Genomic DNA, 144,179 nt, shown 5'->3' with positions numbered 1-144,179 from the left:
CCTTACATTCTGTTTGGGACCAAGTATAATTCTGAAATTCTTTTTACACTTCTCTATTGCTAAGTATCTGCCTTCCTGCATCTTTACATTTAATTTCTTTTTCTAGATGAGTAACTTTGTGTTGGGCTCTGTTAAATTCAGTTAAATTAAATTTGCTTCTTGTACTTTCAGCCATTCTAAAATCTATGGAGTTCATTTTGAACTTAATTTCTTAGAGTATTAATCACTCATTTCAAACTTGACCTTCAAATATTAAAAGGATTCCTTCCACCTTCTCATCTATATCATTATAGAAATAATGAGGAGATATTGGAGCTCTAACAACACGGCATCTTAATAGCTTCTTTTAGTTTGAGGAGGAATTATTCTTATGCACTCCTCACATAAAGTTTTCATGCCAGATGTGAATCCTTTTAACAGGAATGTAGTCTAGCTGTAATAGCCAGGACTATATAAAAGATGAAAGCACATTTTTAAAAGAAATAAGGACAAAATTAATAAGATACATATAAAACTGGACTTCAAAAAGGGCGGGTGCTTGAAGATCTTGATGCAATGTCAAGACACTTAATTACTAAATGTTTAAAAGGTTTATATTTCTTAGATTACTTGTGTATGCATACATTCTGGATTTTCATTTCTTTTTTCACATATTTATTTCACTTTTTAACTTGGTAATTTTTAGCTTTTGGCTTGTTTTGCTTCAATTTTTTGAAAAAAATGTATATAAAAAGGATCTTTACATTTTCTGAAATCCATTTGTTATAAGATTAAAAACCAGTTATGAAATGTAGGATAACAAAAGTCTATTTTTCATCCAGTTTTGGGATAAATCAGGAAGAAGTGTTTGAATAAAAGATGAGTTATATCAAATATACGATTTTGCCCCAAATAAATGCCATATGCAATTATAAAAATGTGAGTCACAAAAGGACTGGAACCCACAAAACACTAATCTTCACTTTGAGACTTTGTCTACTCCTGGTTTATACTTCTTTTTGGCAACTATTCAGTATCAAAGCATGACTAATCTCCTATAGGCAAAGGTTTCCCATTATCCTAGCAAAGTATCTAATTTTACATTTTGATGTTCCAGCTATTGTTGATATAAGACCAAATTTCTGTGTCCTTTAGGAATAGCTGCTGTCATAACCACAATTTATAGGATTCTGTCCAATTCCTCATGTTCATTTTGTCTCTTCTGTTTTCCCCAAAGCTAAGAAAATCAGCAACTGTGCTTTATTGGTGCACTCAAGTCCAAAAGCTGTATTTGCTTTTGGCCAGTCATTTGGACATGTCATGCCATTCTAATATCACTTTATGATCAACAACACATAAGGAGGGAAAGGAAGCCATGGATGTGAACTGTGAGAGAATTATTTGTGACGGAAGTAGAAAATACAGTGCATGTATCTGTGTCTGATGCTTATGAAAGAAACTCTGAATTCTCAGTAGATAAAGTTCTGAACCACCTTTGTGACTACAACACACAAGCACATTGTAAGGAGTTTTGGGTGGAAGAACACTGTGCATCTAAAGCAGGAAAACAGTTTGAAAGGCAGTCCTGAGAGCTGAGGTTTGACACTAATCGTACACTTTTTTTTAATTCAGAGGAATTCTTCCCCCCACCCCCGAACTACCATAGATTAGGGAGGGGATAAATGATTCTCAAGACTTAGCAGGATAAAAGAATGTATGTCCTCCTCATAGTAGTCTCTCTCCCTTGGCAACCAGCTCCCCATGGAATCAGGAAGTCATACCTCCTAGCAATTTCTCTTTGCTTAGTCTCAATTCTGCACCTCCATACTAGTCAAAAGATGGCAGTATTGATTATCATAGGTTTAGTTCCTTTTCTAAAACCTCAACTGGCATTTATATGCTGTATAAAACATGGGGCACGAGAACATTAACTTTTAATAGTGATTATGATGCTATGCTTGAGAAACAAGTTTTTTCCATTTCTTATTCTTTGCACTATATGTGCTGAGACCATTTTAAAAAAAATATCTTTTGAACTGCTTCCTTTGTTTTCCTATTGTATCTTGGGAATATGAAATCTGATAAATTTATGCTGTTGTTGTTTATTGATATTTGCTGTTATCAAAACCAGCGAAGTATTTTCTGATACCTGCCTAGCAAAACTATAGTTTACTTGTTATTACCCAGATATTAATTTAATAAGACAGATGGTTATCTATGAATACTCAGTATATTGTGCATATTCAGATTCTTCAAATATCACAGTGCAATTAGTGTCCTTTAATTCATAAAATAGAGATACATAGAGACAAGTTCAATGTTTGATCCAATCTGGAGTTTCAGAACTATCATTATCTGGCCTGTATCAACTGCAGATAATCCAGTCCAGTCTGATGCCAAGATCTATTATTATTGTTGTTGTTGTTATTGTTATCTTCATCAAATGTATTTGCTACCCATCTCACTGCATCTAGTTCTGATCTAATGTTGTTTAATAACCTACCCAATTGTACAGAAGACCAGAATTTTTTCCCCCTCTATCACTCAGAAACATAAAGGACTATGTTTTTGCTTTGTTTTCAGCATAATTAACTGAATTTTACAAGAAACTACATTAGAAATCAGTAAAAGAGATTCAAATTATATTCCTTTAATAGCAGTAGTATTACATTTAGGCTTATATACTATCCCATAACCCTTTACACCACTTTCTGGGCAGTTTACAATGTAGAAGCATTATTTGCATATTGCCCCCAACAATCTGAGTCCTCATTTTACCAACCTCGGAAAGATGGAAGATGAGTCAACCTTGAATCCCATCAGGATTGAACTCCAGGCTGTGGGTAGAGTTGCCTGCAATACTGCAGTTTAACCACTGTGCAACTAGGTTAAACCTAAATGGGAAAGGACTTGGCCAAATTTCAGAAGATATTTTGTGCAAAAAGAAAAAAGACTTGATGATCTCCTTGTCTTGAATGTGGTAGAGCTGAACAGAACTGAATATTGAGTGTTGAAGTTGAAATGTAAGGGAATAACTTTTTTTTCATAAATTCCATCAGTTGCTAGTCTCCTGCCTAACACAGTTCATCAAACATCATCTACAATCGTTCAGATGAAATCCTGATAACAATGAGGTGGAGTGAATGATAAAACTAAAGATTTTTCTGGGAAGACCAATGATGCAATCATTCCAAGGACAGACATGTCTCCCTCCCTACTGTGATGTTTTCTATAAACAATAAAAGTTTCACTTCTCCAGCTGCTGCTGCATCATAAAATTCCAGAAAAATATAACAAGATTCAGGGAGGTCCAGTACTGGTATGGAGCCAGTTCAGACTTATTAACTTTGTCCCAGATAACTAAAAATTATTTCCAATTTATCCCATTCTTTCTCATGATATTGCACTTGGGTAGTGGGGACAAGGAGAACCACTGGATTATCTCTCAAAGATTTAAATAATCAGATACGTAGTTCTGTACAAAAAAGAAAAGTTCAAAAACATGTACAACAATTATGTATATAGAAGATTGAGATACTGTCTGATATGGAAGACCAGGACCACACATGAAGTTCCAATTAAATTGATCACTAAATAATAATAATAATAACAACAACAACAACAACAACAACAACAACAATAATAATAATAATAATAATAATAATAATAATAATAATGTTGGAAGGGACTTTGGAGGTCATAAAGTCCAACCCCTGCTCAGGCAGGTAACCCTATACCATTTCAGACAAATAGCTGTCCAGTTTCTTTTTAAAAACTTCCAGTGTTGGAGCATTCACGCTTCTGGAGGCAGGTTGTTCCACTGGTTAATTGTTCTAACTGTCAGGAAGTTTCTCCTTAGTTCTAGGTTGCTTCTCTCCTTGATCAGTTTCCATCCATTGCTTCTTGTCCTGCCTTCAGGCGCTTTGGAAAATAGCTTGACTCCCTCTTCTTTGTGGCAGCCCCCCTCGTCCTTCTCTTGTTAAACTAGACATATCCAATTCCATCAACCTTCCCTTATATGTTTTAGCCTCCAGTCCCTTGATCATGCCTATATACAGAAAACCATTCAACTAATGTTTAGCACTATTTTGGTCCTAGATAAGTGGAATTCAAGAAGGGTTGGACTTTGTTTGTAGCTACTCAGACTCCAGGATGATTCATCTATGGAGATTCTTGATGTCTATGGAGATTCTTAATCAACCAGGTCATGGTTGTCCAGGATGATTCCTCTTTTGGCTCTGCCCCCAGGTTCTGCCACTCCTTCTCCTACGGATACAGAGAAAAGAGCTATAAAGCATTTACAACTTGCTAGTGTACTGTGGGAGCATTAAAAATAAGGAAGTAAGCAAGGGATATAGAAAAGATAGTGTTTAACTTAGTAGAAGGTTGGTTCAGCATTTAAATTGTTTGGCTCATGGCCATGGTATTTTTTTTTCATGTATAAGCAATTTTTGCTTAAAGATCCTGTAAGTACAATGGAAATTCTTTTGTTTCTTAATTGCATTATCAAGCCTGAGTCTAGGAAATTATGCTGTACTCTGAACCTTGTTATTTTTACTTGAGGAAGCCATAACAAGCCACTGAAGAAGTAAATGAAATACATCTGGCTTGGCTGGAATTCCCAGATGGTTTCTGTAGCAGTTTTGGCAATCCCTTCTATTGGAACTCCCTTACTAAGGACAGATGATCAAAGAGTTGCGTTCCTATCCATGGATGTGGGCTCTGAGAACAGGAGAAGACAAAGGCACAATAGAAGGCCCACAAGGATTGTCATTGCATCTGTATATTCTTCCTATAAGTTCCATCCTTTCTTTCTTTACACATATGTGTACTGTAGTCAGGACTTTTTTTGTCATAGAACACCCAGAACAGAGTTCCAGCACCTTGTATGGTAGGCAAGGCGGGTTGTATGACATGTGTGAGTTCCGGCACCTTTTTTTTTTTTTTTTTTTACAAAAAAAGCACTGACTGTAGTCATTTACAGAAGTATCTATGCAGGGGAATGGAGATCAAAAAGGCAAAATCTGCACAATGAAGCCCTGTCCTTTTCTATCTGCCTCTTATAGAGGGCAGAGCTTCATTATGCCAGCCTTTCCCATCCTTGGTCGTTTTGACAAGATCTAGATTTCAGCCAGTGGTGGGATTCAGCCTGTTCGCACCAGTTCGGCAGAAGTGGTAGCTAATTTTTTGTTGCCCAGGCCCAGAATGGACTTCTGGAAGTGGTATCCACACAGAGAACTGGTTGTTCATGTATTTGAATCCCACCACTGATTTTAGCTCCCAGAATTCTAAGCAATGGCCATGCCGGCTGAGGAATTATAGATAGTGAACATCCCAGACATCTGGAAGTTGCCATGATTAAGAACCACTGAATCTTAACTGTTTTGATTGTCCTTGTTGATGACTATGGTAGATTTGTATTTGCTAGTCATATTAAATACTTTTTATTTAAAACTGCATAGATTGGCCTAGTATTTCCATTTGATCCTTGTTGATTAATAGCGTTAGGGCATTAGGCTTGTCAGAAAACTGCTATATCCAAGTGTTCCTTTTCATTCATTCACTCATTCATTCATTCATTCATTCATTCATTTTCCACGTTTCTGAATCACCCATCTCCCTCAAAAAGGAACGATTTGGGTCTTACTTTCCTATGCGACAAATAATTATCATCTTTCTGGAGTTCTTTTGACATGATTCCATTCAATGCTAACAAAATAATGTTAAAGTAGCAACAACATGTTAAAGTAACAACATATTAAAGATAATTTGTTGTCTCAAATTTGCAAATGAAATCATTTTTCGGTCTTTGTTAGCACATGATAGCTTTACTCCACATATGAGCATGTCAAAATATGTTCCTGGGGTTTTATTGGTAAATCAGTGGAAATCTTGAAATTAACCTTATTAAGCTGTATAAAAGTTATATAAGATGCCTGAGTAACTGTTCCAAAATTTGTCTCCTTAATTATATCCATGTTTATGCATAATTATGTCTACTTTAGCACCACTCGTGCAAAAGAAAAGCAGATGTTTTACTTTATAATTTTTAATCCTAGTTACTGTATAATAAAATTAAATCTGAATTCAATCTCTAAAAGCTGGATAATGTAATTTTAAATTAAAATAAACTTAAAACAGAAATATATAACAAATATAGAAACTGCAACTGCTATGTTAATGAAAATAATAGCTAGTAGCAAGGTTGATGACTTTCCAAAATATGAATGCTAATATATTTGAGGTTTGCTTGCTGGTTTTTGTTTGTTTTTTCCTGGCTAGGTTACAATAATGAGCTGTGTCAAAACAAAGGAAAAGAAACTTTAGGAATTTATTTTCACTGTTTTAAACTGGGTTTATTTTCCTCTGGTCCCATTTATCCATCTTTCCATCAAAATGTAGTGATTTATAATTCTACGGGTATCCCCTCCACATGTAAGTCTAACTGCTTTTTATTAGAAACACGGGACAAAATTATGCCATTTATTTAGGGTGTGTTGTTTACAGTGTATTTTATGCCCTTTCAACAAAGAGCATATACAAGTAATCCTTGACTTACAACTACAATTGAGCCCAACATTTCCATTGCTAAGCAAGGCAGTTGTTAAGTGAGTTTTGTCACATTTTGTGACCTTTTTGCCACAGTTATTCAGTGAATCACTGCAGTTGTTAAGTGGCTTATGGTTATTGGGTGAATTTAGCTTCCCCTGACTTTGCTGGGTGGAAAAGTGACAAATGGTGATCACATGAACTTGAGACAGTGCAACGGTCATAAATACACCCCAGTTGCCAAGTGACAGAATTTTGATCATGTGACCATAGGAATGCTGCTATAGTCACAAGTGTGAAAACTGATCATAAGTTACTGTTTTCAATGCTATTGTAAATTTGAACGGTAACTAAACAAATGGTTGTAAGTTGAGAACTACTGTAGAATGAGAAAGAAAATGGGGGGGGAAGAGCTCAGCAGTTTTCTTATGTTATCATCAGTTGCAACATGAAGGTGGAGCAGTGCAGTTGGGGGGGTTCAACTGATCAGGCAACCAGAGAAACTATTGCTGTGACTCCCCCCCCCCAAAAAAGTGGGGATCATTGAGAGCAGGGAATCTTGAGGAAGTAAAAGTAGAGTCAAGTAACAAAAAAAAAGGTTCAGCGATGGACCCAGGGTAAAGAGGAGAATGCAAGCACACAAGCTGATACAATTAGGAAAACAAACAGAACAGAACAGAGCTGGAAGGGACCTTGGAGGTCTTCTAGTCCAGCCCCCTGCTCAAGCAGGAGAACCTATACTGTGTCAGGTGAATGTCCAGTCTCTTCTTAAAAATCTCCAGTGATGGAGCGCCCACGATTTCTGGAGGTAAGTTGTTCCACTGGTTGATTGTCCTCACTGCCAGGAAGTTTCTCCTTTGTTCCAGGTTGAGAAGCAAAACAGAAGAGTCAGGAAGAGGTGGTGAAAAGATTTCCGAAGAATTTAAGAACAGACAGGGAAGACTCTTCTCTTTCAGCAGTGGGAGCAAGGTATGTCCACTAATCAGGGATTCCTCTCTTCACAAAGGCATCAGCATCCCAGAAAAGCAGGAATTTAGGTTGGCAGAGAATGGCCAAAGGAAGAAAGGAGCTGACAGGGTAGCCGACAAAGTAGCTCCAAGCTGTACAGATAGGAATTGTGGTCAAAGGAGCCATAACAAGCAGCAGAAACACCTATTTACCACATAAATTCCTTATAGGATTGTTTAATGTTATAACATTAAATGATAAAAGATTGATCAGATCTACACCAGGGTGTTTTTGCTTTGAAGAAGCTCTTTTATCTCTGTTTCCTTCTAGCTATTTCATTTTATTACATACTTAGTATTACTATTGTTTTTGTGATTGTTACGTTTCTGTCCATAACCGAGAGATGGCAATTCTACCCTTACGCTTACATTTCTCAGGGAAACGTCTTCAAAGAGAAACAAGAAAGCCCAGCTGCCTCCTGAAAAAGCACCTTTGGGACAACCATGACTTGGACGCCTGAGAATCTCCATAAACATTTAGCTATGCACTTTGGGATGAACACTCTTTGAATGGTGTGTGAATATGAATGGATTTCCAACAAACATTGCAGACTACAGGAATCATTTGTGCTTCAGTTTGAGATGCAGACAACACAGACTCATCCCCAACAGCTTGAGCCCATCTTCAATATTGAAAGGACCCAGGGCAGAAAACACCTTGCAGCCAAGAAGACTCCACACACATTTGCATTACTCAGATGACCCTGACAACACAGGTAAACCTCCAAGTGGCCTCAATGACTCTCTAAAATAGGGGTATCAAACTGCCGGCCTGTGCATCATGCCAAAACTGCACCCACCCCATTGCCAGCAATGGGAAAAAAAGTCACAATACGTCACGACACATCACGTGACATTGCGAGTTTGACACTCCTGTCATGATTCTGATAGATGAAACCAATTATATTTCATCTTTAATTATCAAACATAGAAACTCCCAATTCTGCCTTCTCTGGATTCTGCCATAAGAGGGAGAAAAGGGGGAGAGCAAAGGGGCTTTATGGCCCTCACTTCCTTCAGCACACTTCAAAGGACTGAATGTGTGTTTATTGTGGCCTCTAAGCTTTAACATATCAAAGAAGAGTAATTGCCTTTCATGTAGTTATCTGAAGTCTCCATCCAGACGGAAGAAGAAAGGGGATGGAATTGTGATACTTGAAACTATCACTGGAAGGGGGTTGATTGGGTGGGACTACTGGGGAACCCCTTAAAACCTTGAATGGGAGAGCTTGAACCCCAAGTCCTGTCTAGCATGCCTGCAACCATTTTCTCTTAATAAAGGATTCCTGTTGGAAGAGCTATTCCAAGAGTTCTGTCTTCTTAAGATGCAAAGTGGGGTGGGTCCTTACATTAGACAGGACTTGGGGTTCAAGTCCTAGAGAGAGCTATTGACCTGATGAAGAGAACTCTCAGCTCCCTAGGAGAGGAGATTCCTGAGCCCTACGCCCGCCCCAGTTCCTGGAGCCACAAAGGGAGAGACACCGAGGGGGACGTGGAACCTGCAACCCCAGGGACATTTACTGATCCAGGAGCTCCCACCCCTACCGGACCACAGATGGAAATCTGGACGGAAGACACTACCACCCACAATGGAGGCACCGATCCATTCCAAGACGTCCACCGTTGGAGGTGAAATTCAAAGGGGAGCCAACACGCTTGGGGTTTTTCCTAACCCAAGTCCTCAGCGACATGGAGGAATATGGGCAGGACATCCCCAGCGACAAAGCCCGCATCCGGATCGTGCAATCTGCCCTGGATGGACCAGCTGCAGATTGGGTGGTGAACCTGCATGACTCCAATGCCCCAGAACTCAGTAACTTCACCCGTTTCATGTCCTCGTTGAGAAGACGATTTGAAGACCCCCTGGCTGATCGCAAAGCCCGTGAAAGAATAACAACGATGAGGCAGGGCAAACGCCCAGTGGCTGAGTATACACAAGATTTCCGAGCCATTGCCAGCAAACTGAATTGGCCAGAAGACATCCTCCTTGGCCGTTTCAAAGACGGACTAAACTATGATCTATATGATGCTTGCCTGCCCCGAGGAGACCCACATCGAATTGAGGAATGGTACGTCTTGGCAGAGGAAGCAGAGATCGACATATTGAAGAGGCATCGCCGAGGAAAACAATGGAGCCGCCCCCCGCCTGAGCTGACACACCAACCGGTGAAATCATCGGATACAGCCAAGAAGCAGATGGGGTGTTTCAAGTGCGGAAGAGAAGGGCATCGAGCTGTAGAATGCCGCTCAAAGGCCCCCCAGCACAAACCAGACAGATCCCCAATCAACAAACCCAGAGGGTATTCAGCTAAGCCAAAAGAAACAGCCATGAAAATGATGGAAATTGCAGAAACCCCCACCTCTGCTCACCACGGGGAAAGAACTCCAGCCTACACCACAGGGACGGTGGATGCCTCAGATGACAGCTCGGAAGGCGAACCCCTGGTAAGTGGACGCATCACACCCATCTTCAAAACAGTGACTATATTAATCCCCCCCATGCCCGAAGCTGTGAAGGTGAAAGCCTTAATAGACTCTGGCTGCACCCGCTGCCTCATTAGCCAACACTAGTGGGGAATCTGGGCATCCCATCCAGGAGACTGGAACAACCAATCTCATTTGGCCAGCTAGATGGATCCATAGCAGGGGGGGTGCCAGCTACCCTAGCCACTCTGCCAATACACCTCTCCCTGGGCAACCATGAAGAGGACTGAACGTTTGTGGTGACCCCAGGTATGGACTGCCCAATGATTCTAGGGATGGAATGGTTGAAAAAATGGAACCCCTGGGTAAATTGGAGGACGACAGAAATCAAATTCCTGAAGGGGGACCCTATGGACTTAAAACCCCAAGAGAGGCTACCAGAATCAAGAATAGAAAAAGCATCAATAGGAGAGGAAAAAAGATTAACAGAAATACCAGAGGAATATAGGGACCTTGCTGAAGTCTTCAGTGAGGAGAGGGCGAATGAGCTTCCCCCCCACCGACCCACAGACTGTACCATTGAATTCAAGCCTGGGGCAAAACTCCCGAAACCCAGATTATAATCCATGAGCCCAAAGGAGAAGGAGGAAATGGAAAGATTTATAAAAAAAAACCTGGAGAGAGGTTTCATTGAACCAGCTAAGCCTAAAGTGGCTGCCCCGGTCCTTTTTAGAGAGAAGAAGGATGGCTCTTTACGTTTATGCGTGGATTATAGGGCCCTGAATACAATCAGTGAAAGCAACCTATACCGCTGCCCCTCATGAAAGACATGCTGTCACACCTATCGAAAGGGAAAATTTTTTCTAAACTAGACCTAAGGGAAGCTTACTATCGCGTGAGAATCAAGGAAGGGGACGAATGGAAGACTGCATTTAACTGCCCCATGGGGTGCTATCAATTCAAAGTCTTGCCATTTGGATTACAAGGGGGCCCTGCAGTATTTATGCAATTAATCAATGACGTTCTAAGGGAGCACCTGTTTAAGGGGGTCCTTGTTTACTTGGACGACATTCTTATCTTTACTGAAACAAAAGAAGAACACGTCAAACTTGTCAGAGCGGTTTTAAAGAAGCTGCGAGCCGCTCACCTATATGCCAAACTCTCAAAATGCGAATTCCACAGGAAAGGATAGACTACCTAGGCTATCGCATATCCCCACAGGGCATTGAAATGGACCCAGAGAAGGTCAGAGCAGTATTAGAATGGGCACCACCCCGCACAAGAAAGAAACTACAAAGTTTCCTGGGCTTTGCAAATTTTTACCGCCAATTCATCCCCTCATTTGCACAGATAGCCTTGCCCCTCACCAACTTACTAAAAACGAAGGGAACATCCTCAGTAAAACCTAGCCAGCCACTAACATGGACAATGGAGTGCCAAGCAGCGTTTGAGAGACTAAAGAGACTTTTTTCTGCCGAACCAGTACTAAGGCACCCAGATATGGACAAGCCCTTCATAATACAGGCAGATGCAAGTGATGTGGCAGTGGGGGCTGTGCTATTACAAGAAAATGATGATGCAGTATTGCAACCCTGTGCATATACATCTAAGAAACTCACGGAAACAGAACAGCGCTGGCCCGTATGGGAGAAGGAGGCTTATGGGATACGTTGGGCATTACTCACGTGGCGACAGTTCCTGGAAGGCAACAAAATCCCCTTCCAGGTATGGACTGATCACAAAAATTTAGAAGCCCTGAAAACTTCCAGGAAACTCAATCCCAAACAAGCCCGCTGGTCCCAGCATTTTCACCAATTCCAATTTAAGCTCAAACATTTACCAGGAAGAAAGAACTTCCTGGCAGATGCACTATCTCGCATGCCCCAATATAACAGCGCACGAACCACAGACTCTAGACCAATAATGGCAGAATCACAACTGGCAGCGCCAGTAACCACAAGAACCCAAGCCAAAATAAAACCACAACTGGACAGCCAAACTGGGATTGAATTCAGAAAAAGTTTGGAAACAGATGATTGGTTCCAGAAAAACAAACATGTGTGCACAATGAGAGACGGATTGCCTTGGGTAGGGGAAAAGTTATATATACCAACAACTCAAAGACTAACTTTCATGCAACTTTGCCATGACACAAAATCAGCAGGGCATTTTGGATTTGTAAAAACTTTACACTTAATTAAACGGCAATTTTGGTGGCCATCAATAAAAAAGGACATAGAAAGTTATGTTGCCAGCTGCCCAACCTGTGCATCAGCAAAGAGGTTGCAAGGGAAATCGCCAGGGCTGTTACAACCAGTGGCAAGTCCCTCAGCCCCCTGGAGGGAAATAGCCATGGATTTTATAGTGGAATTGCCTGAAAGCAATGGGAATACTGTTATCTGGACAGTCACGGACCTATTTTCCAAACAGGTGCACTTTATCCCTTGCCAAAAAATTCCCACTGCAAAGGCCTTAGCAAAACTTTTCATCCAGCACATTTACAGATTGCACGGGGCACCCCAACGCATCATCTCTGATAGGGGAGTGCAATTTACGTCTGCATTTTGGAAGGAATTTTTATCCCTCTTAGGGACCACTCAGGGACTGACATCTAGCCATCACCCTCAGACAGATGGACAAGCGGAACGCTGCCAGTCGGTACTTGAGCAATATTTGAGATGTTTTTTAAATTTCCAACAGAGTGATTGGACGGACTTACTTCCTTTTGCAGAAGTTGCCTACAATAATGCAGTCCACTCCAGCACAGGCTACACTCCTTTTCAAATAGCCAACGGCCAAAGTTTCAACCCTATGCCAGAGTTAACCCCAAAAGAACCAACGATCCCTTCACTGAAAGAATGGATGGAAAACCTACAAAACACCTGGCCAATAGTCAGAAAATCACTAGATGAAGCTAGGCGGGCATACAAAGCACAAGCCGATAAAAAAAGGGTTGAGCCTACACCATTCATTATAGGAGAAATGGTGTACTTATCTACAAAATACCTAAAGTCCCTACAGCCCTGTAAAAAACTTGGACCAAAATATATAGGACCTTTTCCAATTAAAAGGATCATAAATCCAGTAACAGTAGAATTAGAATTACCCAAAAACCTCAGGCAAATACACCCAATTTTTCATTGCAGCTTGCTGAAAAGAGAGCATCAGTCACCTCTACGGCCAAAAATCCCCCCCCCACCACCTCCAATCATGGTGGAGGGGGAACAACACTTCGAAATAAAAGAGATCCTTGACTCTAGGAGATATCGTGGAACAACTCAGTACCTAGTTGCCTGGAAACACCTCCCTGCCTCACAAAATGAGTGGGTCCATAAACGTCACGTCAGAGCCCCGAAGCTATTGAAGAAGTTTCACACAGAGTATCCTAACAAGCCTAACTAAATTTTTTACTTGTGTTTTCTTTCAGGTGGATCTCTCTTATTGTTAAGAGGGGCCGGATGTCAGAATCCAATTATATTTCATCTTAATTATCAAACATAGAAACTCCCAATTCTGCCTTCTCTGGATTCTGCCATAAGAGGGAGAAAAGGGGGAGAGCAAAGGGGCTTTATGGCCCTCACTTCCTTCAGCACACTTCAAAGGACTGAATGTGTGTTTATTGTGGCCTCTAAGCTTTAACATATCAAAGAAGAGTAATTGCCTTTCATGTAGTTATCTGAAGTCTCCATCCAGACGGAAGAAGAAAGGGGATGGAATTGTGATACTTGAAACTATCACTGGAAGGGGGGTTGATTGGGTGGGACTACTGGGGAACCCCTTAAAACCTTGAATGGGAGAGCTTGAACCCCAAGTCCTGTCTAGCATGCCTGCAACCATTTTCTCTTAATAAAGGATTCCTGTTGGAAGAGCTATTCCAAGAGTTCTGTCTTCTTAAGATGCAAAGTGGGGTGGGTCCTTACAGGTGTGTGAATATGAATGGATTTCCAACAAACATTGCAGACTACAGGAATCATTTGTGCTTCAGTTTGAGATGCAGACAACACAGACTCATCCCCAACAGCTTGAGCCCATCTTCAATATTGAAAGGACCCAGGGCAGAAAACACCTTGCAGCCAAGAAGACTCCACACACATTTGCATTACTCAGATGACCCTGACAACACAGGTAAACCTCCAAGTGGCCTCAATGACTCTCTAAAATAGGGGTATCAAACTGCCGGCCTGTGCATCATGCCAAAACTGCACCCACCCCATTGCCAGCAATGGGAAAAAAAGTCACAATACGTCACGACACATCACGTGACATTGCGAGTTTGACACTCCTGTCATGATTCTGATAGATGAAACCAGTTAAAAGAACTTCAAGGCAAGAATTTCTTCCTTAAAGAACATTTTATTAGGAAACAAAGTATCATCACTTACATAGTTGAACCCAAGAATAAGATTCCCTCCTCCCAGATTCAAAGTAACAAATTACAATTCCCTCCCCACAAAAGCTGTCCTAAATCAAATTCACCAATTAGCACAAAATGTGGGCTTTTCTTTGCTGCCCTTCAGCCCGCCAAAGCCTTATCAGAACAAGTCCTTGAGTTCCCACATTTCTACATTGTTATGGCTAGCTAAACCCCAGGCATTTGCCCCATCCTCCCTTCTAAATCTGAACTCTAAGAGAAGAAAAAAGCACATTAAAAGCAGAAGTAAAATGGCTGCTGAATCTTAGTTGTCAGAACGTAGACATCCAATGTCACAGTGTTGACATCTGCTCTAAAAGAATGCAAATGACAACTGTCTGTAAGGAGTATAAATCCTTCAATTCCGCATCATCCAATCAGAGCTGAAGAAGCGAAACATCTTCAGAGAGAAACAAGACAGTCCAGTTGCCTCCTGAAAAAGCACCTTTGGAACAACCATGATCTGGATGACTGAGAATCTCCATAGACATTTCTCAGGGTGAGCTTGGAGACTGCCTCAGAGCTCCCAAACATCAAACTTTGTTTAAAGAATAAGATAATTCTTTAGTGACATCTCACTAAAAGTAAAATGTTATATTAGTTCAAGAAATGTTTCCATTTCCATCCCTGCATATTCTCCTGAACTTGATTTGTTACATGTGCAATTAATCAAGCTCAAGAGAATATGCAGGGATGGAAATTAAGTGTTTTTGGAAAACATGTTCTCAGGACACATACAGTGGATGATTCAAAACAGAGAATCTTCAGTAGCATAGAAGGTTGAATACTACATCTCACTAAGCATTTGATAGCAGCTAGGATTGCTATATTGCCATACAAAGAAGGAAACTGGGTTGTTGTCATTCTATCTCTTTTATGATGCATTAGGAGGTTCTATAAAATTCACGTTCTTGATCTTTAAGGAACTAGAACAGACATGTCAAACTGCAACATCATATGACGTCGCGCAACTTATCAGAACTTTTTCCCCATTGCCAGCAAAGGGGTGGGTGCGGTTTCCTTGTGACACGTTCGGCCTGCGGGCCGGCAATTTGACACCCCTGAACTAGAAGATCTTCCATAAGCTTAGATATTTCTGTCCCTTTTCTTGGAGTTCATCACTTCTTTATTACTGTACATGTATTCTTTATGACTTTTTGTGTATGTGCATGTTCATTTGACCAGGGGCAGATCACAAAGTAAGCAACTTACTATTTCTGGAAACTACCAAGTGTCTTCTGATAGATCTTGGTCTGATCACCTATTATGGAACTTACTATACTCATAATAATGAGTCCATTCACAGGATGGTTCACTTTATGGCTAAATAATAGCTTCTGGTAACAGAACTCTGTTAGTAAAGAATTTTACTTGAATTTTACAACTTTGCTATAGCAACTTGGGATGTCATGAAAACTCCTAAAGCTGAGAATACTGAAAAAAATATTTTTATTTCCTTACTCTTTAACTATTAAAAGTTTTGAACTAAATCTATATTCTCCAGTTCTCTACCTGACTCTCACATCTGTGTTTAGAAATTCAGCAAAAATTACAAAAGTCTACAAGACTTTCTCAAACAGACACACATCCAAATTCCTTAATAATCCCTACATTCATTATTTCAAATGTGTCAACGGATTTCAAGCATTAGAAGATTGGCAAATTGAGAAAAGAATATATCGCTTTACTAAAAATGCAAGGAATCTGTAGAAATGTGGGGAATCAGAAGTTATTTACTATTCTTTTTAAAATGGAAGGGGAAAAAAAGAAATGAGCCTTGGTGACACAATAAGATGGTATTCACCCCAGCTCTTTGCCTTACATGGCTGCCTCAGATAAGCAATAATGAAGACATAAATTTAAAACTCCAGATGGCAATAAATACCATTTAGCCTCCATTAAAAACTAAATCCTGACAAGCTCCTACTTAGTGTTGTTTTAGTTACAAATTTTAGATAAATGTTTCACAATATATTTTCAAATTACATCTGCAGTATGCAGAGAACTCCAGAGCAGGTGTGCCTTCTTTGATTATTCAGTAAAATATACAACTCTGTTTATGTTTTGTTCTTTCCTACTCCTTTTAATCATGATCTAGCTGAAAAATACCCATGATCCCAGTCCATTTGATTTATTATTGAATACATTGGACCACCCTCTCCCCCAAGTGGATTAATTCAGTGAACAGAGAAAATGAGTTGTATACTATAAACACAGTCAAAATAACTCAAAGTAAGATAGCTGGTTTTCCTGTGTTTCTGTCACTATGTTGTTTAGATATAGCATAGCAAGATCTTTGTTTCAATATGGTTATCAAAGTTTGTGTTTATCTTGAAAAAAGTCACATCCTCTGGCTAACCGCACAACTATACAAGTAAATAACAGCAGCAGGAAGAGGAGGAGGAGAATTAGTTTAGCAGAATCAAATCCTTTTAATAGCTTCTTTGAGAGCAAAGTAAATTGCTGTTGACAAGAATGCTTTGGGGACTTACGTAGACCCATAGCTATCCATAGAAAATTAAAATGATGAATAGCTGCTCACCAGGGTTGGCTTAGCTCCTCCCTAGAGAAAAGCCCTCTGAGTACCTACCAGAGAAAATAAGACACTAAACTGTGATGTCAGAGGGGTCCTAGAGGGGATGATCAGAGGCAACAGCACTCCTTTGCCTTCTGTTAGGTGGGGAAGTTATTAGTGGTTATACTTAGCATCGAAGTCATGATATTGGAGCATACTGCTCTTAAAATTTCAAAGGTGTCCACCAACCTCAAAATACTTAAAGGTTCCCAAATGCTTTAAAAATAATAATACATAATACATTTTAATCATGTGTAGAGCTAATGTATCATTTCCTTCCACCGGGAATGTCCTAAAGCAGTGTTTCTCAGCCTTGGCAACTTTAAGATGTGTGGACTTCAACTCCCAGAATTCCCCAGCCAGCCATTCCCCATGCTGGCTGTGGAATTCTGGGAGTTGAAGTCCACATGCCTTAAAATTGTCAAGGTGGAGAAACACTGCTTTAGGACAATGTTTCTCAACCTTGGTAACTTTAAGATGTGTGGATCTCAACTCCCAGAATTCCCTAGCCAGCATGGGGAATGGCTGGCTGGGGAATTCTGGGAGTTGAAGTCCACACATCTTAAAGTTGCCAAGGCTGAGAAACACTGCTTTAGGACATTCCCGATGGAAGGAAATGATACATTAGCTCTACACATGATTAAAATGTAACTTCCTAAACGATCATCTATTTCTATATAATAAAGGACAGGATCAACCTGCTAAGGGAAGAGTGTTCAACCAACATTTAGAAGCAAGACTAAGAAAAAAAAATAACTTGTTCTGTGTTTAAGAAAATAAAAAGTTACATGGCACATGTTTAAAGGTGGCAATGGTAACCAAGACTCTGATAAACATCTCAAATCGATGCCTAAAGGTTTGATGCCAGCCATAGGGAAGGAATTTCACAGGAGGAATCCTCGTACCAAGAGCAGTTCTTTTCTGCTACTGTATACTGAATTACCAACAGCTGTGGCATCAACATTAGGTGGGCATGTATGAGAAAAGGCATTCTGATGGCTACCTGGGTTTGAAGTCATAAAAAGTTTTGTTCACCAATACAAATACTTTCCTTAATAGCAAACTGACAACCATGCAGTGGTTTGTGAATTGTTTCTGGCTGAATTGTTTCTGGTTGGCTACCAGTTCAAGAATGTAGAGGCAATGTAGCAGTCTACCTAAAATTTCCAGTCCTAGTTCAAGAATAGCCCCAATAGCAGTACATTGACGTAGCCCAGTCTGACGTTTCCCTGAAGTACCATTGGTTTACCAAGGCCCCATTATCCTTAGGCAGAAAAAGAAAAAGCTGGCAAAGGGTACACTTTGCTCTGGGATAAATGAAATCCCTACTTCTTTAACAAGAATGCAATTCCACCCAAAGCTGGTATTGCTGCTTTCATATTTTTGGTTTTATATATAGTCGCTAGGGGTCCATGTGGATCATGTTTGTCCAACCTTTTGGCTTACCTGGAGCACACTGAATGAAGAGGAATTGTCTTGGACTGCATATAAAATATATAATACAGTTAATATATATAAACCATATAATGTTTAAAGTTTACTATCTGTGGGGTTGCATTACTAGCTCTCTAGAGGCACATGCAGCCCATGGGCTATGGAATGGACACGCCTGACATAGATTATGGCAGTACAGTAGTGGTCAAAATTGTGGAAACCTTTTGGGAAAAGTGTATTTTTGAGGTTTGATGGCTAATAACACCACTTTTTTTGGAGTAGTACCATAAAATTATAAATCAATGGAAAGATAATTTAATCAAGAATGTAATGTCAGAAAGTTTGTTCAATTATCTGTACTGTATTCTATGAAAAGTTATAGCCAAATAACCAGAAAAAGGAAGCACAATTTGCTTAGGTTGATATCAGGTAGCTTTCCTTCATCTGACTGTAACCAATGAGTATGAGTGTTTAGAGAGCCAATCAGGTGTCATCTTGTTTTGGCAATGAGCCAATCAGATCACAGTAGGATTCAGTTATTGATGTCATGCATTGAAGCTGAAAGGAGGACATTTGTCAGTGTGTTATGTGATCGCTATCAAGTTGGTTAGGTTTTTTTGTGTTCTTTCATTTAGTGAGCTTGTAAAATGTAATAAAATTAAAGTAATGGTGCAAAGAGTTGACTGGTTGCCCAGAAAGAGATGTAAAATAGTATTATTAAGTGAACAAGGCTACGGTTATAAAGAAATTAGAAGAAAAATTGGTGGAAACTTAACCAAAGGTGGCATTTCTACTGTACACTTTTCCCAAAGGTTTCCACAATTTTGGCCACTACTGTACATAAGTAAATAAAACTCCCTAATTCCCAGATAAAGGAACAGCCTATTATTCAACTTATCAGAATTCAGCCTCAGTTTATTGATATTATAATTAATACTTATGAACATGTTCTTCCTTATACCTTTTTGGAGTAGTGTTATACAATTTTATCTATTCATTTATTTTTTGTCCCTTCCAGTCAGTTTTTCATTCCTGGCAACTTCCTAGACAAGTCCCTTCAGTTTTCTTGGCAAGGTTTTTTAGAAGTAGTTTGCCATTGCCTGCTTCCAAGGGCTGAGAGAAAGTGTCTGGCCCAAGATCAGCCAAATGGCTTTGTGTCTATGGTGGGAGAAAAACTAACAAGTCCTCTGGTTTCTAGCCTCATGTGTTAATCATTACACCAAATTGGCTCTCAATGTTATGTAATATATTGATAGAATTATTGAGAAAACTCTGGAGTTAAAGATATGCATATTGTACTGAATTATATACCAACGGCAATTTGACTTTTTCAAATTTTTCATATTCTAATGATAGCAAAATGAATAATGAAAAGTATTACAATTCTAGGTATAAATAATTGGATTTTAGTAATGTGTAATTTAACATTGTTTGATATTTTGTTAATCAGAAAAGGTAACGTTGTTGGACAGATTGGTCAACATTAAAAGCTTATTTTTTTTCTTTTTAAAAGGCTTAAAACCAGGTGAAATAGGATGTAGTTATAATTTTTGTTTGTTTTATATATTTATTTGTTATATAGGTTTTGTTTATGGTGAATTGTTCACTTTTATCTTCTGTATGTATGTTTGAAAATGGATTAATAAAAGCTATTTGATGACTTTAAAAAAAGGTCTTCCCAAAATGCATTCATCTCCTCTATAATTTTGTCTATCCACCTTCCTGCTAAGCATCCTCTTCTTTTCCTTATTTCATCTTTCCCAGAACTTCCCCAGAGAACTAGGCCTTCACATAATATGTCCAAAGTATGATAATCTGAGTTTAACAGTGAATGAGACTTGAATGAGAATTCTGGGGTGGTTGGTTTAATTATCTATTTGTTTTCTCAGTTATATCAGTATAGCAATAGCATGTAGACTCACATACTATCCTACCGTGATTTACAACACTCTCTGGGCAGTTTACAGAATCAGCATATTGTCCCCAACAATCTGGGTCCTCATTTTACCAATCTCAGAAGGATGGAAGACTGAATCAACCTTGAGCTGGTCAGGATCGAACTCCTGGCAGTGTACAGAATCAACCTGTAATACTGCATTCTAACCACTGCACTACCAGGGCTCCTTTTCTCAAGAATCAATATTTTTTTCTATCTTGTTCCTTCAAAGTGCACCTTTCACTTCTATAGAGTATCACAAAGAAAACTATTGCCTGCACAATTCTTTGTAAGTATAACAACATCCAGCATCTCAGTACTTTTTCCAAAGCATTCATTGTTATCAAGGGCTAGTTTGCAGTATATTTGTTATTGGTGATGGTTGATCCTAAAAGCCAGAAGCTATCCAACACTTCAATATTTTAATTCTCAATTTTAAGGCTGGTTGCTGTGCCTGGTCCATCCATGTGGTTTTCTTGATAAAATAAGGAAATAGTTCATCATTACCCTTCCTATGCAGTATGAAACAATGTCTTGCTGTTGACACACACACAAAAAAATAGATGCTCCTATCTCCAGCAATTTCCTATATCACTACTGCACAATGTAGATCATTCTTGTTTTATCTAGGCAACTTCAATGACCTACAATGACCTTGGGTAAATGCTGGTTGTTTATTCATGGCATATACTCCTGGTATTCGTCATCCATATCAGAATCACACATCTTGCCACAGTAACATTGCATAGCAGGGCTTAGAAGAGTAATGACCAATAGACATTCCTACTGATCTTTGACAAGTAGTCATAATTCACAGAAAGGCCATACAAACAATTTCATATGTGCGGATGGAAAATATGAATTGCATCATACATTTGTAAAATAAAAAAAAGCAAGTAGAAGGGGAAAGTAATTTTATGGAGATTTGTCCAAATCTTTCAATTAATCATTTTAAAGGAATTAGTGTTAACAGCCAGATCAGAAGGTTAGATTGAAACAGAGCTCATGTTAGATAACTATTTGGCCTCTTTGACAACACACACAAAATAATTAATACCAGGTGTTTACAGCACGTGCTTCATTCCTCAGTGCAAATTTCCTATTTTATAATTTTACAAAATATTTCTTTTTATAATACATGTCTGATATATTTTTTGGTGGAATTATTTTTTCCTTTTTATTTGCTTCATCTCAAATATTGGTATAAAGATCTGAATCATTGTTTCATAAGATTCCATCTGTTGTTTCTTATCCGGCATAGGAACTTTCAATGCTGTATTTTAATTGTGCATTGGAATCAGTATGTGTGGGTGGAAAATAGGAAGGAAGGAAGGAAGGAAGGAAGGAAGGAGGGAAGGAAAGAAGGAAGGAAGGAAGGAAGGAAGGAAGGAAGGAAGGAAGGAAGGAAGGAAGGAAGGAAGGAAGGAAGGAAGGAGGGGAGGGAGGGAGGGAGGCTTCTCAGCATTTACACTACAGTATGTTCACAAATACATGAATGGCATGTGCACTCTATCTATCTATCTATCTATCTATCATCTATCTAAAAAGCCATGGTGACACAGCCATGGTTAGAATGCAATATTGCAGGCTAATTCTGCCATCTGCCAGCAGTTCCATTCTGACCAGTTCAAGGTTGATTCAGCCTTCCATCCTTCCAGGGTCAGTAAAATGAGGACCCAGATTGTTGGGGGCAATATGCTGACTCTGTAAACCACTTAGAGAGGGCTGTAAAGCACTGTGAAGCAGTATATAAGTCTTAAGTGCTATTGCTATCTATCTACCACTTTCTTTCACTGGCAGGAGGTTGATCATTCATATGCCTTCCATATGTTGCATTCTTAGGTGGAAAGGAAACAGATGACATCTCCTAATTCCCCATCAATAAACACAGCCTGAAAAGTCCACTGCAAGCAATGATACATTTAACAGTGAATCCAACACATAAAAACATGAAATGAAATGCCAAAATGTTCAGTATCTTGATGTCTCCAACTATTCCTCATAAGTTTTTTTCCCCCTTCAAGGAAATTTAGTATCTTAATTGTTCTCCTCTGAATTTCGTCATTTTGGTTTCAGCCCACCATTCTAGACTATCAAGATTCTCCTGAATTTTGATATTGTCATCTCAGGTATTTGTGATCCCTTAGCTTTGTGTTATCTACATATTTTGGAATGGTATTTTCTAATCCTTGTCCAAATGTATAAGTACAGGTAGTCCTTGACTTATGATCACAACTGAGCCCAAAATTTATCTTGCTAAGTGAGACATTTGTTAATGAAATTTGCCCCATTTTATGATTTTTCTTGCCATAGTTGTTAAGTGAATCACTGCAGTTGTTAAGTTAGTGACACAGTTATTAAGTGTATCTGGCTTCCCCACTGACTTTGCTTGAGAAAAGGACACAAAAGATGACCACATGACCCTGGGACACTGCAACCATCATTAAATATGAATCAGTTGGCAAGCATCTGAATCTTGTTGAGGATGTTGCAATGGTCATCAGTATGAAAAATTGTCATAAGTCACTTTTTTCAGTGCTGCTGTAACTTTGAACAATCACTAAAAGAATTGTTGTAAGTCGAGGACTACCTGTATCCTGGATAATACAGCGCCTCCAAGAGAGCCCTGTATAATATTCAATGCTTCCTTACAGTTTGATTTAACCTACTCTTTGTCCATCTAATGGTCCAAACACTATTTTCTAATCTTCTCTAGTAGAAACTCATGGCAGACTGTAACATTCTTTGCTGAAGCTGAACTACCCCATGACACTGCATTGCCATGATCAACTGAACTGACCCTGACACAGATTGGCTTGGCCTGATCCAACCATCTTGGCTTCTTCCAAACAACACATTATTTTCTCAATGCTCACAAACTGACTGCTAGAGTTTTGCCTGATACTGACATCAAACATTATATTTTGGATCCTTCCTTTTATCTGGGTCCTTTCTTTTCCTATTCTGAAGATAGGGACGACTGTCCTGTAGTCCTCTGGTTCCAATCTGTCTTCCATGATTTTTCAAAAATGGCAGAAAGAAACTCAAAGATAACCTTCAAGGTTTTGAAATGTAACTGATCTGCTGCTGGGCACTTAATCCCATTCAGTTAGTTAATTCTGTAATTGTTCATTCTGTCACAATTTTTACTTATTTTACTTACTCCCTCTTTATGTCAATTGTTATGGTTAAATCCAAATTCTAAATTCTTAGGGAGAAGATGGAAGCAAAGAAGCAGTTGAGGAAAATGCCTTGTCTCCATCATATGTTACCAAGCAATGGATTTCTTCCCCTCCTTTTTTTTTTTTTTACTTTCCCTTCCATTCCTAAATCCCTTTTGTCTTTTAGTGTTTCTGATTTTTTTTCTGCAGATATTACCTGCTTCCTTGATGATTACATGTATTTTTATTTTCTGTTAAGATCTTATTTAAGTCTTAGATTATTCAGAAGCTGCATATGAATCCACAACCATTTCTTAAACCACCCAAGTTCCTATCCCATCAACATGAGAACTGGAAGAAGAATATGCCGCTGTACATTCAGTATCTTATTTTGAGAGTCTCAACTCTATTGTGAATCCCTTTGACATATTTCTATCCATGAGATCCCAACTAATACTTTTCTAAGCCTGTTTAAATGGAGCCTCTTGAAATCTAGTATGCATGTAGGACTATGCAGAAAATTAAACACAATGCTGGACTTCAGATTTAAACTCATAAAACATATTAAAATACTTCTGTTTTCCTTGAGCCACGCACCATTTAGGCATGGATATGTCGGGATCCAACCACCATTGTAGAAATATGAAGAAAAATAAATTCAGACCTGTATCCATCACTTTTCCTATGCTGACATTTGTTTGTGATGCTTAGACCCTAGGGTAGCAAAAGGTTGAAAACTGTCAGTGCAAAGGATACAACCGCTGACAATATCCCAGGCCAAAGACAAAGTAAAACCTTTCAAGAACTCTTCTCTTCATAGCTTTGTTATAGAACTGTGATGGATTATCCATTGCTGGTGTTGCTAAGTGACCAATGCGGTTCATTCTTCTCAGGCTGCAGTGGTGTCACAGAGGGGGTTATGATGTCATGAATTTGTCTCCATGTAGTGCTCTCCTATATGGTCCAGAGTACATATAGCTTTTTATATGACTGGAAATTTTGAGTTGAATCATTATCTGGGCAACTTTGTTTACCAAGATGGTGACAACATTTGTGAATTAAATTCTTTCCCTGTTTCTAAAGCAAAAGGTTTTAGTAATTAGTAGGACAAGCAGGTGAGGGAATGGAAGGGAGAAAACTGGACATTGAGAGATTTAATAATTTATTCATGTATTCATTCATGTATTCATTCATTCATGTATTCATTCATTCATTTACACCACCCAATTCCCAACAATTTGGGGCAGTTCACAGATAAAACATGCCAAACAGTAAAATGATACAATAATTAAAACAAAGAACAGAAGATGGCAAAAGATGTAATAGACAGCAATAAACAGGCAACAGAAGAAGCAAACAGACACTGCCCAGAAGCCATCTTAGTTTGTGTTGTGCATTATTTATAATCTGACAAAAACAATTAAGAAAAATAAAAATAAATCTATGAAAATAACAATTCATATAATATAAATCAAATACAAATCTTTCCTAGGCAGGTTTTAATTCAGGAGACTGTCTCAATTGTTTAAATTGGGAAAAAAATATTTATTTGATCTATTCATATGCAGCAGTTTCTCAAGTCTCCCCAGATCTATGACAATAGATTGGAAGATATTCTAGAGCACCTTAAGATAGATATGTGCACTGTTTTACATTAGCAGGTACAGTAGCAGAAAATGTAGGCAAAAAATATAGACTGCCACACAGCCAGGAATAAAGCACAAATAATATCCTTCAAAAATTAATCTCAGACATTTCCATTTCTCTTCATATTCAGATTAATACTATTTTCAATTGCACCTCCCACACACCCCTTCTTTTCTCTCTCTTCTAGCCTTCTGCCTGTCTTTTTTGATTTAGATCAGTAACAACTGAGCAAACAACTTCTTAGTCATGAGGGTCACTGACCTTGTCTCATCTCTATTTTTTCTTTTCTGGATTATGTTGCTCTGCTGTTTTGCAAACGTGGAAGACAAAAATGAAAGCATGCGTCCAGGCCATCAAAATAAGCTACACAGAGTGGACCTTGTAGATCATACACATATATTAGAAATAAATTTAAGAAACTTAAAGTTACATCATCTCCCAATAGGCTACGTTGTAAATAGAGCGTGCAGAACAATTTTGGAAACAGCAAGAATTTACTATGATTGAACTTTGGGTGAATGATTTACCTTTCAAAATATTGCTGCAAATGTGTGAGGTAAGAACAATAAATATATTTAAACACTACTCCGCATTGCATGTGTTTTCTAAGAATTTCCATGTGTGAGATTAACAAAAGTAATGCTGGATAAAAAACACTTTGCTGGTGGAAGAATAACAGAATTCTAGGCTTTTGATTAATAGCTATAATTTATACTATTCTAAGAAAAGAGTATCAGATGAACTCTGCTACATGAGACTAACAACCGATCACATCATGCATTATGTCTCGTATACGGTCAACCAGATACCTACAAAATATTCTCCTGTTTTATTATTCCAAATCTGCCATATTCTAAAGGATGTGATAGAGGAAACCAGGGGATTGGTCCATCTAGTCAGGCTCCATGCACTCAAAATGATAGTGGTTTTCCAAGACTTAATGTGGAGATCTTCCACTAGACCTTCTACCAGCTCTTTCTTCTGAAAGTTAAGATGTTGTGAAGGACTGAACTTAAACTTTTCAAACTGTATGGCAATCATGAGTATCCTAGGACAGGGGTCCCCAACCCCTGGTCCATGGACCAGCACTGCGCCCCAGCACATCAGAAACCAGTCTGTGCAAACAAGCAAAGCCCCACCTGCCAGATGCAGGTAGTACATGAAACCACACCCCCTCCGGTCTGCGGAAAAACCTCTCTCCATGAAACTGGTCCCTGGTGCTCAAAAGGTTGGGGACCTCTGTCCTAGGAGATTTGAACTAGAAGAGTTCTAATTCTTCTAAACGGAAATTTAAATTTAAAAATTTAATTGACAACCATTTGTCTGAAATAGTATATGGTCTCCTGCTTGAGCTCCAAGGTCAAGGTCCCTTCCAATTCTATTATTCTATGTGCTATCTGATTGGGATGCTTCTTAAGTGTGTAAATAAATAAAACTGGAAAGCTGATTCTATGGTTTGAAATGTTTATTCATAAAATTATAAGGCAGGTATTGTCAGACTAAAATAGTATAATTTGAGTTGAAATGCCTTCCCCCCCCCCTTTCAGGAAAATTATACTGCACCATTTAGCATCCTTCAAGATGAGTAAAGATTTCTTCTGAAGCAATAAATACATTTAGAAATAAGCAATATATAATTACAATGGTTTCAGTTTTTATTATTACAGCTATGTACAATATTACTGCTTCCCCTTGTCTAGCATAACGTTGACCAAATCAAAATCAAAATCGTAAATCTGAAGAGGTATTGCCCAAAATTATACAGTACTGTGCTGTGTGGATAGGTCTAACTTCATATAAGGCAGTTTCCCACATTCCTATAAAAAAAAAAAAACATCTGTTTCATTTGGGAATGTTGTGTTTTCTGCTATTGTCAGTGGTGTCCAACCAATAAAACAATTTCTCACCAAGAACAATGCATTTGTTACACTGAATTCATTTTAGCTGCTTCCAAAGGTCTACTCTTAGTCTTTCCAAAGTCAGATTAAACTCACTCAAGATGGATCTGAGATCTTTTCATAATTTTCAGACCTATTAAGATACTAGGATGCAAAGAACATGGGCACATATGCATGTTTGCACATTTATATAGTGGCAGAGGACTGCTAGATCAGAATGGTTGCTCAGTGAAATCTATCAGCCAGACGGTGCTTTCCTGCTACAAATAACTGAATTTTTCATCCCAACATCTCAAGATCACATGCCACACATCCTTTCTTACATTTCCCAAAATAGGAGAATATATTACTTTGTTGCCCATGTTAGGAAACCTCTGTTGCTTCAAATCTCCAAACACTGGGATGCTGGCACTTCTGCATGTTGGTTTTTTCTCATCATGCCAGTAAAATGCTACAACAAAATCAGAGGAGGAGGAGGAGGAGGAGGAGGAGGAGGAGGAGGAGGAGGAGGAGGAGGTGGAGGAGGAGGAGGAGGAGGAGGAGGAAAGTCCTCCATCTCCCAATGTCAGCACCGACGACTCCTTCAAGTACAAAGCAATGATATGTTCCATTTCTGAAGTGACATTTATTGTTCTGAAATGGCATTTTCCAGTTCATAATTTCAGTGTTGCTGAATATATACTAATTGCTTACATTTGGAATCCTCTAGTTACAACATCATATTATCACCAGGGAGCAAATTTCCCACAAGTATTATGGCTGTGCCTTTGCCTGGAAGAATCCAATGACTTCAGAGGAGATTTTTGAAATAGTGAATGTTTTTACATGATGACATTGCCTCCACTTCAAGTAATCATTATAATAACTGTACATACTTATAATAATAAAAAGCAGATATTTGAAACAATGTGTTTTTCAAATGTTGCATTACAAACCTATGCACTACCAACAGATCTCTGTTCAAAGACCATAATTAAGTGTTGAACTATTTAATGACCCAAGATTTGACCCAAAATGGTAAAGAGCTCACAGAATAAATGAATATGTCATAATTATATTTATTTAAAATATGTATAGCTTGTGCAGACAAACCTGTGCAGAGTACAGTCCATAAAAGACAAAACAGTAAAAACAAGTAAAATAAATTAATAACTTAACACATATGATAATAAACAAAGATTTCTAACAGAGAGAAATCGAAAAGATAAAAGGTATGGTCAAGCTGTAGATGCTAAGTCCCAAAAGCAAAAGCACAAAGGCAGATAATATCAGCATTAGCTTGGCTTCCTGAAAAATAACATTGCTATGCAAGAGAACCACAACAGAAATGACTTTCTCCTATATCATTACCAAATGTGCCTTTCCCAGCTGTGGTCAATCTTAACTTTTGGAAAGGTCCGTACTAGGAGCCTATAAGCAGGGGTTCTCAACTTTGGCAATTTTAAGACTTGTGGACTTCAATTCCCAGAATTCCTCAGCCAGCTTTGGGAGTTCTGGGAGTTGAAGTCCACAAGTCTTAAAGTTGCCAAGGTTGAGAACCCCTGCTATAGAGATTCTCAGTCATCCAGGCCATAGTTGTCCCAAAGATGCTTTTTCAGGAGGCAAATGGACTTTCTTGTTTTTCTTTAAAGACATTTGCTTTGAAGCGAAATGTCTTCAAAGAAAAACAAGAAAGTCCAGTTGCTTTGTGAAAAAGCATATTTGGGACGTCCATACTAGGAGAGCTGTTCTCTGTAGCAAGGATTCCCAATCTTGGCCATTTTAAGATGTGTGGACTTCAACTCCCAGAATTCCCCAGCCAGCATAGGTCTTAAAATTGGCAAGATTGGGAAGCCTTGCTCTTTGGTATCAGGATGTTATACTACTAAGGGTTTTAAACAACATTAATAATATGTTGCAATTAAACTGGTAATGTATATGGATCTACAGGAGGCAGTTCTTTTAAGACCAGAGTTCAGTGCTTTCCAAAAGATATTTCAGATAACAGCCTTGCTACCAGGTTCTTCCTCTGCTGAATTCCAAGATACCTTAAGGGGCAGACTCACATGGAGTATTTTGCAGGATCCAAATGGATAATTAACAGAGAGTGGACTACTGGAGCCAAGATATTGTTGTTCAGGAAAGGTTGCAGACACCAGGAAAGACCCAGTTGGCCAAATGAACTGTGGCCCTCTGATGCCCCTCAGGCTTATAAAGTCAACGATAAATCCAGCCCTGCACTGAAACTGGAAACCTGTATCTTTAGATGTATTGCTATCCCGAACAGAATTAGAGTGTAATCAACTTTGTGGATCCATGACCTTCCAGGCCAAACAGTCTTATTTGCCCTCATCTAACCCATCACAACACAGAGAACTGATCCAACAGCATCTCTTCTGACTATGATGATTTAAGAAAAAGAACTAAATGTAAGAAACATGTCAGGGGCACCCAGTCACAAATTACTGGAAGATCATTAGATGAAATGAACCCAGTAGCTTAATATGTCTAAATGTTAAATCACAACTTTAAACTGCAGCCTAGCAATTATGGGGTCCTGAAGTCAAACCCAAAGGCTGCATTCCGAAATTGATCATAAAGGAAGGAACAAAAAACCTGAAGAACAATACATTTTGCTCCCTCAGAAAATCAGTTCAGCTGGAATTTGATGGTATAAAAAGCTCCTGAGAAATCCAATAGAATCAACAGAATCACAATGTCTTACTCTGAGTAACAGAATTATCACATTGTCATAACTAGCCAATTAGAATGGCTATAGCTAATCCATATCCATCAAGAAGTTCTGCAACTGATTAACTACTGTCTTCTTGAGCACCTTGTCTTAAAGATATAGATAGATAGATAGATAGATAGATAGATAGATAGATAGATAGATAGATAGATAGATAGGTATGCATGCATGTGTGTGTATATATATATTTGAACTGTGGAGTCCTTGGTGCTCTCTGAGTTTGCTTGCTTGCTTGCTTACAGACGTTTCATTACCAAACTACTGTATGTAACACTGAACATCTGCAAGTAAACAACCAATGACTCCACAGGAAGAATCCTAATAACATCTCACAAGATCATCTTAAAGCTGCAGTCTGCAACCAGGTATATGACAATACAGGTAGTCCTTGATTTACAAACATTTCTTTAGTAACTGTTCAAAGTTACAGCAGCACTGAAAAAGTGACTTATGACTGTTTTTCACACTTACAACCATTGTAGCATCACCATGACCAGAGGTTTGGCAACTGGCATGTACTTGTGACAGTTGCATGTGATTGCCATTTTTGACCTTTCTAGATGGTTTTGGATAAACAAAGTCAATGAGGGAAGCAGATTTGCTTAACAACCATGTGATTCACTTAACAACCACAGTGATTTGCTTGACAATTGTGGTAAAAATGAGGTGCAACTCACTTAACAATTGTCTTGTGTAGCAATGGAAATTTTGGATTCAAAATTGTGGTCGTAGGTCGAGGACTACCTGTATGTTAATAGTTTCTCCCATGATTTCTTTGTTTGTTTCTACTACAATTCTGTTGAAAAGTTCCAGGCTTTTCAACTTAATAGGTAACAGAGCAAACATCTGGGGAAAACTCTAACATTGCTATTTTTAAAAATTATGTTTAAGTGCTGTTTTACACAACAATTCTATTTCTTTCATGTTGTTTTCTTTTATTGGCTTTGTTCTAGTGCTGTTTTCCTCATTTGTTCACATAGTTTGGCTTTCAAATTATCCTGAAAATGTGATTGCCTCACAACCCTCTGTGCATGTTAAATTATTTAACACAGTTAAAAACAATCTAAACGAGACTGAATAAAATTCAGTTTGGGCCTCTTGGAAAAATAGATCCGTACTAGGAAAATCTATCATGTACATACTAAATCGAACTTATTTCTAAAGTAGTAAGAGATGTGAGAGATGAATTCATTAAAATGTGAGCTTGCTAGAAAACTATTCAACATATAACTGGGCTGAGAAGATCAAAGCCAACATTCGATTAAAAAATGTGGCAACTTTCTTAGGCAGCTGATGCTGGGAGAAGCAGCTGAAGGGAGCACACACTGTTTCCACCATTTTTCCAGAGTATCCTAACTAATTCTCTGGGGGAATGTTATGCACTCCGCATCCCCTGGTAACTATTAGGAATGATGGAGAAAAATGTCCTATCTCCAATATTGAAGTAACAGTCTAATGCCAGGTTTTTGTTTCTGAGCAAGGGTATTGGACTAAAACTTATTCTTAAAAAAAGATAAACTGTTTAAAAATATATATCTGATGGATTTGCAAGGGCTACGCAAGAATTTTGGCCTTTTATTTTCATCAGCATATTTCCCCATTCCTTAAATTCTGGATTTCACATCAAAATCTTAATAATTGTTGATTCTCAGTCCAAATTCCTGAGCTCAAAAATATTTAATTTAGAGTGTATGTTATTTAATGCCACTGTTCTGTCTTTTTGTCACAGGATTTGTCTGAGAGAGATTCTAGACACTGAACATGTAAGATGAAATGGAAACATAAGCTGGTGATTTCAATACTTGACATTTTACAGAACAAACTGGTGAATGTGTGTGTCACAAATCTTTCCAAACCAAATGTTTGCTCTCCAGTGTTTCCCAAACTTGACAATTTTAAGGCATGAGGACTTCAACTCCCAGAATTCCACAGCCAGCAACGCTGGCTGTGGAATTCTGGGAGTTGAAGTCCACATGCCTTAAAATTGTCAAGTTTGGGAAACACTGCTATAAACTCATGCATCCACATACAGTGAGGACATCATTGTAACTTAACAGAGAAATACATGAATAGGAAGTGTTTATATATATAAAAAATTCAATTAGCATGTTCCATGAATCCTCATTCTTTCCCCTTATTCTGTTATACAACTGATGGATGAATAAATTATTGCAAGGTTTGTATATGGCTAGAAGCAAAAAAATAAATCAAAGCAGAGAGGCAAGTTGGAATTTTCAAAAAATGAAAAGGACAAGTGGAATTTATTTTATAGAGTAAAATGTTATAACGGAGGTAATGATTATAGTATATGTGAGTTTAGAACAGACAATAGAATGACTGGAGTAGAGTACACATATGGAGACAGTGTAGTGGTACAAGGTAACAACGTTTTAAGCACATTTTTAAAAGCTTCATACCTATATTTTTCTTCTCATGTGAGTAAATATTGGCTATAACAGGAGCTATCAACTAACCCATAAGACCGAATTTGGAACATCAACAATATCCAGAATTTGTTTTCATAAATTAAAAAAAAAAATTTCAGTGTTACCATGATGGAGCAACTGCCACATTAATAAAATAGCCATACAGATTTTGGTAGATGGCTCATGAATGCTCTTTGAAATTATTTACAAAAACTTACCACAAAATTGTTGGCTTTGCAATCTGAAAAACCCCTATCCATCTATGACATTTTTCTACAAACAATTCATTTAATAGAATGAGTGAATGAAAGAGTCGACCGTGCCTTTTTTCCTGCTTAAATGGCAACCTCAGAGTTCAACCACAATTCCCTCTTTGTCTAATTACACTTACCTTTAACAGAAACAGGCTGTGCTCCTTGACCTAACAGGAAAAACACATTGTTTCCAGTGGGATTTAAACCACTGAAATTCTTGGAGAATCAGACTGTCAGGAAAAAGGGAGAATTGTGACAACTTATTGTGAACAATTAGCAGACTATCTCTGAGTATCTTTCAAATGTGAATATAATTGCCATTTGATTTTTAAAAAATAGATGACAGTACATACACCAACAGCAAGAAATTAAAGTATATATCTCTTTGGCACTCAGGAGCCATACAAAGAAATCTATGTTGTTGATGAAAAGATTTTTGTTGAGGCTTCCATTTCTATTGGTATAATTCAATCAAAGAAAAAATGGTTCATTGTGTCTAATGACCTTTATGCTATGCCTATTAATTAGATGATACAAAACAAAGGGATGATTTTACTGAAAGCCACAATTCATATCACTAAAAATCAGAATATAACCAAGCCATTTTCAGAATGTACATGGAAAGTGTTGGTTAGATAGGCCCATGTTTAACGAATTGCCTGGGCCCATTCTCTAGCTGAGTAACTTGAAATCTCAGTCTCCCTCCAAAAAGAACCATAAGCTTTCATTACTATCTCAAGGTTTCTCTTTGACAACATTACTTGAGCATTACTTGTGGTACAAGTCAGAAATAGCCAGCCTTTCAGTAAACACATGTTCTGCAGGAGAAAATTATAATTAGTAACCCTGGAAGACTTGGGCCATTTAGTGTTCAAACGTTAACTCCTAAATTCAAAGAAGAAGTTGTTCATTCAGAGACTTCCCTGTCATAGGAAAGCTAAGGGGAATTATAATGAAAGAGTTGACAGAATGAACAGAAATCTTAGATAGTGTATGCATAAAATAATCTACATATATTTTTCAGACATAAGTTCAATTTATCTTTGAATTAAAAAAAAATCAGGTGCCAAAACCCACTATATGGAAGAAATTAAAGTTAATCCTGTATAATGCATTGTCTTGATCTTGCAATTAGCTTCATAATCATTGCACCCAAGATCAACTTTCAAAGTCCTATGACCCCAGTGGGAATGGTTCCCCCAAAACGAGATTATGATAAACCCGTTCTCAGCCTTAACTTCTTGCTGGCTCTTCTGATATCTGTGAAGACTTCTAAATTGACCAATGTGAACTTGCTTTGCTGATAAGGAGCTGAGAATAGGCTCTAGTTTAGATTTTTATTATGAAGTAATTCTCATACAAGAAGGAAGGGAGCAAATATGGAGTGGAAAAGAGGAAAGCCTTAAAAACACCCAGGAGAACTCTCGAAATAAAACCCTGGAAATGAACGTGTCTGATGTTTATGAAGCATTTTTTGGCACAATACAGGGAGAATCCTGAAAACGGCTATAGGAAAAGATGTGGGACCTTATCTACTCATTGCAACGGACGTTGGTGGAATGAAAGATGGCAGAAAAGATTTACCTGTCAGAGGAACACCAGCTAAATCAAGGCCAGGTCCTAGTGCAACTGATTGAACCACAAAATAGGAAATCTTGCCACTAATAGCAGCAAATCCTTTCTTGACTCTACAATTAGGAAAAGTAAGAAGTGTAGAATTAGAATAGTCCATACATTGGTTAGGCTTAGATCTTAATTTACATATATATTCAAGTTTAGAGTTGGCTAGAGCAAAATGTTGAAATTCAGGGGGAAAACACCATCACTTCTACTTTTGAAACATTCTCTGATCAGCTAAGGAGAGAAAATTCTTTGGTCTACAGAATAATTAGAGACTGTAAATACTACTTCCAAAGAATTGTTGGAAATGAAACATATTTCTGTTATAAGTTTTATCAGTAGTTTGCCAAAAATTAGGAGACAGGGAGTGAATGGAATGCTCTCTCTCTCTCTCCCTCTCTCTCTCTCTCTCTCTCTCCACACACACACACACATACACACACACTCTCTCTCTCTCTCTCTGTGTGTGAAATCCTTCACATTCTTAAACATACTCTATGAAAACTCCCTGCTGATTGAATTCTCACATCATACTAAGGCAAAATGTCATTGCTTATGGTTTAGCATTATTTAACAAAGTATGACTTATCCAATTATGATTTAGCATGCATCAATTAGTTCATTCTATGAAGGAAGAACAGCATATTTTGTTACACTTAAGAAAGCTTTTCCAGTTTTTCTCCTCTACTCACCCTCATCTCCACTCTAAGCATCCCTATATTAGTTATACATCTCTCTACTGCGATCTTGTTAAGCATACCAAATCTTAGTCAAGAAAGCCTACTACTGTAAAGATTTCCCTGTCCTTGGAACACATTCCCAGTGCAGCACACAAACTAGCTTGGCTTTCCATCAGTGGAATTAATATTTATTTATTTGAGTTCCATCAGTGGAATTCATGTTTACTTATTTATTTTTATTTATTTATCAAATGTATTTGCCGCCCATTTCATATCCGACCATTCTGTGTGGCTCATGTTGTGTATATGTAGATCACATAGAATGATACAAAATTCTGGGTTCTTGCATGGTTTCAACTACCCTCTGTTTTAAAGCTAATGTCCCAATTTTACCTGCTGAAGACAACTGAAAGAAAGGGGAAATGCCTTGATTAGCATTTACAAAGGATGCAAAATAAAAATTTGCTATGCATTTTGGCCTGCCAATATACCACCATAAAGCAGTGTACAAGAGCCATGGTGGTGTAGTGGTTAGAATGTAGTATTGCAGACTAATTCTGCCGACTGTGAGCAGTTCAATCCTGACTGGTTCATGATTGACTCAGCCTTTGATCCTTCCAAGTTCAGTAAAATGAAGACCCAGATTGTTAGGGGCAATATGCTGACTCTGTAAACTGTTTAGAGAGCACTATGAAGTGGTTTGTAAGTCCAAGTGCTGTTGCTATTGCTAAATATTATAGGATACATTTGAATTTTTCACTCCAGATCGTTGTATCCTTATATACAATGCTTGTTCATTAAAACAAGTGTTACTGAAAATTGTGTTACAAAGGTTTGTATTTATATTTTGAAAAGTGGAGATGGGCATCTTCACTTCAAATGAATTCTTACCTACTCAGGATGGGAAACTATTATTATCCCCATGTTACACAGGTATTTCCCAACTTACAACAGTTTGTTTAGTGACCGTTCAAAGTTACAACAGCACTGAAAATAGTGACATGACCATTTTTCACACTTACTGTATCACAGTTGCAGCATTCCCGTGGTCACGTGATTTATATTCATGGTTCTTTATCCAGTTTATAAATCATTATAACTTTAGTAGTAGCAAAACTCTTTTCATTATTACTTTTCTGTAGATTGTTATTTTCTCCAGAACACTGTCAACATATTTTATTGAAGATGTTTGGAATCAGAGTGTATAAAAACAAAGGGAAAAGGGAAGAACTTTATACTAATGCAAAAAGAAAAATATAAAGAAAAAAAATACACAGGAAAAGATAAAAGTTGACCTAAACAAAATGTCAAGTGTTGAATTTGATAAATTTGATAAAAAGATCACAGTTCTGCAGCTATTTAGTCAGTAACTGGGACTTCCCCATGAAATTTAGAAAATCTGGCACAGCAGAAATATAACACAAACAGAATAAATATATTATGCCTTCCCACACTTGTCTAGTTAGACATTTTATGATGAACATGAAACCTCTTTCTTCTTTTCCTTACTTGCAATGATATCAAGTACAATTATCAGCAATTTAAGAACGAAATAGAAGTAATCTCAGACTCTCTTCTTTTTCCTTCCTTCCAAACATGAAATGAATGTTTGCTTCTTCCCCAAACGTGTCTGCAACTACAACACTTGCATAGACTGTGCCTTTACTACTGGCTTGAATTGTTCCTGATATAAATATGACTGAAAACTACTTGCATCCAACTAGTTCTCATCTTGATTGTATACTCTGTTCTGCAGTTTGGAAAAATAGGATCCAATGTTCCTCACCACCACTGAAATCCTCTTTTTTGTCCTTCATTCAAGAGCTCTTAGAAAAGTTTAGAGGACACCTTGAAGATGACAGAGCATTAAGAGAGAGACTGATTGCCATTTACACAGCTAAACACTAAAGGGAACAAAATAGCTACTATACAATTTAAAGGTTACAATGGAGAGAGAAATAGAGAATGGTAGGGAAGAGAAAAATGTAGGGACCAAAACATTTGTTTTGTGACATAATACAGATGTGTAAGGACCAGATGGAGTAGTCAGTGATGGTTCTGGAAAACCAGTTGGGCCCAGTTTGCTCTATACTCCCTTCTCTCCCTAGGGTATTGTTGAGATGGATGGAGGATCATGAAGCCTGTGAAGGAAGAGAGAAGTCGCTGGCCTAAATGGATTCCCCCTTCTGTCTGAACTAGCCAAATGCCTTTAGAGAAATGGATTAATAAATGTGCAAATGATATATTTATATAGTGTTCTTAGTGTTGCTAGAGGTACACTGGTAAATTTATATTCTAATAGGGCATTCCAACTTTAAAAGTATGAAAATGGACCGACTTCCTGGTTCTTACACATTATGAAGCATTTTACAAATGTCCATGAAACATTGAAAGAGCTGTGGCCATAATTATTGCTATTGTGCTACCTCTGAATGAAACTCATTGATAAAATGGGATTTTATATAATTCATGCTAAAGAGAATAAATGAACATTTTCACTAACTAACACAGTTTTGTTGCAAACGAGTAATTTTTCTCGTGTTCTATTTGATACTAGATTATATTAAAATTTATATTTTCTTCTGCATTTTCTGGAGTTTGCAGCATCATCTAGTAACCAGAGAGCCATTATTCTAGCAATTTTGTTATTTAATGTACACATTACCACTTATATAACTACAGTAATATATGGTGGGTTAGGCAAAATTTTAGATGCTGTGAATCATATTTAACCTGAAGTGAAGAGGAACCAAAGGCCACATTAGAAAGGACACAGCGATGAAAACAGTGCAGAACTATGGCTATATATGCATAGAAAAGAGGCTGAGATTTCCCCTTTGTGGTGAAGGGGGTTGAGTGGTTCTTTCAATATTTAACTATGGGTGCAGCCAGATGTTTGCCTTAAAGGACTATCCATAAGGCTTGGGCCAGCAAAAATATATATACTGTATGGCAGCACTACATTTGTGTCCCCAGTTGCCAATTCCTATCTTGCCACAATAACAAGGACACTATCTTTAAAGTGGGACAAGCATAGATTTCATACATTCCTCTGGCTTTTCTTCTTCTTCTTCTTCTTCTACCAAACATCATCTGCTAGCAGGAAAAATCACCAGTCATTCTCCATAATGTGGGTGGAGAAAAATTTGGTACCGTCAGCAGGGGCATGGAATGACATGTTTAGATGTATGTCAAGTAGTCCATTTAATATTCACTTGAGCACTAGTCCTCTTTAGTAAACACAGGTCTAGAATGCTCCATTTGAGCTTTAAAAACTAGGCAGTGACTTTATACAGCAGGGGTCTGAACTATATTTTTCAAAGATCCTGGAACACAGGGGAACTACCAGAGGACTGGAAAAGAGCTGATGTAGTTCCCATCCTCAAAAAAGGAAAAAAAATGGATCCAGGAAATTACAGACTGTTGAGTCCTTCGCGGAAATGTAAGACACGAGAAGCAGTTGTAGTTCTCAGTTTTCTTTATTCTGCGTTCAGCTTACAAGTAGATGGCTTCAGCAGCTCCCAAAACCTCTCAGCTTCTTATATAGACATTTCCCGGGTCAATGCGATACTTTTCCCGCGCCAGCACCCGCGCATGCGCACGGCGCTGGCGACAGCCTGTCTGGTCCCGGGCAGCTTTGCACCTGCCCGGGACCGCCTGCAAACGCCCCGAGCCGTTTGCAAGGCTCGGGACATAACACCCCTTTCCCCCGGGCTAAAACTACTACCAACATATAATCATTATTTTATGCAGTGTTCTGCTTCTCAGTGCTCCTACCGTTACCTGGCTTTTGTTTAGCCAGCAATGTTATGTAATCCTCTAAGTATTTAGGAGACTTCCTTGCTCTCTGTGACCTTCTCAGCTCTGGGTTTCTGACAGGTGTTCCCTGACTGAGGGGTGACAAGAGCCTGTTCCCCTTATCATGCCTTGGTGCCTTCCAAGGACTTTGCCCCGATGCCTGGCCTGCTTGCTCGCCCACCGGGCTCGTCAGGCCAGGGCTTCTGTCACTTTGTGACCTGGTTGACCTGCCTAGCTGTAGGCCCTCGGGCCCCTTGAAGTGATAGCCACTGCTGGGCGTCTCTATAGAACCTCCTAGGTCCGTCCAAGACCTGTCAGGAGGCTGTCCAATCCCTAAGCCCCGTTCTGTGTCCGGGCTCGTGTGGGTCTCTGTACCTTCCCAAAACTCAGTTACTCCCTGATTTGGGCTAGAGGTGTTGCGGTCGGGACTTGGTTCCTCGACCACCTCCCTGTAAGTTTGACCCCCTGTAGGATTAGGGGTAAGGTCAGGCCAACTCTGGGGATTGTGTGCCAGCTCTCTTGCGGGGAATGATTTGTTGGGATGCTCCCGGGTATCCTCCGTGACTGGAGTGTTGTGTGATGTGTGTGGAAAGTAAGTATGCCCCCGGGGTGACTCCCTGGCTGGAGTAGGCGTGAGTGCCTGTTGTGTGGGTAAGCTCCATGAATTCCTTTTCGGAGCACATGCGGAAGCTTGAAATGGGCCGTCAGTGGCTCCATCAGTGGAGATGGGCAGCAACTCGTGCCCTTCCCTTTGCTCCAAAGGGTCCCCCTCCCCCCCTGGAAAAGACCCAGGAGTCTCATCTGAAAGGTCCCGCCTAGGGCGAAGTTGGTCGATGTGCCGACGCAGGACACGACCGTTGTCCAGGGCTACCTCGTAGGAGAGAGGACCTGTGACCTTGGAAATAGAAGCGGGGACCCATGTATGACCAGGCCCGTAATTGCGAGCCCAAACCGGGGCACCCACAAGTAGTTGTCTAGGTGCCCTAGGATGTGAGGTAGATGAAGGCAGTCTGTCCGGATGCAACCGGTCAAGTTTAGTAGTAAGTTGACGCCCCCAACGAAGTTCAGCTGGGCTTCTCCCTGTAGAAGTAGACAGTGTGGTGTGATAAGAAAGGAGAAAGTCAGCCAACCTGTGATGCCAGTCCCCGTAGGTGAGTCTTTTCAATGCGTCCTTCGTGATGCGCACCATATGTTCAGCCATACCGTTGGTGGATGGGTGGAACGGTGCAGACGTGGCATGACGAATCATGTTAGCCTGTAAGAAAGCTTGGAATTCGGAGGAAGTGAATTGAGGGCCGTTGTCAGACACAATGACATCTGGAAGCCTGTGTGCAGCAAAAATCCCCCTCAGTACCTGAATAGTCTTTGCAGTGGTGGTGGATGAGACAGGTACAACCTCAAGCCATTTTGAATGGCTGTCAACAAGGACCAAGAAGAACTGGCCCTGAAAGGGCCCAGCGTAGTCAATGTGCACCCTAGACCATGGGGACTGCGTTTCCTCCCATCTATGCACGGGAGCTTGGGGCATCTCTGGGCGAGATCGTTGGCACAGGTGGCATGCATGCACCTTAGCCTCAATATCTTTATCTAAACCAGGCCACCACAAGTGGCTGCGCGCAAGAGCCTTCATACGAACAATACCAGGATGACCCTTGTGGAGGGATTCTAAGACCCTAGTCCTCATTGAGGTGGGAATGACAACTCTGTTTCCCCAAAGCAGACAACCCTGAGAAAGGGACAGCTCGTTCCTTTTGGACCAGAAACTCTGAAACTCAGGACTAGGGCAGTGCTCAGGCCAACCAGACAAAACCCAGGAACGGACACGTGAAAGTGTGTGATCTGTACCTGTTTCAGCGGCAACATCCCTGGCACTAAGAAGGAGCTCGGGCAAGGCTAGGATTGATAGAATGTTGACAGCTGGCGCAGGGTCAGCTTCTACTACTGGCAGAGGCAATCTACTGAGGCCATCAGCATGGCCCATTTCTTTCCCAGGCTTGTGGAGTAAAGAAAAATCATATGCAGACAAAAAAATAGACCACCTAAGCATTCTAGGGGAAATGATCTGGGGAGTCTGCTTACGTGTGGTAAACAGTCCCAGCAGAGGCTTATGGTCAGTGAAGACCGTGAAATGCCTGCCATATAGAAAATCATGGAATTTTTTAATTCCAGCAACAACAGCCAGAGCCTCCCTGTCTATCTGAGCGTAGTTGCGCTCAGCAGAAGACAATGTTCTGGAGTAATATGCAACAGGAACCTGAGTTCCATCAGACCTGAGGTGGCTCAGGACAGCTCCTACCCCGTAAGGGGACGCATCACAAGCGATGCACACAGGAAGGGACTCGTTGAAATGTGCAAGTACACTGTTAGAAGTGAGCAAGGCCTTGACTTTGTTAAAACAAGCCTCATGTGTTTGTGACCAGTGCCACACTGCTTGCTTGTCTAGTAGCCTGTGAAGAGGCTCAGCTACACTGGCTTTATGTGGAAGGAAGGAATTGTAGAAATTCAGGAGGCCCAGGAAGGCCTGAAGTTCGGCCTTAGACTTTGGCCTAGGTGCTTCTAAAATAGCAGTTAGTTTGGATTCAGCAGGGTGAATCCCAGCAGCGTCAATTTTGAACCCCAGAAATTCAGTAGAAGGCACCCCAATCTTGCATTTGTCTTTTTTGAGCTTGAGGCCTGTTTTCCTGAATCTTAACAGAACAGCCCTTAGCCTTTCAGCTAGAATGTGTGTGGAGTCTCCTGCAATTAAGACATCATCAAAGTAGGGGCAAACCCCCGGTATGCCCCGTAGTGTGTTTTCCATTACGCTTTGGAAAATCCCAGGAGCGACATTCACTCCAAACTGTAGCCTTTTTACCTTAAAGGCTCCCCTGTGGGTCACAATAGTCTGAGCTATAGCAGCAGCATCATCAACAGGCAGCTGTTGATATGCTTGAGCTAGGTCAAGCTTTGCAAAAACGCGCCCCCCTTGAGGGAGGCCAGAATATGACTGACCACAGGAACAGGATGGGCATGTTGCTGCAATGCCTTATTAAGAGTGCATTTGTAATCAGCACAAATGCGAATGTCCCCATTTGCCTTTAGAGGTGTGACAATGGGGGTCTCCCAAGGACTGGAATCAACAGGTTCTTGAATTCCCTGTTGGATCAGTTTGTCTAACTCAGTGTCAATTTTACTCTTTAAAGCAAAAGGGACCCTTCTTGCTTTAATTCTAATGGGAGTGACAGTGGGGTCTAGCTTTAAGGACACAGGGGGTCCTTTGAATGTGCCCAGCTGGGGGCTGAAAACATCTGCAAATTCTTTGCAGACTTCCTGTAGGTCGAGTGTTTGTAAGCTGTTGAGTCCTGTGACGTGTATCCCCAGGGCCTCAAACCAATCGAGTCCTATGAGACTCGTTCGTTCACCCCCTACTACTAATAAGTCTAGTGGACCTTCAAAATTCTTGTATTGCACGTTAAGGGTGGCCTCCCCCTTAACACACACTCTTGAATTTTGAAAATCTGTTAACACAATGTCAGAAGGCCTTAACTTGGCCTGAGTTCCACTACCGGAACAAATCTTCCTAAATGTATGCAAGGAGATGATTGAAAGGGCAGACCCTGTGTCTAGTTCCATAGTTAATGGAACCCCTTGTAGCTTCACCTTGAGTGACAGCTTTTTCTTAATGGGCTTGTGTGTGCCTGTCCTAAGGATGCTTCTTCACGAAGCGCAAAACCCTACCCTTCTTCTGGCTGGGGACCCTGGTACCTTTCAGGCGCAGTTCTTCCTGAGGTTGTACCTTTTGTCGGCCCAGACACACAGCTGCAATGTGTCCTTGTTTGCCGCATGCCCGGCAGGTAGCGGAGCGGAACTTGCAGTCGGTTCTCCTGTGGCGACCTCCACAGCCGATGCACTTGAGCGGAGCCGAAGAGCTTCCCTTCTGATTTCCTTCCTTCGTGGGGTGGAGACGGTCAACTTCCTCATCCGGATCCTCCTCGGAGTTCCCCTGGACGTCTTCCTGGTGCACGGATGCAACCTCTGGACTGTTTCTGATCGGCCGCATGTTCTTGACGGCGCCGCCTGCTGCTTCTTCTGCGGTGACTTCTCTTAAGGCATCTTGGAAGGACAATTCTTCTTTAGCGAAAAGTCTCTGTTGTAGATCTCGATGCCTTAACCCGCACACGAATCGGTCCCTCAGTCGTTCTTCGAGGTCCTTGAACTCTCAGTGCTTAGCGGCTTTCCTTAATGCGGCAATGTATTCTTTGGCCGACTCACCGGATCGTTGATCCCTCTGCTCGAAGGTGTGGCGCCATGCGATGACGGACATCTTGGGCTGGAAGTGCTCCTTCAGTAGCTTCTTCAGATCTGCGTAGCTGACAGACTCTACTGGAACAGGTGCTGCAAGGTTTTCTGCGATTTCGAAGGCGTCTTGACCGCAAACACAAAGCAGGGTGGCAGCCTTCAAGCTCTCTTCCCTCACTTGGTTTGCCTTGAAATAGTTCTCCACCCTGGCTACGTAGGACTCCCACCGCTCTGGATGTGAGACGTCGAACTCCGAAAGCCTTCCAACCTTTGCCATCTTCAGGAGACGGGTCTATCAGCCAGCCTACCCCCGAATGTGCACTGGATTGGCGAGTAGCTGCCGAGTCGACACCGTTCCGCCGCTCAGGACTCACTTGGGTAAGCTTACACTTCTTCCTTTCCAGGCGATGTAAGGCATCCCATCCTCGTCGCCAGTGTTAAGTCCTTCGCGGAAATGTAAGACACGAGAAGCAGTTGTAGTTCTCAGTTTTCTTTATTCTGAGTTCAGCTTACAAGTAGATGGCTTCAGCAGCTCCCAAAACCTCTCAGCTTCTTATATAGACATTTCCCGGGTCAATGCGATACTTTTCCCGCGCCAGCACCCGCGCATGCGCACGGCGCTGGCGACAGCTTGTCTGGTCCCGGGCAGCTTTGCACCTGCCCAGGACCGCCTGCAAACGCCCCGAGCCGTTTGCAAGGCTCGGGACATAACACCGACCTATCAGCCTGACCTCAATACCTGGGAAGATCCTGGAAAAGATAATCAAACAACGAATCAACGAACACCTAGAGGCAAACAAAGTCATTACTAAAAGCCAACACGGGTTTGTCAAAAATAGATCATGCCAGACAAATCTTATTGCATTCTTTGACCAAGTGACAAAATTAGTGGATCAGTGGAATGCTGTGGACATAATTTACTTGGACTTCAGTAAGGCATTTGATAAAGTAGATCACAACCTACTACTTGACAAGATAGAAAAATGTGGGGTAGACAGAACCACCACCAGATGGATCCATAGCTGGCTGACCGGCCGTACTCAGCGAGTGGTCCTCAATGGAACTGCATCTATATGGAGGGAAGTGTGTAGTGGGGTGCCCCAGGGCTCTGTTCTGGGCCCAGTACTCTTCAACATCTTCATCAACGATTTGGATGAAGGGATAGATGGGGAACTCATCAAATTTGCAGACGACACCAAGCTGGCAGGAATAGCCAACACTCCAGAAGACAGGCTTAAGATACAGAAGGATCTGGACAGACTTGAACACTGGGCACTAACTAACAAAATGAAATTCAATGGTGAAAAAAGCAAGGTTCTACATTTAGGCAAGAAAAACCAAATGCACAAGTACAGCATAAGTGGCACCATGCTCAGTAGTAGTAACTGTGAGAGGGACCTCGGAGTCCTAGTAGACAATCACCTAAATATGAGCCAGCAGTGTGCTGCAGCTGCCAAAAAGGCCAACACAGTGCTAGGCTGCATTAACAGAGGGATAGAATCAAGATCACGTGAAGTATTAATACCACTCTTCAATGCCTTGGTAAGGCCACACTTGGAATACTGCATCCAGTTTTGGTCACCACGATGTAAAAAAGATGTTGAGACTCTAGAAAGAGTACAGAGAAGAGCAACAAAGATGATTAGGGGACTGGAGGCTAAAACATATAAGGAACGGTTGCTAGAATTGGGTATGTCTAGTTTAACGAAGAGAAGGACAAGGGGGGACATGATAGCAGTATTCCAATATCTCAGGGGCTGCCATAAAGAAGAGGGAATTAAGCTATTTTCCAAAGCACCTGAAGGCAGGACAAGAAGCAACGGGTGGAAACTAATCAAGGAGAGAAGCAACCTAGAACTAAGGAGAAACTTCCTGACAGTGAGAACAATTAATCAGTGGAACAGCCTGCCTCCAGAAGCAGTAAATGCTCCAACACTGGAAGTTTTTAAGAAGAGACTGGACAGCCATTTGTCCGAAATGGTGTAGGGTTTCCTGCCTGAGCAGGGGGTTGGACTAGATGACCTCCAAGGTCCCTTCCAACTTTACTAATATGAACATGGCATGCTGGCTGAGGAATTCTGGGAATTGAAGTCCACAAGTCATAAAAGGGCCAGGTTTGAAGACCCCTGTTATATAGTAAGATGACTACTTAACACCTGGTAAGTGCTTCAGAAAACCCCAGTCAGGTTTTAGGTCTCTGAGGAAGCCAAAGGTCATGTCACTCCTGTATCTTAGCCAAAGTGGCCATGAATGGCAGAGGGAAGGGGATCTGCTCACATGAGTCTTAAGAGATCAATAGCATCTCAGGAAATCCCAACCCCTGACTACATCAGCAAACATCAGCAACCACAGCTTCAGTACAACAGACTAGATCATATCCACAGCAAAACTATGTTGGGCAATAAGGGAAACATTATTTGAAAACTGGAACCATTACAGGCAAATTTTTGTGCCCATTATTTATCACTCTTATCTGTAGAGTCCTGTTATCATTTCAGTTGCTCACTTATGAAAAACCTAGATATCCTTTTGTATATTGATTCATTTTATTTGAATTCATGGATACATTTTACAGTTTTTAATTACAATAATTACATGTCTGTTTCAGAATAAGGTGTACATAAAGTGATTATAAAAGAGAATTTAGCAAATAGTGAAACCTATCCAATAACAAAATTAACTGTTATTATGACTAGGCTAAATGCAATGTTTGTTTCCAAATATTGTCTTTTGCTCAAATTACAATATTGAAGATACATCAAAACAAAATATTATATTCCACATTCCTATATTTGTTTAGTTATTCCTGTGCAGAATGTACATTTTGTAACTTTTTGCATTCTTAGGGGAATAGCAAATACAGTAGTGCAAAATTTGGAATGCAACCCCATAAATGTCTGCTTAGAACAGTGGTTCTCAACCTTTCGAATGCCGCGACCCTATAATACAGTTCCCCATGTTGTGGTGACCCCCAACCACTTATACATCACCAGGTGCCAGGGGCGTGGCCAAAGAAAAGGGGGAAAATGGCGGACAGCCTTGTTTGGCGACCCCCGTGAAATGGTTGTTCGACCCCAAATGGGGTCCCGACCCACAGGTTGAGAACCACTGGCTTAGAAGAAAATTTCACAAAGTTCAATTGAATTCTGCCCCAAAAGTGTGTAAGGCAGCAATAGGAAACCTGATGCCCTGCAGGTATTTTAGACTTGGCAGCAATTAGGTTATCTATACTTGGTGACAACGGAAATCCCAAACACTGGAAGAGCACCAGATTGTCAACTCTCCATGTTTAGGTTTGCAGCTTTGCTGAAATATTCAGTATTTAATTATCATTGTGCATCTATTCCAAGGGTCTTGAAACTTGGCCCTTTTACAACTTGTGGTCTTCAACTCCCAGAATTCCTCAGCCAGCGTGCCTGGGAGTTGAAGAACATGTCATAAAAGGGTCAAGTTTGAAGACCCCTGATCTATTCCCTTAAATTGCCTGTTATTATTGGAAAGTTTATCAATGCCATGGTTAGATGTATTATGATGGAAGTAGTGAAAGGACAGAAGGCTCATTCCCAAATATATATAAGAGTCATAAGGAAGCCAAAATCTAGCCTTAAAGAGGCAGTGGCCAGAGACAATCAAACTGAGGATGCTCTCTCAGGTACACTTTTAAAAATTGGAAAAGCAGATTCATTTTGTCTTTCTTCCATGATTGACTCTCACAGGTGGATGAAGTATATCTCTCTCTCTCTCTCAAGGCTGGCTCAAAGCCATATAAAAACTCCAGTTCCACAAACACCCAGATGTGGAACTGCAGGTCCAGATGTTATATAGAAACAGAGAAATTTTTTGTATTGTGGGAAATGATTGGAATTGTGCTACCATTGTTTGAGAGCTCACTCTGTATATTTCTAGCTAAAAGAGCAGTCACTGAGATTAACAGCAGACATCAATTGTTATTGCTTTAAATTATTATTCTTTTTTTGGCTCCGTTTCTTGTTTAGTTCCTGTAACCTTATGGGTATAGGATCTAGAACAAATATGTCAAACTCGCGAGGTCATGTGATGTTGCGCAACACATCGGGATGGTTTTGCCATTGCCGACAATGGGGAGAGTGCAGCTTCCAGATGACACATCTGGCCCGTGGGCCGGCAGTTTGACACCCCTGATCTAGAGGACTTCAAAAACAGTGGGATGCCACTGCTTTGTCATCCGTAAGGACGTCCCATCTTTTTTCCAAATCTGTTAAAAATGCTGGTAATACCAAAGATCCCAAATGAATAGGGCTAAATTAGCCTTCAAACTAGAACTTTTAAGATAATCTTTTGATGCCCTTAGATGTCTAGATGTCTTTGCCCTACAAAGTGCAATGGTTGATCATTTTATTGGGAAGGCCTTTTCAGTTATGGGTTTATGAAGATTCTCAGTCATCCTAGTATCTGGCAAATGGACTTTTCTTTCTTGGTGGTTTTAAATGTTTTGCTACTTATCCACGTAGAAGTAGCTGAAGAACCTACTTGAATAATCTCATCACTGGAGATCTTTAAGAAGAGACTAGACATCACCTGTCTGAGATGGTGTAGGTTCTCCTGCTTAAGCAGGGGGGCTGGACTAGAAGACCTCCAAGGTCCCTTCCAGCTCTATTTTTTTAATCTCACCACTGATTCTGCCCCAAAACAAACCAAGCACCACTCGACTCCATTGTCAGAATTAATCAAACCTACTTATTTCCTTGATCATGGGTCTGATTAAATATATTTTCTCCTTAGACCTCTCTGTATAGATAATCCTTTGGGGAACACTTAGTATTGTTAAGAAGCTACAAATCTCTAATGCATTAGGTTCCATTACGCTCATTCTTCAATGTAAGGCTTGAAATCTGTGAAGTGCCAATACAATGATGAAAATCTTGTTTCTTTGGCTTCAGTCCAAATTCAATTGTCTCTGAGAAATTTTTTTTTCCAATTTCTCATATTGGATGAGGAGCTTTCTTTTTTTAAAAAAAGACAACAATTTGTCTTCATTATCTCTGAAAGCTTCCCTTTGTTTATACTAGGATAGACTACTTAATTGTGATGATAGATAGATAGATAGATGGATGGATGGATGGATAATCCTTCTTTTATTACTTTTTTAAATAACTCAAGGTAGCAAACATACCTAATTCCTCTTCCTCCTCCAATTTTCCCCACAACAGCAACCTTCTGAAGTGAGTTGGGCTGACTGACTGGCCCAAAGGCATCTAGCCAGCATTTATGTCTAAAGCAGGACTAGAACTCACAAACACCTGGTTTCTAGCCTGGGGCCCTAACCACTAAACCAAACCAACTGTCTTGTGCTTATGAATCACACAATCCATGAAAACCAAGAAAAAACCCACAACCTAGCTAAAGGGGCTATATAGCTTCCGTAGACTTACACAGACCCAAAGTTTAACAGTTGCCCCTGCTAATATAATTTGTCCTGGGCTCTAACGCTGTTTTCCCGAGAAAAGCTCCGGTCCCCGATTGAAACGCCTGGTGTGAGCACTTTGATTCGACGCCGTGGGATTAATCGAATAATCGTTCCAATGAGCCAGCCGGGGCTTTCGGGCGTAATAAACAATGGTCTTGGACCTCCTGCTCGGTTCTCGGGAAGGATGGCTCCATTTTTGAAGCGGGACAGCCCAGGTCCGGCAATGGAAGGTATTCCCCGTTCCATTCCTGCTTGGAGGAGATTACCTGGCTATTTGTTTACCCAAGAATCACAAGGCAACAAAGCGCAAAGAGCAGCTTCGCCCAGACATTTGAGGTCAGCCTCCCGCCCTCCCCGGCCTGCCTCCGGGTTCCAGGTTAGAGGCGGAGGCCGTGAATGGGAATTCCAGGCTGGCGGAGTCACGCTCGCAACGAAGGGCGAGCTGGTTCCGCCAACCTGCGCTACGCAAAGCTGCGAGGGCATCGCCGCGCCCCGCACCTCTCCGAAATCTCCGCGCAGGAGATCTGACCGCAAAGGCAAGATCGGGGAGATCGGGGAGGGGAGGGGAGGCAGATCGGGGCGGCCAAGCCTCATTCCTTCCGACCCAGAAGCTAGACGGGGGCAGCCAGCTTCCCCTGAGTGGTTTCTTCCCGCTCGCGTCCAAACAGGAGCAAGTGCTACGGAAATGCGCACGGGGGGGAAGGCGTTCTGTTTGGGAAGGTTGGGGGGGAAGGGGGGGAAAGAGAGACGTTTGACGATCCTCTTCCCGATTTTCTATAAAAGGGAACAGGCAGCCGCCCGGCCTCCCTCCCTCCCTCCCCAGCCGAGGAATGCCGATCTTGAACGGAAACCCCATTTTCCTCGCTTGACCCACAAGATAAAGAATTCACCCGGCGCCCCCTAGCGGACATTTCAGCGCCAATCAGAACAAAAGGGAACGCGCGCCGGGTCAAAAAGAAACGTGACTATTCCCCCCCCCCCCAAAAAAAACCTCCGTCGCTATTCGAAATATCGGGGTCCTGGTAGCTCGAGGGCCTCAGCGAAGCATCCTCCGTTGTGTCCACAAGCATGTTGAAAAGAGCAAGCTATCTTTGCTTACTTACAGGATGACTTTAATAAATAAATAAATAAAACTAGACGGTTTCCAGACACTTTTGATAAATCTGTTTCACAACACGCTCGTGAGAACACCTGGTCAGCTTCAAGTTAGAGTCTCCTAACCGGGGGGTGTGTGTCAGAAACCGTTGTCCCCCCCTCCCCCTTCTCTTGTGTGGCTCTGGACAGAGATAATGGGACTAGTGTCTGGTTCCAAGCTGGAAGGCAAGAAGAGAAGGAGGAGGACGAAGCGCGCAAAGACAGCAGGAGGCTGTCAACAAACTTTCTCTGACCACTGACGTTCTTGAGATGGACGGTAGGCAAAGCTGAACTTTGGGGCTGGGACCAGGTCTGAGCATAGATGAGGCGAGACGAGACGGGCAAGGTGCTGGAAGAAGCAAGCCTACATTTGCTCTCTCTTGAGAGTGTCCCTTGCTTCGGCAGCTCCTGGGATGGGGAACCCGTCCTTCGGGCATTGGCTGCACAGAACACACACAACGCATTTACTCGCTTGGTGAATCGGGGTTGAGAGGAATTTCCCCGCACATTGTACACCCAGGAATTCACAACTGCCTGGAATGCAGACGAAGTTTGCCCAATGGGAAAACTTCAGGGACAACACCTTGGGGGGGAGGAGATGGGGAGCCCCACTGATCGGAACTAATCTGTCCGCCCCCGCGCATCACTGTCTTCCTCCGGACTGCATTTTGGGGGGGGGAGGTGCTGGGTGCGCGCATGCCTGCGTTCTGCCTCGTTGTGAGTTAATTGGATTCGTTCCAGCCCGCTTCCTGTCGGCCCGCTGCTGATTGGCTCGCGGAGTTTCGGGGGTGCGAGCAACCGACCTCCTTAAAGGGGAGGGAACTCCTGCCGCCGCTCAGTGCAAAGAGCAAGGGTGACCATCACCAGGAGAGACCAGGGGGAGGGGCAAGCTCCTCTTGATCCGTTTCAGTCTCCGGCAGCAAAGATCCCTGGCGCTCTCGGACTGCTCCAGGATCGCAAAGGACCCTACTCGCCCGGACGTGTACTGAATCAAGGTGCTAAACCCACGCAGGGGTAACTTCGCAGAGCCCAAGAACTCCAAGAAGGATTTTTGTGCTGAATTCTATTTGCTCTCAGAGGATCTGATTCTTGGGAATTCTTCGCAGCGTCCTATAAAAAGTAAGTCCTGAAAACATTTTCCTCTTACGATTTCAATTTAATACCTGGAGCTGGAAAAGACAATCAAGATAAATAGAAAAAAGCTACAGCGCTCCTTCCTTCCTTCCTTCCTTCCTTCCTTCCTTCCTTCCTTCCTTCCTTCCTTCCTTCCTTCCTTCCTTCCTTTTTTCTTTCCCTTCCTTCTTCTACCTTGTTCACTCGAACCTTTTGGTCTGTAGTTACGGTTTCTCTCTCTCTCTCCCTCTTTCTCCATCTCCCCGCTCCTTCCTAGCTTGCGCGCTTCTTCGAGAGGGCTGCTTGTGGTTAGAAGGTGCCAGGGCAATAATCCGAGACGGTCGAATGACCGGTGACGGTTTGTTTCTTGCTTAAAGGTTGTCCCCTGGGGCGAGATTCCTGCCATGGAGCTATCCGGTGGTCTCTTTCTCCTTCTGATGCTTGGAGTCTGCACAACAAACCGGATTCCAGGTAAAGAATGTGAGATCACGGAGGGGGAGAAGACGTCGCGAGTGAATAGGGAGACTTTCCGGTCAAATTTGGGGTTAGATTTCGAGGGAGAGAAGGAAGAGAGGGAGAGGGAGGGAGGGAGGGAGGGAGGGAGGGAGGGAGGGAGGGGGAGGGAGAGAGAGAGAGAGAGAGAGAGAGAGAGAGAGAGAGAGAGAGAGAGAGAGAGAGAGAGAGAGAGAGTAAAGAACCCCGTCCAACTCACATCCAGGTAGGGCTGGCAGAAACTGTTTAACACGGAGCAATAGCGTCGCTACTCAACACGGCTCTCTCTAACTTGGCGCCTGCCAGCTGGACTTTATACCTCGGGTGGAAGGCAAAGGCGAGAGTGCCTTTACAGAGCCGAGAGTGCCAGGTTGAAAAGACGGCCACTGTTCCCTAGTAGTTCTTTCTGAAAGGATGTCAATTGGGTGGCCGCGGCGACCAGCCGGGGGTGGGAAGCTGCCTGTGCTAGAGGATTGCGCCCCCAACGTGGATACTTGATTGTCCCGCTTCTCCTGCTTGGAGCGGCTCTTCTGCGCTCGGTTTTCCCGGGCTTGGCTGGCTCGACCGACTTTCGGGGCTCGGTACGTGAGAAGGGAGGGTGGGCGCGAGGCGTTTGCTTTCCGGCTTCTGGCTCCGAGCGGACTGTTGACCTTGGCATCTGCCTCGCTTTGGGGTCTGGGCGCCGCGCCAGGGACGCTCCGAGCCAGACCAGGCACACAGCAAAGGGGCGGGTCGGGGGAGCATCATCGCTCTGTCTGGACGTTTATTTATACAAGAGGTAGCGGGAGGGAAAGCCCAGCTGCCGATTCCGTCGCGGGAGGGCCGGGGTGGGGGTGGGGGGGAGGTGGGGGATTGGTGGTCATTACCCTCAAGCCGGATCCCTGATGCTTCAAGTGATGCAAGGCGTTGCTCCAGGGTTGTGCCCGGCTTCTAGGCTGAGCCAGACGCTAGCAGCCCGATTTATCTCTCCCTCCTAGCTAGCTGGCCCGAAAGCTTTTACTGAGCCCCTGCTGTTTGGCTCTGCATCTTTTAGGGCAGAGCTGGCTTTCCACCATCCTTCTCTCTTGCTTTGGGCTCCCTCTTTTGGGTTCGTCCCTCACAGGGCTTGGATCATAACTCTCGGGAGTCTCCCTCCGCTTTGTGTCTTTGCCTTGCCCTCCACTTTGCAACTTCAGAGTCCCTGGAGGAGGCCAGGGGAAAGGCAGGAAGAATTCTGGACTTGGATTTCTATTGCCATTTGGTCAACCGCTCTTCTTTGATCCTCTTGGCTCATCCAACCAGGAAACACTGGGAACCGTGTATGGGAAGCCAAGTATTTTGCATGGCTTTGCTGCAGCAGAACCCAAGCCATAGTGATGGGAAACTGTTGTGTGACCAGAGGACTACACAATCCAAATAGTTTCTTCTATAACTTTTGACAGCATATATTTCTGGGGACTTATCAACAGAAGAGGGAGTCCAGTAACAACAACAATGCAGCTGTTTAGACCTATCCCTGCCCAACATAACCACCTCTTTCTGTCTCTCCCTTCCTCTCCCTTACCTTGACAGAGACTAGTGATGACAACAGTGTTTTTGATCTCTTTGAGTTAATTGGCTTGGGCCGCAAGAGAGCCCACAAAGGATCGGGGGTGCATCCGGTAAAAGGACTAGAGCTTTCCAGCCCTGCCTACCGCATAGATGACGCCACCCGTATCCCTGCTGTTTCTGATCACAAATTCCAAGACATTCTTTATTCCATCCAAGCTGAGAAGGGCTTCGTCTTGTTAGCTAATCTTCGTCCGATAAAGAAGGATGCTGGCACCATATTGGCCGTGGAGCGCAAGGACAACTCTGGCTACGTTTTTAAGTTGGTGCTCAATGGCAAGGCGAAAACTTTGGACCTGAGTGTCTTTCCTGAGGAAGGCAATCAAAGTTTGGTGTCAGTGGAGGAGGTGAAGCTGCCCATTGCACGATGGAGTAGCATCACCCTCTTTGTGCAAGAGGATCAGGCTCAACTCTATGTGGGCTGTGATAAAATGACAAACGTTGAGCTGGAAATTCCTATTCAAGACATCTTCACTCGGGATCTGTCCAACAGCGCCAGACTCCGCATTGCTAAAGGAGGAGTTAATGACAACTTCCAGGTGAGATACCTTTTTATAGCAGGTTCAGGAGTCCATTTCAAGGAAGCCAACTTGATTTGCCGCTTTGAAAAATAGTTTCAAGGAAGTGAAATTTTTGCCCCTAACTACTCCTCATTGACTACTATCCACAGGAGTGGGGATTTAACTGACACTTTGAATATAAATATGAACAGTTAAATGGTGTAAAGTTTACAGTTGAATTTGGGTCCTCTATTAAAAATTAATAGTTGATATTAATTTTGATAATTGTTGATATGAAGAGAAAGTGAAAGACTGACTTATTATCAGCTAATGAGAATTCTGGCCAGTATAGTTTACACTTGCATTACAGATTAAAACAAGAACATCTTTAAGTATACATACCTAAATTAAATACAGCTCAGTAGTTTTCTAACACAGTGGGCCCAAGCTGGCTAATAAATTATAGGAAAAACAATGTGATAGTTAAAGCATAAATTGATGGTTGTGCTCAATCAAAACACACACACACACACACACACACACACACACACACACAAACACGCATCAAGAATTTCCTTTGCAATAGAGATAGACTCTTTCAATCTTTATGTTTTCAGGGAATGCTGCAGAATGTGCGGTTTGTGTTTGGAACTACACTGGAAACCATCCTGAGGAATAAAGGCTGTCAGAGCTGTACGTTAGAAACTTTTCTCTTCAAATATATTGGCTCATTGATTATAGGATATTCTGTTTATGTGAGATGAATGAGCTTAGACATGTGGAACACAAAATGAAATGCAAACCACTGTATTTTAAGGAAAGATTGCCTTACAAACTGTCACATTCATTTAAGCTGAATTCTATCACTTTTGACAGTGTTTCCGTATATAATCTGTATATGTTTTAATTGTTTCTTTAGCTACTGGAACACTTATTAAATTAGACAATCCCATGAATGGCTCCCGCCCAGCCATTCGCACCAACTACATTGGCCAGAAAACCAAAGACATCTGTGGCTTTTCTTGTGACGACCTAACCAAAATGTTTATAGAACTGCAAAGCCTGCGTGCCCTGGTTACAAAAGTTGAAAATTCTGTCAACCATATGGTAAGTGGATATTAAGTACCCAATAAAGAATCAAAAGCCTCTTAAGGACCCCCTGACTCATAAACGCTAACTATTTTCCATTCCAAAATGATGGGAAACAGACATTCACCTACAGTACTTACTGTAAGAAAGAAATATTTTTAGGTGACCAGCTTGGGCAATGTTTGTGCATAAGAAGAAAGTTATTCATTTCTTCTTAGCCACCAGGATCAATACCTAAGGTGGTCTATACATTTTAAGCCATGATTAGATCTGCATTGTAGGATGCTGAATGAAATATAATGATTAGCTTCACCTTATTATGTTAAATCAAAGCCAATATAGCATTATATCAAATTTAGTCAGTGTCTAATATGAATAGTTTTTGCAACTGACCTAAAATTAGATATATCCTGCTGTACAGTAGTCCTGTACTTGCTTGGCAACCATTCAAAGTTACAATGAAAAAGCCATTTACAACCCAGAGTTGAAGTTCCAATGGCCAGCCGGCCCCGCGTGGTCATGTAATCCCATTTTAGGGGCGTGGCAATTGGCTGGCAGGTCACATGATTGCAGTGTATCATGTTTTTTGCTGGAAAGTAGTGTTTACTTCCAGTTTCCACCAAAAAAAAAAAAAAATCCCAGAGTACGGCCACCAAAAAATAAATTGAGTGCGGTCACAAGATGACCCACTTAACTATCAGAATTATTACCATAATTGTAGGCTCAATTATGGTCATAAATTGAGGTCTGCCTATAGTCATTTGCAGTATTTTTATTAAACTTTGTCTAGCAACTATGGCCCTAAAAATCTGGCTAAAACCTGCCTCTGTATATAGCCTAGTTTCCCCTGAAGCTTCTCCATATGATCTAACACAGGTGAGCAATCAAATGGAGAAAATAAATGCATTATTTTAGTTATATCATTTAATTACTGTGTAAGTATTTAGAACTATAGCATTTAACATGGTAGCAGAGCCTTTAGCGCTTATTTCTAAGTAATCATTGTAAAAGCAATTTTCTTGCTCTGTCAGATTCAGACTGATTTATAAATCTTTATTATTGTTATCTATTCCTTTTTTGTTTGATGTAAAGGAACTTATCGCCCCACATAATATAAAGAAAGGAATATGCCTCCATAATAATGTTGTGTATGAAAATGCAGCTGAGTGGACCACTGATACATGTACCACATGTACCTGCCAGGTAAGATTCTTTACAGCTAACCCGTCAGTAAAGGATTTATCATTCATCTAGTTGGTACATTATGCAAAATGTAACCTGTGCAGAGACATTGGTGACCCAAATATCTATTACTGTCTTTATAAGAAAGTTTGAATACATTCTTTTCAACTTAAACCTGCCACCATCTATATGTTGTGAATGAATATTTGCAGCAAGAAAAGTTCTACTAAACTTGCTTCCTAATAGAGCTGTCTTTTTCAACAGCTTAAGACAGTTGCATTTGGCTAATGCTTCTGTGATTTTCTTTGTACTACTAATTCAGTCTTTGTACTAATTCAGTCTTTGTTTGTGTTATCCCCTAAAGCTACAAAACATGTTGTCTGTTATCCTTTAAAGAACCAAATTGGCAAAAGTTATCATTCCTTCTTTTGCACAGTCATTTGTTTTGTTTTTTTGGCATAAGATGAAAATACACATCAAGCTACAACATGGACTGTTTGAATGTGGAGCCAACTTTCCTAAATCTGTTCTACCAATGACTCTAATGATCAAATAAAATTCAGGCAAATAAAACAATACGGCAACCTTGAGAATTTTTATTAGCTTAATGAGACAAGATCTGGAAAGCTACTCAGCAAGATATGGTTTTCCCATTTAATAGTAGCTTTTGATTAAATGAAGAAAGGGATACAAAAATATATAAAGTTTGCACAGTGATTGGAGTGCTTTAGATTCCTGGGTTTGCTTTGACTTCAAAAAGCCTCAGTATACTCCAGCAAAAGCCAAATTACCCATTGTTTAGATTCCAGGCAGCAGTCATCTGCACACTTATTAAAATTATTAATGGGACTGAAAGTCAGAAATGGACTTCAAAAGTTAGAATCGGGATTAAAAATCTGTCCTTATTGTAACTTTTGAAGCCTATTTCTGACTTGCAGTCCCATTAAGCTGCATGCAGTTTTAATAAGTGTGCAGATGACTGCTGCCTGGAATGGTTATTAACCTGATGACATTAGTTGTTTTGAAGTCAATTCCTAATGTATCCTTACCACTTCCAGTTGGAAAGAAGATGAGTTTATTTTCTCTCTATTCTCCCATACTAATTATAGACTTTCCTTTCTAAATATTAAACAGCTGCTGGGAAAATATTTTGCACAATGGAGTATGACTGGTTGTAGTAGAGTATTAAGGCATTGAGAAACAAAATGTCAGATTTATGTGTTTTTTTTTAATATAAGGATTTCTTTTTCCTGTTTAGAATTCTGCTGTAATGTGCCATAAAGTATCTTGTCCTCTCATGCCTTGTTCCAATGCCACAGTTCCTGATGGTGAATGCTGTCCAAGGTGTTGGCGTAAGTACTACATCGCCTTAACCTATTTGATAGGATTTGGGGGGGTTGCATTTTCAATGCCCATACCTAGAAGATATAATTTACCTGGAAAAATGTATATGTGAGAAAGCACAGATTCTAGCCTGAGATTCTGAAACTAATGTAGATATCTTTGAAATTGCCACTACAAAAGTACGTATAGTCAAGGCCATGGTTTTCCCAGTTGCAATGTATGGCTGTGAAAGTTGGACCATAAGAAAGGCTGAGTGCCAAAGAATTGAGACCTTTGAACTACGGCGCTGGAGAAGACTCCTGTGAATCCCCTGGACTGCAAGGCGATCAAACCAGTCAGTCCTAGAGGAGATCAACCCTGACTGCTCTTTAGAAGGCCAGATCCTGAAGTTGAAACTCAAATACTTTGGCCCCCTAATGAGAAGGACTCACTGGAGAAGGGCCTAATGCTGGGAAAGATCGAGGGCAATAGAAGAAGGGGACGACAGAGAATGAGATGGCTGGATGGAGTCACTGAAGCAGTAGGCGTGAGCTTAAATGGACTCCAGAAGATGATAGAGGAAGGAAGGCCTGGAGGAACGTTGTCCATGGGTCATGATGGGTCGGACATGACTTCACAACTAACAACAACAACAATGAATATTATATTTGAACTAAACACACAATAAGCAATCCTTTTTTTTATTTGCAGATGGCTTGTATCAAGTTAGGTAAAAATTAAAAGATCAAAATAAAATCAAGAAAGAGTTACAAATCCAGTCAGGACAGAATAAGAATTTCTAAGAATGGTGAATCTCCCATGAGTTTATTCTGAGTTGTGTTTCATAGTTTGAGAAAATCAAAGCAAAATCTTAATAAGAGTTTTCCATATGCCTTGGAAGATTTCAGGAACTGGTAGCATGAATATCTGTGTTTATTTTCTTTCCCATAAATCTCCAAAATATGTAACATGAGACCTTGGTCATCTGGTTCTGAGCATTTCTTACAAATATTCATATGTAATTTGGATTGCTCAGTTATCAAAGGTCAGAGTAAATGGAAATTTGCAGGGCAAATTTATTTTATTTTGGCAATCTCTGCTTCCTGTGGAGATAACTTTTTAAAAATGGTAATTGTTTTTATTTATTTATTTATTTATTATATATTTATTATATTTATTTTTCTTCTTTTTTTCAGCAAGCGATTCTGCCGATGATGCTTGGTCTCCCTGGTCTGAATGGACCACTTGCTCTACAACCTGTGGCAATGGGATTCAGCAGAGAGGCCGCTCTTGTGACAGAATCAACCATCTTTGTGAAGGCTCCTCGGTGCAAACACGGATATGTAATATGCAAGAATGTGATAAGAGATGTGAGCATTCAAGTTCTTTACATTATAGATAGATGCTATCTCTTCTGACTCTGTCCTTCCATACTTAATACTATGCTAGGAAACTCTGATTTACTTCAGATTAGTGTAAAATATTCAGCTGTAGTAGGATTTATCTGATAGTTGATGATTAAAACAAAAATATTTCATATAAAATTATTTTCTGATTCGAGTGACAGCAATATCTAAATATTTTCGCAGTGTGGTCATTAATAGAAGACAATATTTGTAGCTCAATTTGAGCTGTGGGTTCATTGGTACTCTCTGAATTTGGTTCTTTTCTTGCAGACATTCCATTACCCAGGTAGTAGGTAATATCAGTGTTAGCATAACCAAACTCAGAGAGTTCCAAGGACCCCGCAGTATAGTAATTTTCTAACCTACTAATACAAAATTTTGCAATTCACTAAGCCACATTTTACTGCTTACAGTCAGACAGAATGGTGCTTGGAGCCATTGGTCCCCTTGGTCTTCCTGCTCTGTTACTTGTGGAACTGGGTTAATCACTCGAATCCGTCTGTGCAATTCTCCACTTCCTCAGATGGGAGGCAAAACGTGTGAAGGAGAGGCACGAGAAAACATGCCTTGCCAGAAAAGCCCATGCCCAAGTAAGTTCACCGTTTAAAATGGTTTTGTATGAGAAACATGATAGTATTTTAACATTCATCACCTGAGACTGAGAACAGAAGTTATTAAAACATTTTCAAAAAAACCCATCCAAATCAACCTGAATTTCTAATACCAGTGGCATTTTCCCCTTTAATTTAAAGATACAGAAATATTCCCTTTTTTTGTTTGTTCGTTTGTTTTCAGTTAATGGGAACTGGGGGCCATGGTCGCCTTGGGATGCCTGTCCAATTACGTGTGGCGGAGGCATTCAGAAACGCAGCCGTCTCTGCAACAATCCAGAGCCCAAATTTGAAGGGAAGGATTGCATTGGTGATGCAACAGCCACTCAGATGTGCAACAAGCAGGATTGCCCAATCGGTGAGTAATGGCTTATCGTGAACTATCAAGCAGCATATGTTAAGAGTGCTGTGTCATTTTCAGAAAAGAATGTAGAGAATGCAACAAATTAAATTTCGTAACAAAGAAATGTGAACTATAATCACATTTTGGCAAAGTAACTGCATTATGACTTCCATCATCTTGTTGCCACTCTTGATTCTCTGTCAGATATTTTTAAGGTGGCTACTTCATTCTGTTTTCTTGGCGAGAACAGCCAAGAAAATAAAACTAGATTTGAGCAAATTTTCTTGTCATTTTAGATGGATGCCTGTCTAATCCTTGTTTTGCGGGAACTAAATGCACTAGTTTCCCTGATGGTTCCTGGAAATGTGGTCCATGCCCTGTTGGCTATCAAGGAAATGGAATTAGATGCAAAGATATTGATGAAGTAAGATAATTTGCATTCATTCATATATTCAACATTCAAGATGTTTGCAAATGAATCTATGGCCAAAATTGTCTCCCATGTTTTTGTATTTCAGTGCCAAGAGGTTCCAGATGCTTGCTTTGTACTTAGTGGAGTACACAGATGTGAGAATACTGTACCTGGTTATCACTGCCTGCCTTGTCCTTCCCGCTTTACAGGAACACAGCCCTTTGGTCGGGGTGTGGAAGATGCAATAGCAAAGAAACAGGTACTGTCAAAATAGATATATTTCCTGTTTATGAAACCTCAGTCCCTTTTTTTATTATTATTAAAAAGTTTTATAAGTTTTACAAAAAGAACAAAACAATACAAAAACAAAAAACAACATATACAAAAAAAAACTAAACATTACACAACAAAACCCCCCTTCCCCAACCCCCACCCAAACACCCCCCCTTCCCCCCCCGAGCTTCCCAGAGCAGAATATAGGCTTAATTAAAAAACAATTAAAAAATTATATTTGTAAAAAAAAAGAAAATATAACATTGAAATATATATGTATATACATATAAATAAAGATTATGAAAAGGCTATATAATATTTTTTTTATATCCAGTTTAAATTGTATAAATTTTATCCATTTATCCCAAACAGCAAGAAATTTCTCTTGCGTTTGTTCCTTTAAAAAAGCCGAAATCTTTGCCATTTCCGCCAAATAAGACACTTTAAGAAACCATTCCTGCAATGTAGGCAAAGATTCCTTCTTCCAATATTGTCCTACTAACAGCCTCGCGGCTGTAATCAAATTTAACATCAATATAACCTCCTTTGTATCACAATCAGTAACTATACCCAACAAAAATAATTGCGGAGTAAATTTTACCCTCCTTCTAAAAATTCTCTGGATATTCCACCATATCTTAATCCAAAATGCTTTTATCTCTCTACACGACCACCAAATATGATAAAAAGTAGCGTCCATACAACCACATCTCCAACATTTTGGTTGTAAACCTCAGTCCCTTTTGAATCTAGGCCCCCCTAAGTTGACCCATATGACCCAAGAATTAAAGAAGATACCAAGTAACCATTTACTTTGTTACATTCAGCCATGTGATTTTGCTCAGAGGCACCCAGTGGCATATAAGAAATTCAGTTTGAATCAAGCTGGAAACCCATAAAATAAACAAGTGGAGAGCCACAAACGATAAGTGGAATTCACTAGGTGGTCCTTTCTTTTGTGTAAAGAGAGTGACAATTGAGAATTGAAGCCTCAATCAGTATCTAACATATGATAATGATAACCATATACCTAATTTAAAGCATTCACACAAAATCACAGTCAACAGCAGAAATGTCAGGCATCGGTTTTCCATTGATGTATTAAAAGAAGAATGAGGTAAAGACTGCTTTGCAAGTAAGTGTGTTCTTAATTCTGCCTCAGGTGTGCAAGCCACGTAACCCATGTGCTGATGGAACTCACAACTGCAACAAATATGCCAAGTGCATCTACCTTGGACACTTCAGTGACCCGATGTATCGCTGTGAATGTAAACCAGGGTATGCCGGTAACGGGATTATCTGTGGAGAAGACACTGACTTAGATGGATGGCCAAATGAGAACCTTCACTGTGTTGCCAATGCTACTTATCACTGCACTAAAGTAAGCCTATTTCTTCGTTATATGCCAGTCCATCCTTTAATACTAGGGGGAAATGGTTTGGTTAGTATTTTAATATGAGCTAATGGAATTAATATTTCTTAAATGCAGTCATGAAATTAAACACAGTGGCCCTTTAGTAATCTGAGCACTATTTTGTGTGAAATTAAAGACAGATGCAACATAATATTCTGTATTTTTTTTTCTGCAGGATAATTGCCCCAATCTTCCCAATTCTGGACAGGAAGACTATGATGATGATGGAATTGGTGATGCCTGTGATGATGATGATGATAATGACAAGATTCCAGATGATAGGGCAAGTTTAATTAAAAAAAACATTCATGTTCCTCTGTAGTATAGACAATGTCCATCGCAGTGATAGCCAAATACCAAAGAAAATAGCATGTACATCCAGTGAAATCTTGGAATGGATTACTAGATTTTTTTCCCGCTGCATCAGTGGAAGAAAAAGTAAAATATGAAATAAAAATCCTTACCCATTTCCTTCTCTGTTCATAGCAAAATGACAAGTCATAGGTTTCCCCACCAAGATACTGTCCCTTCTCACCACTAATGTAAAATGCATAAAGAGTAGGAGATTGAATCCATGGTACAAAATTGAAAAGTAGCTAGTCTTCAGCAGCAATTTGAAATAGTTATCTAATTTGTAGCTAAAAATCATTTTTTTAAAAAAAGATCAATTTTGCAATAAAATATGGATGCTGCATTACATATCACTTTTGTTACTGCTCAGCTTTCATTTACATGGCAAAGAAATAATCCTCGCAACATGCCTTTACTACCCTTCTTACTCTAGTAAATCTACTCAATGTTATTAATGAGACTGCCTGTGCCAATATCTGAGCATATTTTAAATTTTCTTTCTGCAGGATAACTGTCCATTCAATTACAATCCACAACAGTATGACTACGATAGGGATGATGTTGGTGATCGCTGTGATAATTGCCCATACAATCACAATCCTCTTCAGATAGACACCGACCAAAATGGAGAAGGCGATGCTTGTGCTGTGGATATCGACGGAGATGGTAAAGTTTGGTTACTTTTTCTTTTCTTCTATTATGGCACGACTGTCCAAGTCATCTCAAGGAAGAGAGTCTGCCCTTGAGCAAACTCTACTCTTAATGATGACCTAGACATACCAAAAGGAAGTGCACATTTCAAATAAATAAATTAAAAAAGGAGAAACTAAATTATACACTTGCCATTTTTGGAGGCACTTTTATCATTGTATATTCTAATATCATCCCATGTTTTTCACCTGCTTACTTTTATGTCATATATGGCAGCTTCTATAGAAGCAGGTTTTATTTTTATATTGCATCCTATTTGGTTTGTAGATACAGTGGAAAATGCTGCTGTTGAATATTTAACTGATATGTCAGTTCTACTAGTGTTAGATGCCTAAAGAGATAGGCTATTAGTTTGGCTTCTATGAACCATTTTCTCTTAATTACTTTTATGCAATAATTTATGATCTAGATGTATTTACCATTAAAGATATCTAAATGGGTTCCTCTACATTTCTAGGCATTCTTAATGAAAGAGACAACTGCCAATATGTGTACAATGTGGAACAGACGGATTTAGACTTGGATGGTGTTGGAGATCAGTGTGACAACTGTCCATTGGCACATAATCCAGATCAGGTCAGCTTAACTGCCTTTGGGCAATCAAATATTTAATTTTCTAATTTACAGAATGTCATGTACAGTCCTGCAACATATGTCAACTAATCAAGAAAGGATACAATTGTTCTTAACTGGGACGTATACAGAACATCTTTTAAAAATAAAAATGAGGGATCCCTGATGCTCTCTGAGCTTGCTTGTTTTCTTGCAGACGTTTCATTACCCAAACTAGATAACATCATGATGATGTTACCTAGTTTGGGTAATGAAATGTCTGCAAGAAAACAAGCAAGCTCAGGGACCACTAAGGACCCCTCATGTCAACTCTGAGCTACAAATATTCTCCTTTATTAAAAATAAAAATCTTAAATTAGATTTTTCAGAACACAACATCTGAACATAAATCTTGTTAATTGAAGTACATGGTGCTGATGGGGGGGGGAATCATCTAGTAATCATTTTTTCACTAAATCTACATTCCATCATTCGTTAGAGAAAGGGTTGAGGATAAATCTGAACCTGGGTCTCCTCAGCCCTGATCTAACCCCTTAACCACTTTACTGTACTTGGGTGAAAAATTATATTTTGTACTGCAACAACGTCAGCCAGCAATATAGTAAAAACTAATAATTGAAAAGAGAGGTCTAAGTAGAGGTTACAAGTTTATTAAATGCAGATTAAATAAAATAACCCCTCCCCCCAAATTATTGCTTTTCAACCTAATTATTTCAGGAATTTAGCAATGCAAATACTGTTAATGTGTCAAACAATATATAATCTGCATAAAATGTTTATATGTGTATATGTATCATGACGTATGATGCCCTGAGGCTAGAAATTTAGTTTTACAAAAATGCACCCATTAAAAAGGTTCATTAGGGTTAAAGGAGAATGTAGTAGAGAACACTTACATCACCAATGGGGTTTTTTTATTAAAAAAAACTCAAAGTAAATTTTACTTGATTAAGAACTAAAAACATGGAGAGATGTAGCCCATCCCATTTAATTCACTCAAGTCTAAAGTAGCAGTGGGAGAAAGCTGCACAGTCCTATCATGTATAAGAAATAGGATTAATAGCCTCAGTAGCATAATTGAAATCTTGAACAGTCCTTGTCAAATTGCAATAAATAGCTGGAATCTAGATTTATCCTGCAGGTTATACTCTGCTGTTTAAAAGGATATGTACAGTCTCAAAATCCTATTGGTTTCCAAAATAATATACTACACTAAGCAGTACAATGAATTATGTCTATATTTAAGATGAAAATCTGTTTCAGAGAATTTATTTTATATTGTGGCTAAAGCTGAAGACCAATTGTTTTTTATATGATTTATTTCATAATGAGCAGGCTGAGGTTATTCAGCTGTGTTTGCAGCAGAACAAAGCCAGACAATTTAGGATTATTTAATATAACCTTCAACTTCTAAACGTTGTTTGATTATATTTTAGAAAGGCAGAAACATTACAGTTGCTACCAACCTTAAAAATGTACTAATATGTTAGAAGCCATAGAAAAGTTTGACTTTTCCCAATATGCCAAAATAAACTGGATAGGTATTAAGAGGTTATCTTTAACTGAAGGTGAATCCTACAGAAAGCTAAAGTTCCCAATAATTTCAAACTTTGAATGCACATTAGTATCCTCCTATACATATTTCTAAAGTGAAAGCTCCATGGGTGCAAAAGCTGCTTCTCCACAAGCTAATGAAATGAAGGATTCAATCTGACTATTGGAGGGTCAGCCCAAAAAAAGACTACTGGATTGCCTCATGTTTCAAGATGCTATCTTCCAGGGTTTGTAAATCTTTATCTTAATGTGTTCTACATTTTGCTTTCAGATGGATTCAGATTCCGATCGCATAGGGGATAAGTGTGATGACAACCAGGATATTGATGAAGATGGCCACCAGAATAATCTTGATAACTGTCCTTACGTACCCAATGCTAACCAAGCTGACCATGACAAGGATGGGAAAGGGGATGCCTGTGACCACGATGATGACAATGATGGTGTTCCTGATGATAGAGATAATTGCAGATTGGTTCCCAACCCAGACCAAGCTGATTCAGATGGTAAGAAAGATAATTTGCATCAAATTAGAAGAGACTGCGTAACATTTAGATGTGTAATGCAGTCTTCAATATAGTTTACTAAAAATCATTAATATGAATGAATATGCTGCTTTTCTGCAAATGCAGCATTCCTTTACTCCTTGGAATATTTAAAATTTTGTTTGTTTGTTTATTAAAATGTTAGCTTACTCCAATTTGTATGACTCTGAGTGGCATACTGTACATGCATATGGTACATATATACCTACAGGCATACATACATTTTTCTACATCTAAGAAAAACAATAGAAACAAAGTCTAGAGGGAAAAAAAACAATAAATTAAACAATTGAAATATCTTCCAAGGGGCATACCACCTGCGGTAACCCAGGATCAGGGAACACAGCCAGGTTTTAAGAACATGTTTAAACAGGCCCTCCTGTTTAAACATTTAAAAGTGGCTGTTATTTAAAAATTACTTTAGCTACTAAGAATTCCAGCCACTTAGCTAATTCTTGAACTTGTTCATGTGTGTAATTTCTCAATATATCTGCTACTGAAAGTCTAAGATGTGCCAGATTTTTGGCTCTGATGTTCACATCTTTCGTTCTGGATTCCTCCCCTTATTCCCCTCTTTTTTGCCAGGTGATGGGCGTGGAGATGCATGCAAAGATGACTTTGACAATGATAACGTCAACGACATTGATGACGTCTGCCCTGAGAATGTTCATATAAGTGAGACAGACTTCCGTCGATTCCAGATGATTCCCCTGGATCCAAAGGGAACATCTCAAATTGATCCCAACTGGATTGTTCGTCACAAAGGCAAAGAACTGGTTCAGACTGTCAACTGTGATCCTGGACTTGCTATTGGTGAGCATCAAAGTTTTTGAATCTTTTATATATGTGCACAAGCATCCACTGAGAATCCTCTCCTTTTGGTCAACAAATACCATATTGTTGTATTAGGACAGTGGTGGCGAACCTATGACACGGGTGCCAGAGGTGGCACTCAGAGCTCTCTCTGTGGGCATGCGTCCCATCGCCCCAGTCCTAGGCCTACAGCTGGGTTTTATAAAATCTTTTTGCTTTAGGCCTCCGTCACCGTGTGCAAAAAAAAAAAAAAAAAAAAGGTTCAATCAGTCAATTTCAACTTCTCATGGGAAAAAAAAGATCTTGCAAAGTTGGAATTGATTGATTGAACTTTTTAGTCCCACCCAGTCTGCCGTTACCACCGCAGCCACGCCCACCCAATGGGCCACACCCACCTGGCACTCGATGATGCATAAGTGGGTTTTGGGCTGCAGTTTGGGCACTCAGTCTCTAAAAGGTTCGCCATCACTGTATTAGGATATAGGTATTCTTCAGTCTCACATTTACATGCCTTCACTTCACCATCATGGTTATAACTATTTTAAGGCTTTATTTTTTTTTAAAAAAAAATGTTTTTCATAAAGCATTCTTCAAAATACCAGCTGCTCAGTTTTTGGAACAGGCACTGAAAGAAAGAGGGCAAAGATAAAAACATTGATTTCAGGAAATTAAACAACAATGTTGCTTAACCTCCAAATAGGATAGTAAGTCTACATAACAGAACTTCTGAATATAAATATAAAAGATATAGCATTTCATAATGCAATGAATGTAAATCATGATTTAAGATGCAGTTATGAACCGTAGTTCTAATTCCATTTAATTCCAATTCGTTGTATGAAAATACTTTGACCGTGCAAATAGTGAGGGGAAAACCACAATCATCCAGAAAATATATTTATATGTTTTCATTAGAAGTTTTGAACACAAACCCCAGGCCAATTTTAATTTGAGAAAGAGAGGGGGGGAGGGTTAATGGAAACCTTACAAAGGATGGATTTTAAAGCATGAATTGACATCCATCTGAAAGCTGACAGTTACTTATTTTTCTTTTTCTCAGGTTTTGATGAATTTAATGCTGTTGACTTCAGTGGCACTTTCTTCATTAACACGGAAAGAGATGATGACTATGCTGGCTTTGTATTTGGGTATCAATCCAGCAGCCGTTTTTATGTGGTCATGTGGAAGCAAGTTACCCAAACGTATTGGGAATCACAGCCAACCAAAGCTCAAGGATATTCAGGTCTTGCTATCAAAGTAGTGAACTCCACCACGGGTCCTGGAATGCACCTTCGTAATGCCTTGTGGCATACTGGAAATACTGCTGAACAGGTAATTGATCATTTCTATTATTAATGAATTCATTTTTCTTTTCAAAAACCTTGGTAAATTACACTAATGTAAGACGTAGCTATCTTAATAAAACATTTTAAGCATAACAAGCTTTTTTTTTTAAAGAAAACTCTTTTGTACCTGCTAAGAGCTTATGGTTTATATCCAGGGCTTATGTAAATGTACTTGCAATGCACAATTCATCTTTACATTTACCTTTCAGGTAAAGACTTTGTGGCATGACCCTCGTCAGATAGGTTGGAAAGATTTCACTGCTTACAGATGGCGTCTCACTCACAGGCCAAAAACTGGCTTCATTAGGTAAGCATTACAGATATAGGCTGAACAATTTACATCTTTTGAAAAGGCTCGTTCAAGGTTACAGTGTAAGCATGTTGTTTCATGCTAAAGATTAATTGTCACTGCTCTTCCTTACAGAGTGGTAATGTATGAAGGAAAGAAGATCATGGCTGACTCTGGCCCCCTCTATGACAAAACCTATGCTGGTGGTCGCTTAGGATTGTTTGTCTTCTCTCAAGAAATGACATTCTTCTCTGATCTAAAATATGAGTGTAAAGGTAAGAACACACACGAATAACCTTCTTCTGTTAGATTTAATATCATACAGGATTTAGTATATTTTTATAAACTCAATGTTTTTTAAAAAAAAGTTGTATCAGATTACACTTAATAAATATAAATAAGAAATGTATTTGCAAGCAATGTATTTGCTGGATAAGGAAATGATCCTAAATTTAAGGTGATTCTCCCACAAAGGAAAAGTGAACAGAAGAAAAATTGTTAGAACGGGAGGGGGGGAAGGTTCAGTGCATAGTCCAGATACTCCATAAATCAGCTAGGTACAGCTAATTCTGTTTTTCAGGGGAATCTGTATTAGCAATGTCAGCAGCCATATGTAACTTCTGTTCTTAACTTCAAAGGTCAGACCACCTGAGGAAAAAGCCCTCGTCTTCCATGCAGTCATAGCTGGGGAAAATGATGCTTAGTTTTCAGATTCAAAGAGGATACAAAGATACTGAGTGGCACTTAATTGTGCTAACCCAGGGGTAGGCAACTTTGGCTCTTTTATGACTCGTGGACTTCAACTCCCAGAATTCCTGAGCCAGCTATGAAGTTCATGAGTCATAAAAGAGCCAAGGTTGCCTACCCTTGGGCTAGCCCAGTGGTTCTCAAATAGTGGGGCGGGCCCCCCGGGGGGGCGCAAGGTTCCGTAAAGGGGGGCTTGTTTGACCTCGGCAAATACTGTCATATTGGACGCACGTGACACACGCAAAGGACCTGATTGGATAGACAGTCACGCGGGGGGGGGGCGCGAAATGTTTTCTTCTTCCTAGGGGGGCATGACAGAAAATAATTGAGAACCACTGGGCTAGCCCAACATCAAAATGGCATCTGTGGGCAAAATGAACTATCTATTCCTGAGCACATATTGAGAAGCTATATGAAACCAGATTTTTATCGCACAGTCTTGGAAACTAGCCTGTTTCTAGCAAAGGCAGTTTTGCCATTTTGTAGGTAGTGAACAAAACTGAATCTTTGTTCAATCTCAGTAACTAGGAGTAGTATCATAAACTCTAGTTGTAGCACTAAAGCTCTCATGATTCCTTTCTCTTAAGATAGATAAGAAAAGGCAGCATATGTCAACCATGGTATTTTTGATATAAATTACTGTAAATAATTGTCTAAATTACCCGATGTCTGAGTTGGGCAACTGCTTCATTAGAGAAGCAGTAGGCCTGTTACTCTGGCATAATTTCCTTTGAAATACCCCAACCTTTTGTACAAGAACAATTACAGTTTGGTCTTTATTTTGTATGTTGATTACTATTTAAGAAATCTACCTCTAACTGAAGTTGCTTAATTACAATCAATGTTTTTTGTCTCTTTTTTTTGCAGATTAATGATTGGAAGGCAATTAATTATAGAAATTCAAAATGCTGGTATTGCACCTTCTGAACTGTAAAATTTCTAGGAACCTTGGGGGACCATTTGTTGTGTTTTGTTTTGTTTTTGCTCATTCCTCTCTTCCTGCCTTCATGAGACTCTGACTACATGACCTGTTTCAAGGAAATGCTTTTGAGAGGGAGAGAAATTTGCAAATCTTCCCATCTGACCTCTGTTAATACAGAAGAAACATGTCTTTCAGAAACAAGAACATTCCTACGTTTCAGAAATGAATAGTCATTTCTTTGAGAAAGATGTTTTTGTAGCTGGGCATTGTCACTGCCTCTTTTTAACTGGAGGTCCAGTGGATCAGCACTTTTGCAATAAGGGTATCTTTATGTGGACTACTTCAAAATTAAACCAGAGGTTTCCATCTATAAAAGAAGGAAGGGAAGAAGATTTGAATTAGGTTTGAGTTTGCCTCACTTTCTAAAAGAGGACTATGCTTCCTGGGGTTTATATCAAGGTAAATTGGATGAATTGTTACATACTGTCCTGGACAATGCACATTTGTTCAGGCCTAAGCCCCACTTAATTCAGCAGTATGGATCACTTTATGCTCACACCTAAGATTATACCTTAGTTCTGTTTCCACAAATAGGGCCTACTTATACTTGCTAACTAGCCACATTCAATATTAACAAATTAAAAAAAAATCTATAATGGGGCAAATGAAACAACTATTATGGCACATTTGATTGAAGCAGATTTATGAAAAAAGGGGCAACAAGGAAAATAGGGGTAAAGCAAGATTTCCCGTGCCACTGCATCCACAATCTGGTTCTCATGCAGATTCAGCAACAATATTAAAGTGTCAAAGAGCACTTTCATCTCAATTTAGCACTTGTGGTGGCCTTCAGTAACATTTTAAACATTTTTATGAAAGTTTCAAAAGCACAATGAGTGATGAATACAGTTATATACAGAATTCTGTTCTACAAAATGCAAGGGCGAGTTTTAAAAAAATGTTTCCAAAAATGATTTTTGTGGAAGATATCTGTAGATAAAATAAAATGTAAAATATTTATTTTTTACCTATCCTGCCTGTTCTGAAAAGCAAAGGACTATAAATTGAAACGGAAACAATGCGTCAAGACTATCCATTTTGCTACATGTTTTCTATGACAGAAAGATTGTAAATAAAGGTTATTTATTGTTCTAAATGAATTTTGATAGTTACTTGTAAGACTATTTTAGATTGCAAAGAGTAAGTTTCCCCTAAGCAATGTGGAACAATAGGGTAGGAATTGTTCTCAGTGTGTTTTCTTCTTCTGTGCAAAACAGCTGACAAAGTAACCAAGCAGGTTACTTATTGCTGTACTGCCAAAACAGAAAATGTATACATGTTGACTGTCCCTGTCAGTCAAGAAGAAAAAAAGAAAGAAATAGCTTCAAATTACCATAGGCCACAATCCTTTGACCTATGTTATTTGCACAGGAGGTATTCATGTGTTGGCTTATTACCTTTGTAATATTTCTGGGTAAGATTATGGTACATTCCTATTGGTCAGTATGACAAATAAAAAAGAAAAAAATCTGAAGGATGCCGAGGACTAAGGATATCATTTCATTCCAACAAAATACCCAATTTTTTTCACCAGTATGGACTGCAGAAGACACATTGCATGGGGGTGGGGGGAATCTTTGGAGCATCATTTGAAGACTGCTTGTAGTATAAGATTAGCTTCACTATCTCTACAACTCTGTTCCTAGAAAACAAAGAATGTCAAAGGCAAATTTTTTTATATACAAATATTACCTCATTGTTGTTTGACTGAAAAATAAAAAAAAATCTTTGGAGCAAGCAGAGTTTAAATATCTAACAAAATTTAAAGCTACTGTAGTATTAAGGAGGGTTTTTTAAAAAAGAAAAAATATATTGCAAGTTGTATATAGTCAAAATTCATATTCCCAGTAAGAAAACAGCATTGGAACAGTGCTGAGATCAATTTCTTATATTGTGTTAGATTTTTTTCTCTCTGACATCTTGTATTCTATTCCTTGAACTTGTATAAATTATTTTTTTTCATAACTGTTGGAATAGTTACTCTCCTGTTTGTGTAGATGTTCTATTTAAATAAATTATAAGGAAAGGCTATTTGTAGGGCTGTAGTGTTTCTATTTTTATATTTCATTTGCACACTGAACTGAAGAATAATTTGATTTTCCTCCCGAGTAGTGTTGCTATTAGTACTTTTTTCAAAGAATGAGCATATTTTGTACACATTTTAACCATTTTACAGTTTTAAAATATGTAAATTGTGTGATAAAATTTCCCATGTACATGAAATAAAAACTTCAAAGTTTATATTTACAACTTTTAGCTATGGCTCCATATTTTTCTTCCTATTTTCATTAAAACAAAAAAGGGAGTTATTCCAGCTCAATGCTTCTTTCATCTATATACTACTAAAACTACCCTCTCTATTTGTCTGTTTGTAACTTTCAATTAGCTGAAACAATTCAACACAGGGCAACAATTTTGGAACTGAGGCATCTCAAACACTAATTTAAAGAATGCATAGAAAACCCAGGACCCATTAATTTCCAATGAATTGAAATTTCAAGGATCCTCAAGCCAGTTGTATTCACAAATTTGTGACCACTGCAGGGCCATTGCAATCAGCTGATGTCATGTGATCATGATTTCTGACACTCCCTGCCAGTTTCCCACAAGCAAATGGTCATTTCCAGTCTCACTGCTTTTTTGCCTGCCTGGGGTCATTCTATGTTATCTCTTCAGTTAAGTAAATACTGACAAAAGAAGACTGAACTGGTCAAAGGTTGTCTAGCTGCTATATATAGCAATTCAGATCAATGGTAAAATATTAGTAAAGAAACATTATGTAAAATTGTAATAATTAGAGATGTGCAAAATATTTTGTGTGTAGAATATATGGGTTTGGGTGATCCATCTCCAAAATAAAACTTATCTTTGGAATAGTTTAGTCTTTATCTGGAATAACAATGAGCTGTTTTGAGGGGAATGGGGTTGCAAGATACGGAAAGAAATATGGTTGTTCTGGGCAGAAGTGGGAGTTTGGGAGATAGTAATGATAAGAACCAGAAAAAGCCAATGATATCACTGAGGAGATGAGGAGAACCAGGAAGGGAGGAGGGAAAGCAGGTTGGTAGGATAAATCCTGCTGGGAGCTGTTCGGAGATGGGAGAATGGAGTAAGTAACACCCATTTTGTTCAATCCAGTGGAATTTGTTTCAGTAAAAAAACAGAACAAGCAAAGCATTATGGATTGCATTTTGGCAAATTGTAGCTAATCTAAAACAATTTTGCGAGACTTTGGGAATATGATAATCCTCAGATTCCTCAGACTCAGCTGTTGGGAGCACAGGCTGGCACGGAATCACAACAGATAATTTGTTCTGGACAAAATGTATTTTCTTTTTATGTTGAATCATCATTGGGCCAGTCATGGTTTACCCTAATCAAAGCCTGGAATACTTTTGTTGTTCTGCAATTCAGGTGAACACAGCAAGGCTGGTGAGAGTTGGCCGCTCTCTTCCCTTTGCAGCTTCCAGCAGCTGATCTCCCAGTTAGGTTTCCATCCCTCTCTCTCATCAACTGCTGCTGCCACCATTGATATCCAGCACTGCATATCCCACTGGATTGCCTGCCCAATATCTTTCAAGTGCCTTTCCATTCCTCCCCTCAGCTGCTGCTATACAACATCCATTCATCCAATTTCTAAGAGCAAAATCCAAAGACCATACACATCCATATGAAGCATCCATGACATGAGCAATTGTGAAAATGACCTTCCCAATCACTGGTTCTCCTGGCCTGAAATTTTCCTAGTCTTCTCCCTTCCTTAAGCCATCCCAACTGCTGCATTTTGGGCTTTTTCCATACCTGTCCTCACTCCAATATGTTAGCCGGGAACAAGTGTATTTCAATCCATGCCCAGGGCAAAATTGTCCAATTCTGTTCTGTGAATGGAAGAAAACTTTTGAAATGTGAGTTTCAGTTCTGCAGGATACCACCCAAAATGAGCTGTGCAGAGAAACATGGAACAACTTGTACACAGAATGTTTTGCACATCTCTAAAAAATATCCTGTTGATTCCTACTGTTTGTACAGATTCATTAAAGTTCTAGTCTTCAATCTTTTCTGATTACTTATTAGCAATAGCAATAGCACTTAGACCACGGGTCGGCAACCCGTGGCTCTGGAGCCGCATGTGGCTCTTTGAGCCATCTCCTGCAGCTCCAGAGCCTGCTCCACCATTTGGAGAGAGAGAGAAAGAGAGAAAGAGAGAGGGAGGGAGGGAGGGAGGGAGGAAAGGAAGGAGGGAGGGAGAGAGAGGGGGGGTACTTGCACTTCCCTTGTCTCTCTCTCTCTCTCTCTCTCTCATGGGACTTGCCCTCTCGCAGGGCTCCTGATTGGCCCTGCGCCTGGGTGGCCCGCCCCCTGGGAGATGGGCGGCCAGGAAATCTCTTTCCCAGGCTTGCACAGTTCCAGGCGCAAGTGGCCGGGGAGCTGCATGGGGAAGCCCCAGGATCCCCCCAAGGAGCGGCCCACCGAAGCCTCCGCTAGCACGGGAGGCTCCAATGTCACCGGTGGACAGAGCCTATCGGTCAGCGGGCCGTTGCAGCGGTTCCGGCCTGAAGACACTGGTGGCGCAGAAGGTGGCTGGCTCGGCTGCCCGGGGACGGCCCGGGGAACGATGTTCTCGCTGGTCACTGCCCCAGCCAGAACTCCACGCTGCCCGGGCTTGCCCTGCGCGCATGGGATGTAGCCATGGCACCACTGGGGGGGCTAGTGCCACGACAGGCTGTCCCTGGACAGCAGTGGCGGTGGCGGGCACTGCTCCAGGGTGCCCGGGCAGCGTAGCAAGAGGCTCTCTAGGCTCTTGGCCTGATGGCGGCATGGCGCCACCTGGGCGGCCATGACGTGCTGCCGCTCTTGTGGCCCTTCAGCCATGAGACCATGTCGTGGTTGCAGCAGTGCATGCACTTGGGTGTCCGCTGCAGGGGCGCCTGGGCTGGCTGAGCCACCAGGCCGCCCATGTTCAAGTACGGGGAGCCGTAGCCGTTCATAGTGCCCTCTCACCACAGCCGCTAGATCCGCCTCACTCGCGCCGGGGCCATGCTCGGCCAAACGCAGCAGTACTTCCCTGGCTTTCTTGGCACCAAACCGGGCACTGAACTAGCCCTGGCTTTTATGCTGGCCAGCCCGGCATGCACACAATGACGTGGGGTGGGGCGGGGCTGGTGAGAGAGATGCACCTTCCTGGCCCAGTGTGAATGCCTGTAGTCCAGGTGGGCATGGAGGTCAGGAGGAGGAGAGGCCAGCTGGACGCTTTTGTGGGGCCCCACCTGGCCCTGGCACTGCCTGCGCTATGCCAGCTGTCCCCAGTGCTGCCTAGCTGAGCACCTGCAGGGTCCGGATCAAGCCAGGCGGAGGGGCTCAGACAAGGCATGGGCAGCACAGAGGAGCTGCCCCCAAGTGCTAGGGTGGAGGAGGGGACCCCAATCATTCACCAGAGTCCCAGTATGTCTTGCTGGGCATGGACCTGATAGGTTTGTTCACTCGGGTGTTGGGTTGTGGGAAGCTCACCCAACAGTGTCCTGGCTGGAAGAGGGGAGGTCCTGGGCCAGGCTCGGTCTCTGAGCGTAATTGCAAGCTTGCTGCCTGCCCAGGGAAGGGAGAGCTTAATAGGGGCATGGGGGGCACTCAGCTACCCTTCTGGCTACTGCGCCCGGGTGCCGGGGCTGCTACCCCCTTTGTGGCAGCAGCATCACCTTCCATGCTGATCCCATCGCAAGTTAGGCATGCCCCCGCATGCTAATGGGAAGGATGGGAAATGGGGTGGGCAGTGCCAATGTTGGGGTGGAGGGAGGCAGTTGAGGGAGGAAGAAGGGATCCGTGGGGGTGGGGAGTGTGGGAGGAAGAATCGGAATCCAAGATGCTCAAATCTGGGTCGGCTCCCAGCAAACGCGTGCCGAAAAGTGTTGGGAGAAGGAAGAGTGGAAGAAAAACAGCGGGTGGGGGGAAGCGCCCCGTTTCTTCTTCTTCTGGTGCAAACTCTGTGCTGAAGCCAGAATGGGGGGGATGAGGAGGAGGAAGAGGAAGAGTGGCGATTGACAAACTCTGCCAGCCAATCTCTTTGGGGGAGGGGGGTGCAGGATGGAGAGGGGGGCAACTTGCCTTGGAGAGGGACAGAGAGAGAGGGAGAGAAAGAGAGGGGGGAAGAGAGGGAGAGGAGAGAGAGGCAGAGAGACCCTTTTGACATCTAAAATGAAGATAACACTGCATATATCCTTTTTTACCTTTAAAATACACACACACACACACACACACACAAATATATAATATAATATATATAAAGGTAAAAAAGGATATATGCAGTGTAATCTTCATTTTAGATATCAAAAGGGTTTTGCAGCTCCCAGTGTTTTGTTTTTGGTGGGAAATGGGTCCAAGTGGCTCTTTGAGTGTTTTGGGTTGCCTACCCCTGACTTAGACTTATATACCACTTCATAGTGCTTTACAGACCTTTCTAAATGGTTTACAGAGTCAGCATATTGCTCCCAACAATCTGGGCCCTCATTTTACTGACCTCGGAAGAATAGAGCCCCTGAGATTCAAACTGCTGAACTGCTGGCAGCCGGCAGTCAGTAGAAGTAGCCTGCAGTACTGCATTCTAACCATTGCGCCACCACAGCTCATACTTATTCCAAGCACTTCAATCACAAATTTAAAAAAAATAATTATAGGAAAAAATGGTTAGAAAATAGAAAAATGATTTTAGTAGGAAATTACCAAGGGGAAAAAACTTTAGCACTATATTGCATAGGATCTGTTTTTATACCTGTGAATATTTATACCTGTGAACCTGCTTTCCACAAAGTGAGGAAGCTCTATCACTATATGAGTAATAAATGTTACAGCAGAAATAGCAAAAGCTTCCTATTTGGATGGTATTTTACATACCATTTTCCATGATAAGGCCTTAATGGTGTGCAAAATACCATCTAAATAGGAAGCTTTTTCCTGTTTCAGCTGTAACATTTAGTAGTCGTGTAGTGATAGATCTTCATCATGCTAATGTTGCCAATCAGTTAATCAGAGGTGAGTTTAGCCCCAATCCTCCTGGAAAACTCTCAAAGCATTTTTTTTTTTTTCAATTAGGCCTGGAAATCCTGACAGCAGGGAGCCTATATGGTGATGACACCACACATAACTTTCTGATATAGCAGGCCAGTTAAATTAAGCACCCACTGTCTAGGGCTAGGCAAAGTTATATATAGTTGTGGACCTCCTCTCCATACATGTATATGTATGCCTCAGTAATGAATATCATGTAAGATAAAAATATGATTTATATACCTAATAAAAAGACATTTCAATGTTGACAGCTTTGAAATATGTTACATAAATAAAAATATGATTGCAGAACTTCTGTCTAATACATGATGGAATCAGATGTACATAATGCCCTGTTTCATGGAGTTTGTTTGATGTCAGTGAGGCACCAGACCAGTTTCACCTGGATAACAGCCAATTTCTTTGTAAAGTGGGTAATTGTAGTTCACAGTTTTAAAATTTTTAAATGGTTATATTTAAACCAGCCATTTTAAAATGGCATACATAAATCATTCAGAAATAGAATGTACTTGAAACAAAAAGAACTGCATGAAAATAAAGCCAGGGGCTTTCTTTTTAGGAAAACTTCACAGCATTATTCGAAGCTGCACTAATTCTTTTTGCTGTAAAAATCAGTTAGATAGGCCACGGTGTTTTTCAAATATAGATTTCTAACCAACCAAAGTAACTGGATAAGAGTCATCCTATAACAGCTTTACAGCCCCCTCTAGTAGCTGGTCTAGCAGGGGATTGCAGATTTAGGAAACATTTCTGAAATAAATCTTCTTTCAAACAGATTTTGATACCAATAATTTTCTCTCCATATTTCTAATAAGATACATTATTGGTCTTAGGGAATCTAAGAATTGACCCTTTGTTGTTTTGCTGCCAGCATGTTATACCCATGTTAATACCAGTCTCATGCTTTTAACTGAGGCCAAGTCCTCTCAAAACAAAGCCCCATGTTTGTAACAATGGTATTGTGTATATACAAGATCACAGTTTGTTCCATATACTAATTACAGCTATTGTATCAGTGCAGGACCTTCTGTGGTGTAGAATTTGTACATAAACCAACAACATAACATAACATAACATAACATAACATAACATAACATAACAACATAACATAACATAACACAACACAACATAACATAACTGCAGCAAGGCAATGACCCCCACACACAAATTGTACAAAGAACGGCTAAAACGGAAGAAAGTTAATGTTTTGGAATGGCCAAGTCAAAGTCTTGATCTTAATCCTATAGAAATGTTGGGGAAGAAACTGAAGTGGGCAGTACATGCAAAGAAGTTCACCAATGGTGATAAGAGTGAAAAACAGTCATAAATCACTTTTTTCAGTGCCATTGTAGCAATAGCACTTAGACTTATATACCGCTTCATAGTGCTTTACTGCCCTCTCTAAGCGGTTTATAGAATCAGCATGTTGCCCCCAACAATCTGGGTCCTCATTTTACTAATCTTGGAAGGATGGAAGGCTGAGTCAACCTTGAGCCGGTGAGAATCGAACTGCCGAACTGCTGGTAGCAGGCAGTCAGCAGAAGTAGCCTGCAGTGCTGCCTTCTAACCACTGCGCCACCACGGCATTTAACTTTGAACAGTCATTAAATGAATGGTTGTAAGTCGGGGACTACCAGTATATACATGTTTTAGGTCATATTTATGCAGAAATATTGAAAATTCAAAAAAGTTCTCAAACTTTTAAGCATCATTGTAAATGTTCAGGATTTTATTTTCTTTCTTTGAACATTATTGGGTAAACCTTTGCAAATGTTCTACATATCATAACCATCTTAAATTTATTTCTGTGTGATTTAGCCTCAGAAAATAAGAACAGAATGCATAAAAGAAAAGGGTGAGAAGGGTTATGCAGACATTACAAAACAGCTTTAATGTTACATTTGTTCTTACACAATCTGGAAAGGTAGAGTACATCCAACGAGAAAAGGAATTCCTCTAATGTGATTTTTGTCAGCATAATTTAAAATTTGCACGCTTTCTATAACTGTATTACAGTGCGACAGGGTTCCTTTTAAAAGTGGGGATGCATTTCTTTGCCAGGGTGATAATGGACAAAGAAATACCAACAGTGGATGCTTTTTACCCTAATATACAATTATTTTCAGCAGGGATTTATAAGAGGCTAAACAACAGAGTGCTGGTGTTGAATTTCCTCCCAGATCTGCCAGCAGTGACCTTTCCCCCCTCCCTTTCCTTTCCTCCTCCTTTTTCTTCATCTTCATTTTCATCTTCTGACAAAAATGAGAAAAGAAAGGAATGGGCTGGGATTACTGGAATGTGCTCAGTATTGCTTGACCTTTTGCCACTTCAGCCAAAATACCATCTGCTTCTGCATGGGGGCAGGGGTCTTCTGCCCACTTTTCCCCCCAAAACCAGAGCTTTTCTACCAACAACCAATCCTCTCCATCCCCTCAAAGGCTTGGAGTGAATCTGGCACGTGCAACTAGTTGGATCTCCCAATAAAGGAGAATATTTGTAATTCAGGATTGAAATGAGGGGTCCTTAGTGTTCTCTGAATTTGGTTGTTTTCTTGCAGATGTTTCATTATCTCAACTAGGTAACATCATCAGTGCTAGTGCTAGTCCTAGTTTGGGTAATAATTGGATATCTCTTAGCTCTTCAATATCTTGGGTCTTGGGTGGAGCTCTCATCCCTCTGGACTTCTAGGGAAGCCATCCTGGACTGTTCTTCTCTGCCAAGGAACAAACACTTGCCCTCTACCCTTCATTCTCCAACTTCTGTCCAACCTTTTCTCTCTGCCTTCTCCTGTCTGTCTGTCTGCCTGCCTGCCTATCTATCTATCTATCTATCTATCTATCTATCTATCTATCTATCTATCTATCTATCTATCTATCTATCTATCTACAGTTGTTGTGTTTCATTCTGATTGTGTTTCTTTTGAATTTGAAAACTTCTGAATAATCTGTTTTTAATTCATTTAGCATTAAGAAAAAGCTGTTGATATTATTTAGCATTAAGAACGCTAGGAAGCTGGTAATTATCAGCTAGCAGACATGAGCAGCAGAAGATGATGAAAGGGCAATTGTAATATTCTTTATTTGTTGAGCAACTGTCTTCAGTTCTAATCCTAAAACTATTGAGAGGGGAGCAGACAGGAATTTGAAGTGATGGCACATGTTTCTGGTCAAGGGCAGAATATCTGAATTAATTAAAATATAATGGCAAACTGAGGCTGGAATGGTATTTTTAATTTAAACTACATGTTAAGTTCTATTTATTTAGCAACTGTGCAATGGTACAGAAAACAAAAGTTGTTTTTAGTTGGATATCTCCTAAAGGCTATAACACACTTATATAATTTTAAAAGATCCAAGAACTAGCATGAAAAATAGCACATTAATTATAAAATGGAACTACCCATCACTGCATTTCTAGGAACAAAGCAAATCATTCACTTTGACCATTTCATTGGCAGGACTGATGCTACCTAGCATCTTTTGGGCTGGAATAGAGATACAGGATTATAGCAGGAATACCCAAACATTTTCTTACCAAGGCAGTTCTCAGATATTTAATGAAGTAATATGGCCAGTATAAAAATCTGTAACTCAATTGTAAATTAAAATTAATATGTTAATGAAATTATATAAACATAGAGTAATAATATTCCCTTTGTATCACATTAAAAAATTACAGTTTGGTGGCAGCCATTGGAGGGGCTTCAAAAACCACATTCAGATTTTGGGGTCTCTGGGGGCTGTAAAATGCACCCCTGTCATGTGGCAAGAGATTGTGAGTCACAGCATCAATAACTGCTGCTCTGTTCAGATCATAAGATAATCAAATCAGAATTGGAATCCCTTTATATGTGTTATAAGGGTTATATGTGAATATATAGGTTATATGTGAAATGTAGAAGATTTTTCAAGAACTTAAGAGAAAGTTTTAAAGCAGCTTAATTTTTATCAAATTAATTCCAAAGTGGGTACAATAAAACAAAACTTTAAAATTATAATGATTTAAACAATAAAAAATATAAAATAATAGCAAGATATAGCAGCGTAGAATTAGAGAAAGGCCTTGAATTCAGGGGTAGGCAACCTTGGCTCTTTTATGACTCATGGACTTCAACTCCCAGAAGTCCTGAGCCAGCCATGCTTGCACAGGAATTCTGGGAGTTGAAGTCCACGAGTTAAGAGCAAGGCTCTACCCTGGCCTTGATGAACAGAGATGCTTAGTTAATGCCAAAAGTTATAAAGATTCAGTGCTTATTGCAACTGGATAGGAAGGGTTTCAAAAGTATCCTCTCAGATTGCTAAATGCCAAGGCGTAACTAGTGTACCACATCCAAAGGAAGGCCCTGCTGTACTTTAATTGCTGGGCAGGTATAAAAATGATAAAGTGACTAGATATCCTAGTTATATAAGGCTTTATATATCAGTATAAGCATTTTGGCCTAGACTCGAGGCTGCTGTATACTGAAAGAAAAACTCCCAGACCAGAAGTGTGGGTAGACTCATATATTTGTCAGACACAAAAAGTGAAATGAACATGAACTCTATCATGACCTCTGGTTGGTATTGATGATGCTAGGCAAACTGAAATATGCAACTGCAATGCTTTTATGGTGCATGATGCACAAAAGTAAAGTCTGTGTTTCTTCGCTTTACTGCTGATCTTGATGCCACATCAGCACATGTATTGGGAAATCTTGAAAAAAAAATGAAACAACATGGCAAAAATGTTGTGGCAAAAATGAGAGTACAAAGGCCAAGATCCTCTACAAAATGGCCTGCACAACTATGTTAAATTCTATTACACTTTAATTACCTGCAATTACTACTCATTTCTGCAGTATTTGGGTCCTTATAATTATTTTTTTAAATCTATTTATCCTTTTCTTTAAAGAAAAACATATTCTGGGGGTCTGGACTTGTTTTGTTCTTGCATATATGCTGCATTTCAATGAACAATTCCTGCTTGAATTTGATTAGACTTCTGCTGTGAATATATATAAAGTCATTTTTTCAGTATCCACATATTTTCCAACATTAGTCTCCCAATCCTGTGTTGAAGGCAAAGTTTCCCTTATCTGGTGTTGTGCCTCATTGATTCTTATCACTGTTTGAATATACTTTAATAAATTCTGGTGCTTTTAATTTAGTCCTCTGGAATCATATCTAATAAATATATTACATATTAAATATATTAATTCAAATTTTATTTTCAGAATTTTTTGGATGGAGTTTCCCTTTTCAGCATTTTTAATCTATAGAACACTTGCATCAATTTTTCCTCAAATTGCAGCTTGGTGTACATTTTATTGATTTATTGTTTTGCGTATTACATAGCATTTTGATCCTAATTTGTCGTATGTATCCTTTTCATTATTTGACTGACTCAATAAAAAAGATGAACTACTTACGCTTTTATTAAGTTTATTAAATTTCAAAATCAGAGTCCTCTTGTGGATATTTGAGGAGAGGCTTAGTATCAAACCCAGGTCAAACGAACAACCTATATGCTGCAGATGCTATGAAAATGATTTGTACTTTTTTAGCCGACCAGCATGGGTAGAAGTAGGCACATACACATTGAGATTGGCCTGATTAATATAGGGAACACTATAGGCTGTAGGTCTGCCTCAAAAAGTTACTTTAAAATATTTAAAATAATTTAATATTAAATATTAAGATTTTAATTGCTTTAACTAAATTATAAATCAAATTATTGAATTTAATTAATTAATTAATTTAATTAACACAAATGGTATATTCTTGATTTATAAACTGAATTCTTTCAGAAGAATTTAATTCTGACCCTAAAATTGAGAAAGCAGGAACCTGGCATGGTGAGCTGGTTAATAAGAAAAGTCTGAACTGTGGAATTCTTGTGGTTAAGAAAAGAACATCTGGTGTTTATGAATAATGCCTTGCATACATTGCTAAATAATGTAAAGCTGTATTAGCTAATAAGATGGCATGTTTTGTCAAACTAATGTCAGGATACAGTGACGTATTTAATTTATTACTGCTTTTTTAGAACTTTGCAAAAATGTAAAAAGGAAGATCTATGTTGCGTAAAAACTTTCCTGAATTGTAGAGAATGCAAAAGAACTGCCAGAGAAGTGGACTCTGCTAGGCCCTTCCTCCATGTGGCCCAACCAGGACAGAGAGACCTGATTACTGTAGCTTATCTTGAACAATCGTAATAATTTAGCTGAATTATAATCATCATTTGTCTGCCTTCATTATTTAGCATTATTTTGCCCGTTATTGCCATTAAAATAGCACAGCACCATCCTAGGACATTCCATTGCTAAACTGATTGCTGTAAATCTATTTGTACAAATGAAAACAGTCAAGTTTGCTTATGCTTCTTGATTTCCTACTCAGGCAAACAGTCATGCACTCTTCTCCTACCTGCCAAAATCTCTCCGTGTTCTTAGGACATGTGATACCAGCAAATCTAAATCTGGCTTATTTTTTTTCTTTTGATGGATGTGCTAACTGCACAGTGTTTCTCAACCTTGACAATTTTAAGGCACGTGGACTTCAACTCCCAGAATTCCACAGCCAGCAATGCTGGCTGTGGAATTCTGGGAGTTGAAGTCCACATGCCTTAAAATTGTCAAGGTTGAGAAACACTGTGCTAGCAGCTCTTGCACCCAGCTCTCCTCTATGACTATGCTTCTTGGGCCAACCTGGTTTGTTAGGCATAATGACTGAGACCCCTTCCCATGTACTTCAGTGCATTTTCAAAACAAAGTTGAAAAGTCACAGTAATTTTTAAAATCAGAAGCTTGACACCGGTTAAAATCAGAAAAGAACAAAATTAAAAGGAAATGTCAACCCATTTCTGTAGACAACCATAACATGCCTGCACTTTATTGATACTGGATATCTCCATTTGCTACAGATTTTAAGGAAAAACAGTTTGCTAATGGATAGACGACCACATGATTGTTCTCAGACAGCCAAATGTAAAAAAACAGATTAATAACTGCCAATAGTTTGTGCATGCTATCCACACTATTCTTTGCATGTTTACTTTGTTTTCAAAAATCCAGAATGTTCACTATTGAATGCTTCAGATAATCATCTACCTCCAAAAATGTTTATTCAAATGATACTTATGTTTACAGATTATTGAACATTCAGGAGAAAAAAATAGTTCTATTAATATTTACTGTAAATATAGTTTATGGTCAGGAAAGTGCTATTATTGTCGCTTATGTAAATTTGCTGAACAATATAAATATTGATGTAACTGGGATATATACGTGCAGATAGAGGAGCTTAACAGTTTTAGATCTGTAAAACATTTTCATGTTCAGAAGTCATCCCCAGAAAGCAGTTAATCAGGTGATCTTTATTTAGAAGTCCTATTGCAACATAAAAATAAGACAAAAATATTAATTATGAGACAAATTTTCCTGAAACAATACACAAAGAATTAATGAAATAGATTTTACCAATATTGTTTAGGTTGATAGCACATTACTCTTCATTCACATCTTCATCTTTCAGCTCATCTGCACAGAAATAAAACCATTCTTGGATTATTGAAAGGTCTTCAATATTCAACTTGAAAGAATAAATTTTGAACTCTCATCATTACCACCTCAATATTTTGTTAGGCTACACAATTCTATAATCACTTATTTTTATGATGTGCTGTGCATAGAATTTTATCTACATATGCATATTTGTACATGTGCTATGAGAGACCATAATAATGTTTACCTGCCTACCTTATTTAACCTCTGGCAGTCAATATTGACATTAGTAAGATCACTCCTTTTCTTATGACCTCTATACAATATTGCGGGAGCCAGAGGTACTTTGACTAATTTCATAATTTACATTGCAATGACCTCCATTCTTAATCTTTTTCCCAGGGAGGTTAATTGCAAATCTGTTCACACAATAAATTATTCTATTTGTTATCACTTAATAAAATTAAGATCACCTCAGATGGGGACTGCAGCCAAGAAATTAAAAGACGCTTGCTCCTGGGGCTTAGGAAAAGCTATGGCAAATCTAGACAGCATACTAAAAAGCAGAGACATCACCCTGCCAATAAAAGTGCGTATAGTCCAGGCCATGGTTTTCCCAGTTGCAATGTATGGCTGTGAAAGTTGGACCATAAGAAAGGCTGAGCGCCAAAGAATTGAGGCCTTTGAACTATGATGCTGGAGAAGACTCCTGCGAGTCCCTTGGACTGCAAGGCGTTCAAACCGGTCAGTCCTAGAAGAGATTAACCCTGACTGTTCTTTAGAAGGCCAGATCCTGAAATTGAAACTCAAATACTTTGGCCACCTAATGAGAAGGAAGGACTCACTGGAGAAGGGCCTAATGCTGGGAAAGATTAAGGCAATAGAAGAATGGGACAACAGAGAATGAGATAGCTGGATGGAGTCACTGAAGCAATAGGTGTGAACTTAAATGGACTCCAGAAGATGGTAGAGGACAGGAAGACCTGGAGGAACATTGTCCATGGGGTCGCGATGGGTCGGACACGACTTCGCAATTAACAACAACAACAACAAATAAAATTAAATATTATTAAGTAGGTATTTAAGGGTTATTACATACCATGCTGTAAATCTTACTTTAAAAAATATGCAAGACCCAGACAAAAATATTTAATTTTATTTAATTCAGTGAAAGCTAAAAACTCTCAGAGAGCCTAAAAATATTCTTAATCCTCCAAATAGATAAAGTTTCAATGGCTCAATCTGCTCCCGAGGAAGAGAAAAACTAGTTAAAATCAATCTTGTCCATTAGATCTACATTCAAGAGTGGAAAGAATGAGTCTTGCTGTTCACAGATAGAATTTCGATTTAATCCATAGATCTGAGTACCATAGAAATTGTTTGAAAGACCACTTTTTACATTTTTATCTACATCCAGGTTCAACAGAATAACTTTAAAGGTTGAACAATATATAGCAATTTTTAAAATTCTCTCCATAAGTATGACACTTTGTCACATTTTTTTAAACTACAGAATCTTTTAAACCAGAGATCCTCAACCTTTTGGGCACCAGGGACCAGCTCCATGGAGAAAGGTTTTTCCACAGACCAGGGAGTGTGTGGTTTTGTGTGCTGCCTGCATCCCACAGATAGGGCTTTGCTTATTTGTGCGGACAGGTTGCTGGCATGCCATAGCCCAGTACCGGTCCACAGACAGGGGGGTTGGGGACCCCTGTTTTAAGCTATAGAGTCATTGGGTATGGGTTAGGTGGTCACACAAATCTGTTTAATAAATAAAAAATAAAATCTCACCTCTTATCAATTCTGACATCTATTATTCATTTCTATGTAACTGGGATACAGTATTATTAATTCTGATGAAGAATTAAGGATACTTTTAGACAAGTTTGACATTTCAGCTAATAGAATATTGGTATCAAAAGGTTATCTGGGTTTGAACAAGGAGAAACAAATACAGACAACTCAAGAGAGACAGAATGGCTGCTAATACACATTGTCTTGGACTCCCACTGAAAAATAAAATGATATCCAAGATAATAAGTGTCCTTCAATGTTAAATAATGTATATCTATTTCTGAGCATGTGTTAACTATATTTGTTTACATCTATTCTTCATTATTATTCTTTTCCCATTCTTGCTATTAGTTTCAACTTTGGCTATTTTAGATTGCTAATTGCTCATGTACCAGACCTGCCTATTATAAGAAATTACCGTATATAATGTTCTAATCTGTGCAGTCTATGTTATCATCATTTGCAGCTGCTTATTAAAGTAAACAATATTAAAGATATCAACAGAATAGCCACTGAGCGAAAAGATCTGAACAAACAATTCTGGGCACTATTTCTGAGGCATAGGTAAATTTAAATAACATGGAAACATTATAATCTATGTGACACTGGGGGTAGCATTAGTAATCTATGCCTAGGGCATGAATGGATAACTCTAGACTTCATTTTGGTGCAGATAGAGACCAGTGTATTTATTAGGGCAAAGAGGCATAGTTAACATTAGTAGAACCAAGGAAGACATGGACTGAGCCAACTAAGTCTATTTTGTTATCCATGTACTTCCCTCCCTCCCTTCCCATCCCATGACACTTTTTTCCCATCTTCTACCCTTATACAATTCTTTTTTTCAACAACTGCATTGTTTCAGAGAAACCAACTTGTTCAGTGGCATTTAATCCATTAATTTTAATCACAAGCTTTGACAATGGAAACACAATGGACTAGTCACAATCCATTCATACTGACATTTAAAAAAAAGAAAGAAATGGTGAAAGAAGAGTATATTAATGAAGCAAAGGTTAACCATGATCTGATGGCTGAGAATCTCCATAGTCATTATATTCTAAACCTGTCATGAAATGTTAGCAAAATAAGAGGTGGAATTTAGTGAACACTAAATACAACCTAAGTTCTGCAAGGAAGGAAAGCAGCAATAGATAATGTAAGAAAGATATTGCTATTTACCTCTGAAGTGGATAAATGAGTATATTCTGATTTTTTATTTGATTTAAATTTCTTCATCCAGTACCAATGTTATTTAACTTCACAATATTACAAGCAAAACCAGATGTTGCAACAGATTCAGAGAGAGCATCTTATTTCAACCGCAACATTATTTATTGACCAGCAAGGAGCAGAAGAAATATTGTTGTGTGATAAAAGAATACACTTAAGCAAAGTTTAAGAATACTATTAAATATTAGTATTCAAATTAAATTCAGACTAATCTAATCTTCCAATTAATGCAATTGATGCAGATGAGAAGCCTGTATTTGAAGAGAAAAATGAAAAGCTTGGTAGCATTTTAAAATAATTTGTCATTATTTTAACAAAATGAAATTCAGTGGTGAAAAAAGTAAGGTTGTATATTTAGGCAAGAAAAACCAAATGCACAGGTATAGTATAGGTGGTATGTGGCTCAACAGTAGTAACTATGAGATGGATCTTGGACAATTACTTAAATATGAGCCAGCAGTGTGCTGCAGCTGCCAAAAAGGCCAACACAGTGCTAGGCTGCATTAACAGAGGGATAGAATCAAGATCACGTGACGACTTAATACCATTTTCTAATGCCTTGGTAAGGCCACACTTGGAATACTGCATCCAGTTTTGGTTGGAATGATGTAAAAAAGATGTTGAGACTCTAGACAGAGTACAGAGAAGAGCAACAAAGATGATCAGGAGACTGGAGGCTAAAACAGATAAAGAACGGTTGCTGGAATTGGGTATGTCAATTTAATGAAGAGAAGGACGAGGGGGGACATGATAGCAGTGTTTCAATATCTCAGCGATTGCCACAAAGAAGAGGGAGTCAAGCTATTCTCCAAAGCGCCTGAAGGCAAGACAAGAAGCAATGGATGGAAAGTAACCAAAGAAAGAAGCAACCTAGAACTAAGGAGAAATTTCCTGACTGTTAGAACAATTAATCAGTGGATCAACTTGCCTTCAGAAGTTGTGAATGCTCCAACACTGGAAGTTTTTAAGAAGAGATTGGACAACCATATGTCTGAAATGGTATAGGGTTTCCTGCCTGAGCAGGGGGCTGGACTAGAAGACCTCCAAAGTCCCTTCCAACTCTGTTATTTTGGTATTCATATCTTTATGTAGGTTGAAATTTAAGAATTCTGTGTCACAGCAGTATTGTTTTGGTTATATAATTAAGAAAGATTGCTAGACAATTTTGGTTTGTAACAGGAAATATATCTATCAAGATACCATTGCCAAGTAAAGGTAACAGTTACACATTCTCTTCTCTATGATTTTGAGCTTTTATATTATAAATATTATCAGCTGATATTTTTGAATTTTTTGTACAATTTATCAAAATGAAAAAGAAAGGAGCATACTTGCCTATTAAATCATGACATATGCCTATCCCACCTTACCACTAACTGACAAAAATGTTACTTTTGGTACTTTTTAAATAGAGAACTAGTATTGTTTCTATTTATGTCAGTTAAAAAATGTCAGAAAGCATTTTGAAATGTTCTGTTATTCTCTGCTGTTTGTGCTTTTGCGCCCCACCAGCATAACCATCAAACATTAGTGCATATGTTTGATGAAATCCTGCTTGAGTCGTTTGGGCTTTTAAAATCATAATCAAATGCTTCGTCTAAAAGTTTATTAGCAGCCTCACCTCCACTGGTTTTTAGTGGTATGCTAGGAATGCTGCCATCTGTGGAAAGCTCATTGTTCACGCTGACACAATAAAAAGATTCATCAAAAAAAGAAGGCTTTTTCATCTTGTCTGTACTGAGAACCTTTGACATGGAGACATCTTCAGAGCTATTAGCAGTGTCTGCTGCCTCCTCTTGGTCTTCTTCATTTCCCTTTTTCTCTGACATGGGAAATTCAAACAATGTCTTGCTGGGATTGCAGCAGGAGTCTATATTTTCCTTTGAAAATATGTCTTTATACTCATCTCCAAGCATTTCCTCGTTTGCTGGTAGTTGAATATCATCTGACACGTCACTCCTAGAGTCTGACATGTCCTCTTCCAAGGTGTTACAAGGGCTCCTCCTCTCCACCGAATTTTCCTGACATTTGGTCAGATTAAGATCGCATCCTCTTCTTAGGCTTTGTATACAGTCTTCCAGAAGGGCATTAAGTTGCTCTTCTGTGAGGCAAGGGGGTACATCTGGCTGCGAAAATAAGGGAAAAGTTCCCCCCATCAAAATGAAGCTACAAATAATTTCATCATAAAATAGCACAGAAAAATAATGGTAGCATTGATTCCTGATGCTAAAGGTCATAAATTAAAATCCGAAAGAAATGAAAATGGCCAGATAATGAACCAAGGCTTTTTCAGTGTGATCTGTTATTAGAAACACACTTGTCACCTTTGAATTTTTTTTAACAATCTACCCATTCATTGCTAGAACAGTGAAATGATGTGCTCCTGAGAAACACCACACAAGATATCCTATTGACAATATGAGATCCCATTATTAATTTAGATTTAATTCTTTTTTTCACTGAACTACAATATAATTCAAATGAATGCTACCTTAAGGCTAATGTATATTTTAAGAAGGATTCAAATATTAATTCCTAATAGATATTTTATGGGGGGGGGGCAACGGTTCAGTGGTTAAAGACCCTGAGCTACCGAACACCACAGAATTGGGTGAGCTTCTGTTCCTTGCCCCAGCTCCTGCCTATCTAGCAGATTGAAAGTATTCAAATGAGTAGATTAATAGGTACCACTTTGGTGGGAAGGTAACAGCATTCTGTGTGACTTTGGTGCATAGTCATGCTGGCCACATGACCACGGAAAATGTCCTTGGACAATGCTGGCTCCCTCAGCTAAGAAACTGAACTGAGCACCACGTCCTAGAATCAGGTACAAATGGACAGGGAAACCTTTATCTTTACCTTTAGCTGTTTGTACAAATGTTCATGGCAAGCTAAAATCCCTAAATAACTTTGTTCATATTTAGACTGCTTTATGATAGTGGCTTTAATCTATCAGATTTTTAACTCTAACCATTATGCTTATATTCTAACACCTATATTTCTATGGACTGAAAACTTGTCTAAATATTATCTTCCAATAGCTCTCTTATTGGATCCAACATCCATGTATTTGAAAAATTGGAAACTTTGAGCACCAAGATTAAGTAAAAGGGGATGTTCTTTTTCCAGCTTGAAAGCTGTTGGACCAGTGGTTCTCAACCTTTTTAATGCCGCGACCCCCAACTGGTCGTAAGTCGAGTACTAAACCGGTCGTAAGTCAAGGACTAACCCAGTCGTAAGTCGAGGACTATCCAACTGGTCGTAAGTCGAAGACTTTCCCTGCCCGGGAGCACCGCGCATGCGTGGTGCCGCCCCCTGCGCCAGCCAAGGCACAGCTGGCAAGCGGCAGAGACGGAGCAGACCGACCACCGGCTGGGCCACCAGCTGGCCCAGCCCAAGGGAGGTAAGGCACCCGCCAGAAAAGGGGAAAAAATGATGGACAGCCTTGCTTGGCGACCCCCGTGAAATGGTAGATCAACCCCAAATGGGGTCATGACCCATAGGTTGAGAACCACTATGAGACATATTAGTTATTAATAGGTAAGCAGTTTGGTCCCAAAATTACAGAAGAAATTGAAGCTGTGGTATAATCCAAATGTGAAGATAGCAGCAAAAATAGTTAATTGGAAAGCCTGGGTCAAACATGGGAAAAATACTTTAAATTAGTTGATGTATAATGGTTGTTTTAAAAATTTTGAGATATTATATCCTGCCTATGATGTACCTATATCCCCTGCTGGGCAATCTATATAAATGAAAATGAATGTACACGATATGATCCATATGCCTTGGCAACATTTATTATACTGCAAGATCCAGTGCTGGAAATGAAACCAACCATTCAGTTTTACTTGCAATTAAAGAAACAAGATGAAGGTTAGCATTATCTATCAGAAGTGTAAAATGAAGAATTGAACTATCCAATTTTGGAAAACCAATGTATTATCAATGAGAATATATTTGAGTATGTTTTTCATTTGGATATCACTTCTGGATTTTGTACTTGTGATGAAAAAAAAATGAAACCTTGACTTTAGTTTTGTCGATTAGATAGATTTGTCATTATAGAAATGGCTAGTTATATATTAATGTGTAAAAGCAAAAAGTTGAGGCTGGAGTGTTTTTATCTTGTACTGTCAGAAGTCGATGCTTTTTTTTCCTTTTTTCCTCCCTTATACCTGACACTTCTCTTTCCTCTTCCTTTCCTTCCTTTAATCACCTATTTCTTTGTATGTTATATATTAAATAAAATTAAAATAGATTTAAGAATGAAGCTAATTTATCAGCAAATACTGCTTTGTGTTTATTCTTACAAGATATACATAGCTGACTTTGTACATGATAACAACTGCTAGGATCCCCCATGCTTCTCATTGGAAATTATGAACAATCTCTTCTGCAGAAGAATGGCAAATTAAGTTATGGCAACATACATCAATATTAAAACTTACCTCATACTCTCAAAACATACCTGATCTAGAATTTAACTATGGATTAAATATGGAAACAATTTTTCCACTACAATCTTTGTTGAAGATTAATTACCACATCCGTTACCACATCTTAGTCACTACATTTGAACTTTGAGTTTTCCTGACCTTATGTTCAGCTTTTTAAACTTGCAAAATTTTCTAGATTAGTCAGAAATTATTGTAATTCTTTTACTTTAATATTGCTCACAGTTGTTAACAAAAACCTAATTCTAACACTGCCTAAATTTAATACCAGTTTAAATCTTCAAATTAATATATAAGGCATTTCAATATGCATATTTAAATTATTGTTAAATTATTGTTATTTCAAAATTTTACAGCAAACTCGCATGTTAAATTATATTCCCAAAAGGCAGAATTTGTCATTTTATGAGCCATTCGGCTTTATCAAATGTGGTACTCAGCAGAATACCCTTACACAAATAAAAAAGGAAAAAAACCTTACCCTCTTGATTTTAAGGAATCGATTTCAGATATTTGTTATCTATTTTTAAATATTTTTATAGTCCAAAAACTAGAAGGTGGGGCAACTCTATATGGTCTAGATTTAGTGATAAGATGAAAGATGAATAAATCCCAAATTGATATTATATGGATTTTATATATTAACATAGTTTCTTTTCCTGTTCATTTTATTTAATAACTATGCAGTTTGTATCATACTGAATAATCAGTAGTGCATTTTGTTATAGTTTGTTATAATGATAAAAAGAAAAACCCTGACAATGGCTCACTGAATCACATTTTATAGACTGTACAGAAAACAATATATAATGGTACTTCTGTAAAATATAAACTATCAGATCAACTTATCTAAACATATAAAGGAATCAGGAGACTATTATCACTTAACTAGAGATTACTACAACTAGTTTCAATAGTTACAGATTTTTTTAAAAAAAATATGTCTCCAATTATTATATTTTTTAAATTTCTTCATGTACCGGTAATCTGAAAGATTCCTTTTGTATAATCTCCAAAGATCCTTAGTGCAGCTTTGGGTCCAGAACAAAATGTATGTAGCAGGACTGTGAGTTCTGCTTCTCACAAATGCTAATCTGAACCCAATTCATTGTAAGGGAGCTATATAGTAAACTGTCTGCATTGAGTGGTATTAAGAGTAGTTTAGGACAAAAGTACAATTTTATTAATAAGGAGAAATGCTAGAAATGTAAAAAAAAAAAAACCAAAAGTACAATTTTATTAATAAGGAGAAATGCTAGAAATGTAAAAAAAAAAAAAACAGTTCAGTTCTGCCACCCTTTCAGATGGCTACTCAAAAAATGATTAAGCCCACTGTAAGTGTTTTGATTGACCTTCTATTCAGTTAAACATTTCTATCCAAAAACTTTATTTATATTGAAAGTAGCTACCACATTTTTCTAAACAAAGAATCAAAATACAGATACAAAATATATGAAATGAATGGCATGTCTTAATTAAAAATCAAAGTATATAACTAAAATGTTTACATAATAAATGTTAACAATTAAAATAAAACATGTTAACAGTTCAGAATCAACTAAATCAATTACACATATAAATCAGTTAAAAATTCAATATGTAGTATAGCAACACTGAAAAATTAGATGAAGGTGATGGCTACTAAATTCCTGATTTACTGATTTCCCCAAGTAAGCTATTTCCTCATTTAATCACCAAACACACAAAGTCTTGTTTGCGATGGCCAGGCATTATCTATAAGATATTCCATTTATACTCCTGAGAAATTTCATGTTCCACTTATCTAATTAGCACATTGAGTGTTTTAGGTTTATAACCAATTCTTTCAGTAAATCAATATTGGATTCAATTCAGCCAATCATTTCAATTCATTCAATCAACCTTGGTTCAGTAGGAAATATTTATATCTATACTGAACGACAACATGAAAATCAATGGAGCTTAAAGGTTTTGGCTGGTGGGATCTTGAAACTACATGGTCATGGTTGGATAAATTTGATGAGATGCTATAAAGGCAATATATTAGGCTGTGTTAGGATGGAGGAGCTAAAAATGGTTTCAAGAATAGATTGGGAATGAGAGTTATAGTGAATGATATTATATGAATTAGATTTCACTATATTTCCTTTAGCTTTGTTTTTCATGTCTTTATTTGGTTTATGTTTTTTTGTTTCTTTTCTGAACTTTACATATTATATTTATCTTGAAAGAAATTAATGTGAGGATTTGTAAGGACATTCAATTACTAACCATTCAGGAGAATGTTAATGTTTTGTTGTACAAAATCAAAATGAGTTTAGATTTTGCATGTAATTTTCTCTTTTTTTTCTGTATCCAGGAACAATTGCTTATTCAGTAGATGTAACATTAAAATCACTCTTACAATTTTCTCTAAGGGGAAGTTCCTTAGAGAAGGGGGTTCCTTTCTTCTCATGTTTCTTGTTGGCCTCCTTATACAAATAGTTCTTGACAAGAAGTAAATCATCTGAGACAATCAGCACATGGTCTGACATTTGGAGAAATAATTAAAAGATTGGATTACATCTATGAACCCATCTAGTTTTCTGCTTAAAGACTTGGTAGTCATACTGTACATAATTATACTAAAATTATTAAGCCTGTAAAATACCAGAGGAGACATCTATGTTCAATGGAACCCAACAAAACTCTGGCAGAAACCCCATATCATTTCTTAATTTTCTCTTGTCAAAGGTAAAATGCAACACCTTAATTGTATGTTATTGATACAATAATACAGTGATGAAAAGGGCAAAATCTGGCCAAAAACAGCTCTCTGAGGTTTAATGGGAGAATTAAATGGGAAAAAATCAAATCTCTCCCTGAAATCACTAAGACTTGGCTTCTCTGGTTCAGTTGTACTTTTGTGATTAGCAAGTTCTTACTTCTTGAAGCAGGAAGAACAGGAAGATGTGTAAGGTGAACAAGGAGTATTGGAGTACAAGGTGTTTGCAGTATTGCCATAATAATTATGTGGAAATTATTCCTATTTCTCCAGATAAACAAATATCTGGCTGAATCTATAAACATTCTTGGTCTTCTGTTAATAGACTAGAGAGAAATTTAGCATTTTACAATATTTTGCAATTTTTAATAAACCACAATTGACAATCTGCTTTATTTGCTAAATCATAAGCCACTATTTATAACCACAAGGCTAGAGTCATATAAATAGCTAAACCAAAAGTAAATAAATCACATTACAGTTTGGGCAATGTATGAATGTAATCCTTGCCTTTCCTTAATGTATTTCACCATCCTTGCTCTGGCCTTTTAGTGCAAACTGGAAGTCCTCTGGAATTCACAAGACTTCTACAGTCTTTCAATATTTAAAACATTTAAATAAATATTTGATAGCTAAAGTGAATATATTTAAAGGTTAATTATTTAGATATGCATTTCGACTGACATATCTGCAAGCCACATTTAAAGAAGAATGAATATTGCTATACAGTTCAGATAGAACTGCAGTAAGTAATGCCCTCCTCATTTTTCTTAATTTTTTAATCGGATGCTGTGTCTACACAGACTATAGCTTTCATTGCAAAAAATGGAGAATGGGGGCTTATTCATATTCAGTCATGCTGGATGCCCTCGAAAGAATCTTCCTGCCAGCTCTCTTTATGTAAGCTAGAGAGGGAGGCTACTAGCATGGTTCTCCTGACCCAAGATGCCATTTTCCACCTGACAGTTTTTCAGCTTAGCTACATTCCTCAATTGTATGAGGATATAGGATAAATCCAATCTATAGGACAAGTCCTCTGCATGTGGTAGGAATGTCCATTCATAATCACCTTTTGCACAAATCCTCTTGGAAATCCAGGGTTTCTAGTTCAAAGTTTTCTAGCTGTTTTTTGTGACAGCACAACAATGGGGAATTGGTCACCAAAAAAGGTTAAAATGTGTTACTTTTTATGGTTCTGCCTATGCTTTTTAAATAAGTTTCAAATCTAACTTCAAATAGCACTCAGGGAAAGAAAAGAATGTAGCTCAGTTTGCTTCTCCTACAGATTTCTCAAACAGTGTTCTAGAAAACAAGAGGAACAGCACACATATTTTAAAAACTGTACTTCTCTAAAATATATTATTCAGATCTACAAATAAAAAATATATATAATGATAAGGACATTAGAGAAAAGTGTGCTGCAAACTTCACATATTGCTAAAAATCCTTCTTTACATGCAAAAACATTCCTTTCAGAAGTTCATACAATGGTAGCATTGAACAGTAAGATTTCCCTGAAATGGGTCACCTGGAGCATTATGATCCAGGTCTCTGCAAAGGAAGAGGCTCTATGGATACAAATGACTCCACCATCACCTCTGGCCATAGTTTTGCTCACTAGAGACAAAACACAAACCCAGGTCCTAGGGTGAGTGGTAATATCTGACCTAAGCCCATAAATAATTACAGTACTTTTATTTCTTATTTATTAACATTTTATACCAACCAATAACCTAAGCTTTCTGCAGGTATACAGTGGGAGAAAATAATTTAGATAAGAAAGGAGAATAAATGGTAAGGAAAGGTGTTGGCATTTTAGTATCTAAAAATTAAATGTCCTTTGCATTAATGAATAATGACTGTATTTGACAATATTGTCAAATGATCGAATTATTATATGGGGATGTGTAATAGCTGTGAATCATAGAAACATCTTGAGATTTTCTTTTTGCACAATCTAACTATAATAAAGAGGCACTCCTTAAAGAGGGTCTAGCTCCCCACTTAAAACATTGCTTACGCTCTTAAATCAAACCTTAAAATGGTGCCTTTTCCAAAATCAATAGGAAGACCTGAGGTTAGGAGACAAATCAGTTACTGCCATAAGCTGTTTAAGCCTCACAAAGAAACCTTTCAGTATACTATTTGACAATCCGATTTAGCTTGCTCAGATATAGGCGTGTGCATGCATACACAGTATTTAATAATTCCATGTTATATGCCAGCACATTTTTTAAAAGAAAAATATGAATCTTGTTTCATCACATAGTCCTTAACTTTGACTTTCAGTTAAAGCATCTCTTTAAGCCAAAATTATTTCAGTGTGGTTTTGGCTCTTTTCAACGATAAAAAGCCACATAATTTTCTAGTATGCTTTTATTTTCTACTTAGATATCAAGTGATCTCAGTGTTCACCATCTGAAAAATTATATTAAAGATGTTAGATAAATCTAGGAATAACATTTATTATTTTTGTATAGTTTTAAAGAGTGTTTATTAATGATGCTTTGTATGATAAGAAAGATTTTTTGAGCAATAACTCAACCTGTTCATTCAAACAGTTATTTCAGTTCACCAAATACCTTTTTAATAGCTATCTTTAGTCTTAAAGGGCACTTTCAGATGAAATAAAGAAAGAATAACAGAATGAACTCTTTCAAGAGAAGAAGCCTTTTGCATTTCTTTGTTCCTCCAAACTCTATGGAAATATGTCTGAGTGGGTTAGGAAAAATTTGCAAAAGTCCAGCCCCATTTTCCTAGTAAGAACAGGGAGCACTAAAACCATTCAGCATTCAAAGATATATGTTTATACGACTGCATTTTGAGAAATAGTTTGACAGAGACAGCTTAAATACAATATTATTGCCATTAATTTGACAGGGAAAAAAGGCCGTTGACCATCGATCATTGCACTACCCATTCTTAATTAATCCCAGATGTACAAATAATCATTGCCAACTGCACATAACTGTCTTTAAAGAGTCAACTATTTTGTTACCATATTCCCAACACATTCTTTAGTGTAAACCATTTAGGATTGTCTTGCATTAATTTATTTATCTTCCATCACAGACCAGGACATGAAAAGCCAGAAAAGGGGAGGTGGGGACCCTTAAGCTCATTTATGAAAGTTTATGTTTTTCAATAAAATGTATTAGTTGGAAATGTGGCTACCAGGCTGCTGATCATTTGCCACCATAAATTATCATGGTTTGTCTCCTACAGAGTATTATGTAGGCATTATATGCCTGCTTAGCTAATTAAGCTTAGATACATGCTATTAGTCAATGTTGCTACTCAGAATTCCATTCAACCTATGATTCTACCCAGACTGTTAGTCTGCCATCACAATCCTTTTTGGGGTTTTTTGTTGTTTTATTGTCATGTTTTTCGAGTTTCAAATAATTTGTAAACTGCCCAGAATCAATTAGAGTCAGGTGACATATAAATTTAATATGATAATGATGATGATGTGATGATGATGATGACAACGACAATGATGATTCTTTGTGTAATTATGAAGTGATAGAAGATAGCATGACTCTTCTTAGGGCAAGAAAAATAAAGTACATAGTGTAAGAAATACTTCATGGATACTGCAGAACTTTATACTTATAAGCATATTTGTGTGTGAGATCCTTGGTGCTCTCCAACCTTGCAATGGGTTGCACTGATGATGTTACCTACTTTGGTAATGAAACATCTGCAAGAAAAGAACCAAGTTCAGAGAGCATGAAGGACCCCACAGTTCAACCCTGAGCTACAAATATTCTCTTCTATTGATATTTGTGTGTTATTAATAAAAGCCACTTTCTGATGGCTAAGTGAATTCATATGAGTGTGTATCAATGGATGATTAGTTTATTTTTCCTAACTGATTTCAGTAAAGGTCAATTTAAGAGTCCCTCTTGTGGGTTTTCCGAAGATTTTAAGTAAATATGCAATATTGAATCTGTGCTCCTCAGTGTAATTAAAGAAAAAATACATACATTTCTTCTTAATTCAATCTGCAATGAAACTATATGATAAAAGTAATCAAAGGCTGGCAGCTCTGGCAGTATTTCCCAGTTAGTCTATGTAATTCAGAAGAAAACAGAAGTTTTGAAGCAAAATTTTGGATAATTTTCAAGCAAGATGTAAGGCACCAAAATAGGTGCACTTACAAAAGTCACCTGAGCATCATCTTACCAGTGTGGTTTTTTTCAGGTGCTTTTGTTGTTATATAAATCATCAGATTTTTTAAAAAGCATCAATACTGCTGCTGTCCATTTGTGTTTCCTTTTCCTTTGGGATCTGATTTACCCGATACCTGGAAGGAAGGCCACTCCTGATTTTCTTTCTAGTGGTCAGATCATAACAATGCAGAGAAGAATAAGAAGCCACAGAAAGAATGAACAGTAGCAGGGTATGGAATTCTGAAGATTGACAGCTGCTGGGTTATGGGACTTAGAATAGGCTGAAAATGCTGATTCCCTAATGTAGGCTTTTTATTAAATTTCATTCACTCGTGTCTGATTTTGGGAGATTGCATGACAAATCCATGCAGTTTTCTTGGCAAAGTTTTGCAGAAGTACTTTGCCATTGCCTCCTTCCTAGGGCTGAGAGAAAGTGACTGACTCAAGGTCATCCAGCTGGTTTTGGGACTAAGGCAGAGCTAGAACTGATAGTCTCAAGGTTTCTAGCCTGATGCTTTAACCACTATACTAAACTGACTCTCTAATGTAGGTTTTCCATAACAGGAAATGTTATTTTTAAAATATTCCTTCTTTTAAAAGGCACAAAGGAAATGACATATGCATTTAATTGACACAAGACAGCAATTAATATGAGAGTCTATTATAAAAGTAAGACTGTTCAGTGTTTTCCTTTTTTCTTTTATTTCCTATAGTTTATATTTATTTATGGGAATTAAATAACATTTAGCTCTTTTCTTATATTTCTTTGCTCATTACTTTAGATTTCTCAACATTTAATAGCATCACAAACGTTCCCTTAAACTATTTCTGCTTGTTGTTAAACTGATATAGCACACCATGGGTTGCCTAAACTCTTGCACTATTTCAAGTGGATGAATTGCCTAATTTCTGGATTGTTTAAACCAGACATTAATTCAACTGAACTCTTTTGTGTAGAACATTACCTATTATCTTCCAATAACTACAACAGTGTTGAGAGAAACTCTAGTTAATATACAGCTCCTGTGAATCACAAAACAGCCCCTCAGAAAGAATCTGCTGGAATGTCTCTGAGTGAACAATTGCAATAAGAATACCTCTGCCAACTTGGCCTCTGGGAATAAACAACACTGCTTTGTCTTTAAATCAGAAGTGACTGAGTGCTTCAGTAGCACTTAATGCTTGCTCAATTGAGGCAGAGGTTGCTGCTCTGCTTTTGTTTGCTCCTAATCAGGAGGCAAATCTATGGAGAAACACAGAGAAGTGTATAACTCTTGTGAGACAGATGATTTTTATCTTCATGCACGCTAGAATTGTAAATATGAAGTGCACCTCTTAGTCTAAGGTGGGAAAGTATGTTTCAGCAGGCAACAACTGTTAGTACTTCAAGCTGTCAATCACTTGTAAGCAATTTATTTTTCCAAGAGGAAAGAACTAGTCAGCTAAAAGTCAGATAGAAATCAGAGAGCATGGGAATCAGCTGGGGAATGGCCAGTGTTATACTCCAGAATGGGAGTTAAACTCCAATTCTACCTGAAGTGCTATAAATAATGGTATAAATAATGATGTGAACTTTTTATATAAAAGGAATGTGGTAGAACAAGTTCCTTCATTTTTAAGTAACTTTAACTTACTGGAGGAATATGAATGTAAGACCAAAACAGACAAAAAGAGAGATTGCTTAATTCTTCCCATCTTTTTCAAATGATACCCAGTCTCTTTCTCCCCTTTTAAGATCTTATTGCCAGTTTGAGCCTATTCAGTGGGAAATAGATTTTTTAAAAAAACTGCCTAGGGAAAATCATTTTTAAAAGAAGGTGGGCCTTTTAGGAGAGATTTATAAAGAGAAAAGGTTCTCTTGTCGTTTCTTTTGTCAAAATACTATTAGAGAATGTATCTGTTTCTTTAATATTTATTTATTAGAGTTTTATCCTACCTTCATTACTCTATAGATAACTCAAGGCAGCTAACATAATACTCCTTCCTCCTCCTATTTTCCCCAGTGAATTGAGCTGAGAGTGACTGGGCGACCAAAATCACCCAGTTCAAAGTCACAAATCCCTAAGTCACCATCCCAAGATTGTTTTCAAATGTTGCCTTGAAATGTAATATCCAGATTCTGCTGTATAATTCTACCTATACTCCCAGCAGGATATGCTTGGGAAACTGGAATGGAGGTCTAAATACAATACTATCCAGACATCATTGTTAGGTGTTCACCAGTACAAGCATGAACAAGGCTGTGACTCACCAAAGCCTTGGACAAATACTTCTAGATATGAGAGCTAAACTAGGCAGGAAACAAAAAACCTGAGAATGGATTGGTCCATTATAATAATAATGTGCAAGCATCAAACACTCCTCCAGCCAAAAAATAAATAACCCATTACAATATATAGACAGAAGAAAGCATTATAGGATTTGAACATGGATCTGCTTTATACATGACTCAAATTTGGTAGCTACTAGTTATGGTTTACTAATATCTTTTCCAATATATGTAGTAAAACTTACAAATAATTGTATTTTTATTTGTCAGCCTTCTACTTCAAATATTGGGACAGCTGGTCAGCTATCAGTTTAGGAATTAAGGGTTTATTCTTAATTCTCTACCAGCAATCACAGTAGACCATTGATAGTTTCTGAGGAGCAGAAAACATGATATAGAATTTATAGCAGTCTTTTAAATCCAGCCTGCTTTTTTCCCATGTCTCCCTCTCCAGAGAGGTCAGCCTTCCTTTTTTCATGTCCCCAAGTCTCATCTGTTGAAGGTTGTTGCAAGTTTGCATATTCTGCATTCCTGCTCTCCTGTCCAGACAATCCCTCTTGCTGTGCTCAGATTCTTCTGCAGCTGGCAGAGCCCTGCCAGTTATATCTAATGAGCAGTAACTTGTTCTTGTAAGAAGATGGAAGGATGAAGAGGTCACTCATACTAGATAGCTATAGTTGTTAACCACCTGGGATGCATTACACTGAAATCCTGGTATACATTTTAATACATAAAAAGGATGAATAAATAAGAATTAAATTGAATGCTACTGATAAGATATGAAAAAACTACAGTCTTGAAACAGCAGCTTGACAAATCACACTGTGCCAAAAAATTGTATTTTTGTTCTGAATTGTTTTTTCATAATTTGGACCAGAAAGTTACTTCACTTTCAATGGGAATTTTTATTAAAACTGTTATTAAATCAGGCAATACATGTGTCAAAATTTTGGAACAGGTCTTCTGAGGACTTAACAAAGGATTGCTTTGTTTCATAACAAAGGCCTCTTGTGGAAAATTATTATTAATATTTCTTAAGCAATAGTATAGTAGCCATGGTTGTGCAGTGATTAAAGTACAATATTGCAGGCAAACTCTGCCCACAGCCTGGAGTTCGATGCTGACAGAGTTCATGGTTGACTCAGCTTTCCATCCTTCCAAAGTCAGTAAAATGAGGAGCCAGACTCTCGGGCAATATGTACCGTATATTCCGGCGTATTAGGCGACCCGGCGTATAAGACGACCCCCGAGTTCGACGCCGGGTCGCAAGACGATTGACGCCGAGTCGCATATAAGACGACTTTCTAGGCATGCGACTCGGCGTCGATCATCTTATACGCCGGAAATGACGTCATTTCCGGCGTATAAGATGACTTTCTAGGCATGCGACTCGGCGTCGATCATCTTATACGCCGGAAATAACGTCATTTCTGGCGTATAAGATGATCGACACCTAGTCGCATGCCTAGAAAGTCATCTTATACGCCGGAAATAAACGTAGTTTATAACGTTATTTCCGGCGTATAAGATGACTTTCTAGGCATGCGACTCGGTGTCGATCATCTTATACACCGGAAATGACGTCATTTCCGGCGTATAAGATGATCGATACCGAGTCGCATGCCTAGAACGTCATCTTATACGCCGGAAATAATAAATAAATAAATAAATGTTATGACTCGGCGTATAAGACGACCCCCGAGTTCGGAGGCTGTTTCCTCGTTCTCAAAAGTCGTCTTATACGCCGGAATATACGGTAAATAATGCTTCTACATTATAAACTGCCCAGAGTGTGCTGTAAAAGTCTATGAGGTGATATATAAGCTTAAATGATGTTGATTTTGCTGTTGCTATTGCTATTAAGATTGTAGAAAGTCATTTCTATTTAATAGGTAAATTTACTGAACATAGAAAGAAAAAAATCAGGATTCTCAAGCAAACTATTCAACATTAAGAGGCTGATTAGCATGTCCCTATCCTAAGAACCCTAAGTGGTTTATAGACATAATAAAAAAATCCTCATCCTAATCTATGTTATATTACAGGTAGCTCTCAGGTTATGACGGCAATTGAGACCTGATATTAGATCAGGACAATGGTGAAAATATTTTTCTTGTTCTGGTTTCTTTTATAGTGCCAATCACTCAGACTTACTTGTACTTGGGGTATTAAATCTATGAAAAAAAAAATCACATATAGAATTACCAATTTAAACTAATATTAGTAATTTTAGAACAAGGGAATGCAAGAGAATTGTGTCTAATTACATTGTGAATTTTGATAAGACAAATTTTGATAGGATTTTTCCAAATGACACGTTCCTATTTATGGTATTGTTGCAAATAATTATGCCTAATATCTGATAAAGAGGCTTTTTCCTCTCTTCAATTTATATAAATGACAGTGATTAGAAAACAGATCTTGTCTGTGGTAGCATCCAAGTTCTAGGACCAAAATTCATCTGAGTGCCTTTTTTGAACTTTCTACCAGCTAATGAAACTCACTCCATTCTGAGCGGTGACTACTTTTATCTGTATTGCCTCCACTGCATTCTATTGAAGCTGTATTTTTATTGTGGCATTTTCACTGGTATAAGATCCAATGGTGGGCATAACACCCGGCCATATCTTTTGCTTTAAATACAACAAATAAAGCTCAACATTCAGCTGGTCTCCCTCAGAAGTCTATAAGCAGGGCATGTAATCCATGAAAAAGCCTTCCTCTTCTGTTTGCTGGCTGCACCTGGTATTCAAAGTATGCCGTCTTTGGATTCCATTTAATAACAAACTGTCCATCATAAAATCTTTTAAAGCTATGCTATTTGTGCTAGTAACATTCTTGAGTTTATCATGTTGTATATGAATGGTTTCTTTTTGGTTTTGAATGAGAAACAATTTAGTTAATTCCACTGGTGGCTGAGCTCTAGCATTATGAGCAAGGAAAAGGGAACACATGGCTGAAGACTTCTTTAAGCTGTATATTCAACAATATTTAAACATGTATAATTCTTATCAAGTCTTCTCTCAACTGCTTTGCTCGATTCTTGCCTTCCCCATTGCAGCCCCTTGTCCAATGGAATATCCAGTCCTTGGGGATCCAACAAGCCCCCATACTTTTAATCTAGAGAGTATTAAGACCTAGCTCTTCCCCCAGGCCCTGGGATAGGGTGAGGTTATAGTAGAATATGTGGCTACGATACCAAGTTTTTCTGCTTTTCTTTGGTTTTATTGCTTTGGATTAGTTTTATATATATGGTTTTACTGCTTGGGTATCCAGAGGTTGGTTATAAGATGGGTGGAAATAGAAATATTTTAAATAAATAAATAAAACTTTTTATTAAAGAGAAGATATTGAATACCATTTGAAGGTTCCCGTTTTATTTTTTTAATCTGAATGAGTCAAAATACTATATTTTATATAGTTTAGAGAGTATGACTCCCTACCTGATAAACAGAAGTGACAAATTTGCAGAGGAAGTTTTGTTGTTATGTGACAATCTGTTTCAGGTAGCATGTACACAACTTTTCTTCAGTAGCATAAATATCCAGCAAGAAACTAAAAAGAAGATATAATTTGTTCTAGCTTAGTACTGTAAAATCAGCCAACAAAACTCTGCGTACATGCATGGTTATCTGCCATATATACACACCCTTTCTTTGGAACCCAGCCCAAACCTATTACAGTGGTTTGTTTAAATAAACTCAATATTCACAGCAAGCTAGCTATTTATTTTACTTTTCAAGCATATTAGCAATCTTATCCAAAGTCAGTAACAACCTTCACTAATGCCAAATACTAAGAAACTGTAAAATATTTAGAAAACAAAGTCAGAGATTTTTAAATGTACTAGAAGCAGCAGCTTTACTTATCCCTCATATGAAGCACATTCTTTTCTTTCAAAATTTCTGAAGGTTATCTTCTATCAGTTTTAAAGATCTCTAACAGCAACAGTGCTAAGAAAGATCCCTGAGATTTGAAAGGGGAAAATGTGCTAGATGCCACCATGATCTTATTCAACCATGCTATTCAGAAAAGTAAACTGAGGTGACAATGTTTAGCCTCCACCCAATTTCTACAAAGCCTCAACACATACTCTGTATTTTATAAGAATTAAGTAGATGCATAGAACATATGGGAGTGTTGTGCACATTGTGTGAAAGTTTCTATATTGATATTCTATACTGTATCCAGGCTGTAAAATTATAAAAAGCATGTGATTATGTCTGTGGAAAAAGAAAGAAAGAAAGAAAGGAAGGAAGGAAGGAAGGAAGGAAGGAAGGAAGGAAGGAAGGAAGGAAGGAAGGAAGGAAGGAAGGAAGGAAGGAAGGAAGGAAATGTCTGTAGATACTCAGGCAAAGTAAATCAAGAGAGGAAGTGAACATACGCTTTTCCTGAACAGTATTACTACAATCTGTACATGATTGATTGGGATGATGGGGATAAATTTAAATGTTCTCGCACAAAGCAGATTCCATTCACACAAATGTGAAATATCGCAAAAAAAAGCCTAAAATAAACTCCACTTAACTTATATGTCCCTTGTCTTCAAAGGAGCAATATAATGAAATATTCAACTGTATTGTGCAATTGAAAATTTATAATCTAAAAAAATTAGAATGGGGAGATAAACCAAAATTCTTGTTGTGTTTATCTGTTTTTCTGTTTGCCCCCTCAAGTTAGCCCAAATAGTGCATTACACCAAACATTTTTGAATCAAGATATATAAAATCCACTAACCTAAAGAATCTGTCAAAAACTGGGACCCATTACTCCTGTGGAATTGAAATTTCCACAAAGTTCAAATTAGTTTTGTTCACAAAATTGCAGCTGGTGCAGTGTATCCACATTCACTGTAGATTATGATTTCTTGCATTTTCCCAAGCAAAGTCAGTGGGAAAGCTAGCAAGAAGTCAGTAGTCACTTGGAGGTTTTTTGCTTGTCTGTAACTCTGTTTAGATAAATAAATATTAACTTATTATTGAAGTTGGTTTACCACTACCATTATTTTTCTATGTATGATATATATTTTTAGATGATAGACTCTGTAAACTGCTTAAAGAAGGCTGTAGAGCACCATGAAGTGGTATATAAGTCTAAGTGTTATTGCTATTGCTATGATTATGGACCATCCAATATTGGGGTTAAAAAAAATCCGCTTAAATTTTAATGTTCATTCTGGTAACATCAAACTCATCTTTTCCACAAAGGATGACCCAACTGGTTGTCTCATTAGGTATAAGATCATGGAATCCCAAGTTCAACTCCATCTTCAATCATGGATACTCAATGGTTGATTTTTTTTTTCTCTCAGGTCAACCTACATCACTGGCTTGTACTGCCTGCTTTTGCTGTCAAAATTCTAACAGACACATCTTGACAGCATTTAATATCGATGGCCTGTGCAGCCACACAGCACCCTCTTCCTATACATTGGACAGAATAGCCCTTTGCTTCTGCCACCTGTTATAAATTTCTTTTTTAAAAATAAAATAGAGCATTTAGTATATTAAAATACATAACTAGAAGGCCAAAACTTTTAATTTTATAGTTTTCTTAGCACTGATGTTTGCACAGTTTTGGTTAAAGCCAACCATCAAACTTCAAGATACACATTGCTTAAGCAGCAGAAAATGCCAGATTCAAATTTCGAATCCTAGATTGTATCTAGGATTCAGTCAGGATTACCAAGGATAAATTCTATACATTTGTTGTATTGCATGTTTCCTTTGAAAGCTAATGGATTACCAGCATATTACGCTTTGCTGGAAAAACAACTAAATCTATACATGGCGACTAATTTAAGAAAGAAAGCAGATATCCTATATTTCCATGGGGAGAAGAACATAGTAGGGATCCCATTTTTTCTTGCTAAGGCATCTGAAAACCATTCATAATTCTTACAGTTGAACAGAATTAGGTCAGAGAAAGATATATTTATCTCTAGACTAGTGTCTATATATTATGTTTTCCAATCTGTACCTTAGCCCAAAGTGACAAAGTCACAGATTGTACTTATCAGGAGTTTGCATGATGTCACTTGTAAAAATACCCTGTGGTGAAATACATTGGCCATGTGCAAATGCCTCTCAGAATCAGAATCACTTATCAAAACAGGTGGAAATACTTTAAATTGCCTGCTTTGTCTGTTTTTAATCAGTCTGTAAAGACATTGTGCCATTTGAAATATCCAGAGACAGAGAGCAAATAAATAAATAAATAAATGAAAGATTAGAATTAATGTTGATGCTTTAAAAATGGAAGGGAAAAAAATGAATTTAGTCCAGACCTATTCATGTAACTCTAGACATTTATACTCTGGAATTTTTACTTTATAATTTACAATTTTGTAGGCATGGTAAAAATAAGATAATACCACCTTTGTATCTAAAGTACGTTTAGCGCTGTCTGCTTAAAACACTCTCTTTTATTGCAGCTTCAACTCTTAGTCTAATATCATACATGGTACAACTTTTCAATAGACAGTATGCTTCATTGCTTTATAAAAAAACTTTACTATGAAATTCTCTGTCATTGTTTTCAGCTACATTTATTAAAATACTGCATTTATTAAAGTACTGATTAATATATTGTAATTTCATTTAATAATTTAAAGGCAGCATTTATCATATAAAATTTAAATAGAAATATTTAAATTTAAATTTCAAAAAGGGCTGATGAAGAATGAATAATTATTTATTTTGGAGGGTAAAAAAACAAGTCAAACATATGCACAGAATTTCAGTGGAAATGTTTATATGACAGTTTGTGGCTTATGTAGACTAAATTAACTCATTGCAGGGGGCATTTAATTTGCCTTGTTTCTGTTAATGATTAATTAAATTATATTTTAAAATACAGTAGCTCTTGTCGCAATTGGTAGCTAGATTACTTTGTTCCAATAATTAACTTTTGTAAACTAAACAAGTTCAGCAAGACCCCAAATTGGAACAGAAGAGATTGTTTTATTTTCTTCTATTGTTTAAACTAACATTTCTCAAACTTTTCAAGACTATAGAACACAAACTATTTTTAACAATAAAAAAGCTATGTTAAAAATAATACAAGGCTTACAAAAATATTTAATAACTATTTTAGCTTGTATTTAAGACACTGCCTATAAATCTTAATGGGATATATGAGTATATATTTGAAAACAACAATATCTGAAGTCAGATTTGTAACCCAGGATGTTTTAGACTCGGGATAACATTCAGCTACACATTTGGTCTTGGTTATAAAGAGCTAAAAATCCACAATCACGCACAAAGGCTTTGTGTGTGGTGGTGAAGTTTTGAAAGAAAAAACGGGTGTTTGAAGAAAGAAGTAAACTGACTTCCGGTTCTGGAACGTGGCAACGCTGGTCGTGCCTGGAGACTTGTCTCCACGCCATCCGAAGTTTCCTTCGCCATAGACCCCTAGGGGGTTGAAAGTCGCCCTGGAGGAGCGACCACTGAGGAGGAGACTTGCTGGTAGATAGGGGAGGGTAGCAGTTTCCCCCGTGTCTCCAGCTATCTCCTTAGGGCCGACAGAGCAAAGATCGGCCTGCAAGATGGCTGATCACCCTGCTGCACCAATCGAAAGTCATATTGTCATCTAAGTATTATAGACCCACCGCGGATGATCCGGGTGAGACCCCTTTTGTTCCTCTCTTCACCCCATGCTGTTTTTGCCTGTAAAAGCTTGTCCTTGGAATTACTTCCCCGTCTGGAGAAAGCAGCTTTTGTAATTGTGGGAACAAAGGGGTTTTATAAAAGGACAGGGAAAAAAAATATTCATTTAAAGACTATACTTTATCTCTATCTACACTGAGGTACAGAAAAAAATGTTCTTTGTTTTTTTGTTTGTTTTTCCACTCTTTCTTTAAGAAATAGAAAAAAAAGGAAAAAAATGGCGTTTGAAACAGACTTTTCAGCTTACTGAGGACATCTACTGGTCAAAAGTTAATATTGTAATTGTTGACTATTTGGAGATGATTTTGGCCTTCAAACTATTTTTCAAGAGACAAGATGATTTGAGCCAGCTGTAAGATTTGTAGGGGTGGATACTCTTCAACTGTAGTCTCCACACAAAAAAAGAAAAAAAGGGGGAAAAAAGGATTGCTTTTCAACTATTGTTAAAATGGAGAAGCCTCAATCACATTTAAACTGTAAACTTATACTGGAAAAGATCTATGAGGCCAAAGAAGAAATATGCACTACAATAAAAGAGTTTACTATAGAATTAAGAGCCAGAATCTCTTCTGTAAACCCCAAAATTGACTCTCATATTACACCTGACTACTCTACAAAACAGATTATACAAGAAGAGGATTTAACTGAGAATAAAGAGAAATTTATCTTGCCTTATAAACAGTCTACTTATGGCTTTGAGGACCAGGAAAAGCAAAGATTGAGTTTTGAACTTTTGAAGCAACGAGGATTTATGAATAAGAGAAACAGAGGGCCAATGCAGAGGCCAAGATGGTTTTCATCGAATCAAAGGACACTACAAGCAACAAAAAGAGACTTATCAGCTGGAAGGGAAGCTCTGCTATGGAAACCTGCCTGGCATAAGAGGAAGGTTAGAATAAGATTGAAAAATGAAATTTAAAATTTCATGCATTGTACTAAAGGCAATCTAGAACTATAGACTGATTTAAGGATTAAGATTATGAGTTAGAAGTAAAGAGATGTTTTAGACTTGGATTGAATTAATAATTAATTGAATGTTAATCAAATAAGATGACTTGTTTGTTTCATAATATGGATGTTATTAGCTGCGATAACTAATTGGATGAAATTTGTATTCAGCTTAATGGATTGATATGAATTAAGGTTTGATACTATTCTGTCAGCTTAAAGAGATTAATTGATGGATTAGATATGTATAGGATAGATAGATAGACATGTACATTTAGATATATATAGGATAGATAAATATTTTTGCTTAAAAATGAGGTATTTTCTATATAATGGATTAAAGATAATCTAGAATATTAAGAATGTATTTTTAGAATGATACATTTATTTGTATGAAAATTATTATGTAATGGAATGAAGAAAATTGAGATGTTTTAGATTTGGATTGAATTATTAATTAATCGAGTTAATTTAATAAGCTGATGTGTTTGCTGGATGACATGGATGTTATTAGTTATGATAATTAATTGGATGAAATTTGAATTCTGTCTAATGGATTGAAATGATTTAAGGTCTGATATTATTCTGTCAGCTTAAAGTGATTAATTGATGGATTAGATAGGCATAGGATAGATTAATATTTTATTTTAAATAGGGGAGATTAGTGGAAGAAGAAATAAATAAAATTCATGATAAAATTAAGGAACCAGAATATATATGGAAGGGATACCTGAATTGATAAGGTTTTTATTTAAAGCTAACTTGATTACGGTATTCTAAATTTATAAAGCTTTAAAACAGGTCCAGGTGGAATAAATTTAAGCTAGAACTGGATATTTTAAATATACTATGCTATTTGAGGGAAAAAGAGAGGGAATACCTGATGTATTGATTGTACTATATATGTTTTGTTCTAGGTTGTTTGATTACCCCAGCACCACAGTGTGTTCTGAGTACTTTGTTGTAAGAATTAAAAAAAAAAACAATAAAATGTGTTTCAAAAAAAAAAAAGAAAGAAAGAAGTAAACTGAAGGAGGAGTTAACATCTGCTGATTTTGGATATGGTGTCACACCATAAACTTTGTTGCTATCAGCACAATGCATGCAGAAAAGGAGTAGGGTGCAAAGGCAGCTGCTTTCCTTGTTTTGACCTCCCCACCGCTTTGCAGACACCATCGACCCTGACTGTGGATATTAAAGTATTGATGGGCAAATGCTCTGGCTTCTGCAGTCAGAATTTAAGAATCATTAGCCAGGCAACAAAATTCACTTGATATATGGGAGGGGGGGGGGAATTCTTCAAATATGGATAGACAGGAAGCTAGATAGTTTAAAAATATACAAGTATGTGCTAAATATACAGTATATTGACCATAGCCACTTGTCTCTTGCCCCTCGAGATACAGAAATGTTTCTCAATAGCAAATGTGGTCTTCAAGTAAAAATTTTATGGCATCTAGCTTATACAAGAAAGGGAAATAACATTAAAAAACATACACTTAAGTCCTTTTATTTTACTATTTCACTGAACTTATTTTAAACAATTATTTGAATAGCAGACGCATAACCTATGCAAGCCTCAGAAAAGCCAGGTTAATTCCAAAATTACTATTCATTCTAGTAATAAATAATCATTGTATTGTTGCAACCATGTGGGGTGGGGTAGGGTTTTTAATGATTTTATTAGGTAATGGATTTTTTAAATGTGGTAAGTCAGCCGGAGTCACTTATGTATAAGTTGGATAGCAATATAAATTTGTTAAATAAATAAAATAAACAAATAATAAATAAAATAAATAATAAATAAAATAAATAATAAATAAAATAAATAATAAATAAAATAAATAAAGCCTTTGCTCAGTATGTTACCAAACTCATTGCAAATGATGACTATATAAACTTTACCAATCTTGATTTGAAACAAAAGTTTTCATTGTGTCAAATATTAGAATAAACTCATTAAAAGAATGAAAAAGTACAGATTTGCCCTACCCATCAGATTTTAAGAATTAATTAAAATTTGCCATGGTAAGAATACGTAAGGTTTAAATCTTACAAATGCAAGCTACAATACAATGAACTGCTATGAATTAACTTTGGATGGATTAAACTCATTCTTGGAATGTTATTACTGAGTGCATGTTGTAAAGAAATAATGATCTTTCTATTTGCACTGTAGCTAAATAACTTCAATTTACTTTTGACCAGAATGAATAGAAAGAAAGGGACAACACTTCATTCTAAACATGGCATTCTAAACATAATTAGCTGAATTATGCGTATTTTACTATGCAGAATCTGGTTATTGACATAAAGGATAACTCTGTATTAAGGTTATTTAACTACTTAATTTATATGGTAATTAGCACAGTATATTCAAAGTAGAGTCTTCCAAACTCAAGATGCCACAGTAATAAAAATAGAAGTGTGTTATAATATTGCTGAAATGCTAACTAAAAATTTATTTATCTCTTCTTCCAACTATAAAAACACTAGTTCCTGTTAGGACTAGTGTGGAATTTTAATAGCAGTACATAGACAGCAATTATGTAACACATAGGCCAAACAACAGAGTTTCACATCATTTAATAAACCCTTGAGATTTCCTTAGTTCCAGTTCTCTCACTGGCTAGATTTTATGGTCTGCTGGCTCCATCTGACCTTCAGAATACCCGAGTACATCCATAACAAAAGCGGGAAAACATCACTAGAAACAAATGATATAGATTTGCATTTGATTTATTTGATGAACAAGATATAGTGAATATTTATGATATAATGAAAAGAATTTGCTCAGTGACTTAGTCTTTGTGAATAAATTTGCTTCAATCTATTATTCTTGCAAAGGCAACAGCTTTGAGACCTAAATACAGAGTGGAACGCCTACGAACAAGGGTTTCCACTTCAGTTCAATGAAGAGCAGCTTCTCTTTCCTTTCCACAACAGGAGTGTAGCCTTATAATAGATTAATCAAATTCCCTGTAATCTGATAACTTGTGTAAAAGTAAAACTATCAAATTACAGGAATTTGATTAATTATTATATTACTGCTTGCAGTCTCCAATAACAAAATGAACAGACTGAGCGTGGGGAGGGATCAAAGCTGGTGGTCTTAATATTCTTTCATGTATATATATTGTTTTCTTATTTAATTTACAGTCTCTCTCTCTCTCTCTCCCTCCCTCCCTCCCCCCCTCCTCCTCTTCCCTCCCTCTCTCTCTCTCTCTCTCTCTCTCTATCTATCTCTCTCTCTCTCTCTTGTTTTTAGGCAAAGCTATTATAGGCACATTTGTGAACAGGTCCCAAATACAATTGTTTAACTGAGCTTTCTTGTTTGCTTGCAGAGGTTTTATTACCAAACTAGGTAACATCTATAGAATGAGCTATGTCTGTTATTCCACTATGAGTAACTACTGCTGTTTTAAAAAAATAAATGGAATAATTTTGGCCCTAAATACTATCATTTAAAACAAGATTTGGATTTATTTTATCTTTGATTAGCTGTAAAATTCAATTTATTCTACCTGATTATAGAAAATAATGCTTACGTTTTGAACAAATCGGAATATCTTGTGGCTTGATTTTCTGGTTCCTTAATTTATGACTTCAGTGAATTAGCATTTAACCTTAGTTGCACTAAACCAGAGGTCTCCAACCCCCAGTCCATTTACCAGTACCGGGCCACAGCATGCCAGAAACTGGTCCACGCAAACAAGCAAAGCCCCATCTGCGGGATGCAGACACTACATGAAATAACGTCCCCCTCCAGTCCACGGAAAAACCTTTCTCCATGGAACCGGTCCCTGGTGCCCGAAAGGTTGGGGACTTCTGCACTAAACAATTTGTTCCTAACCAATAACAGAACCTCCTGTTGCATGTAAAAGGAGCAACAGAAAGAGAAAAGTTATTATAGCTACAGAAAATCTATATGCAAAATCTGACTGTAAAATAACTTCAAAAATGTGATTAAAATAATTTGTTGGCTAATAACTGTTTTCTGCTGCATATTCTTTATAAAAGAAAAAAAAACATGAGGGCCACTGCTGACCTTACATAACCTCACGGCACCATGGAATTTCTATGGACTAAGAAAATGAATCAAATTAAGTTAATTAATTTGGCTTCTGCTCTAAGAATATATCTGACAATATTTTCACAATATTTCTTTTTGTGCTACAGGATGGGACATCTTCCCACTGGCAGGAACTGTAAGGTGAAAGAACATAGAAAAAAGAATAACAGTCCCAGAGAAGAGGAAATGAATTGAGCTCAAAACAATCAAGAGTAGATTATGACTTGATAAGGATGTTGCTTTTCTTTCACTGATTTAAAGCATAATTGTTAAGTCCTTCGTTTAACGGTGAATGAAGATCACACATGGTTGAATCAACAGCTCTTTATTTCTCCTTCTGCTCACTCCAACAACAGCTGTGAGACTCGCAGTTCTCTGCTTTTGTGTCTGGATCCCCAGGCAAAACAGTTACAGTTAATAGCGCGCTTTCGCGCCTTGCGCATGCGCGCAAGGCTGGCGCTGCTCAGTCTGGTCCCAGGCAGCTTGCAGGCTCAGGACACAACAATAATTATTTAGGTTATGATGGTGGTTAAGTCCCTATTATTTTTGTGTTTTTTTTTCTTCTAGTCAGCTGTATTTTTTTTCATTAATAATGTCTATTTTAATTGTAAGCAACCCAGTCACTGTAGATTCGCAAGCGTCAAATTTGATATAATAATATCTATATTTTGTCCTCCTGTCTTTGGCCTTGAATCCTTCCATGTTTTCCCCGACCCCACCCCTTGCAGATGTCAATTTCTCTGCTCATAGAGTACAGTCAGCTTTTTAGCTTGCTATTGGACCCTCTGCAGTGTTATATAATGGTATAAACAACTATTAGCACTTATTTTTGTACATTCATTCTGCAATCCTAGCAACATATCACAGATTTGTATATTACAAAAATACTTTCTTAGTTGAGTTTTAATAATGAGTTCAAGTTAGCAAATGCAATGATTTACATGTGTATGTGCAAATGCTCTCATTTTATATTTGTGCCTTGATGTCTGCAGCAAATAAACAAGGTATAGAATTTGCATAATGAAATAATGCATGTTTCCCTTCTCTTGTCCTCCCGGCAGATGGTCCTTCAAAAAGGTCTTGCAAAAAGTAATTAAGTAAAATGAGTAATAAGGTAAAATAACTCAAAACTAAATGCAAAAAGCAATTGCAAAACTTGCAAAATGTATATAATGCTGGTATGTGCATATGAGGAAAGGAGACTGAAGAAGGCATGATCCTTAGTATCACAGATATCTCAAGCATCTCTCCATTTTCATCTACACTACATTGGTAAATCTGAATAAGGGTCATTGTTTTTCTACCATAATACAACTTTTTTCTTGCATATAAACTGTTCCACTACCTCACATATCTCCTTTGAAAATGAGGGTCAAAAGTACTAAAGGATTTTCAAAGTATAAAGAAATGCCAACCTAGCTCTAGGTTATGCAACAGTGCAGGTGGTTTATATGTTTATAATTTAATAAGTGAAGAATAGTTTCTACTTCCTTAATGTCTTATGGGCATTCTCTCAAGTCAAGAAAAAATGTCTGGTATGCAGTGAAGGAGTGGTAAGTACCTGCTAAGCAAATTCCAAGGAACAATGTTATACTAATCAGACCTTGAAACTGACCTGTGAACATTCATTGTATTTTAATGAATCAGTAGCCCAAAGCATTCCAAAGCATTGGTTATTGCAGACTAAGCCACCAATGTCCAGACTTGTATTCCATAAATAGCAAGGCTCAGTGACCGAGTGGGAAAAAGGGAGCAAAGGTCAAGAGCAAAAAGAAATTACAAGCTTGAATTAGTTTTGTTTGGAGGCTTGGCTACTCACTAAATTGACATTACAAAACCGATATAAGCTACTGTATTGCCATTCTAACAAGGAACTTTTTGACCATAAATTTTCATGAAACAGTACCTTGCTCTTTGTTTGCACAAGGGCAAATCCCATGTTATGAGATTAATTTATGTTAAAATGCAAGGTCAGCTTAGGTGGCAATCTACCTCTCAAATATAAAAAGTGAAAGTAAATGTAAATACAAAAAGTGAAAACAATGACAGGTAAACATTGATTCATTCAATCAATGTCTCTTATTTTCAGTTTGGCTTTTCTTACCCTACTTTAAATAAGATAAAGCTTTTTTTTTTCCCTACAAAAAATCTCACTGTTCTTTGTGTTAACTGAAGGCTCTTGCTGAATAAGAATGCTCCATGGGAATCATTAATACAGGAATGTAGCATCTTTTCAAGACATTTTTCAGTCTTTCTCCCCCTTCTACTCCCTTCAGTTTTTAAAGCTGGGACATACACAAGGAGATTATTGTTGTCTTTTTAGCCTCTGGTATTTCTATTGGATTATTGGTCTTCCAATATGAAGTAGAAGAAGCAGCACAGAAAAAATATTGACACTTCTGAAATGTGGTGTTAGAGAAGATTCCTGAGAATACCACGAACAGTCCAGAAACCAAACAAATGGATCACCAAAAAAAAATCAGTCCAGAGTTCAGAGGCGCAAATGACCAGGCTCAAATTATCCTATTTCAGGTACATTATGGAAAGACTCCACTTTCTGGAGAAGGCTCTAGTGCTGGGAAAAGTGGAAAGAAAGAGAAGAGAATGACCAGGAGCAGGATGGATGGATTCAATTATATGAGTGATGGGTACATTGGAAGACCTGACGGATCAGGTTAGGAGCAGATGATTGTGGAGAAAATCAATCTATGTGGTCACTAAAAGTTGACTCCAACCTGATGATGCATAAATCAATTTGATATAGTTTTAGCTGCATACAGTGTGAAGATAGGAAATGAAAAGAAAAGTTTTTTTAAATATCTTTAGAAAGCTGTTTTTAGTAATAGATTGTAATTGATCATACAATCTAATCTGTTTCATTTTACCTTGACATGTTATAGTTATAAATAAGCAGAATACATATTTATTTCTAATCTACTTAGATAATTTGTCTAATGTAAGATCACAGGAGTATTGCAACAAAACAATTACTGATTAATCTAATCAGTATATGCAATTTTCATTTATGCCTCGTATATAGTATTTTTAAAAATTATAAACTTTAGAAGACTTACAATTTCTTCTAGGTTTTTAAGCTGTTGGTTGATTTCTTTAAGTCTGTTTTGTTGATCACGTTCTTCTTTAGTGTCTCTTAAGATCTTTTCACCTGGAATTTTCAGCTTTCTATTTGCATAAGCCAAGGATTCCTTTACAAAGGAAAATAATAATAAAAAGTACTGAATTTTAAAAGGAAAAAGGAACAATCTCGACCAACCCCTTGTTACTGAAGCATGGTCACCATACATTAAATGCCTTCTACAGATTAGCCTGAGTTCCAGTTCAATTCTGTGTGCTCAGTAAAATTCATTTGTAAGTCTGGCATTAGCTAAAATTTGAGTTTCATTATAATATAATTATATATAGTGCTATAGAAAATGTAAAGTTGTCCCATTTCTGTTCCAAAATAAAAAGCAAAATTAGTCATGCCAGCAATGATAAAATAATTTAAACTGCTAATTAGAGTATGATCTTTTCTAAAATCCCAATTAAAGTATTAACTTTTCTTGGCAAAATTAGGAACCCGGTTTTCAAATCTATTTACACAGTGAACTTAACTGGGGCAAGGGGGATGGTATTAATTGTGTCATGTAAGCAATCTATTATAACAAATTACTCACAACAACCAACCCCCAAAAGCCAGACTTTATCCCCAAATGATCCCACAGTAGTATGGAGCTAAACTAACCCATTTTGCTAACAGTATCATGCAAAGTATATACTGAAAGGGTTACCTATACTTTCCTGCTTCCAAAAATAAGATCCTACCTACAGCAACTCTGTGAAATCAGCTTCTCAGTTTGTGTGTTTCAAACTATATCGATAGTGTAGTTGAACAGGTTCCCTACAAACATTACCCTATAAAGAAACAATAGCTACTCCTCATTTTAAAAGTATAAACTTTTGAATTAGAAAAATCAAGATTTTAATTAGAAAATCAATCTGTTAAATGTATTTTACAGAAAAAACATTAAGGTCCCTTGGTAAGTGGAAAATGGAAGACATCAGTCCAACAAAGCTGGAAGACCATTTTTAAAGTACAAGCTCAAATAAAAAATAAAATCCAGAAATGACAGCCAGAATTCTCCAATCTCTAGGAATAGTAATAGCCCACAAATCCATAGCCACACTTCGCCAGGAACTATCCAGAACCAAAGACAAGATACAGAAGGATGAAAGAAACAGTGTAATTTACAAAATCAACTGTAATTGCAACCAATCTTACATGGGACAAACATCACATAAATTAAAAAACCAGGATCCACGAACACCAGCTGACAGTCAAACACCACAATCTCAAATCCTTAATCTCTACCCACACCGACACCAAACAGCACCAGTTCGATTGGAGCAACACAAAAATCATCAAGCCATGCTACCACCTGCCCTGGCATGTCAGAAGCAATTGCATCAACAGACATATTGACCTCCAACCAGCCTATGAACCCTTCAGAATCCAGATCAACCACACAGCCAACCAGAGACAGCACCGACCCTCAACCAACCCATGGAAGCCCCCCCCAACCAGCACTTCATCTCCCAATGATCCTCACCTGATGTAACCATCACAAGACCTACCACAAGACTCTCACTTGACACACCCACGCCTGACCCATCACAAGACTTTGACCTGATGTGACCTCACTACCACAAGACCTACTGACCACATGACACCCTTATAAACAGAAGAACATTGACACTGACATCCCCTAAACTCCGCTGACGACTTTACCTAGCCAGGTAATGAAATGTTCAGAAACCAACCCAAAAGCTCAGAGAATGAACCTTCACCTTCAAAAAATAAAAGCTTAGCAGGTTTACTTAGAATTTCATTGGGGAGTTATTCTGTAATTCATGTTTCCCATAACATTTGTAAGAATTATTACATATGTGCATTCAGAATTACTGCAAGCTGTGAACTATGTATACATATGCATTAATCTCTTTACACTTCATTTGCCCTACATTTCAAAAAGTGTGTGAAATGAACTTATTTTTATCTGTTGATGATCCAGATTAGAAAACTGAACAAGAGACAAGAAGAATATTCTTCATCATTGGAATGAAAGTTTCAACAAAGTTCAGCTTTTTACTTTTTTTACATCTTCTCACTTTATGCTATGACATATTTTATATCTCAAGTCAGTATTTGGCAAATATGAATGATCAAAGTTGGAAGCTGGGTGGCTTTTCAAAATTTGCCAAAAAACCCCACAATTCAAATCTTAACTAAAACTGTACATTTATTACCTAAGGCATACTTTTCTTCCAATGTTGTGTAGTTTAAGCCAAATCACTGAATAGAATTTAAACTATTTAGAGTTGATGAACCACAGAAAAATTGTTAGTAGCATTTCTGGAACAGAGTCAACAGGTATGCCAGTGAAATCAATGTTTTTCCAACTGTCTAGGCTTACAATTATTAGCTTGTTGAAATAATGAATGGATTTACAGTACATATCATATGAAGCCATGATTTGTTGGACCTAGTTTTGTTAAATAAATCACAAACAGACGGATTCACCCAACATTACTCATTACTCATCTTATAAACAGGTTCCTCTGAAATCCGTAGGAGGTAAGGGGCAGGGGCAAATAACAAAAGCAGTGTTGTGCTTTCACAATGCAAGCTCTTTAAGCACAAAATGGTATTGAATATTAAGTTCACAGAACACTGTCTTCTGTATATTTCCTATATTCTGATGAGTAGTACATAGTATTACAGAAATATATAATGTTACATGTTAAATTGTTAATTAAAATCCTTTTCTTACAAAGCTTATGAACTTTTGAGATTGTAGAAAACCAGGGGGTCTTGGTCCATGGTTTGAAAATCTTGAACATAATGCTTCACCAAAAAAAGAAAAACATTACAAACACCTGAATTCTTTTAAGGCACAAATTGGAATATTCCCACATCCCCAAACTACTTGCTTCCACCTTTTGCTGATTTTGCTGGACTCCACCAATCCTAATTCTGTAAGTGACCTATACCCTTGGGTTTATTAGGAAAGATAGAGTATCAAGAAGAAATCTGTATTATTCTGGGCTTCTGGTATTTGGTATAATGGCACAGCAAAATAAAAGTGATCTAAGAAGATAAAGCAGCAAACATCGGTACTAGAAAGAGACATTTATCCATGAAATGGGAGGAAAAGAATCAAAATATTCACAGCAGCTGGGAAAAGATCTTTATTTTAACAAAAAAATCTGAAGGAGGAAAATTGAAGAAAAACAGGGAAGAATTATTATAAATGAAGTGCCTTGGGTGGATGGGTGGGGACTAAGAAAGATTATTGATGTCTGCTAAGTTATATTAGGAGTTTCTTTTAAGGGCCAGATGAAAATGGTTGGAGAGTACAAATCTCAGACTTCCCAGTCCCCAATCACATTTCCTTAATATAACTCTTTATGAGAAACATACTTCCCTGTCTGCTTGAATCTATTACAGAATGTATATCAATTAAAAAAGAGATTAAATGCCAATATTGTCAAAAGAATAATAATTTTTAAAAGTATAATATTATCACAGCAAAGCATCCTCTAGCTATTCTGTACCTGATAAATTTTACTGGAAGCTTTTGAACAGGAGCCCTGAAATACAGACAAATCTCCATCAGATATTATTATTTTGAGTTTAGCATCGATTTCCGCAAGGTGATGATATTCCATTGGTTCGGGTGTATATCCTTCACCTGGTACTAATATTCCAGTTGTTTCTTCCTATTAAAATAAAATGAAATAATTATTTTCCCCCTCAAATTACAGAACTAAGACAAAAAAATAACTTCTAACATAAGAATAGAATATATGATATATTACAAGAGAAACATTGTCTTTAGGAAAAAAGTGCAGAATCAGAACCAATCCTGTATACATATTAAAGCAGCAGTTTGATAGCTAGGACTGATTATAAATAATACACAAAGGGTAAGTGCAATGTTCAGAAAATCATTTCCTCAAGCAAATGACTAAATTCCTAACTTTAGTACACCGATTTCCAAACAAATGCATAATATGTTCTAATCGTAAGATAAATAATTGAAATATTTTAGGGAAGGGATTTATAAGTTCTAACTGATCTTTGGAGTTTTCTTTCTCTTTGTTTGGCTATTTACTTTCAGACTCTTCATTATGTTTAATATTCTCTTTTATTAGTAACTGATCTTACCCTATCTATGAAAAAAATGATTTTTTCATGATAAAATGGGATAAAATATTTGGTTACAACATACAAATGTAACAGTGCGAGAACATGTGGTTCAAAAGACTGAAATTTATCTATGTTATAAACTTAGAGAATTTCTATAAAATGATGTATCATTGATATAATCACTGGAAAAAATATCTAGAATGTATCAAGGTACTTCAAATTTATGTTGGAAATATAAACAAGAGATGATATTTAATATAATTGGCGGATATGCAAAAAAGCCAGAACATTTTGGACTCATATATAATACAGAAGATTTGAAAGATTAATATGCAATTGAAACCAGAAGTTTTTCTTTTGTGTCTCATGAACAAACAACTAAAAAGTACCATGGGAATTTTGTTTTTATATATGATAACTGTACTGACATTATTATATGCACAAAGATTGAGAGATTTGACATTATCCACAGTGAAAGAATGGATAGTGAAGATGACAGAACTTGCTGAGATGGCAAAACTGATGACAGAAAGGACATTGTTTAAATTGAATTGTGACTGGAAACTCCTTATTGACTTTTTGTGTGAAATAGAAATTAATAAAATTATATTTAGTTTCGATTATTAAAAAAAATAATTATATAAAAATGCATGTCATGCTGTACCTACAGAGTAAGAGGTTAATTTACTTTTTATATGTATAACTGCTATATAAGAAAATCAGAAGTTATTTCTTTATACTTTTTTCTCCTTTTTTCTTTTTCTTGCACATTTAGCTTTGTCTTTTTCCTATCTTTTTTCTTCTCTTTCTTCTAAACATTAGTTCTTTTTCCTTCAAATTTTTAATAAAGTTATATGAAAATGAATATGTATTTCTGTTGACAATCCATACTCTGATAAATCAGAGCATGCATTTCCATTATGTATTAAAGTCATATGCACTTTAAATGAATTGTAGTTTTGGAAAAGTGGAAGACTGCTATGTCCTCTATTGAGTTCTTAGAACTTTTTAAAATATTAACAAAAAAGTCTCCAATGCCACATTTCCAAATTACAAGTGCACCCCCTACTGGCATATAAATACATAGCATACATAGAATGACCCCCAGATTACTCAGGAAATTCTACATGTCTTCAGCTGGGAACAGCTGTTGCTTCTTCACAAATCTAAATTGTTGAAGTGATGATCTTAAAAGAGATGTTTGGACCATCAATGCCATGGAGGAATCAAATATCACGTCTGCCACAAGAGCATTCAGGCAATTATGTATATAGAACAAGCTGTATAACCTTTTTGATAATGGTCTATCAATAGGTGAACACAATAAAAAAAACTACTTTGGAAATAACTCCATATGTCAGTGTTGGTTCCTTTGGCCTTATATTAATCTTGCCAGACTCAAGACAACAATCTGCATAACTAATAGATATACTTTGTGAATTACTGGGGAGGGTTCACTTTCGTCCTTTTCCTGCATATCAAAGACTCCAAGCTTTTCTATTTCTGCTTTCTAGGAAAGGGCCCTTTCCTCCTGTGACTACATTCTCCATAGATATATCCACTGACTATAACGGGTTCTATCCCTCACTGGATCATACTCATAACCAATGATTGATTTATCTGAGCAAGTTGTACTGGAATGAGTCTCTGGCTTATGCCCCATGAAAGATGCATATAAATCCCAGATTCACTTAAGTTGTAATGAAAGTCAGTTATCACCCACCCTTAGCTCCATTCTTATAACCAACAATAATAGTTAGTAGGTTCCTTCCTCCTGGCTCTGAGACTCTAAGTAGGCCTCCACATAGATGGAAATGATGCCTGGATGACAAAGGTTCAGGTGTAGAGAGGACTCTTCCCTTCTTCATGCCATTTCCCACATCAACTCAGAAGCTAGGATACTTGCTTATTACAGGAAAATTGGATGTTATCTGAATAGAACTACATAAGGCAGGTAAACACAAAGGTACATGATTACATGTATATCGCTGAAGTTTGTGTATAAGCACTGGATACTATGAGCATGAAATGTAAAGAGTACCAGTTCTGATTTGAGCTTGTTTGTTGAGTTTGGAAATGCAATGTATGCATGCTTTTGTATCTTGCTCATGTTAAATTTCAGGGTGCCTTTAAAAGTGAAGAAAATTTCCATTGTTTCCAAAAGTTGGAACACATTCTGATTTTCATTCTGACAGAAGAAGGAAAACAAATTAAAGTTTTATTCCTTTGCAACACAGCAGATTTGGAACATTCATTGCAAAGTACTTTGCTCCAAAGGTAAAACAAAATACGTTTCCATTTTCTTTAACTCCTACAATCTCCTGAAGTAATTTGAAAGAGAGTAAATGGCCCTAAATCACATAGTGAATTTCATGATCAATTGAAGACCTGAATGTGGATCACCAATCCTGGGCTAATACCTTCTTCACAATACCATATTAGTTTTTCTCATTGTAGCAGCAGAAGCCCAAGAAGACAGCACTACAGTGAATTATTTGGGTTGCACAGAGCTTTGAATCAATATTATTAGTTCATACCTCAGCTTGAAGTTGATTACTATCATTTTCTGTATCTTTCAGTAATTCGGATAGTCTCTGTCTTTCTTCATCTAGCATAACAACTTCGCTTGATGAATCTTTGGCCAACTGCATAAAGAGGAAAGCAATTTGGAAATTGATAGTTTTGTGAGATCAATAATAGTCTTTTGAAAATCAGTAAGGATTAGAGTTGTGCATGCTTCGTGGATATGGATAAAAGATGTGCTTTCAATCTTGCACATCTCTCTGCTAATTCAATAAAGCAACAGGCTTTTTTCGGATTTCTGACCAAGGCAGAAGAAAGAGGCTGCAACTTTAAGGGGTGATTCCTTAAACAGTAGCATCTTTTCTTTTCAGGTTGATGTGGAACTGTGGAAAAAATGGGTTACATAAAGTAAATGAATATTGTAGAGGTGCTGCACTTGATAGGCTCCAAAGCATTTCTTCCAAATCATTTTTGAACCAAGCACATTTTGAATAAAAAAGGAAGAGGACTAGCTATGTGTGTAAAATACATGTAGTCCTAGATTATCAACCACATTTGGGACTCCCAAATTGGTCACTAAGTGATGCAACTGCTAAGTGGAAAATCACATGATCATAACTGAGCTTTCTGTCGAAGCTGACAAGAGTAACCAATTTCATACCATCTGCTTTTGTTTGCCTCCTAACTATCTCCTGCCCTATAAAATGCTCACTGCAGTGCCTGATAATAAACAAGAAGGAAATTAATATTTGTATTTACAATCACTGGAGAGAAAGAGATTAGAAAAGAGCAATGCATTCATGTCAGCAGCCAGTTGGCAAACAACCTGTGTATTCACCATTGTGTACTCTCCTCTAATCCCTTCAACTGCAATCTCTCTCTGCTGGAGGATGGGAGGTAGAGAAGAGATTGCCCACAGAAATTACTTGGCAGGGCCCTTTTTTCCAAGGACAATGAGGGGAGAAGAGGGGTTGCAGTTGGTACACGGGAAGAGAAAGAGGGCAGAAAAGCAGTGGAATAATTTTGACTGGTGGTCATCAATTACTTTCCCAATGGGGTACTGCACCACGATGGAGCTCAGGGTTAGAAGAGAATAAACGGGCATACAATGGCTGCTGAATATCTCAATCTTTCTGAGAGTTCTATCAGCACATTATTTTTCATGTCTATTCCCCATTGTGTGCCTGCTTACTCTCTTCTAATCTCTTCTTCTCCAATCTCCCCATTCTGCAAAGGTAGGAAAAAAAGAAAAACAACAGGTCAGATGCAGGACAATATATATATATTAATTGTAACAGAGATCACATGACTGGGGGAAGCTGAGAATGTCATAAATGTTCATAAATTGTTCATAAATTTATTTTTAGCACTGTTGTAACTTTGAATGATTGCTGAATAAGTAGTCGATAGGCTTTACACTTATGTTGGCACTACATGTGCCAGATGCTACATAAATTCCATAGAAATCTTTTGGCAGCGTGGCTCCCACCACATCATTCATAACTTTTAATTATAATGAACTTTGTAAACATTCTTATCAATAAATGTCACATAGCATAAGAACAACTTTAAATAGAATGTGCAATTAAGAGAGAATATTCTATTATGTGGATATAATTACATGGCAGTTTAAAAAAATCTACTTTTCCAGCAAAACCTGACACTGAAAGCAATTAGAATCCAATCATTAATCTCTGATATATTTCAGATAAACTGTAGAGAAATTTTTAATAAGGTAATTTTCTAAATGAGTAACAAGATAAAGCTTAACAAAAAATTCTAATCCTATGTTTTGTAACAAAGGCCTTTAAATACATACCTCTATGTTCTTTTTAACAAAGTTTGAGGGTTTTTTAAAGCTTGCTGCACTTTTTGGCCAAGTGTTTTCCATTTTCTTCACTGAACTTCTTGTTACACTATCAGTTGAATCACCTTCAGGTACTGAAACAGAAAAAGTATTGAAGGAAACAAATAATATAGAAAAAAAAAATCCATCTCAATTAAATTTCTGAATTACATTTTACTATTTTATGTAAAATTCTTTATTTCATTACTATATTGTAGATTGTAAACTATGTTTTCAGTACTTTCCCTACCAAAATATTACAGGCTTTACCGCAAACTCATTGATAGCAATAGCAATAGCACTTAAATTTATATACACTTCACAGTACTTTACAGCCCTCTCTAAGCAGTTTACAGAGTCAGCATATTGATCCTAACAATCTGGATCCTCATTTTACCGACCTCAGAAGGATGGAAGGCTGAGTCAACCTTGAGCCGTTCAGAATCAAACTGCTGGCAATGGGCAGTGAGTTAGGCTGCAGTACTGCATTCTAACCACTGCGCTAGAGATTGCAATAGCAAGCACAAAATTGCAGACAAAGAAAACCAATGTGAAATGCAAAGCCAAGCTAATCATTCTCGAATCCAAAATGCATTTTTCTGTAAATAATAATAATAATAATAAAGTTGGAAGGGACCTTGGAGGTCAACAAGTCCAACTCCCTGCTCAGGCAGGTAACCCTATACCATTTCAGACAAATGGCTGTCCAGTTTATTCTTAAAAGTGAACATAGAAATGAACATGAAATTGAAACTTTTGATCTCACATCAAATGTAATAAACTATGAGGGAAGGCTCATACAAAACAATACTTGCAATAGAAAAACATAGTTTTTACAGTATTACGTCTTAAATATTGCTGGGCCAACATTTAGGCAAAAGAAATGCTTCCATTTTATGCAGCCTATATAATAATAATAAAATAATCGTCATCAATATAATCAAAAGGCATGCTTCCACACATTTGTTGTTTTTTTAAAATTGTATCTGGAGAACAAAAATGTATTGTACCTCGCTTTGTTTGTCTCCCATTAGTCTCATAATTTTCTGGAGGAAGCTGAGTTTTAAATATGTTAAATGTGTCATTATCTTCGCAAGCAGAAAGATCTGTTAATGAAGCATATACAGTGAAATAAGAAAATTTCTATTCAGGAAGTGAGGAATCAGTTTGAATCTAAACTGATCCAAAGAGGCTGCTGAATTGGGATCTTTAGCAACATTATTAGCTGAACCAAATTAGCTACAGTAATTACTTTCCCTGTATTTTCAAAGTGAATTTAAAAATAAAAGACATACTTGGTCAGGAAAGCATATGTTCTGGTACAACATCCAGTCTCAACCGATATGAAATGCAGGAGTTTGGAATTAGAGGACAAATTACCTTTTTTGCTACTATATATCAAATAAGAGGGGTGAACAACCTTTTGACAACAAAAAGCTGCACTCAATGTTTGGGGGAATGCTATGAACCACAGTGATAATACAACAATGCAAACTGGATGCATCTGATTTTTTTTTTAAATATGTAAAGAACATATGCTACAGATGTAATGTTTTCTAACCTAAATGGAAAATAAGAAAGCCACCAATTTTCATTAATCACCTTCAGAGAAGGTTCTGAAAGTTGTTATGGAGGGTTCAAAGGCTGCAGGTTGCTAGCCCCATATTAGAATTAATACCAAAAATTTATTTTTTTAATTCTTACCAGGTGTTCCTGATAATGGTGAGTTCAAAGCTAAAAATCTGCTAGTGTTTTCCTCCTCTTCAGTAATTATTGAAGAACTTCGGGATGTCATAGACTGTATTCAGGTAATTAAATACATATGTACATATAAGGATAAATGGACATCCCAGAATATTTATGCATACAGCTAAACTTTTCCTTACGTTTCTAAAGAGCTTCCACACACAACTGCAAGTTTTACCACTTTGTTTTTATCCCCACACGATTTACACACACTTTTAGTTAAAGTATATGTTTTTATCATTGGGCTATGTAGCCACCAAAATTTCTTTGGTAATTGCAACTTTTTGCAACAGATTACAAAAGTTATAAGAAAGGATTTGAGCAGAATATTTTCAGAAAATACTTCATGATATATATATGTCATAGGAACTCTACAACATAGTAAATTCATATAAATTTAGCACAAAAATATTTTATACTAAGAGATTTGTATACATTGTGTAAATTGCTCAGTAGCAATTCATGAAAAGTATCAATAATTTATCAAACTAGATCAGCGTTTCTCAACGTTTGTGTGACGGCGACCCCCGTCATACGAACGTGCCGCGCATGCGCGGCGGTGCCCCCCATGCGCGGTGCGCATGCACGGCGCGCCCCCTGAGGGGGGGAAATGGCGGATCGCATTGTTTGGCGACCCCCGTAAAATGGTCGTTCGACCCCAAATGGGGTCGCGACCCATAGGTTGAGAACCGCTGAACTAGATAAACTTCTACCAGGCCATGTCTACAGACTTACTAAATAAATCAATAGCCAGCTTAATTGAGTAGAAAATCAGCACGCAAGGCAAATACATATGAACTAGATAACTGATTTTTATATACCCAAAAGCAATTCCAATGTAAACAATCAGCAATTCATCATCATGTTATGGTTATATAAATGATGGTTCATAGAAGTATTCTGAAACTGGTTTTAGATTTCTAACCTGAAATTCTTCCCATAGTTTTGCTCTCAATTCTCTGCCTTGCTTTTTGACTGCTCTTTCCTGGGATTGTTTATTTGCCAATATCTGGTCCAACCTTTTCATCTTCTTTATTGCTTTCAGGATGAGAAGATCTACACCTTTCTCCTTAGAATCATCCAGGTTTGCAGACCTGAATGTCTCTTAAATATAAAAGTGACTATTAAAATCAAATCATCTTTCCATCAAAAAATATTCTTTATTGCATTTCAAGTTGATCTACTAAAATGTCATCAAATAAAGAATATTATTCAGTAATCCACTAGGAATACAACATCAATGCTATAATATTTTAAAGAAAATATTGCTCTTAATGAATCTCAAAATTGTTTCAAAACTATTACTGTTAATACAAACGTTTATGAAATAAACTGATGTCCATCCATAACCAGATGTGGTGTGGTGGCGATGCTGGCTAAGTGTCTGGAGGCTGTAAGGGTCAGGATGGGGAGCAACCGGCTTCAGTCAATCCTGGCAAGACTGAGTGCCTTGGCCCCCCAAGACCAGATGATTCTCTTATCTTTGACTCTGGACAGGGTAGTACTTCCCGGGAGTGTGTGAATTGGTGTGTAATTTGGGGGGTTCTTTAAGACTCCTCTCCTGCTTGAGGAGCAGGTGACAGCTGAGGCCAGGAGCCTTTACAGAGATTTGTCTAATGAACCAATCACACATTTTCCTAGCCTGGAAGTCCCTGTTCACAGTCAACCATGCCTTGGCCATCTCCCAGTTGATTATACATACATATAACAAAGGAAGATGGAGGAAATTCTAGCATTCATTTATGCTGCAATGCATTCTACATGGAGCTGTTCTTGAAGACCACCCAGAAACTTTAACTGATCCAGAATGAGGCAATACACACAGTAATAGGGGCGCCTAGGTCTCTACAGGCTTCCAATTTCTTCCTGGTTGCAACTCAAGGTGCTGGCCATCACTTTTAAAGTTCTATATGGCATAGGGCCAGGCCACCTGAAAGACCACCTTTCCTTAAGAATTTCTACCCATCTGCCCATTCCTTAAGGCAGCGGTTCTCAACCTGTGGGTCGCGACCCCATTTGGGGTCGAACGACCATTTCACGGGGGTCGCCAAACAACGCAGTCCGCCATTTTTTTCCCCTTTTCCTTAGCTGTGCTACTCCCTTTTATTCTATTGGCTTTTGAAAGCCAATAGAATAGACTCTTTTGAATAAAGTCTAATTCTATTGGCTTTCAAAAGCCAATAGGAATTGTCCAGGCTGTCTCTGCTCTGCTGAGCCCACCAAAAGTCCCATTCTGCAAACGGTGCTGCAAATTGTCTGCAGCGAAGGTGTTACAGCTCACCTTCCCTGAGCAACTACTAAAAATGTAAGTAAAAGAGGGCCAGGGGTGGGAGGTGGGAGGCCGGCGGGTGCAAGGAGGGTTGCTGGCACGCATGGGGCCCGGCAGGTGCCTTACCTCCCTTGGGCTGCGCAGCACTCCCAGGCAGGGAAAGTCCTCGACTTACAACCGGTTGGGTAGTCCTCAACTTACGACCGGTTGAGTAGTCCTCGACTTACGACCGGTTGGGGTCATGGCATTAAAAAGGTTGAGAACCACTGCCTTAAGGCCATGCCAGATAGGGTGGGCACACTCCTCTTTCCCTCCCCCAAACATTGTCATCTAATGGGAAGCATGCCTTTTCCATGGCAGTCTCTGCCCCGTGGGACATCTTGCCCCCTGAAATTCAGCAGACCCCCCCTCCTTTTAGCCTTCTGTAAAGCCTTAAAGACCTGGTTTTCTCCCAAGTGTTGGGAGTTAAGGCAGTGTTATATTTGCTTGGATTGGTGACAGGTTTTTATTTTTATTGTTTGTTAATGTTTTGTTTTAATTTTTAAAATTAAATTTTAAGTAGTGCATTGTACAATTTTTAAATGATTTTATTGAGAACTGCCCAGAGTTGTCTGAAAGATGGATGGCTATATAAATGTTTTAAATAAATACATAAATAAATAAACGCTAGAATTTCCTCCATCTTCCTGTTTTATATCGTATAATCATTCAGATTATCATCCTGACAGAAAGCTCAGAAACAGAGAACTTTATTGCAGTCATTAACAAGCACAAGGGAATTGGTATTCAAGTATCCAAACTAAATTAACAATATCAGGGTCGCAGGAAAATAGAAAACTCAGATATGCCCATAGAATCTGAAGCTTTCATCAAAATGACAAAAACAGCATCCTTGCATCATAATGCAATCTCCATTCCTTTTGTATAAATGTGTACCCTCATGACACACATTTAAAAACTGCAAGACTTGTACTTAACACTACTTAATAACTTGCATTTCCTTCTCATCATAATTATTAATGCTTGTAAACTAAGGTGGCTTTCTAACCTTAACTATAAGAAAGAGTACAAAAGATAAATACCTTTTTGTGGTTCAGCTGGCTTATTCTGTGAAGCACTGCTGCAAGAGAGTTTATTTTCACCAAAGTCATCTTCAGAATCCACTGAACTTGAAGAATATTCTGAAAAAAGAGAAACAGTGCACAGAAATGCTATTTAAAAGTATTATTAAAGAATCAAACCAACTGTAAAAGAGAATTACTCCAAGGTGGTTGCAATCTGGAACAAACTATTTAATCTTATGTTCAGTCCACTGACCTTAATCTTGTCAAATATCTATATCTATGAGTTAACACTTATATTTCTATATTAATTGTCCGTTATTTTTCCACATTGTTCTAATGTTTTATAAAGATTCTAGAACAGTTGAATCTGAAATTATGTAACTGCTATAGTAAGAACTATACAACTTTCAACGCCCCAGTCAAAGCCTAGACCAGCGGTTCTCAACCTGTGGGTCATGACCCCATTTGGGGTCGAACGACCATTTCACGGGGGTCACCAAACAACGCAGTCCGCCATTTTTCCCCCTTTTCCTTAGCTGTGCTACTCCCTTTTATTCTACTGGTTTTTGAAAGCCAATAGAATAGACGCTCTTGAATAGAGTCTAATTCTATTGGCTTTCAAAAGCCAATAGGAATTGTCCAGGCTGTCTGCCCTGCTGAGCCCTCCAAAAGCCCCAGTCTGCAAACGGTGCTGCAAGTTGTCTGCAGTGAAGGCGAGCTGTTTGGAAGCTTCCACCCCTCCCTGCTGAGCAACTACTAAAAATGTAAGTAAAAGAGGGCCAGGGGTGGGGGGTGGGAGGCCGGCAGGCACAGGGAGGGTTGCTGGAGCACGTGGGGCCCGGCGGGTGCCTTACCTCCCTTGGGCTGGGCCAGCTGGTGGCCCAGCCAGTGGTCGCCCTGCGCCGTCGCTGCCCCTTGCCAGCTATGCCTCAGCCAGCGCAGGGGGCAGCACCATGCATGTGCGGTGCTCCCAGGCAGGGAAAGTCCTCGACTTACGACTGGTTGAGTAATCCTTGACTTACGACCGGTTGGGTAGTCCTCGACTTACAACCAGTTGGTTAGTCCTCGACTTACGACCGGTTGGGGTCGCGGCATTAAAAAGGTTGAGAACCACTGGCCTAGACATAAGCACTAATTTAGCCAGTTAAAGTTACTTTTATTCTTTTTTACAGTCATGTAATTCACCGAAACTTCATTTTTTTATTAAAGTTCTTAACTACAGTAGCAAACGAACAACATAAACTAAACTTAGAAAAAGAAATCAAAATAAAAATAAAAATAAAAAGTGAAAAAAAGAAAACTAAAGAAAGTGAAGGTAAGGTAAAGAAAAGGAAATATATAAAATATTAATTTCCAATCAACATCATAACAAACTTTGGTTACTCTTCACTCCATATAGTTACAAACAAGTATCCCTTCTTCCTATAACCCATCCCATATCTATTAGCAAATCTATAAATCATCAACTTTTCAGCCCTGGTGTCAGCAAGAAGTCCTTTTATAAAGCTTACTAGAGTTTTATAAAATATGTCTTATTTTAATCTTGATCAAACCAATCAACTGTATACTCCTTTTCTTTTGGTTCTAACAATCCTGATCTTTAATTCATATATTGTTGTAGAATTTGGATTTTCTGCAGAGGTTTCTTCAAGGTTTTAACAAATCTCTTTTGTAAATCCAGTAAAAAGTCATACACGTCATTGTCTTAGTTAGTCATTTATATTTCCACTTTGATTTTCAAAGCTTCCATCTGTTTCTTTTATATATCCAGTTAGAAATTCTTATTAGGATTATTCTCTTGCCTTGTCATTTGTAACTCCCTTCTCTGCATTATAATCCACACTTTTTTTATTATCCATTATTTCTGGTTATAGAATGTTTGCATGAGGTTTAATATATTTTGGACGTAGCCTATCCATAGATGCAGACTTCATTTCTGATATTGTAGCTATTGATGTGTGGTCCCATTCTTTGAAAATCCCCTGAACCATTTTTGATAGCATTTTGTACCATTTTGTAAATCCCACAAAATGTTCTGATTTTGATTCCAGGTGTTTTCCCCTCTTTTCCTTTGCTGCCTGGAATTTTTAATCCCTTCTCATGTCTCAATGTCTAAAGCTGTCTGGACCCTTAATTCATTTATAATTTTCTTAGATCAAAATCTTATTTAGCTTTTTGCCATTTATTTCCAATTCTTTAAATTCCTACACTTATAGTTAATTTTTCTTTTGCTGAAGAAGAGAAGTAAACTCACTAGGTGGCTTTTTAACTTGTCATTCGAAGATCTCTAACAGTCTTTATAATAGTAAGTAAGCAATTTTAAAAAAATAATTAAAAAGTGAAGATTGCAAACTGAATGTCCTTTAAAAGGCTTTACTACAGATGTGAGCATGATGGCTGATTCTTACATCTCTCAGCTCAGCTCATCTTTGTTGGAGATATATTTAGTTTGCATTCTTTCCCTGGAAGTCACTTTTGAACCACAATAAACAAGATATTTATATAGTTATATCATTATATTATTACATTAAATATATTTCTTATAGGTTTTATTATACAATTACTCTACATAAATATGATTAAGGTTATATTGATCATATACCGCTTGCCATACCTGTCATCTGATTTGTATGCTGTACCATCAGTTGAAAATCACCAGTTTTTTCTTCAGATATTTGTTCTGAGAAACTCATCTGTTGAGTTTTATATTCGTCCCCATTTTTATCATAATTTTCTTTTGAGTTCTCCCCTATGTGATTATTGCAAAAATCAACCTAGAAATGATAGCGCAAAATGAAAACTTTTAACAAGCATATCAAACTTTTTATCCAAGGGTCCTGATTTATTATCATAACTAACATCCTTGGGTAAAATCCTCAAATTTGACATTGTACAAAAAAATTAAATAAAGCATGTAATTATTCACTTACCTACTGGCTTGCAGTAAACATCTGAAATTCTAGGCAAAACTTTGAAAAGTCTGTAGAGAGCAGAACAAGTAACAGAGCAGAATGTGTAACTACCTTAGACTGGTCGGATTCTGGTGTTAAAATCTCCAGAGATGAATTTAAAATTTTGCTTCCATGATTATTTCTTGAGTTAGAGGCTGGTCTTGAAATTCCATCCAGACTTCCTCTTGTAATATCCATTGTAGCCTTAAATGATTAGAAAAGGAGAACTTAATTATATGCAATCTATTTTTAAAATTCTGCAAGCTTCATTTTCAGTTATGAATTTCAATTATCTTGTTACTTTTGCAGTTTATATCAGTGATTTAGTTTCATAGACAAAAAAATGAATGGATATTATTTTATACTCTGTTGACAAAACCACTGGCCCTGCTATGGTCCGGAGACTGCAAGACTTGACCTTGACTGGCTGGCACATAACTTCGGGATGGGAATCAAAAATCTGAGATTTTCACAGCTTTGAAGTTACGTGAAGATTTTTCCCCTTCTCCTTTGTTCAGCAAGCAAGAAAAAAAAAATCCAGTAGGCTAGCTCAGAATGAGTTCTAAACTTCTATACCAGAGGCCCCCAATCTTTAGGGCACCAGGGACCGGTTCTGTGGAAAGAGATTTTTCCACAGACCAGAGGGGGTGTGGTTTTGTTTGCTGCCTGCATCCCATTGATGGGGCTTTGATTGTTTATGGGACCCAGTTTCTGGCATGTCACAGCTCGATGCTGGTCCATGGACCAGAGGCTGGGGACCCCTGTTCTACACTTTTCTTGATATGAAGGAAAAATCAAAATATGTCACTAACTCCTTGTACAACAGTGGCTTTCCCATATTGCCACTACAAACAGATCCAACAATAGCTCTTGTTAGAGAATACAGAGACAATATCAGTTAGACTATCTCTAGATTAAAAAATATATATATTAAGTAGGTTCATGACAGTTAGGGGGAGTCTTGAAAGCCAAACATCAATAGTAAAAAATGTTATTTTTGGAGATAGGCTGATTTCATCATAGAAACTATAACACAATTATATTTGCAGATTCTTTAGCATATGTGTTTAGGCTACTGATGTTAGGGGTACTTCACTATCTGATGTCAGGCACATATTTGCCATTGCAAAATAAAATACTGGTTGCTTTACTATCATTGTGTGGTTAATTGGGACAGTCATAGGATAATGAAATAATATTTAGAAATTATTATTTCTGTGATTATTTGGTCCAAAACAACCATAATAGCATTGTTTTGTATTCAGGCATGAGTGGAAGCAGGAAGTTCAGCCAGTAAATTACTACAACAGTCCAGCCATGAAGCATTGTTGTTATGGGGAAAATAGAAAGGAGCAAGGAGTATTAGGTATATTCACCGCCTTGAGCTATTTATAAGGTAATGGAGGAAGGATAAAAATCTAATAAATAAATAAACTACTTAAAATCATTGCAGTCAAGAACTAATAGATCTGGTTTGTATTGATATTTTACACAGTGTAGATGTATTTTATTTATATTATTTATTTTTACATAATTTCATTACATGTTAACCTGCTATTGACTGTACATTTTGTCCCAATGTTTAGACTATATAGAAAAGTAGTAAATTATCAGAGGTTTTTTTTCTTCCATCTTTGACTTTCAATGCCAGTGTATTATTGCATCTGTTGTCTGCACAAATAAGCTATAAGAAAAGATCCAGATCAATAAAATTTGAGCAAGAGTCCAAAGTAACTATAAATAATATGTCTCAAAATGGATGCGAGGGGGGGAGACATCTTTTGAAGCCCGTGTTTATTCCTTTGGGAGTAAGCCCCATTGGAAGAAAAGGAATTAATTCTGGTACTGCCTGTAAATACAGACAAATACAAAACAAAACACACAAGACTGATATTGGGCTTCCTGCTACTGTACTGCTATCCAACGCGATCATGAACGCAAAAGGTTCGTCATAACGATCACTGAAAAAGATAATTTCCCCCCCACCAGACCAAAAAAGGGGGGAAAGATAAGCTACATTCGACATTCTGCCTAGCATACCCCGAAAGAACATTAGAAATGCACCTCCAGAGGCAGACAAAACAAGCAACAATTTCCATAAAGAAACAGCAACTAGCGGCCCAGCTTCTGTGTTGCTATGGCAACCCACAGGAGCGAGCGGAAACAGGAAGTAGGGCAACCACTGAGGGCGGAAGTTAAAACGCTGTCTTTTGGACGCTTTGCAGGTCACGCTCAACGGTTTAGTTGGCGTCGTCGCTGCACGGAAAAAGGCACGGGCTCGTTACCAAAAATGAGCTGGAGCACTCTGGACAGATACTAGAGAGCAAAATGAGTTGGGGGGGGGGTGTTTCCGGACTTTTGCACTCCCAATCTCGTGGCTTTATTTACATAGGTCTCTTTTACAGAGCCCCTGGCGAGTTTATAGAAACGTCCATGTAATTTTCTTTGCATCAGTATCTTTGCCTTTTTATTGGTTTTCAACTGTCCAGTCTTATTCTTAAGGGCTTTTTTTTCTTCTCAACCTCAGCAACTTCGTGGACTTTAACTTCCAGAATTCCCCAGCCAGCGTGCTTGCAGTTTAGGGAAGTGGGATTTGAGTGTTAAGTGGACTTTTTAAAAACAGCATTTCTTGGGGGTGGATGAATAATGAAGATAATAAAATATTCTAAGCATTTTCCCTCGATATGACCAAACAAACATAATTTTAAATGGGTTCATTATTTTTGATTGTTGCAGGAATTTTATTTTATATTGCTTTAGTGTAGTCTAATCTATCAGGAGTTATCCCCTGAACGCATGATAGTGTGATATACACTCATGATAACTATAGGTCTTTCTAATATAATCTATTCCTCTGGATTTAGAATTTTGAAAAGAAACTGCTTTGCTTGAGAATAAAAGCAGAGGCATGTCTGTTGGTTCTTTATATGTGAATAAAAAGCCTAAAAGGACATGAACAGCAATGAATGAATGGTTTAACTTTATGTGTAGACAAAGCCAGAAATTATTTGATGATAGGATTCTTCTTCACCCACCAGGTGGAGTCCTCCAACTTGCATTCTATTACTCCATTTTTCCTGAAACCTATGAGTAATTGGCTTAAAATATCAACACAACCAATATTGTTTTACTAAAAAAGGGTATGCAAACTTTGATTTTCTTTACATTCAGTGAAACATAGATTTGTTATGTTAAATTCATTCCACTTCCTTTCCACTAACCTTTACATGGGAAGCTAGGCAATAGAGGAGTCCAGACTAGACTGAGAAATTGAAAAATTCTAGCACAAAGGCAAATGGCAAATCACTTCTACTGTGTTGTCAAGAAAACAACTTAAACATGTACACATATCATTAGGAATTGAGTTTGACTTGGAGTTAACACCTGTGGAGTTGTTTCAAAAGGGACTAGGTAGTAAAAGTAGTGTCACAATGCAAGCCCTTACACCTTTTGCATGTACAAAAGGAACAGGGCATGCATCATGATGTTGCTTCTACTTCACTTTTTTGATACGTGCAAACATACCATAATTGATACCATAATTTACTTTTTAGAGTTCTTTCTTGTCTTGATTTTCTTCAGGATAGCAAATACAAGTGAAAGCTGACTATATGACTGACCTACACAAAGACTGCATTTGCATGAACTATTTACTTATGGTAATCTAACCATGATTTGCTTATTAGTTTGCATAATACATTGAAATATAAAGTAGCTGCATACAGTGAGTTTGCCCAGTACCCTAAGTTGACTAATTCATGGTTCAGTGTGTCATGTATAAACAAGCAATGAACTGTAAAGAGAGGAAATTAAGCACTGGCAATCAATTGAATGCTATTTAGCGATGCTAAATACCCAGAGACTGTGGGCAAGAGATGTAAACATGACTTATACATTGACATTGTCAATGTCATCAGAATGAAGGAGCAGAAGAGAATAGAGCCTCAGAAAAGCTGGCAGTGGCAAAGTCCTACTTCAGATCTTGCATCATTTGTCCGTGAACATTTCCTAGGAAAGTTAGTGTGCCTAGCTGCACTTTCAGAATATTAACTAAGACTGTGATTCACAATCTTCAGATGATATTAGAGCAGGGGTCCCCAACTCCTAGGCTGCAGCCCACTACCGGGCCGTGGCCTATTTGGAATTGGGCCACACAAGTGGCTGGTGGAGTGATGGGGATTGGCATGCTATTCTTATCAATGACACTTCCTGATAATTTTTTTTCTTGCAATTAACACATTTCATGCAAACACATTCTTTGAACTGAAGATAAATTCTCTAATCTGTGACATATATTGTGAAAGAGGTTCTAGTATTAAAGCTTTAAATAATACAAGTGAGTTGGAAACATGACCCTGCTTTCCCTTTCTCTTCCTTTTAGTTAAGATCCTTTCTATGTGTCTGTCAAGTGTGTATATGTGTGTGTGTTTAAATTTATATGTTCTTTCAAAATCCAGCACTGATTGCACTGGATTTTGTGAGCAACTTTCTTCTTAGAAGCATGTTGCAATCAGCATATGGATTACTTATTCACCAGCTGATTTTATTGCATATAAGAATATCAGAGGTCCCTATTCCATGCAGAATCAATGTGCAATCAGCAAAGGTTTATATTCACTATTTCCCATTCTCTGGAGATTTCCGAGGCTCAGCAATCTGTAAATAGAACTCTGCAAAGGAGCTGCCTAACAAGGTGACTATAAAAACATTAATAATTACATTTATTCCTGCTGCTGCACTCTTATTACAAGCAGAGTTCAATAAGGCTGTTTTAAATCTAAACAGATCTATTGGTAGTGTTGGTTTTGGGGGATTTTCAAAAGAGACTGTTCACAAAACTCATCTTGAGCCTTTGCATCTACCAGGATAGGAACTGCTAAAATGCAAACATTTTTATTTGATTTTTGCAAATGTTGAACCATTTCCCTTCCTGCTCCTGCTTCTGTTAAATATTAATCATATTGTAATCAAGGTCAGCTCCTAGCGAGAGGCATCCATCAGGTGGATCAAAAAAAGTCAAGATGGCACCTGTAACCAAGTGATCAAAGCCCTGGTCCCTCCACTTTTTAAAAATGTGATACATGTAAAAGAGGGGGTCAGGCTTTAATCATGCAGTAATGACTTCAATCTTGACTTTTTCTTAATAGCCCTTCTCCCCCTTTCTGCCTAAATACTCTTCCTCCTGGTGATTTTATGGACAAGACCATGTTTTTCTCTTGCAACTGATTACTCCATGGGATGTGTTTGTGAATTCTGGTCTTACTACTTCCTTAGTTTTTCATTCCATATACTAATCAAGTGTAAGTTTTCTTAGCTATTTAAAACCACGAGCATACAGTTTATGGACCCTTCCTTGCATCGTAGCTTACACTCATTGAGTATTAACTCTTTTTTAATTTCCAATCAATACTGTTTTATCATAGCTAGCTGTTTCTGCTTTCAGAGTAGAATTCTCTTCTAAAAATGGATTCTGCTTTGAAAATATATCAAAGTGTACTCAAGGCTTTTAGCATTTCTTGTTCTACTAGTACTAATTTCTGTCAGCAAACAGTATAAGTGGAATTCAGTGTTCTTTATTCAGTGCTATATTCATATAGACAGGAAGGATATCAAGACTTAAAAACATTACTATGTAAATACCATTTAGGGACAAATTAGAATACAATTCCTCATTTGTCATATGAACATCTCTGCTACCAGCTCCATGCTAGTAATGATATTGGTGGTGTTACTAACAGTGTTTCCATCAAACATAGCCATATTTAAATTCAGAGCTATATTTATCAGTTACTATATCTTGCATTTAGTTACATTGATTTCAATGGAAGTAAAATGGCAGGAATTTCCTTTGGATTCAACCCAAAGCAAAGAAAACCATTGCTTTTCCAAAGAGACTGGACAGCTATTTGTCTGAAATAGTATAGGGTTTCCTGCCTGAGCAGGGGGTTGGACTAGATGACCTCCAAGGTCCCTTCCAACTTTATTATTATTATTGTTGTTGTTATTTTAATGAATGGACAGACAAGCCCTCAGGTCCCATTCACTGACAGCCAGTCCTGGGTGTTTCAATTCACCTTGTCTCAGACATGATATGAGTGACATGCATGCAGATCACCCCAATCTTTCCCCACTAGGAGAAGAAACACTTTTGTGAATTTAAAATTTTGGCAAAAAGTTACACAATGAAGTTGGCAAAAGGTTTACCCTTCTGATAAAAAGGGGAAAAAAATATAAGCAAAAATCCAGGAAAGCAAACAAAAAGTTTCAGGATTCCCAGAAGAATCTAGGAACATGTCTAGGTAGAAAATTGCATTAGATTTCATTTTTTTCTCCGTGTCTGAAGGGACATGCATTTTCTCTGTACTAGTTCAGTACTTGTTTTTATGTCAGTTGGATTTTCTCCGCAACACAAATTCCTCTAAGAATCAAGCCATTGTCATATTATGGTTTATCCATATTTGTATATTTTTCTTCCGGAGATCACTTTTAAATTGCTGTCTGTATTTTGAACAGTTCTATATTTTTGTTTTCTATACCACTAAATATTCTTTCAGGATAATATTTAATGCTAAAAAAGAGTTTTGCACTTTTATTTTTTTATTTTAAAAAAGTTGATTTAGTTTATCTTCTCTGAGAGTGGTCTGTCTCCCTCCCCCCCAAAGAATATGGTGAAAAGACGATTTCTATAGCTAAATATCTCCACACTACATGGCTAGGAGATGGCATTGTAGAATTAATTTCACTTTTCCCATTTTCCTCTTTTAACTTGTCAGAAAAGCAGCACAGGCACTATCCAGCCAGTACACCAGGGTAGGAGGCAGAGTTAAGGTACAATAGGTCTACTCAGAGGACTTTTAGAAAAGTTGGTATGACACCTACAATCTTTACCTTATAAACTCAGCCATGTTGCTGAAGTTATAAACTCATCAGTTCATTCATTCATGAAGCGAACCTATCCATAACAGATCACTAAAAGTCAACATAATGGCACATAATCAGTAAATCAATTAATTGTTCATAGTTTATTGCCTCTCTACAGGGATGTGTTAAACCTAGTTTATTATTGCTGTGATATAGTTTGGCTCTTAAGAATTTTTTTGGGATACAAATAAACACATGCACACAAAGACTATGTTATATTTAGAAGTCTAACTTTTATTAAATTATTAGACATGTCATCAGATGAGGAGATGGAGGAAATGGACCAAGGAACAGATAGTGGCAACAGTCTTGGCAGGGATGATTGCAGCAGTATTACAGCCAAGTATTCCATTCTGGCTGAAGACCAAGACTCCCTGCCTGCACCCACTCTTATGATTCTGAAGTTTAGCCACTCTGCCCTAAACAGACGTGTACAATAAAGGTGCAACAGAGAAGTGAACTTTATAGCTTTGAGAGGCTTGCCAACAAGCAGAACCATGAAAGAGCAGAGTCTGATGTCTAACATCCTCAGTTATACATTGATTGGAGGCTCAGTGTGGTAGACTTATGGCCTCAGTGCTAGAAAGAAAATGTTGAGAACTATTCAAACTTCTGTTTATGTACCTCGCTACGCCATGCTTAGCACTCTGAATTCCATTCCAACATTTCCCCTGTCCTTCGATCAGATTTGTTAATTGTTTATTGGATTTCTACCAGACCCCATGTCAAGTCTTTTAACTGTGTTTACCATGGCTGTCTTAAGATGATGGTACAAAAAAGAGACTTTTTTCTTCCAAAAACTGTTTTGCTTGAGTTTATACATCATTAGGCTATGGCAGGCATCCAGCTTGCTATCTTGTTCACTGGCAGCCAGTGAAAGAAATTGCAAAGAGGTTATCAGCTTGTTCTATACAAGGAAGACATTTGCTTCATAAAGGTAGATGTGGAAAATGGTTTCAGAGTTAGAATTAGATAAGGTGATTAATATACAGATGAATATGAAGTGAAAAGGAATAACATACTTGATCTTTTGCTACAATATCTGCTGTTGTTGTTGTTAATTGCGAAGTCGTGTCCGACCCATCGCGACCCCATGGACAACGTTCCTCCAGGTCTTCCTGTCCTCTACCATCTTCTGGAGTCCATTTAAATTCACACCTACTGCTTCAGTGACTCCAACCAGCCATCTCATTCTCTGTAGTCCCCTTCTTCTATTGCCCTCAATCTTTCCCAGCATTAGGCTCTTCTCCAGTGAATCCTTAATATCTGCTGTAAAGCAGATTATTTTAACTTTATTTAATAACTTTAAACTTATTTTAATAAGTGTCCTTATTAATGTGTTCTTGAATCAGTAGAAGCACCACATTGCTATTACTGGGACCAAATGTTCCAAAAACTCTTCTTTATTTAGCTCCAGCTTAATTGAATTATGCAACTCATGATTAATTAGTTTGTTTATTCATACAGCAGCGGGACAAATCAGTAAAATTTATGTAGTTGTTAATTTATGGCACATTTGCTACTCAGTACACTAATCATTTTTTATGCTTTTTCATGACATTATTTTAAACAAATGTACAAAACATTGAATTTATTGTGCAAGGATATTTAGCACATGTTTCATTAGGCAAATTATAAATGCCAGTCCTTTTAGGTTCTCACTGGTAAGGGTATGCACAAAGCAGAAAATGTATTTTGTACATTGACAAAATAAACACGTTGTGTCTCAGAATTTCATCACTATCTCCAGTCATGCCCATCAATTTTTCTATTACCTTACTTGCCCTTAACCATATTTGAATTCAAGTGTACCATTCTCCTTCAGCCTACTGGTACTTGCCTGTCCCTCTCTCATCTTTCTGCTATCTTCCTTCAGCCAATGGTTTTGCCTTTTTCCAGCCAAGAAAAAAAGCCTAATGCAACCTAGAGTCCTAATGCAGCCCAGAATTGCACTTACCTGTTTACTGCCATGTATATGCTGAGTCATGTTTATGAACAAACAACCCCCCTGCATAACAAACAAACAAAAATTGTATTCACAATTTAATAGGGAGGAGGTGTTTCTGTTGTTGAGGAAAGCCCACTGAATTGGAGAATTGGACATTGTGGGGATTAATTCAAATTATGCAAATTGCAGTATTTCTATAATGGTGTCATTGTGCAAATAAGATAAATGGGCATAGAAAACTGGTTCACAGTATGCAAATAAGTTACACTGAAGTCTAGTGTAATGAAGTCTATACATCCAAAATACTTTCCAACTTGATTCTATTGAGAATGAAATTTAGAAATAAAATTCAAAATGATTTTTATATATTACCTTCTTGAGCATGGAGAACAATTGCTGATTTCTGGGGCTTGACTTGGCATTTTTAGAGGCCCATGGGCTGCAGTAGACGATACTGTATAATGAAACAAGCTAGTTTTTTTGGGGGGGGGGAGGTATCCAAATATTTTTGTGGCAAAATTGATCCTTCTGTCTTATGAATTATTTTAAGTTACTGCAAATGGGGAGAAATTGTATTTCAAGAAGTTTAGACACTGGCAACCTGATTGTCTAATCCATGTAAAAGGCAGAAACATTGGAAGCTCATGAAAAATGAATACTGAAAAGTCAATTAGAAACAGGAAATTCTCTTTTAATGGGCTTTGAAAAAGTGCTCTGAATTATCCATTTAGCACAAGAAGCAGATGGCATCATACAGGGTTTTTTTTTTTTCTTTAACTGTCATGCCCTTCAGTCTTTCACTGCCACACTTGACTTTAGTTGAATTTTTTGTAATTGTCCTTATCTGCCACGTTCAACTTTAATCTGCATTGTTAAAATGTTTGCTTTGTCATGATGAATGGCTATAGTTTCAGAGTTTGAGTCTTAATATCTTGTCAGTTAAGCAATGGATGGGTCAAGGGCCTTTCTGTCACAAGAATCTCTCTGAAATGTCAGAAACTAAATGCAGATTATAATACGGGGCATTTTTTTTTAAGGAAAATGTTTTGAGCTACGGCTTCTTTGTTACATTTTATTACTTGTTTTATCCTGTTTCTGAGGGTGTATAGCGAGGTGCTGATTGAAGGAGCAACAGCTGGGATAATTCCCTTAGAAGACATTGTTATTTTCTTTTGCTTTTTTCCTTAGTTGTTTAACTTTAATATACCCAAAAAAGATTTGTATTATTATTAAATCACAAGCATTTGTTTAGAAAAGGCAAGCATCTTCTTGCTTGGTTAATACATAAGGATACTGTACAAAGCTGAGAAGAGTCACCACTTCATGTATGATGTATAATTTAACACTAGAGAGGATATTCTCTATGGAATATCCTCTGGTGTCAGACATTACTGAAAAGATACACTTTCCCTGTGTGTGAGTGCAGTACTAATTCTGGAAGACACCCTCAGGGACCCCTACTCAAAGGAGCAATAGGGGCAAACCTACCATATCCAAGATGCATGATTTTGTACATGAGTCCTTTTACATAAGTCTATTTAAGGGGTCATCATATTGTATTGCTTAGAAAGGCAATTTGGTCTAGTGGCTAAAGCACCAGGTTAGAAACCAGGATACTGCGAGTTCTAGTTCCACTTTAGACATGAAGCCAGCTGGTTAGACCTGGGCAAGTCACTCTGTTTCAGCCCTAGGAAGTATGAAGCAATGGCAAACCACTTCTGAAAACTTTCCAAGAAAACTTTAAGGACTAGTCCTGACAATTGCCAGAAATCAACACTTTTTGAAAGCACAAGCCCCCTCCCCAATATTGCTAATATCTTTTCGAATGGCAGGAAACCACACAATAGGGAACCTGATGTAGTCCTGGTATTCTAAGATGCCCACCCATGTTCTAAAGTACTATGTGTCCCATCCAAAGCATCTTTGTTACATATACAAATTTGGCAAGCAATCTTTTATCTGGTTATGAGTGTCATTCATATAAATCTTGACTAGTATTCAGGACCAAACTCTGCAGCATCACACTTGATACCATTCTCCAGTTTGCTGAGGAACCACAGATGAGCAGAGTAGTTTTTGAACTAGCTATGTATCCAGATAGTTGTCATGCCATTTAGCAACAACTAAATGTTTTCAAGAACTAAGTGTTATGTCCTAGGCCAGCAGGCGCAGGCTGCAGCGTTTGGCCCAGGCAGAACATGTGGATGCCCGGGACAAGAAAGGCTGCTCCCAACCTTGCGTGCATACGCACGGCGGGAAAAGATCCTTTGCAATGATTGGCCAGCAAGGTATTATGCAGGGGGACTATAAAAGGGGGCCACACCATTTTAAAATCTGTTCTGTTGGTGTTTGCAATAAAGGAGAACTGTTGGAACTCGTTGCTTCGTCTCAATGCCTCTTCTCCTGAGACAGAACACTAAGGATTTAATTAAAAGCAAAATCAACAAAAAACCATTTTTATCATGAAACGTTGTGAAGCAAAGACACAGAAAAACTTGGTCCAGTTGTAGTAAATTATTTATTTACTTTATTATTTATAAAATGTATTGCAAAGTTTATTGTTGGTAACATATAGAAATAATTCTTAGATTTCTTAGAAACTGTAGACCCCTTTCATATTTCAGAATTAAGGAAGTACACCTTTGTCTTATAAGCTCTGCTTACACTGTCCCCCCCCAATATTAAATATGGTGCTATTTAAATATGATTGTTACAAACATAGCAGTTATTTCAGTAAATGATACGTTAAACGTAAAA

The 144,179-nt window shown here is 38.1% G+C and overlaps 2 protein-coding genes across 4 annotated transcripts; one reads left to right on the top strand and one right to left on the bottom strand.

Annotated features, from left to right (window-relative positions):
* Positions 1 to 49,985: 49,985 nt before the first annotated feature.
* THBS1 (thrombospondin 1) lies at positions 49,986 to 71,294 on the top strand. Its single transcript, XM_039342667.1, has 22 exons — positions 49,986 to 50,507; positions 50,879 to 50,972; positions 52,545 to 53,119; positions 53,698 to 53,773; positions 54,000 to 54,187; positions 55,262 to 55,372; positions 56,610 to 56,703; positions 57,871 to 58,044; positions 58,494 to 58,670; positions 58,876 to 59,049; positions 59,331 to 59,458; positions 59,553 to 59,705; positions 60,882 to 61,100; positions 61,309 to 61,416; positions 61,991 to 62,150; positions 62,653 to 62,771; positions 64,594 to 64,828; positions 65,453 to 65,680; positions 66,741 to 67,012; positions 67,236 to 67,333; positions 67,451 to 67,590; positions 68,930 to 71,294. The coding sequence occupies exons 2-22, from the start codon at positions 50,906 to 50,908 to the stop codon at positions 68,932 to 68,934; spliced, it is 3,501 nt and encodes a 1,166-aa protein (XP_039198601.1). The 5' UTR covers positions 49,986 to 50,507; positions 50,879 to 50,905; the 3' UTR covers positions 68,935 to 71,294.
* Positions 71,295 to 82,720: 11,426 nt separating this feature from the next.
* FSIP1 (fibrous sheath interacting protein 1) lies at positions 82,721 to 134,712 on the bottom strand. 3 transcript variants are annotated; one of them, XM_039342664.1, is made up of 14 exons: positions 134,618 to 134,712; positions 132,626 to 132,757; positions 132,217 to 132,376; positions 129,621 to 129,719; positions 127,195 to 127,373; positions 126,228 to 126,321; positions 125,534 to 125,629; positions 124,497 to 124,618; positions 122,692 to 122,799; positions 119,560 to 119,724; positions 116,019 to 116,150; positions 88,232 to 88,736; positions 83,560 to 83,619; positions 82,721 to 83,469 (listed from the first exon to the last, which is right to left on the bottom strand). In XM_039342664.1, the coding sequence occupies exons 2-13, from the start codon at positions 132,749 to 132,751 to the stop codon at positions 83,585 to 83,587; spliced, it is 1,821 nt and encodes a 606-aa protein (XP_039198598.1). In that variant the 5' UTR covers positions 132,752 to 132,757; positions 134,618 to 134,712; the 3' UTR covers positions 82,721 to 83,469; positions 83,560 to 83,584. The 3 variants fall into 3 exon arrangements, with proteins under 3 accessions (XP_039198598.1, XP_039198597.1, XP_039198599.1); XM_039342663.1 differs by having other exon boundaries at positions 83,438 to 83,619; XM_039342665.1 differs by having other exon boundaries at positions 83,438 to 83,619; positions 134,594 to 134,670.
* Positions 134,713 to 144,179: the final 9,467 nt, after the last annotated feature.

Source organism: Crotalus tigris, unplaced genomic scaffold (genome assembly GCF_016545835.1).
Source record: "Crotalus tigris isolate CLP2741 ecotype Arizona unplaced genomic scaffold, ASM1654583v1 scf7180000017800.2534000, whole genome shotgun sequence".
NCBI classification, from domain to species: domain Eukaryota; kingdom Metazoa; phylum Chordata; class Lepidosauria; order Squamata; family Viperidae; genus Crotalus; species Crotalus tigris.
This window is presented reverse-complemented; position numbering and strand designations above follow the sequence as displayed.

Coding starts and splice junctions, on each gene's coding strand:
- THBS1 (XM_039342667.1), top strand. CDS start 50,906: ATGGAGCTATCCGGTGGTCTCTTTCTCCTTCTGATGCTTGGAGTCTGC. Junction 50,973..52,544: donor CACAACAAACCGGATTCCAG/GTAAAGAATGTG, acceptor TTACCTTGACAG/AGACTAGTGATGACAACAGT. Junction 61,417..61,990: donor ACAAGATTCCAGATGATAGG/GCAAGTTTAATT, acceptor TTCTTTCTGCAG/GATAACTGTCCATTCAATTA.
- FSIP1 (XM_039342664.1), bottom strand. CDS start 132,751: ATGGATATTACAAGAGGAAGTCTGGATGGAATTTCAAGACCAGCCTCT. Junction 119,725..122,691: donor GTAATCAACTTCAAGCTGAG/GTATGAACTAAT, acceptor TTATTTTAATAG/GAAGAAACAACTGGAATATT. Junction 116,151..119,559: donor CTTCCAGTAAAATTTATCAG/GTACAGAATAGC, acceptor TCCTTTGTAAAG/GAATCCTTGGCTTATGCAAA.